General features: G+C 43.3%; 4 protein-coding genes across 10 annotated transcripts in view; 2 read left to right on the forward strand and 2 right to left on the reverse strand.

Annotated features, from left to right (window-relative positions):
* Positions 1–1589: 1589 nt before the first annotated feature.
* OPTN (optineurin) lies at positions 1590–40767 on the forward strand. 4 transcript variants are annotated; one of them, XM_042944907.1, is made up of 14 exons: positions 1590–1800; positions 9373–9549; positions 10178–10380; positions 14912–15094; positions 17309–17382; positions 19769–19903; positions 26661–26763; positions 28285–28400; positions 29995–30144; positions 30519–30612; positions 33929–34087; positions 35707–35837; positions 36708–36790; positions 37517–37551. In XM_042944907.1, the coding sequence occupies exons 2-14, from the start codon at positions 9384–9386 to the stop codon at positions 37534–37536; spliced, it is 1617 nt and encodes a 538-aa protein (XP_042800841.1). In that variant the 5' UTR covers positions 1590–1800; positions 9373–9383; the 3' UTR covers positions 37537–37551. The 4 variants fall into 4 exon arrangements, with proteins under 4 accessions (XP_042800841.1, XP_042800838.1, XP_042800840.1 ...); XM_042944904.1 differs by lacking the exon at positions 37517–37551 and adding an exon at positions 40581–40767 and having other exon boundaries at positions 1591–1800; XM_042944906.1 differs by lacking the exon at positions 37517–37551 and adding an exon at positions 40581–40767 and having other exon boundaries at positions 1591–1800; positions 36711–36790.
* Positions 40768–54392: 13625 nt separating this feature from the next.
* MCM10 (minichromosome maintenance 10 replication initiation factor) lies at positions 54393–98398 on the forward strand. 4 transcript variants are annotated; one of them, XM_042944910.1, is made up of 21 exons: positions 54393–54440; positions 56155–56241; positions 59866–60207; positions 60982–61086; positions 61771–61908; positions 64550–64721; positions 66343–66508; positions 68509–68676; positions 69847–69963; positions 72467–72666; positions 73982–74082; positions 74871–74981; positions 75066–75183; positions 76402–76630; positions 77832–77976; positions 78606–78724; positions 80675–80788; positions 82917–83062; positions 89193–89235; positions 89333–89432; positions 98251–98398. In XM_042944910.1, exons 2-20 carry the CDS (start codon positions 56235–56237, stop codon positions 89414–89416), a joined length of 2625 nt encoding a protein of 874 aa, XP_042800844.1. In that variant the 5' UTR covers positions 54393–54440; positions 56155–56234; the 3' UTR covers positions 89417–89432; positions 98251–98398. The 4 variants fall into 4 exon arrangements, with proteins under 4 accessions (XP_042800844.1, XP_042800843.1, XP_042800842.1 ...); XM_042944909.1 differs by having other exon boundaries at positions 98206–98257; XM_042944908.1 differs by lacking the exon at positions 98251–98398 and having other exon boundaries at positions 89333–90594.
* Positions 98399–99092: 694 nt separating this feature from the next.
* UCMA (upper zone of growth plate and cartilage matrix associated) lies at positions 99093–107591 on the reverse strand. The gene is made up of 5 exons (XM_042948363.1): positions 107493–107591; positions 107100–107165; positions 106915–107010; positions 103229–103327; positions 99093–99304 (listed from the first exon to the last, which is right to left on the reverse strand). Exons 1-5 carry the CDS (start codon positions 107548–107550, stop codon positions 99207–99209), a joined length of 417 nt encoding a protein of 138 aa, XP_042804297.1. The 5' UTR covers positions 107551–107591; the 3' UTR covers positions 99093–99206.
* A 27258-nt stretch (positions 107592–134849) lies between these two features.
* Positions 134850–142741, reverse strand: part of PHYH (phytanoyl-CoA 2-hydroxylase) — a 16507-nt gene continuing 8615 nt past the window's right edge. The window contains exons 6-9 of the mRNA XM_042944912.1: positions 142171–142352; positions 140080–140229; positions 137840–137974; positions 134850–135173 (exon numbers count right to left, since the gene is read on the reverse strand). Coding sequence (XP_042800846.1) covers positions 135120–135173; positions 137840–137974; positions 140080–140229; positions 142171–142352 — 521 coding nt within the window. The 3' untranslated portion in view covers positions 134850–135119. The remainder of the gene's footprint in view (positions 135174–137839; positions 137975–140079; positions 140230–142170; positions 142353–142741) is intronic.

Below are 142741 nucleotides of genomic sequence, written 5' to 3' on the forward strand. Positions count from 1 at the left end.
AGAATGTGGCACAGCAAGATGAAGTAACTTGTCCAAGGTCACACAGCTAAGAAGTAGCAGGGGTGCTCAATGCTTCAAAGGCCCCTTTCTTCATTGCTGAGAAAACCACCTCGACCACTTTCTCTACCAGAAACTCAACTCTAACCTTCCTACTCCCCGGCCGAGTGCAGCCTGTGTACGACTTTCCTCCCGCACCTCCCCGCCCCCAAATTCTCGAATACTCCTTTTATCTCACCGTAATATGGTTTAAAATAGTAGAAAGAAACCCAATGGGAGTGTGACTCACCCCAGGCACCCCTAACAGACGCAGGAGGGACACTCGGGAATTGCGTGTGGGGGCGGGTACTGACACGCTACCCCTCTGCCCAGTTCTGGAGGTTAACTCAAGGGTGATTGATGTCAAAGATCCGGCAGGCGGAGCCTGACGAGCTGGCGGTCTAGAAAGTGAAACAGAATTCTTCCGAGATGCCAGGAGAGGGCGCGTCTGCCTTTTCCCGTTAGGATTAGGATTCCCCGCCCCCATTTCCTTCCAACCAGTAGGCAGTTTGGACTCACAACCACATGCTGCCGTATTCCTGCTGGGCAGCGTCAGCCTTTTCATTGCTACTTGCTCTTCCCCCGTATGCAGTCTTTTTTTTTTTTTTTTTTTTGTCTTGGTTAGGGGGTAGGGTTAGGGTTAGTGCCTGATATTTTGCAGTTCAGAGAATAAAACCTCCGACTTCTTCTGGGGTCAAGAGTTACAGATTAGGGTATATGTCTGGTATTTTAAATCCTTTCTGATCTTTGGCACAAACCTGCTCTCAGACCCTCCCCTTTCCCTTCCTCCCCCTCTCCCATTTGCTGTCTTGCATAGGGGTCCCGTTGCGGGGTCACCGGCTGCACCGCCTTGACCTCGCTATCAGCTGCCTTCGGGGTCTTGCGTCTGCGTCCTTGCTCAACCCTTCTTTCGGTGCTTAGGTTGCAAATTATTGTGGTCCTTCCTCCTTCCTCGTCTTGTTTCCTCCCTTTTAATTCTATCTAATCCGGAGGTATCTTCCCTCCTCCGGTACAGTAAATCAATACTTCTACTTCCCCAGACAGTCCAGGTCATCCAGTAATCCCACCTGCCTTGGCACACCTGATTCATCCAGGCGTCAACAGTTGGCCTCTTCCCTGGGAACAAAGGGCCCAAGAAGCACCCTGCAGGCTTTGTGTCTTTAATTAAAGGTCTATTTTAAGGGCAAAGCCGGATGGAAAGTCAAGCATGCTCATTTAACTATATCTAGATGTAAAGCTTTTAAATAGAGATCGAGGCTTCCATCCAAGGATGCCTGGGATCGTCCTCCTTTTTCGGTCGAGCCCCTGCGACTCCAGCGCAGAAGACTGCCCCCACACACTTCCTTTAATTTGTTTAAATGAGCGCCGCGGGTCACGGCAGTCCACTGACGAGGGTAACCCTCATTTCCCGGGGCGGGGGCCTCGACCTACGCGAGCTGCTGGGCTCGGACTCTGCCCACGGGGGACGCGCACAGGGGAGAGGAGGGGCGTGGCCTGTGGGGGGGGCGCGGCGGCGGGGGGCGGGGATTCGGGGGCGGGGCCCGGGAAATTCCCGGCGGAGGCGCGGAGGCCTGCGCGGCGGTCAGCTGAGCGGCGGTGGGCGGTGTCGCGAGGCAGCAAGTCGGCCTGAGGCTCCCCGAGCGCCCGCCGCCGCCCCCGGCCGGTGCCCCGGTCGGCGTCTGCATCCGGGTCCGGAGCCCTCCCCCTGCGGGCACGATGCCGAGGAAGGAGTGACCCCGAGAGACTCCGGAGCGCCGGCGCTGGGTGAGTGGGGGCAGGGGGCGGGCAGGGGCTCGGCGAGGCGGCGACCCCGTTTCCGCCCTGGAAGCGGTTTCCGCGGCCCCCTTCCTTGCGACCCCGAGCCTGTGGGGGTGTGGGTGGCGAGGGGTGGGGCGTCCCCTCTCCTGGGAGGGTTTCCAGGCCTGGGCGGAGCCTGACCTGGTGGGAAAGGGCTGCGGGGCGGCCATCGCAAAGCGCCCTCCCCCTTTTTTTACCGGCCCGGCTGGCCGCAGGTGACTTCCTCTGTAGGTCACGGAGATGGTTTAAGGATGACATCCTCCCGCAGGTTGGGAATGATCAGCCAGCCAGTTCCTCATTATATGGGAAGCGGTTAAAGGTACACCTTTGAGAAACAAAAACTAATCTAGCTTTATGAGATAGCCCAGGAACACTAAGGAACAAGTGACCTGTCTCTAAGGCAGCGGGACTCCTGAACAGCCGTTGTGTCCAGGAGAGCATGTGTGTATGTTATGCGTTTGTGTGTATAAACACACATAGCTATGAATACTAGTTGAGCCTGAGAACCCCAAAGAATAGTTCTTACTGTCGGAAAAGCATAAGCTGGAGGAAGAGTAAAACACCGCAAAGAGAAAACGAAACCCAGATTCTGGTCTGGCGTCCTTCCCCGGGAAAACTGTTGTATGGAAATGTATGCCACAGAACTTGTTGAAGGATGAAATGGAAAACAGAGCCGTAGACCAGTAAGGTGGTGGTAGGACCTGAAAAGCCTCAGATCTGGTTAAGCAAGGCAGCACTATTAACAGGAGAACTCTTTGGGGAGGGAGAGAAGAGCTAGGGAATCCTGGCTACTTCCCAGGAGATGCCTGGTTTGTACTGAGGAGGAGAGATCTTGTAGCAGAGGCTAAGGCTAGGAACTGCCCTGAAATGAACAAGGTAAGCGAACTTTAAATATGGCCTGGAGAGACAGGACAGTGACTGGAATCTTTCGGGTGAATGTTTTCTGTTTTTCTCCTGGGGCAGTTTTAGTGGTTCTTTGTATATTATGTGCAACATTATAAAAATAGCCCTTTTTCTTTTTCTTTTTTTTTTTTTTTTTGGAACCGATCTCAGGTTGTACATTGTGCTATGGAATCCAATTAATCCTTCCAAAAAAAACAAAAACTTTATTCTTGAAGGGAAGGAAATCAAAAATAATATAAAAACAGTGAGGGGGACAAACCAGAAGAGACTCTTAAATACAGAGAACAAACTGAGGGTTGCTGGAGGGGTTTTGGGTGGGGGGTGGGTTAGATGGGTCTTGGGCATCCAGTAGGGCACTCGTTGGGATGAGCACTGGGTGTTATATGTAGGGGATGAATCACTGGGATTCTACTCCTGAAATCAGTATTGCACTATATGCTGACTCACTTGGATGTAAATTAAATAATAATAGATAAACAAATACTAAAAAAAAGGAAAAAAAAAGGAAACTTACTTTAAGTACCAAAAAAAGCAACAACAAAAAACACCCAACTTTACTCTTGAAAAGAACTGGCTTTTGTATTACTTTCCTACAGAACCCTCTCCCTTAAGTAGGGAAAATGGGTATTTGTTTTCTCCAAGCCCAGCTTTTTCTGAATTTTATGGAGACTTGAACTATTTGAGATGTTGTTTGGCATCTATGGGATTAGTGAATCCAAATGAAAATGAAGAAACTGCAGTCTGTTTTTAAAAAGTGAAATGAATTTCACTCAGAGGAAAATATTATTTTAAAGGTTTTCATTTTGACACACATATGAGGGTTGAATAATAGAATGTATATTCCCGAATGATATCCAGATACCTTTGGGGATGATAGAAGAAACAGTACTAATTTTCAAAACGAGTTTTAAAAGTCAAGTTCAAGAATCTGGAAATGAGTGCCACGGAACTGTAGAGAAAGTCATAGTACTCACATGCTGGGTTTGTCACCTACATAGCAGAAAGTGTTTTGTAAGTGTTAGTCCTTAAAATACTTCGTTACACTGTATTTTCATTTCATTTCAACAAACATTTGCTGAGAGCCTGCTGTGTGCTGCTCCCAAGGAAGAATAACATGGAGACCTTCGCGGAAGTTTGATGGAAGATAGACTGGTGAGGGATGAATATAGGATTTTGCAGGCCAAGGCCAGGGCCAAGTGCTACTGAGTACTTAGAGGAAAGAAAAGTTTGTTTTTCACAGGACGTCTATTTCAACTGGACATCGAACTGTCTGGTGGGTATTTGCCAGGGCAAAAGTGGGACCACACATTTTGTGCAGAGGGGAGAACAGAGATAAGAGCAGAGAAGCAGAAGAAGGCAGGGAACTGTGAGCTGTTCAATGTGCCTTGGGTGCGAGTGGCACGGTGACAGGAGATGATACCGGTGGGTGAGTGAGGGCCAGACTCTGGAAGGCCGAGTTCTTCCCACTTGGGAGCTGGAACTCTGTGTTGTATGGGAAGGGTTTTAAGCAGGACGGTGGCTTCATGCGGGGTAAGAAGCTGGGGAGGTGGCAGACCTGCGGTGGAAAGACAGAAGTCAGACCATGTAGGAGACTCTTCAGCAAGTTTTCTAGGTGCTGGGGACACAGTGGTGGACACAATGGACAAAAATCCCATACTCTGTGGAGCACATCATTGCTGTAATTGAGACAAGCAAGAAGGGCTGGACCTAAGCTAGCAGGGACGGGGAGGAGGTAACAAGTGCCAGGACTTGGTGACCCATTAGACTCAGGATAAGAGGGAATGGAGAAACAAGAATGATTCCCAGGGCCCTGCCTTATGTGATGAGGTTATTTCCATTTTCTGTATGTCAGCAAATTCCAAAATCAGAATACCATTTCTGGCATAAAATGTGAAGCTTCTTTTTCCCCCTTGATAGGATACATACTTTGAATTCTCTTCCCAGGATGATGATGGTTCTGGTTGATGCAGTCGTGGGTTCTTAGTCCTTTGTGATCCCAAACCAGAATTTGCCGATAGCCACCTATTGTCTCTGGTCAAGAAATAGATTTTCACTGTTTTAAAATTAATTTATCCATGTGGGGGTTGAACCTATGAATGCTTATTAAGCAACTTTGGAACATCAGACATACCGGGGTAAGGGTATGTCTTACTTATTCTGGACTTATTCTGTATTATGCTCACTGGCCCAACGTCCAGTGGGTGGACAGTACAAGGCAGATTTGTGCCCGATACAAAATGAGTTTCTGATGATACGAACCATCCTGTAATAGAACAGTCAGTTGCCTGCTAAAGTCATTGCACGTATTGAAGTCTTTCAAGATTGCTCTATATGACCATCTTCCATGGAAATCAAACAAGACATTCTTGCATTGAGTGTCTGGACTGGATCATCTGTACAGCCAACTCGTAAATGAAATTTAAGCTCGTGCCCATCATGCCCACAAAGTCAAGTCATTGCTATAATTACTTGACCTCTGGAATTAAAAATGATAATATATTTAAGAATTCAAATACCAGATCTTGGAATAAAATCTAGGAGATTTTGCCTTTGAACTTCCACCGTCCAGGTAGTTTGCCTTCTTCCTCGTGGGTGGAATCTTGACAGATCCCATGCTAAATTCATTTGCCCTTCTGTCGTTAAATACCACCTTTGCTTAGAAATGACACGTTTCAGAAAATAGTTACAAACTGAGAGGGATGGAGGCAAACCATAGGAGACTCTTAAATACAGAAAACAAACTGAGAGTTGATGGGGGCGCCAGGGAGAGGGAAAAATGGGTGATGGGCACTGAAGAGGGCACTTGTTGGGATGAGCACTGGGTGTCATATGTAAATGATGAATCACGGGAATCTACCCCCAGAGCCAAGAGCACACTGTATCCACTGTATGTTAGCCAACTTGACAATAAGTTATATTAAAAAAAAAAAAAAAAAGAAAAGAAATGACCCCTGGATGATTCAGTCGGTTAAGCATCTGACTCTTGATTTCAGCTCAGGTCATGATCTCAGGATCATGAGATTGAGCCCCATGTTGAGCTCTGCACTAGGCCTGGAGCGAATTAGGATTCTCTCTCTCTCTCTCTCTCTCTCTCTCTCTCTCTCTCTCTCTCTTCCCCTCTCCCCCCCCCCCTCTCTCCCTCAACTCCTCCCATCTCCACCCCCACTCATAGAAAGAAAGAAAGAAAAGAAGGAAGGAAAAAGGCACATGTTTCAGTGGTGTCTGGCTGGCCCAGTTGGTAGAAAATGCAACTCTTGACCTTGGGGTCACAAGTTCAAGGCCCATGTTGGACATAGAACTTACATTCAAAATGAAAAAGAAAAAAAGAAATGACACCTTTTAGATCCAGATTATTTGGATTTTTATGGGAAATTCTGTTAAAAAAAAAAAACAGAAAGAACATCTGTTACTAGATAGAAACTTGGAATAAATGGCTTAGTTCCAATTTCTATAACCTTTGAAGATGTGTGCAAGAAATTATAATGCATCTCTGTGTTTGTTCAATTGAATGCAGCATCAGGTGGTGTTAAAGACTTAGGAAATTCAGTTTCTCTAACAGGTATTCTACCAATAGACATTTCACATAGGCAGTGTACTCATAAACTCATAACAATGCTCCCAAAATACTCTAAAATCATAGGATACTCTTTGAATCCCTGAAAAGCGATTAAATTGCTTTTAGTAAAAATTTGGTAACGAGTATGTACATGCTTATGTTTGGCATATATGCTAACTTATTTACCATGACATTTGAATGACCGAGTCTTTCCTACAATGCTGGATAATGAAGAGCTTGCTGTGATTAGGACAGGCCTATGTATTAGTGAAAGAGGGTGGCATGGCCGTGAGGGTGCTGGGGTACTGGATGGTAGGGTTGGATTCCGATCTTCATAGAAACTTCAAGAATACTTTTCCTGGTGTTTGACGGCTGAAAGCAACTGAAATGATCATCATTTGCTAGATAGGTCAGTAAATCATCATAAGAGGTCACACATCTGTTTCAGGTACCCAGTGTTTTTTTCTACCATCCTCCTTAGCATGAGCCTGCTTTTTCCCTTCATGTCCTTAGAAAATCTGGGCAACCTGAACAAGTTAGAAGAGCCACAACCAGTTTTAACTTTATAAGAGCTGTGTTTAAAGCCTTGGAGGGGTGGAAAGAAAGTCGAGGAGGAAAAATACCTGAATAATTTTCAAGGGAAAATCTTTCTCTTCTCCTCTCCCCTGCCTGCCCTTCCCCTCTTCACTCCTTTTCTCTCCCCTTTCTTCTCTCTTGGAAAAACCATGAAGGAGAAATGTGTATACAGTAAAATGAAACCAAGCACATCTCTAGAGAACTGCCTGGGGGCTTCTTAAAAAACATCCGTGAAATGTTTCCATTTACTTTTTTTTTTCCTTAAGTGTTTATTTATTTTTGAGAGAGACCATGCACACACACGAGGCGGGAGGGGCAGAGAGAGAGAGAGAGGGAGACGGGATCCTAAGTGGGCTCTTTGCTGACAGCAGACAGCCCAATTGTGGGGCTCGAACTCACGAGCCGTGAGATCATGACCTGAGCTGAAGTCAAAAGCTGACTGAGCCGCCCAGGCGCCCCTCATTTACTTTTGCAAAGTATAATCATTGAAGAGCTGAGCAAATTGAACATTGGCAAGTAGATGTACACATTGCGAGGATTGTATCTTTAGGTCTCTTACCTAGAATTTTAGTATTCCTCGGCTGTTTAGGAAAAATCCATGTTTATTAAGTGTTAGCTCTGACCTCATACTGTGCAACAATGAATGTTATGGAAAGCCAGAAACTGACATTCTCCAAATTGTTTTTGTCCAAATTATTAGGGAAAACAAAAGCAGTCTATTCCAGTCACCGAAGGCCAAGGGCACACCTCTCTTGTAAATGTATTAGGCTACATGAACCATAGATACCTTCTAAAGGCTCACGGTTGAGCAGCCTGCTTCGTCAGTGTTTTTCACTTCATAAATCCTTATCCTCATTAAAGCGTTTCATGAAAAGGCCTCTCCTTAAGCTGGCCGCACAGGGGAGGAGTCAGGGCCTGCTGTCCTGCGTTCGGCTTCCTTCAGACCAAAAACAAGTCGCCAGGCTCTCGGGTTCAGGGGACCCCCAGAGAGTCCCAGGCCTTACCTCCTGTTGGGATGGGGAAGAGGCTCCTGTGTCTGGTTGCATTTTAACATGTGGTCACCGTGAGCATACATAGATGTCCTGAGCCAGTGATGTATCAGAGAGAGCACACGTAGCCTTCTGTGCCTTCCACTGACCAGCTTGGTGACTCTGTAGTTGTCGTGAAAAGACTTATCGTCATCTTCACGAAGCCCCAAAAAGAAAACATTTGCCTATAGCACGTAGCCAGTTGTTAGAAGACATTCCTCTGGTTGCCCAGGTGGTAGGACATGTATAAATGGACTTGGGATACACTCGTCTGCCTTATTTATGACCACATTGACCCCTCTACAAAATAAAGTGGCGTGCTTAAAATATTCTCAGAACATGCCATCAGTAAGCAGGATCTCTTCATCTTGTAAGTGTGCTTTGCAGAAGTGTTGAACACTGAAGCCTAAATATTCAGTAGCATCTCTATTGTATTCCAGGGCTGGGTTTTGGAATCATCACTAACGCCCGGTCACACCTCTTCTTAAATGACCTTGGACGAGCTATAAATCCTCTGCAAACTCAGCTCTGTCTCCTGCAAAATAGCCATCTAGCTGAGTTTGAGTGAGGATTAGAAACTGACGTGTCTGGTGCAGTGATTCAGCATGTAGGAAGCATCTAGAATGCATTAGTTCTTCCTTTTCTCTTAGCCAAAAATATAAGAGCTGAAATACAGAGATTAAAAAAAAAAAATTTTTTTTAACGTTTACTTATTATTGAGAGACAGAGAGACCCAGGCGCCCCTAGAGATTTTTTAAACAGCTTTATTGACATATAATTCACTTTCTGTGCAGTTCACCCACAGCAGAGAGATTTGAACTTCAAAGATTTGCTTGGGAAAACCAATTTCATGATACTTTACCCATGTCTACAAATACATGTTTAAAGCCTTCATGAATCCCTCTGTCCTATTTATCACATTGTCATGCTTTTCTCTTCTTCCTCATGTCGCAGCTCCTCGCTGCCCCCACTTCCATGGACGCACATGTACATGCATACATACTGAAGCTAGCACAGACATGTTTTGTTTAAAAGGAAAAATCAGGGGCGCCTGGATGGCTCAGTCAGTCAGTTGAGCGTCCTACTTCGGCTCGGGTCATGATCTCACGGTTCGTGAGTTCAAGCCCCATGTTGGGCTCTGTGCCGATGGCTCAGAGCCTGGAGCCTGCTTCGGATTCTGTGTCTCCCTCTCTCTCTGCCTCTCCCCCACTTGTTTCTCTCTCTCTCTCTCTCTCTCTCTCCCTCCCTCCCTCTCCCTCTCCCTCCCTCTCCCTCTCCCCCCCTCGTCTCTCTCAAAAATAAACATTAAAAAAAATTTTTTTTAAAGGAAGAATCAAAAATGTCCAAAATCTAATTGGAGGGGAAGTAGGCACCTTTTGGAAAACTCACCAGCAATTGCCGGTGGATTTGCGGGGCTCATGGGGACCCCTCGCAGAGGGAAGACAGCTCTGTTTTCAGCCTGTGACTTTTCCGTAGGTCCTTCTGCCATGTCCCACCAACCACTTAGCTGCCTGACTGAAAAGGGGGACAGCCCCAGTGAGACCACAGGAAATGGACCCCCCAACCTGGCCCACCCAAATCTGGACACGTTCACACCAGAGGAACTGCTACAGCAGATGAAGGAGCTCCTGACCGAGAACCATCAGCTCAAAGGTGAGCGGCCGCCGGCCCCCGTGTTCTCCATCCACCCTGGGCCTTCGTGAACCGCATCTCTTTGCGAAGAGCCTTGATGGTGAGCTCCCTTCTCTCCGTTTCACTACCTGGAGAGAGAGCCCAGAGTTTAGCTTTTGGTAAGGCAAACATTGCTGCCAATATTTACCTCGGGATGCAGGTAAGAATAAAAAGCACTTACATACCTCAGGGAAATGGCCCAGTGACATTTAGCCCGTTTAGAAGGAAACAGGGAGAAACGCTACTATTATTCCAGAGTTAGTCCTAAATATGCCCTTGTTCACAGAGAGCATCCCAGTGTCTCAGGCCGTGGCTTCTGGCAGGACCGGTGTTGGAGGCTGTGTCCTTCCACGTGGGCTGTAGCACAGGCACCCAAACCAGTTTTGTTTTCTGGAGTCTTTGGAGGACGAGAAACAACATTAGGCCCCCTCGTCCTATCTGGAAACAAAAACCACTCACTTTGCTGCAGTCTTTTTGCTGCTGAGCCTGGGGCTCAGGCCAAGTACGGCTTCTTTGGATTCTGAGCTACAGGGTGAAGGTAGTCCAGAGGGAGGTGGGATTCATCCAGTCAAGTCTGATGCGCGACACTCTCACTCTGAACCTCCTACAGAAGCCATGAAGCTGAATAATCAGGCTATGAAAGGGCGATTTGAAGAGCTTTCAGCCTGGACAGAGAAACAGAAGGAAGAACGCCTATTTTTTGAGATACAGAGCAAGGAAGCCAAAGAGCGTCTCGTGGCTTTGAGTCATGAAAATGAAAAATTGAAGGAAGAACTCAGAAAACTAAAAGGGAAAACAGAAAGGCCCCTTGAGGTGAGTGAGCAGACTGATCTGTTATGATTTTATTTTCTTTTAGTTACATTTAGAGTGGAATCTTACTCGTCTAGACTTCTAGATCAAACTTTTTACGGTTCAGGCTAGACAAGTCCTGTTTTGTTTTTAATTTTTTAAAAATGTTTATTTTTGACAGAAAGAGACAGACAGACAGAGCATGAGCGGGGGAGGGGCAGAGAGAGAGGGAGACACAGAATCCGAAGCAGGCTCCAGGCTCCAAGCTGTCAGCACAGAGCCTGACGTGGGGCTCGAAATCACAGACAGCGAGATCATGGCCTGAGTCAAAGTCAGACCCTCAACCGACTGAGCCACCCAGGCGTCCCATCTAGACAAGTGTTTTGTATCATCTTGAAAAAATTGGGGCACCTGGATGGCTCAGGCAGTTGGGCATCCAACTCTTGATTCGGCTCAGGTCATGATCCCAGGAGTCATGGGGTTGAGCCCCGCGTCACGTTCCACGCTGACGGTGTGGAGCCTGCTTGGGACTCTCTCTCTCAAAATAAACATTTGAAAAAAATAAATAAAAAGAAAGAAAATACTGTTCTTGCTGAGAAGGTTGGTTGCAACTTCAAGGGTCGTGTATGATTTCTGTTGGGGCAAGGAAGTTTGTACAGCTTTGACCATAGTGATTATAGTCAAAAGAAGGTTGTAGTTATAAATCAGTATTTTGTATTCATTGTAGACGGTGCAGATAACCTCTGCCTAGAACCACCCAAGGGTTAGCTTTTAGTTTCTGTCTTTGATATAAAATCGCATTAAAAAAAATCTATGATTCGGGGAGTACCTGGGTGGCGCAGTTGGTTAAGCGTCCGACTTTGGCTCACGTCATGATCTCACGGTTTGTGAGTTCAAGCCCTGCATCTGTGCTGACAGCTCGGAGCCTGGAGCCGCCTTCAGGTTCTGTGTCTCCCTCTCTCTCTCCCCCTCTCTCCCTCTCTCTCTCTCCCCCTCCCCTGCGCACATTGGTCGTTCTCCCTCTCTCTCTCAAAAATAAATAAGCATTAAAAAAACAAAATCTATGACTGGGAAGTTTTGCTTACCGATCTTGTCCTTCTCCCCAGTCTACCATAGAGATTCCTCAATTTACATTTTACGTTTACTTTTGGAAAATGGTGCGACACATCATGTTGTGGCAGGAGGCTGTAGGGTTGCTACATTTTCATTGACCCAGAGAACCGGAGAAAAGTGCCCACAGCTGGGAGTGGATGTTAAAGATGCGAGTGGAAGAAAACAGGTTGTGCCAGAACACACTTGAAGCGTCTGCCCATATTCTAGGGCTCACTGGACATTGTTCATTAGGATGGACATCTGCTCGTCACTTTCTCCCCAACCTTGACCTTAGCAGCCCTCAGAAGGATGGAGCACTGGTTTGGCTCAGGGAGGAAGGAATCGAGGCATCAGTGATTTCCTTGAGATACCTTGAGCTCCATTGACCTCTGATTTCTTGGGTAAAGAGTGCAAAGAAAGAAAGATAAAGGAAAGAAAGTAATGAGAAGAGGACAAGCTGGAATAATCTAAAGAACGAAGAGCTGTTGAGAGAAATATTGTGGTTTAGGTCAGTGCTTTACTCCTCAATCCCTGCTCATGGGACAGCGTGGACATTCTGCTTTCATAAACTTATGTGTGTATGGGAAACGATTCATTGCTGATAAGACTCTTCACATCTGATGCTTGAACTTGTCTTACAGTTCAAAGAGCATTAAGTCACTACTTTGGGGAAAGTCTCTCAGTGTCGAAATGTTTTCGAGGTAGAATGCTGTGAAGACATGATCACCTGGTGGGATATATGAATGTATTTTCTACTCTCTGGAAGAAAATATCTTACACTGTTTTCCTCCTTGGTCTTTGGGATGTGAGCTGACAGCTGGCATCAGCCTGCTGGGGACTTTTGCACTGGAGCTCAGAAAGAAGCTTCCAGAAGCACTTTGCTTGAAATAGTCTGCCTATGGGTTTTCCTAAAACGTCCCACTATTGGAAGAAGTTGAGAACAGAGCTGGAGCTCTGGACAGCTTCTTGCAATGCAGAAGATCAGATAAAACAAGCTATAAGCAAGACTCAGAAGTGAGTCCTTGGGACACAGGACTTGGGTGCTTGGACAGAGATACTTACAGCTCTTTAAAACCCTTGGTCATCAGCCTTTCCCCCCAAAATACGCCTCCCAGGCCTGCCTATTGCTTCCCTGCCTCCTCTTTGCTGTTTTTTTTCATGGACCAGTTGAGGTGATTTGTAAAATTTAGGCTCTCATTTTCCTGACTTGAAGCCCTCAAAGCCTCTGACTTTTCTCACTCTTGCTGACCCATCCTCGCTGCTGGTTCTCCAGGGAGTCCCCTGTAGCCACCGGAGCCTCTCACGTGTTCTGTGCCACACAAGGAAAGGGGAGTAGGGAATTTCCTTTGGAGATCTGCCTTCTGATTGTCAGGGTGAGGCTGAGGTAGTAATTATTCTGTCCAATTTCATGGAATCATAAATTATAACCATCTGTACAGAGAACTTGTTAACTTTTAATTGCGCAGATTGTGAGGCAGAGGTCATTAGATGGATGTTTCTTCTAGGATTATGAAATGGCATGTTCACCTGGGCAGATTCCCAGGACAGCGTGATGGAGACATGATACAAGCACACAAGAAGTAGAGTCGTTGTGTTGCGTGAAAGTCAACGGCAGGCACTCAACAGAAATAAAAGACGTTAACAAATGATGGAGTTGGGGTTGATCAGAGAGAATAAAATGTGCGCATTCTAGTCCAGGAAGGGAATGGAAAGGGTCTCATTAGTAAAAGGAAGAGATTTAACATGGTATTTTACGAGGTTTTACGGCCAAATAAGTAGATTCCGAATTGCCCAAGGATAGTGAAGAGATCATCACCGTTGCAAAAAAGGAAATTAACCTGACAGTCTGAGATTCCAGAATCGTGGCTTTATATCCCTTGTCCTCAGACACTTGGTTAAAACTCTGTTTCCTACCCTTTATGGCAAGATTGTTTTAAAAATCCATTTAGAAGATGTCCTCAGACGGGTCCAACAGGAAAATGCGAAGATTCCTAATAGGGCGTGGCCTCACCCTCACCTGCTTACCTCCTGGTTCCAGGCCAAGAGTGCCTCTCCTTTGATTGTTTCTGTCCCTGCACATTTATGTTTCTTTGGGACGGGTCATGACCGAGACGGGATGCACAGGCTGGTAACCATTCCTTGCATGCCTGACTCCTCAGGTTCACCATGAGTTCTTTTCTCTCGGGCCTGTGGTGGTTTCATGGCAAAGGAAGGCCCCTGGGGAAGGAACAGCACGATCTCACTGGTGTGAGGGGCACTCTCTTGTTGCATATTAATCCGTTTCCTTCCACTTTCTACTATTTCTTGGACCAGCTGGTTTATCATCCGTACGTATTCTTTCTGGTGCTTTCTTGGTTCCACTCAGAGCCTCTGGGTCGGTTTACAGTTCCTTAGGAAATCTATTAGAGACATGGGGTGTGTGTGTATGTGTGTGTGTGAGAGAGAGAGAACTTTCTGATGTGTTGTAAATCTCTGATGATCTCAGGTATGTATTTCTGGTGGTCCCATGTTTATAGAAGCAATGAAGGTTTCCTGAGGAGGAAACCAGAGAGGTCTACAAGGTCACAGCTGGAAGAGACCAACGAAACCATTTGGTGCCACCATATTCCTTTCTAACCCAAGAAAAAGAAAACCAAAAGAGGCCAAAAGAGGTCAAGCCATTAAGGGAATGCACTCATGGCCGCACACACAGCGATTAGCAGGGTGTGGACTGAAATCTGTTTTCCTTACTCCCAAGTGCAAGCATTGCGTCTAAACAGGGTCTCTCTCTTATGCCACGTGCAATAATTACAACAAGAGGAAAGCAGCACATACTTGATATTAGTGAAAGGTGAATATTTATTACTAATGTGTATATAGGCCAGAAGTTAATTTTTTTTACCTTTGGTAGCAGCCTCTGAATTTTCAGTTTTTTTATTTCTCACCAGGCTTACTTTTAGCAACCTGAAAACACCAATGTAGTATATTATAGCAGCCAGCCTGCATGCCCTGGAGAATTTTGGAACTTTTGTTGTCTTTGGCCACTTATGTGTCAAGTAATGAAACGTCTTGATGCTTTGGCTTCTAACTATACATAACAAGTATGGGGGCGTGAGGAGTTCTGCATTTGTAGGAAGAAAAAAAGATAAGAGGTTGATGCCCTTATTTCCTGAGATTTTTGGACTACAACTTATGAGTTTACCATCGTCGAAGTCTGACTGGTTGTCTTCATATCAGATTATTCCAGTGTGCTGAGGAAGTCTTTCCTTTTTGTCATGAGGTTATTTTAATTTTCTATTTGAATGTAATAAAATCATGTAAATTTTTCTTTTTAAAAATTTACATGAAAATACATCTCCAAGAAAAGGCTAGAATTTTCTACCATAAAGCTTAATTGTCTTGCCGTGGGGTGTGGGGACACTTGAGTTTGACGACCAGGTGTTCGTTTGATTCACTGATTCACTTGGCTTCTCGTCATTTCCAGGACCCCACTGGGGACCCCAAAGTCCCCAAGGCAGTAGCAGACCAGGAAGTGGAACAGCTGAAGACCCAGGTGGCCCGTCTTCAAGCTGAAAAGGCAGATCTGCTGGGCATCGTGTCTGAACTACAGCTCAAGCTGAACTCAGGCGGCCCCTCGGAAGACTCCTTTGTTGAAATCAGGATGGCTGTAAGTGTCCTGGTTTTGATTTTGTTTTAAGCAAATTACAAAAGACCTCACATAGACACCTAGATGGTGGGGGAATTTCAGCATCACCATCGCCAAGATAAATTGGCTCCTGTTTTTAAGCATAACATAATGCTCGTAAAGTTTATCATAGCAGCAGTGGAAGAATGTTGATTACCTTTTATGACAAAAGAGGTAGTTTTTTTTCTTCCCATGTGTCCTGACAAATCAGACATTTTGTGACAGATCTAAAAAAACAAAACAACTTTTTTCAAGCCAGGTCCTTAGGGGTGGTCAGCATTGGCCTTGGGTGAGTAGAATCATGATCCGATGCAGGAAACTGATGTCTTTAAAATAATAGGACCTTCTTTTTCCAACGAGTCTTACAAGGAACTGTGGTTTGTTAAAAACAAGAAGTGGAGAAAAGAGCAGAGCCACTGGAGTTATGGGTGAGGGTCGACCTTGACTTCGCCCCCACTTCTAATAGCAGCTGCCTGGGTGCCTCCAAGAGCGGAGTTTAAAGCCCACATTGTCCGACACATTTCTGTGGAAGCAAAAACGCAGTGAGCTCAGTAACACAGTGAAGTGGCAGGTGCCAGCCTGTTCCTGAGCACATGAGTGGCATCTGTTGTGGCCACATCTGGGTATGCACGTGGTCTGGCCAAAGAGCAGGGCAGGTAGATGAACCACGGAAGGGCCTCCCCTTCATCGCTGCTAAAAAAAGATGGATTAATGAGGGAGAAGAACACCTAAGGACGAGGTCCTCTGTGATACACACTGGCATTTGGGTTTTGCCAAACCGTACATCTGATAGAGGAAAAGAGATCGTGTCTCTGAGAGAGAAAAATGTACCTTGGAAATAAGTAGTGGGGAACTCGTAAAGGGCTAAACTTCTGGGCGTGTCGGAATTACTAGTGCAATGCACGACTCTCTGCTTTCCAACTCATTTCCTGCCCTAAAGAGTAATAGGATGGGGAGAGGACTCTCAATAACCTTGCCAAACATGCTCCCAAATAAATCTTTGGGTGCACTAATGGCAGCTGAAATCAGGAGAATTCAAATACCAAATGGAGGGGTGTCTGGGTGGCTCAAGTTGGTTAAGCGTCCGGCTTCGGCTCAGGTCATGATCTCACAGTTCGTGGGTTCAAGCCCCACGTTGGGCTCTGTGCTGACACCTTGGAGCCTGGAGCCTGCTTCGGACCCTGTGACTCCCTTTCTCTCTCTGCCCCTCCCTGCTCATGCTTTGTGTCTGTCTGTCTGTCTTGTCTGTCTCTCTCTAGGAAATAAACATTAAAAAAACAATAAATAAAATACCAAGTGGAAAGCACGCTCTGCCAGAGTAGAGTGCCCTTTCTGCAGATGACCAAAGATTATGAAACAAATTTGATCAAACAGCTTTCACCTTCTGCAAATAACTGGCAAAATTCAGGAAGTCCCAAGAGCATATCAGAAGTTTCCAAATGAGGCTTCTTCCTTTAGGGCACGTGGTTAGCATAATATGCTCCTTCACTGATCTGATAGTGACAGTTATTTTTAGCGTAAATGTGCTTTTTCTTGCCTTGTTTCTGTGAACCAGAAAACGCTGCCTAAGATTTAGGAAGAATGTACACAATCAGAATTAACTATCTTTGTGCATTTTCGGAAGATTTTTCCTGCAAGTTCATTGGAATATACATGCCTTTCAAATCATTTAACGGACCTTAGACTTCTTCCCTTAAACGGCCCACGGTGTGTATGAATTTCTAATAGGAGCCAACCTTGTGCTTTGTGTGAGCCTTGCCCACAGAAAGCAGCCTCTTTTTCAGTGTGGCTTCAGCAAGTTCTGACATCGTGCATTTTAAAGGCCTGTATAGGGAAGGTGTGTGGAGTTGTCACTAGCTCCGTGTGACCTATATTTGGGAAAGAAGGGAACTGCCAAGGAGAAGGAGGAGATAAGCTTTCATGTGTTTGGGGTCAGGTTGACTGCTCGGGATGAGAGACCAACCTTCACGCCGTGGCCCTAGATATTTATAATCCTGACAGGGTGTGCAGGGTGAGGGAAGGGTAAAGTTCCGTTCCATTTCAGTGACCTAATTTAAACATCTCACATTCAAATGTTGGTAGATTCCTTGGGTGACATGCCATCAAAATTCTTGATCTATTGCCTTTTTCTCTTCTGGTAAAGCATTTTTCTCGCAGACATATCATGTCAAATCCCTTTCATTTCTTCCTTGACAGGAAGGAGAAGCAGATGTGGCACTGAAAGAAATCAAGACAAGTCCTGGGCCCACAAGAACTGATTCCGTTGACACGTAGGTGAAGAAGGGCTAAGGCCATCGGAGACACCCTTGCTGGGAGGTCAAACATGATGGGCTGCAAAAGTCAATTCTTACTAACTTATACCAGGACCTTTGAAGAATGTTCAGTTTGAATGATACTTAATATGTTGCAGCCCAAACTGGCTGATAATCAAAACAACGTTGGGTGCCTTTGTAGGCTAACTCCCCCTCACCTCTCTGTTTAGATGTGTTTCAACTCCCATCAGATGAGAAGTGAAAACATACTCGCTCTTAATCAAGACTTCTGTTTCCCAATTTATCAGTATAGTTTGACCTGGACCAGGCTGTCCAGCTTGATAAAGGGGGTTGTTAGCATTTTCTCTTCCCTGATCAGTCCCAAATATAAGCCAGGGTGACTGATAGGGAGTAACCTTCTCTAGGGATGACTGTTAGTGCCCTGAGTCACTGTCCTACCCACTTTCCAGAGGTCTTACATGTGGAGTCTCAAATTGACCTGTTGTAAGTAGATAACTAGGAAGCAGACATCTTAAATGGTGGCGGCGGGGGTGGTGGCGGAGGGGGTGGAGTGGGGAGCTCGGAGGAAGAGATGGGAGAGGACTTGGGCAATCGGGGGTCTTGCGCCTTGCACTCACGAGGAATGGGCTGTTGGCTCATCCTCTGTGAGCGGATTACTGCCGTATTAGTCTATTTGAAAGAGACAGTTACCTGAAAATTTCTCTAGGAATCTCTTCTCTCATAGGCTTTTAATACCTTTTGTTTCTAGAACTTAATGAATGTATTTATAAAACGTCAAAATGGGTGGTGGTTTTTTTTTTTCGAATTATGTTACCAAGCCCTTGCACAAGGAAGAAAATAAATGTTAGATGATATTCTTATATCCAACAGGGCAGTTGGCATCAATGAAAGCTATCCCTTTTTTACTTAACAATTCCTCAGCTTTCTCCCATGTTGCTTTTTTAGTATTGGAGGACTTTCCTGAACGTGGTGGGAAGGAAAAAAGCCCTGTTTGAAATTTCCAAGCCACTTCCTCCTCGTTTATATCCACCTGCCAAAACCACTTCCCCTTTTAAGCCACAGGTTTTTTTTTTTTTTTAAGATTTTATTTTTAAGTAATCTCTACACCCAATGTAGGGCTCAAACTTAAAACCCTGAGATCAAGAGCCACAGGCTCCTGACTGAGTTAGCCAGGTGCCCCCAGGCCACAGTTCTTGTCAATAACAGCTTCCTTGCCTTGTTTGAAGGTATATTAAGGGAGCATCTGGGGGGCTCAGTCGGTTAAACATCGGACTCTTGATTTCCGCTCAGGTCATGATCTCAGAGTTTGTGAGTTCAAGCCCCACACCGGACTCTGTGCTGTTAGCCCAGAGCCCACTTAGGCATCTTTCTTCTCCTCTCTCTGTGCCCTTCCCCGACTCATTCTTTTTTTTCTCTCTCTCTCTCAAAAATAAATAAATGAACATTTAAAAAAAAGAAAGTGGGTCACCTGGGTAGCTCAGTGGGTTAAGCATCCAACTTCAGCTCAGGTCGTGATTTCATGGTTCATGGATTCAAGCCCTGCATCAGGCTCTGGACTGACAGCTCAGAGCCTGGAGCCTGTTCTGGAGTCTGTGTCTCCCTCTCTCTCTGCCCCTCCCCCCCTCACACTCTCTCCCTTTTTCTCAAAAATAAACATAACATTATTATTATTATTATTATTATTATTATATCAAGGAGTCATAGATTGATTTCTCGGTTTGGAGTTTGAGCTTTGGAGTCAGGAACCGGCATTTAATCCTGACTGTTTATGAGACACGTGAACTTGGTTAGATGCCATGAGCATCGGCACAGTCACCCGGGAGGTGTAGTTACCACACCGGTGGTCCTGGTTTTATTTGTGGATGAACTGCTTCTTGATTTCATCAGAGTTGAAATCAAGAAAAATATTTGACATACCAACAGTGCCTACATTTCTCTGCTCTAATGATTTGAAATCAAAAACAAAAATGATTTTTTTCTCTTGACTTGAGAACGTCAAGCAGGAGAAAGGCCGGTGGTCTGCGTGTCACAGGCAGCAGGCCTGCTTGTGTCCTTTGTATAACTGTGGTCCTCTCTGAGGCTGGTTCTCTAGGAAGGCCAGGCACTGGAAACCAGGGCCACCTCTGGTCCCGTGGGCCCTGTGGTCTGATGTTGTGGGCACACCGGCCATTTGGAGGAAGCGAGCGTGTGCTTCCCAGAAAGCATGGAGGAGTGGGGCCCTGGTGGGCGCAGGGCCACCCGCGTTTGGTCTGTAAATGAGAGTTGTTTGGAAAGTGTTCTGGGAAGCAGTTCCTTTAAGTTGGTTCCAGTTATACTCACAGACACTTTGACATTTTTGTTTTCTGATGAAAACCTTTTAATGTGTATGCTGTTTTTGATCTAGGAGCAAATTTGCAGAAGGTGCCAGGAATTATTTGGAATCTGAAGAATTAACTGTGAGCCAGCTCCTGCTTTGTCTAAGGGAAGGAAACCAGAAGGTGGAGAGCCTTGAAATTGCACTCAAGGAAGCCAAAGAAAGGTATGAAATAGGTAATTTGAACTATTCATGCCCTGGCACAGCTTTATAGAGATGTGATTAAGATACCAGATAATCCATCCACTTAAGGAATACATTTCCGTGTCGTCTAGAATATTCAGTCATGTAACCATTACCACATTATAATTTTAGAACATTTTTTTCCACCAAATAGGAAACCACTTCCCACTGACACTGATTCCTCATTCCCCTTCCCCAGTAATCGGTTTTCTGTCTCCACAGATTCGCTTTTTCTGGACATTTCGTATAAATGGAATCATATAATATGTGCACTTTAGTGATTGACTTATTTTATGTAGCATGTTTTCCAGGTTCATCCATGTTGTGGCGTGTGTCAGTTCTTCAGTTCCTTTTTGTTGCCAGGAAAGAGTCAGTCCACCATGGGGCTGGACAACATTTTGTTTATTTATCAGCTGGTGAACGTTTTGCTTCCCAGTTTATGCCTGTTGTGAATAATATTTGCTTTAAACATTCATGCACAATTTTTTTGTGTGGAGGTATATATACATATATTTTTTTAATTCTCTAGGGTTATGTACCCAGGAGTGGGATTGCTGGGTCATTGGTAACTCTGTGGTTAATAGTTTGAGGAAATACCAAACTGTTATCCACATTGGCTGCTCCATTTTATGTTTCCACCAGCAATATATGAGGGTTCTACTTTTCTCCCACATCCTCACTGTGATTTTGATTTCATTTTCTTAACAACTAATATCTTTTCATGTTGCTCATTTGTATACCTTCCTTGAAGAAACATCCCTTGAAATCCTTTGCCCATTTAAAAAAAATTGGATTGCCTTTTTATTACTGAGTTATAAGAGTTCATTATATATTCAAGATGCAAATCCCTTATGAGGTATATGACTTGCAAATATATTCTCCCATTCTGTAGATTATCTTTTCAGTTCCTGGGTGCTATCATTGGCAGCACAAATTTTTTTTTTATTTTTATGTAGTCAGTTTATCTATTTTTCTTATGTCATTTATGCTTTTGGTGTTGTATCTAAGGAGCATTGACTAATCCAGGGTCATGAGGATTCACTCCTATGTTTTCTCCTAAAAGGTTTATAGTTTTAGCTCCTACATTTAGGTCTCTGATCCATTTTCAGTTCATTTGTGTATATGGTGTGAGGTAGGGGACCAACTTCATTCTTTCATGTGTAGATTTCCATTCATCCTAACACCATTTGTTGACCATTCTTTCCCTCACTGAACTGTCTTGCCCCCCTTTGGAATAAATCAGTTGGCCATACCTGTAAAGATTAATTTCTAGACCCTCAATTTCATTCCTTTGATTTATATGCCTATTCTTTGCTAATACTACACTGTCTTGATTACTATAGTTTTGTAGTAAATTTTGGAATCAGGAGTAATCAGGACGATTATTTTGGCTACTGTGGATTTCATGTTTTTCTGTATAAATCTTAGGATAAGTTTTTCAGTTTCTGTCGGGGGTGGGGTGGGGGGCGGTGGTGTGGAAAGCCAGCTGGGATTTTGTTAAGGATTGCATTGACCCTGGAGTTCAGTTTGGAGAGTTATGCCCTCTTAACATTGTTAAATGTTCTGATCCATGAAAGATAATCCATGGATTTATTTAGGTCAGCTGTGATGTATTTCAGTGATGTTTTGTTGTTTTCAACATATAGGTCATACACTGCTTTTCAAAATTTGTTCCTATGTATTCTGGTCTTTTTAGAACTGTATACATGAAATTGTTTTCTTAATTTCATTTTTGGAGTATTCTTTGGTAGTATGCAGAAATATCACTGGCTTTTTTTTTTTTTTTTTTGTATATTATATATTGATCTTGTAGCTTGCAACCTTGTTAGAACTCACGTATTCGCACTATTAGTTTTTTAGTGGATTCCTTAGGATTTTCTTTATACAAGATCACATCATCTACAAAGAGATAGTGTTACTTCTTCCTTACCAACATGAAATACTTTGTATTTCTTTTTCTTCCATTATTCCACTGGCTAGAATCTCTAGCACAATGTGAAATATAAGTTGAAAAAGCAGACATGCTTGTCTGTTCCTAACCTTAGAGGGAAGGCCTTCAGCCTTTTACCATCAAGTACACTGTTAGCTGTAAGGTTTCATAGATGCTGTGTCAAGTTGAGAAACTGCATTCTAGTTATAGATTGTTACAATTTTTATCATGAAGGGTTTTGGATTTTGTGAAATGCTTTCCATGTCTATGGGGATGATTATATGGGTTTTTAAAGCTTCTGTTAATATGATGTATTATACTGATTGATTTTCACATGTTAAACCTTTCATTCCTGGGTAAATCCCATTGGTCATGATGTATAATCCTTTCTATATGTTGCTAGTTTGGATTGCTAAAATTTTATTTAGGATTTTTGCATCTTTATTCTTAAGGGGTATTAGTCTGTAATTTTCTTTTCTTGTGATGCCTGTGTCTGTTTTTGGTATAAGGGAGATACCAGCCTCATAGAATGTGGTAGACGTGCAAACACACATAAATACTTAGGGGTAAAATTCATCTACGGTATAGAGTTGTGAAGTCAATAAATTTCTATGTGCAAATGTACTTTTTAGAAGTGCAAAATGCTAAACCACATAAGACATGGAAGAGGTTACACAGTAGTTTTAGGACTCCAGTGATTGCAACATTTAATCATAAATATACTACAATATAATTAATTCTCTCAGAAGTTATAGATGCCTTATTGATCTTAAAATTCTAGCACTATAAGAAGCACTTCCTGGGGTCCCTGGGTGGCTCAGTCAGTTAAGCATTCGACTGTTGATCTCAGCTCAGGTCATGATCTTACGGTTTATGAGTTCAAGCCCCACGTCAGGCACTGCTAACTGCTCACTCCCCTGCTCTCTCTATCTCTCTCTCTCAAAATAAACTTAAAAAAAAAAAAGTACTTTCTAACTGAAGCAGTTAAAATTTTTAACTATAGAAAGATCTTAAAATGTGAAACCTATGTTATTTATTCAGATGAGGTTAATCTGGAAAACACATTGGCCTTTGTCCGGTGACTTATCTGATAGCTTTTCAAAGGTGCTAAGGGCATGCTGGCTCTAAATCCTAGGTTTTTACACCATATGCTACTGCTGTCCCTTAGAAAATTTCAAAGGTTGACTTCTAGGAGACTAGCACCATGTATTCTCATGGAGCAAAATATTTGTCCTATCTTTTAGACAAATCCCAAAAGCATAGTTAACAGTGCACAGATAAATGAACAAAGGAATGGATGGATGAATGCCCTCCTTTTACACCTTAGTTATCACAGCTGGTTTTTGAAGGGAAGGAGTTACGTGTTGAAGAAGGCCCTCAGTAGCCTGAGTAATCCGTGTGTTTGTATTTTATAGTCAGGTTTACCCCTCCCATGTTCCATACATCATTCTCAGAAGTCAGGTGTAGCCAGTAATTCATCCTTATTTAGCATGATCAGCTTTCATGGTGGAAGTGGAAACTTAGGAATTTGCTAATTATACATCCTGATCGTTCATATGAGATATATATAATTCCTGCTTCCAAAATGATTACAGCCCTCTGTCTGCAGCCACAGCCCTTCAGCCTGCCCTAGGAAGTCCGGCCTGCCCTTGAGATGGCTGTTTTTAGTCTCTCCCCTTGAACACCTGAGAAGGGTCCCATTCCCAGTCGCATTGAATTTCTACTTTGTGTGCCAGCCTTCTTTCTGTATTTAACAACCGGGAAGTCAGTGATAGTTACCAAGACTGATGTTCTCTAGGTGAGTGTCAGGATGATTTTCTCCTAGCTAAGGCAGGACTGAAACTGAGAAACCTGGTTAGCCTGCTTTGGTTTCATGCTCTATAGGAAATGATGAAAACACATTCCAAGACCTAACATGTGTTTTTCTCAAACAAGTGAGTCTTCAACTCTCTTCATTAATCATGAGAAATAAGGGTATAAACAGTCTAAAATTTATTCTGAAAATTTTTAGGAGATTTGTGGGGAGAGAAGTCAATAGGTTTGTCTTTTTTTTTCCCCATTGTTTTCCAGGATTAGTATTTCATGCAATTTTTTGTTTTCTAAACAAACTTAAACTGACAGCAAGTAAGTGGGGGAAGTGTGTAGAAAGTGTAGCCCAAGAGAATCGAGAGGTAGCACAGAAATTCAGTCCAAGATGAAAATTTTCCTTGGAGAAGAATTTTCCCATGGAGCCCTGTGTCGGATGTGAATAGTGTAATGAAGGGTCATCCGTCAACCCTGCACCAGCTGGCCCTTAACCCATTTATTTGGCTTGGCCTGAAAGAGTGCCCGTGCAGCCCCTTAGGTTTGCAAATGGTTTGGAGCCATTTGCATTGGTTCCGGCCATTTTGATGTTTCCCTCCATGTACCGGGCTCAAATTGCTGCTGAATTTTCCCCCTGTTGTGAACACAATCTATTGACCTCCGACTCTGAAAGATGGAGATTTAACTGTTTTTCACCCCCCTCGTTGTCATCGCACACAGATGCTTCCGGACCTGGCTTGCCCGCTCCACCTCCAAAATCGGCTATGTTGAAATGTAGTGAGATAAGTACTCAGTGTTGATGTTATTAGACATGCACATGGAGCTCTGAGTTGAGCTCTGCTCTGTGCCTTGAACATTCTTCCTTTTTTTATACAACTTATTTTTCTTTTGCCTCTATGCATAATTACATTTTTAAAACTTGCTTAGTTTCCCCATGCTCTTCCCCAACAAGGAAACCTCTCAGATGTGTTAGTAGTCTAACAGTATTCTCGCTGCAATCTGGCCTGCTTGCTTCCCAGGTCCTGCTACATTGAACTCATCTTGGCACCTCCCTTTACTTTTGCCCTGGGGAACTCCTTCATCTCTCCTGTGTTCCATCACCTGTTTCCTGAATCTAATGCCTTTCCTATGCTTTTTTTTTAAATTTCTTTTCAAATCAAGCCCACCATATCTCCACTGACTCACTGAAAAAAGAATTTATGGGCAGTATATTTTCTGACACCTTCATATCTGAAAATCTCTCCTCTTGCCTTTATACTTCATGGATAGTTTGGCTAGATATAGAATTCTGTAATCGGATATAATTTTCCCTCCACTTTTCGAAAACGTGGCTTCCTTGTGCCCTCGGTTTTGGTGTTACTGCTGAGAAACCCAGTGCCATTGTGATTCTTCATGTTTGTGGTGATGAGACTTCTCACATGCGTTGGTGGTGAACCTGTTTTTCATCTGTCTGTTCTGGACACTCTTAGGCTCTTTCATTCTGCAGGCTCATGTCCTTCAGTTCTTTAAAAATGATCTTGAATTCATTTAGTAATTATCTCTAACCCTCAGTTTTCTTTGTTCTCTCTTTCTAGCATCACTTTTCTTTTTGAATTGGATCTCCTGTGGTTTAACCCCTTGTTCCCTTTTTCTAGCTCTCCTTTTTTCTTCTTTCTCCTTTCTGATACATTTGATCAACTTTCATCTTCCTTTTTTGCAGGAGAGAATCTTTTTTATTGTGTTCCATTTTTTTGGTGGTTGTAGTGTTTATGTGTCTAAGGATCCTTCATCAGTGCTGTTTTTTTTACTTTTTTTTTCCCCACTGGCATATTCTGTTTTCAGTAAATTACTCTTTTCAGTTTCATATTAAGATTTCCCTTAAATGTCCAGCAGTCTTGCCTGTTTGCTCAGATTCAGCAGGATAATAGGGTATTAGAAGCTGATTGCAGCTCTGGGTCCACATCTCAGGAGATCTGGCTGGGAGGTTTTCTCGGGGAAGCCCTGTGTCCGAAACTTTAAATCTTTTCCCTTATGCTGGAGTATCCTTATGTACTCCAACGGAGACTCTTCCAGCATCCTGCCTGGAAGGTACTTTTCTAGATGTCAAAGTCCTTGAGTAGGAAGAGGTGGCTGAGGGTCTTAGTGTTCTGTGTGTAAGTTCCCCTTACAGAAGAACCCACTTCTCATCTCTTACTGTCTGACTCCAGAAACCCTTTATTTTGTGATCTTGTAGTCCCTCTTAAACAGGCCCCATCTTTGTCCCCAGATCCCGACGTACCTGGTGCCGATGACTCCTGAGCCTTTTGGTTGCCACAGTGTCGATGACCTTACACTGGCTCTCCCTACTGTTGGCTTCAGACCCAGCTCTATTGGCTCAGTTCCCACTCGTAGCCATGCCCCCCAAATCTTCTTGCTGTTACTTCCTTTCCCTTTCTATTTGTTCTTGTACGCACGTGGCTTTTTAAAAGTCATTTTGGTGGGGTTCAGGGTGGGACAAGAATTACATGCATGTATTCAGTATACCATCTTTAACCAGAAATCTCTTCTTGTTTTATTTGCGCTGGGCTGGCTTTCATGTGGTTATGATTCAGTGGAGGAAGGTTGGTCCATTTCTGTGTTTTTAGGGACTTGCGACCTTTGATGGATCCTAAAAAGGCATCCTCTCTCTGCTGAATCCTTATAAAGGGACACACAGTCTTGTAACACACGGGCATGACCTACGTACACACAAAAACACAGATTTTAAAAATATTTCTGCATATTACTGTTACGTGAAAAGTGGCAGTGTTTTTCAGTGTTTGGGATGATTTATGCCTTTTACCCTGCCTAAACCCATCCTTTCAGTCAATTCTAGCCAATTTGAGGATGAGAGCAAAACCCAAAAAAGTTAACGTAGCAAGTGCAGAGAAATTTTGAAGCCCCAGATCTCTCATCGATTTCAAACGGCGTTCTTTTAGTGCTTCCGCAACTGTTTCTCTTCTTGAAGCCACAGAGAAAGTAACTTTTCCATATTCTGCACTTTTTCAGAGTTTCATATTTTGAAAAGAAAGCCAGTGATCATGCGGAAGTCGAGACCCAGACAGAGACGAGCAAAGAAAAAGAGAAAGAAGAGGAGAAAGGCCCAGAAACCGTGGGTACTCAGGTTCTCAGACTCTGTCACCCCCCCCCGAGGGCCCAAAGCGTGGTATCTGAAGTCGAGTCTTGTGTCGGGTTCTTCGCGTTAGAAATAGAAATAATTTTAATGTTGGATATATTCTATTTCTCTCCTATTCCATGTCCCGATTTGAAATTCATCCATAGTAAATTGTAGGGAGATGTGTTCCCATCCCAGTGATTCTAGGGAATCACGCCTCTGTCTCTTCTTGGCTGATTTCTCTCCTAACTTACTGAGTGAACAGGCCTGCTAATGGAGAAAGGAATGTTGTCCACTTTGTAATAAGATCATTTGAGAATATGACCCAGAAACTCGAGATCTCATTAAAAGCTTTTGGTTCTACCCTCCTACTGGTTTGAATGACATAGTTTGAATGAAAAGCTTGTACCACCAGTGTTCCGTGGCAGCTCAGAGATGTGCCCTTGGAGCCTGCCACATGGTCTTCAGCTTAGGGAAGGCTGGCGAAGCCAGGAAGTTGTGAGGGCTGCAGTTGCCCACGTGACAAGCGTGGACGTAAGATGCTCACCTCAGCGGATTCATTTATTCAGCAAATGTATGCGGAGTGCCTACCGTATGCCATGGCCGGGGCTGAGTCTCCTACTTCAAGAGACTGACGACCACTTAAAACACAGAGACGAAGAGGCAGCCTGGGCGTAATCGTACTTGGTTGACCAAAACCATTTGTTAGTAATAGAGAAGTACCGAGACTTCCAAGGCAACATAAAACTCATTGCCAGCAATTCTGCCAGAACTGCCGGGAAAAAGGCGGTTCAGTGAAAAAAGTGGAGTAAACTGGAGACATAAATCAGCCAGGGAATATGGATGGGCATGGGTTGCTGTCTGGATAAATTAGATTGTGCTCTGACACCACTATGTTCTGTGATCCCCTGGACCGTGATCAGTATTAACGTAGTTATGATAAAGGACGAGCAGAAATTAGCAAAACCTAAAATGCCTGCGGCCTCTATTTAAAAGTCAAAACCTTAACATCTGGGAACGTTTGTGTGAATTTTGGCCCCTACAAGTCTTAAGAAGGGAGGTTCTTGGGTTGCCAAGTATCAAAGAGGAGACGTTTTTCTTCCATTTAAATAAACTCCACCCATTTCTATAAGAAAAAAAACTATGATAAAGTCATTATCACAAGTGCATCCGAATTGATCATTTATGTAAGAAAAAGAGCACTTTGTGTATACATATATGTTATATTTATTTATATTTATCTATTTATATTTATTAGTGATTATACATATAAATTACACATTGTGAAATATAAACTGTTATATATAACTAGTAAATACAGACATATCAGGTGACAGAGTTGTATCTAAAACGTTTCTTTTCATGTACAGTATTTGGGGTGTTCATTGTCCAAAGTTTAATCAATTCACCCATCAGTCTTAGTTGGACACTAATGGTTCACACTGTTTTCTCACAAAGAGGTTCATTTGATCTCTGATGTGAATTGCATGTGCGTGCTTGGGATTTTCTGTGTGACAGGTTGGAAGCGAAGTGGAGACGTTGAACCTTCAGGTGACCACCCTATTTAAGGAGCTTCAAGAGGCTCATACAAAACTCAGCGAAGCTGAGCTAATGAAGAAGAGACTTCAAGAGAAGTAAGAGTGAGGGATGAATTTTTTCTTCTTCTTCAGAAAGTGTACATTTTGACAAAATACCATGTAAAAACATGGTTTCGCTACTGTGTTACCGAAAGAAAAATAGAAACCTAATTAAAATCTGAATTTGGAAAACACGAATGTTGAGGTGAAGGCACAGGTTCACGTGAAATACGTGTACGAAAATGCGGGGGGCGGGGGGCCGGGGAAATCTGGTTCAGCTGTTTGCGGGTGTCAGTGAGATGCACTAGCCTCTGTGAGGACCTGTAAAAAAGCAGTAAGCCAGATGTCCTGTGACCTTCCTGAGTCAACAGCGTTGATACAAGGACACATAAACGAAAGCTGCAAAGAGCAAAAAGAACTGGAATGAGATTTATTGAGGAAAAGAAAATCATTTTCAATCAGTTATGAAGGCTACTGTTTACACTGAGAACTTTGCATGTGCTTGTTTTTCTTGATGTAACGAGTTACCCAGAATTTAGAAGAGCGAAGTTTATGTGGTTCTTTGGGATTGGCTGGCAAGCATATTCCCGGCACAGTGTAGGAGCGTATGTTGCCTGGGAGTTAAATTTACCAAGGCTAAACAGTATTCTGGTAATCTGGCACAGCATGGTAGCGAAAGCTAGGGACTTTGGACAAACTGACCTCGTTGAAATGTGGATCTACAATTCATTTGTGGTATTAGCTTGGGCAAGTTGGTTATTTAACCTCTCTGAGCCCTAGTTTTATCATTTGTAAAATGTGTGTCATTATCCCTACTTCGTAACGTGTTGAGATGTTTGACACGCTTGGCGTTAATGCCTTGCATGTGGCCACCGTAGTTTCATATTTACTATTATTATACTGAAATTCTCTTTCTGATCTTTAAGAGGGCTTAGGATATCTTCTTTTCCCTTATTAAATCTTTGTCATGGGGCCCCTGGGTGGCTCAGTCAATTAAGCATCCAAATTCAGCTCAGGTCCTGACCTCACGGTTCATGAGTTCAAGCCCCATGTCAGGCTCTGTGCTCACAGCTCAGAGCCTGGAGCCTGCTTCTGATTCTGTGTCTGCCCCTCCCCCACTCATGCTCTGTCTCTCTCTGTCTCAAAAATAAACACTAAAAAAAAAAACAAACTTTGTCAGAAGTCATATTCTTTGTGCTTAACAGAACCCATAACTTTTTAAAATATTGACAATATCCATGGATCAGTATGTGAAAAGGACCTTTAGCCAATTACTATTTTGGTCTGTGTCTGAAGAACAAAAATATGTTCTTACATGACTACATAAGGCAGTTTTTACATGACTGCGTAAGGCTTGTGTGGTCTTAGATCTGTACTTTTTTACATTAGGCATACGGATTCTGAAATATGTAAATTTATTTTCCAAGAAAAGATCTGTATTTTTTTAATGTTTAGTCATGAGGGTTTAGAAATACTGCCTGTTTCTAGTAAAGAAGCAAGGAGGATAAAATATTTTAGTTTGCATTGCTAAATACTCCTTGAAAAATGCAATCCTAAATTTCTTTGTATTTGCTACATAGTCTTGGGATTTAAGAGCCACTGAGAAATGAAGGAGCGTCGTTCATCCTCATGAAATATCGATCTTTCTTAGGTGTCAGGCCCTTGAAAGGAAGAATTCTGCAACCCCATCAGAGCTGAATGAAAAGCAGGAGCTTGTTTATAACAACAAAAAGTTGGAACTACAAGTGGAAAGCATGCGATCAGAAATCAAAATGGAGCAAGCTAAAACTGAAGATGAAAAGTGAGTAGCCACGACCAAATGACTACTTGCTGGAAGAAAATAGGAGAGCACTTTTATCAGATTGGAAATAGGATTTGAGAATACATTAAAAGATTTTCTCTTTTATGTATCTGAAGGAGCACAGGAGATTTTTCTGAGGAGATAACATTTGTTTTATTATAACAGAATTATTAACGTGACTTGTAATCAATCTTGATTTTTTTTTTTGTAAAGATTGTTTTCTTTGAGAGTAAGAAAATGCTAGCAGGTGGTGGGATGGCAAAGGTAGGAGAGAAGAATTTGCTAGTTGAGTGTTCAGAAGGGGGTTGGAAAGCAAGACTAAGTTCTTATGATATCTCCCCCAAGATTCCATTTCTTACTGTCTTTTTCAATAGGTCCAAGGTAGCCACTCTCCAGGTGACACATAACAAGCTTCTTCAAGAATACAATAATTCGTTGAAAACGATCGAGGAGCTAAAAAGGAAAGAGGTACTCATAGAAGAAAATTACTTCCGTAGCCTCATAATAAAAAGAAACCGTTAAACATTTTTATACGTAAAGTAGTTGTCAATCCTTAACTAAGTCTGGTTTCAAAGGGTGCCCTTCATTTTATCATTGATTTCTCGTCTCCGAGTGCGTGTGAGTTCCGGTGTTCTTCCTATGTGTAACGTGCTTCGCGTGCAGGGATGGTGCTGAGTCCTACAGTCGGGGAGTAAGTTTTTAGGATTTCTAACAGCAGGTGGGTCTGTAGGACAGCTACCAGCATGGGCTCCCACGTGAGCAGGGCGCGGTGAGACCACTGGCTGCCCCTGGAGGGGTCGTGTCCGTTGAGCTATCATGGGGCTAGCTTGCTACTGTCAGTGACCTTGAGACTCTGGACTCACCAGACTGCAACTTCCATTAGTATAATACCACCATGATATGGCAGTTTAAACATGGGTAGATATGTGAGGTGATGGATGTTAATTAACCTGGTTGGAACCCTGTCATGCTGTATACACCTGTCAAATTGCCACATTCTTCACCTTAAATATCTTACAGGTTTTTTTTGTTTTGTTTTTTTAAATTTTTTTTTTTTAATGTTTACTTTTGAGACAGAGACAGAGCATGAACGGGGGAGGGTCAGAGAGAGGGGGAGACACAGAATCGGAAGCAGGCTCCAGGCTCTGAGCCATCAGCCCAGAGCCCGACGTGGGGCTCGAACTCACAGACTGCGAGATCGTGACCTGAGCTGAAGTCGGACACTTAACCGACTGAGCCACCCAGGCGCCCCAAATATCTTACAGTTTTATTTGTCAGTTTTACTTGAAGAAAGCTGGGATAAATAAGTAAAGATCATGGAAGCTCTGAATTTGAGTTTATATGCTTATAAATGTACTCTTTGTTTTTCGTTTTTCTTAAGAGAATATTGTTCCTAAGACTTAGTAAATTTTTTTTGATTATTTTTTAATGTTTGTTAATTTATTTTTTGAGAGAGAGATAGTGAGCGGTGGGGGGCCAGAGAAAGAAGGAGACAGAATCCCAAGCAGGCTTCATGCTGTCAGTGCAGAGCCCAGTGTAGGGCTCAAACTCACAAACCGTGAGATCATGACCTGAGCCGAAATCGAGAGCGAACACTTAGCTGACTGAGCCACCCAGGTACCCCTATGTATTTATTTTTAATTGCAACTAAAGTATAGTTGCAATATTATGTCAGATCAGTTTTCATAGTGATTTGATATTTATACACATTTTGAAATGCTCATAATTGTAGTTACCATCTGTCACCATACAAAGTCGTTATGATAGTATTGACCGTACAGTTGACCCTTGAACAAAAGGGGTTTGCATAGGTCCACTTAATGTGCAGCTTTTTTATTTCTTTTTTAAATTTTTTAAAAAATGTTTATTTTTGAGAGAGCGCAAGCAGGGGAGGGACAAAGAAAGAGGGACAGAGGATCTAAAGCGGGCTCTGTGCTGACAGCAGCAAGCCCGATGAGGGGCTCAGACTCACAAATCACGAGATCATGACCTGAGCTGAAGTTGGACACTCAACCGAGCCACCCAGGTGCCCCCTAATATGCAGATTTTTTGAAGTATAGTACTATAAATGTATTTTTTTCTTTATGACTTTCCTAATAACATTTTCTTTTCTCTAGCTCACTTTATTGTCAGAATATAGCATATAACTCATATAACACACAAAGTATATGTTAACCAACTAAATTATCAGTAAGGCTTCCAGTCAACCATAGACTATTACTAGTTAAATTTCTGGGGAGTCAAAAGTTATGTGTAAATTTGTGACTATGCGGGAGTAAGTACCTCTAACCCCCGTGTTGTTCTAACCCCAACTGTATCCCCTTCGCTGTACTGTGCTTTCCCTTGGCTTATATTTTATAACTAGAAGTTTGTACCTCTTGACCCCCTTCACCTATCTGGCCCATCCCCCTATCTCTCTCTCCTCTGGCAACCACCAGTTTGTTCTCTGTATTTATGAGTTTGTTTCTGTTTTGTTTGTGCATTTGTTTTGTTTTTTAGATGCCACATGTAAGTGAAATCATATGGTATTTGTTTCTCTGACTTACTTCACTTAGCAGAATACCCTCTTGGTCCATCCATATTGTCACAAATGGCAACATTTCAGTCTTTTTATGGCTGACTAATACTTCATTGTGCATATACATATATACACATCACTTCTTTGATGGACCCTTGGGTTGCTTCCGTATCTTGGCTACTGTAAATAATTCTGTAGTAAACATAGGAGTGGATATATCTTTTTGAATTAGTATTTTCATTTTCTTTGGATATATACACAGAAGTGGAATTGCTGAATCATACGGTAGTTCTATTTTTAATTTTTTGAGGAAACTCCCTACTGTTTTCCAAAGTGGCTGCACTAGTTTACGTTTCCGCCAACAGTGCACAAGGGTTCCCCTTTCTCCACATCCTCACCAACATTTGTTCTCTCTTGTCTTTTTTGATACTGGCCATTCTGACAGGTGTGATGGGATAAATTTTTAACTTAAACACGTTTCTTTTCCACTGACTTCACCAAGTAAGAGTAACATTAGTGGGAAAAATAACAGTAGCAGTGAGTTACAACGTCATTGAGATCAAGGTTTGTTATTATTTCCCTTATTTTAGTGGGGGTTTTTTCATTGTTTTAAATTACGAAATTATAATTTGTGGGGTGCCTCGGTGGCTCAGCTGGTTAAGCATCTGACTCTTGATTTCGGTTCAGGTCATGATCTCACGGTTCATGAGTTCAAGCTCCACATCAAGCTCTGTGCTGACAGTGTGGACCATGCTTGGGATTCTGTCTCTCTCTCTCTGCCCCTCCCCTGCTCACACTGTGTGTATGTGTGTGTGTGTCTCTCTCAAAAAAAAAAAAAAAAAAGAAATTATCATTTGCAAGCTGTGAGTTAAATGAGTACAACTTTCTGAGCACGTTACCATTGCCAATGAACAGAACAGTTCAGAGCCTGTCATTTAAAAACAGACAAAACTTCCGGGGCGCCTGGGTGGCGCAGTCGGTTAAGCGTCCGACTTCAGCCAGGTCACGATCTCACGGTCTGTGAGTTCGAGCCCCGCGTCAGGCTCTGGGCTGATGGCTCGGAGCCTGGAGCCTGTTTCCGATTCTGTGTCTCCCTCTCTCTCTGCCCCTCCCCCGTTCATGCTCTGTCTCTCTCTGTCCCAAAAATAAATAAAAAAAAATGTTGAAAAAAAAAAAAATTAAAAACAGACAAAACTTCCTTTAATATTTTACTACAGCAGGTTGGATTATGTCACAACCATTCTAGAATACACTTGTCTCTTGCAGTCAGAAAAAGTGGATAAGGTGGTACTACAAGAACTAAGTGAGAAACTGGCGCTGGCAGAGAAGGCCCTGGCTTCCAAGCAGCTTCAGATGGACGAGATGAAGCAGACCATCGCGAAGCAGGAGGAGGACCTGGAGACCATGACTGTCCTGAGGGCTCAGGTGAGCCGCGTCGCGACGGAGCTCAGTGGCGCCAACCCCGGTTGTGGTCTCAAATGGGAAGGCGATGGTGTTTCAGATATATTTTTGGATTTTATATTCTTTCCACCGACATATTTTGTTTAAATTTTATTGAAGCACATCACGTGTGGAAAGTGCACCAGACCGTCCAGTGAAACCATAAAATGTGAGGGGAAAAAACCCTGCTTTTATTAGAGCAATGGGCATTTCTCTATTAAGTAGCCCATTTTTACTTTGTAACTTTGTAACAGTGAAGAGATTGCTATCGTGGCATAATGTTTACGTTTCTAGGTAAGAAATTACCCTCCGATTTAGCGGCTAAAACAATGACAGGCATTCGTTACCTCACAGCATTTCTGTGGGTCAGGCCTCCAGGAACAGGTTAGCAGGGTGATTCCGGCTCAGGGCCCCTCGTGAGGCTGCACTCAGGATCGACTAGAAGACCCGTTTCCAAGCCCGCTCGCTCCCATGGCTGTGGGCGAGAGGCCTCAGTTCCTCACCCCCCGGGCCTCTCCACGGGCTGGCTTGTGCGCCCCCGTGACACGGGAGCTGGCTTCCCCCACCGCAGGTAACCCCGGAGAGAATGAGGCGGAAGCCACAGTGTCTTTCATGACCTAGGCTCAGAAGCCACGCACCGTCCTTTCTGCGCTACCCTAGTGCTTACGTGGGTTGGCCCTGTTCGTTGTGGGAGGGCACCACGTAAGGGTGTGAATACCAACAGTTGAGGGTCACTGGAGCCATCGTGGAGGCTGGCCACTACCGTGGGAAGCGGCGTTTGGGCTTCACTCTCGGTTCAAGTGCTGGTATGACACTTACCAAGATTAAGAGCTATTAAACTTGTAAATGTAAAATGAGCATAGCAAGGCTACGTTCCCAGGATTTTTGATAAGGTGCAATAAGATAGGAATGTAGGTACCCAACAGAGGACTTTGTGCATGTTTGGCCTCAATAAATACCATCTATTTACTATTACTGTTTAAAATTTAACTTAAGGAAAGACTTCATAAACACACCTGACAGAGTAAATAAACCATGTACTATATTAAGCTAACCCTGAATATTATTTTTTTCAAAAGATCAGAGAATTTTGGGGCGACTGGGTGGCTCAGTCGGTTAAGCATCTGACTTCAGCTCAGGTCAAGATCTCGTGGTTCATAGGTTTGAGCCCCGTACAGGCTGTGGGCTGACAGCTCAGAGCCTAAAAGCCTGCTTTGGATTCTGTGTCTCCCTCTCTGTCTCTGCTCCTCCCCTACTCACTCTCTCTCTCTCTCTCTCTCTCTCTCTCAAAAGTAAACATTTAAAAAATTTAAAAAAAAATCAGAGAATTTTACTGAATGAATGGTACGTGCAGTGTTTAAACCACCTACCTTGGTGTCATTGCCGAGTTCTAATTGTCTAAAGTGCACACACACAGCTTGTCTTCTGTCAGAAGGTGGTCGGAAGGTTACGGTCACCACCCTGGTTTCTAGCAGGAAGATGCACCTGTGACTTACAAGGTGCATCCCAGGAGGCAGCACCCATTCCGCGCCCTGTCCCCAGGTGACTGTGGAGCATCCAAATCCATCCAGGCAGTAACTTCTGTGTCTTTTACCTTCTTCCAGATGGAAGTTTACTGTTCTGACTTTCATGCTGAAAGAGCGGCAAGAGAGAAAATACACGAAGAAAAGGAGCAGCTGGCTTTGCAGCTGGCAATTCTGCTGAAAGAGAATAACGTTTTTGAAGATGGAGGCAGGTGAGGGGAGGGAGGGCTCAGGCCACACACCCGGAGCCCGGGGCGCAGGTGGAGGGCAGGCGGTGATCAGAGGTGCTTCTTCAGTCGAGCTGCAGGAAGTACTCTGGGCTCACTTCACTTGGTTGCTTCCCCGACACTCAGCCTGACTTACAACAAGGCCTGGTGGCGTCTCGCGGGAACCTGAGGTGTTCTTTGCTTTCAGGCCTTGTGTGTTCCCAGGTTCTAGCCTGCCGCTGTCGGGGGTCAATATTCTGAACACTTTAAACAATTCCGTAATATGTTTGCAGGGCGCCTGGGTGGCCAGTCCGTTAAGCGTCCAGCTCTTGGATTTCTGCTCAGGTCATGATCTCACGGTTATGAGATCGAGCCCCATGTTGGGCTCGCACTGGGCATGGAGCCTACCCGGGATTCTCTCTGTGCCTCTACCCTGCCCTATTGCGCTCGCTCATGCTCTCTCTCTCTCTTTCTAAAAAGAAAAAATATCACTAGGTCTCGTTCTGCAGCTTGTTTTATGGAACACTGTGATTTTGGACTCTGGGTGTGTGTGTGTGTATGTGTGTGCAGATTTATTTCACTCTCTTGAATTGCCCTATAGTGTCTTCTTTTAGAAATACGCCCCTTTTTTCTAATCCATTTCTTTATCCAGTTTGGTTATTTACTGATTTTTTTTATCTTAATTGTTATTTTCTTTTACTACACTGTGCTACTACCAATAATATTTCAAACTCAAGTTAACCCTTAAGTTCTGGTTTTTATGAAACTTGCATTTTTTTTCAGCTCTCTCCCCCCCATATTGCTCTTGAATGTCTGCTTAATGTTGTCATATTTCAGGGCTTTAAAACATCACTATAGTGTCGCTTTTCATCCCAGTAGGCAGTCCTTGATGGAGATGCAGAGCCGTCATGGGGCAAGAACAAGTGACCCTGACCAGCAGGCCTACCTCGCTCAGAGAGGTGAGTCCCGTGTGATTGTTGGTTTTCAGGGCTCCAGGGGATAACTATTCTATGAAGAGAACGCTTGAAGACAATTTCACTACATTCTACAAAATGAATTTCAGATCAGACTGTGAAAAATGTAGCATCCCGCAGTCTTATTTTCACAGTACCCTAATTCTCCATCCATTACAGACTGACTCCAGACACCAGACTCTCTTCGTGCTGGCAGTTAAGGCCTGGCATAGCCTAACTTTTAACCTTCTCCCCCTCGAATTCCCTCAGCTGTTAGCCAACAGAATCGCTCCCTGTTCCTTGAACTCGTCATAGGCTTGCATACCCGCATATACTTCCTTATGTGGCATCCTTCCCTCACACACGTCCCTGTGCCCCTCCTGTCTCTTTCCACTGAACCCCTACCCCATCTGTAAAACCCATTTCAAATACTGTCCCTGTGATTCTAGCAAAATGTAACCTCTCCCTCCTGAATTTCCAAAGTACTCTGTTCCTCTTATAGGACTCATCTGCTATGTTATATTATAATTATCGACACGTTCTAAATATGCATCTAGGCGTTGTATTAAATAAGCTGTCCCAGAACTTGAATCTTCGCCCATTACTTGGTGTTATGCACATAATAATGTTAGCATTTACTGAGTTTACTGTGCATAGACACTGTCCTGATCACTTCATACACGTTATTTCTTGTGATCCTCACAAAATTTCATGAGTTATATATTTTCACAGTTCTCCAGAAGACAAGTTAAACAACCCAGGATCACAAGGTTAGTTAGGGGCTGAACTGGACACGGAAAACCCAAGATTATCTGACTCTTAACCACTACACGCTACCGCATGTAATAAGTTGTCATCTAATTATGTGCCACATCCAGATTTTAGTTGCCTGAGTGAAATCAGTCTTGACACTTACTAACAGTGCTGTGTTTATTACATGGTTTTAATACACTGTAGTAATGTTTTGTAATGTATAATAAATCCCTGTGTTGTAGTACATCACTGAAAGGGAAGTATTATCCCGGAGTCTAGATAACAAAAAAAAAGAATTCAAAGGATTGAAGACTGACAGAGCTGCCACTAAAAAGAATCTGGGTTTAGGATGCCATCCCAAATTTCACATAAAACTGGCTTTTTAACATTTTTTTAATGGTGGACCAGTCTGAGTCCCTTCCATATACCAACCGATTACTGAAACATCACAGTGTCAGCAGCAGCAAGGAAGCAAGCAGGATGTATCGTCACCTGTTCAATCTTGGGGAAATTTCTCTGAGTATCCCTTTCGCCTTCCTTCTTCCCCTGTCCCCCCACCAAAGTTCTTTCATAGGAAAAAAATAAGTTAAAGTAATGTTAGGGGCACCTGGGTGGCTCTGTCGGTTAAGCCTCCGACTTTGGCTCAGGTCACGATCTTGTGGTTTGTGAATTTGAGCCCCGCGTCGGGCTCTGTGCTGACAGCTCCCAGCCTGGAGCCTGCTTCGGATTCTGTGTCTCCCCGTGTCTCGGCCCCTCCCCTGCTCATGCTCTGTCTCTCTCTGTCTCTCAATAATAAATAAATGTTAAAAAAAATTTTTTTAAAGTAATGTTAGAGGTAGTAACTCAGGTTAAAAATCAACCACATTCATGGGGCATACGTAGAGGTAGCACATAGACCGACATGAACACTAGCCTCAGGCATGTTGAGCGTTGTAGGGTAAAGCTGTGTTCTTCTGTCAAACCTGCGTCTACACTTGAGCACCACCAGACATTTTCTCTAACCTGATTTAAATATCCCAGGAACACCCATCTACCTCTGATATCAAAAGTGCGACATTGTCTTGGGTCCAAAAGGACAGTCTCTTGCGTCTGGATTTCTTAGAGGAAGGTTTTCCTTGGTCATAATTAAATAAGGCAAATGCCTGTTTATGTTAAAAAAATAACAAAAACAGACATTCTTTGACTTACAGTCCAAAACTCATCGCAAAGTACATGTTTGTTCATGATTTTCCTACTAAGCTTCTTGTCTTCTACAAAGTAATATTCCACAGACTGTCTTCAGATTTTTATCTTAGTTTTTTAGCTTCGTAACAAAGCTGCCTTAGACAGTAGCCCCTGTTCACTCTCTTTCATCATTGTGGTCATCCGTGGCCAGCAAAGCGTCTGCCCTGGTCTGGGACACTCAGCTGAGCACGAGGGAAGAAATAGGTACAGGCATGGTCAGGTCTGAAGCAGCTGATGGTCTGGTTGGAGAGACAGGATGTGCGCATAAGAAGATGGACGCATAAAACAAGATACGATTTAAGTAATAGAGATGATGCTACTTAAGGTCAGAGGGAAGGATGATCCCTGAGGGCCAGGGCAGCTGAGAAAGGCCTTGAAAAGGCCCGACTTTAAGCTTGACCTTAAAGCTAGGATTTCAGTCAGTACGGTACGAGAATAAAAGGTCAAAGACAAAGGAGTGTGATGGGTTAACAATGAAAAACAAAGTTTATTTTATAGCAAAGAGCAGGAAGGTAGAGGGAACCCGTTAACCACCTCATACGACGGCTCAAGTCTGAGTCTCGAAACCTAGACCAGGACGAAAGGAAAGGCAAAGATGGATGAAATAAAGTTTAAAATGAAGAATCAACAGTCCCCGATAAGTGGCCTATTGCCCTCCAGAGCAGGGTTTAGCAAACTGCAGCCCACACAAAAAGTTTACTGACTCCTGATCTAGGACCGTGAGATCACTAGAAAGATCCATGCTTCTAGAAATCACAGCTTGTGATCAGTATTTCTGTGCAATGGTGTTTCTGAAGTTCACTGAACACAGACTGTCTACCATAGTCTCCATTATTCAATTCAAATAATTGAATTGAATTGAATTGAAGGTTAAAGGTTACCTCCATGACCAGCCTCCAAAGCAAACACTGGGCGCCGACTGCAAGTTCTGACACCAGAATGGTTTGCACTGGTCCAGAAAGGTCAGATCAAGGAGATGCCCTGGTAGCCAAAAGTCATTTCCAACATCGATTAGTTTGCATGTGGGACCTTCTTAGAGTCAAGGCTTATTTCAAGCATTCTTTAATTTAGACTTGAACCTTGGGCCAGCTCTAAAATTGGACAGAATGACACAACGCATACTTCCCTTCTTTCTCCCCACTCACTTTGCCTGGGCAGCCCTTACATATCCGTAAAACTCCTCCCAGGTGCTGTGGGTCTCATGAGGCGGCCTTTCTGCACAGAGCAGTCTGAGCCTGGTGCCTTTCCCATCCTCCCGCTAACCTGCCTCACGTGGCACAGGGTGGCCCTTCCCTCACACACACCCACTGTCGCTTTTCTCTCTTCAAGTCCCCTTCATCTCTGTACCCCTCTCTTCCACCTCCCAGGTCCTCAGATGCATGGGCGGAATGAACATGGTTATTATCTCTGCTTCTGAGGGGGTTCATAGTGTTCTAGGAAACCTCTCTGTGTGCCACTCGTTATTTTCTCCACCTTCTCTCTTCTTGAGCTCATATCCTTATGTATCTTGTTTCTTCTCTCAAATATTCCTGTTTGTATTAGAACTTGTCTTGTTCTGTACCTAGAACTGAAACCACGTATTATCACATACTAAAAACCTGGACTAGAGCCCAAAACCTACAGCAGTAGGATAGCAGGTACTATGTGGGCACATTTTCTGTGTGTGTGTAGATTTCTTAAGTTAAAGACCCCCCCAAAAAACCTGTATGCCAAGTTTAATGGATGTTAAAATTTATTGTCTGTTATTAAAATCAAACAAACAAAGCCACTTGCAACATGGAAGAAATGGAATAGCGTTTCATTCAATGCTTGTTCTCAGGAGATGAGGATACCAACTGGAGGCAGCAGCAACAGCGGAATATTCCAATTCATTCGTGCCCCAAATGTGGAGAAGTTCTGCCTGACATAGACACGCTACAGATCCATGTTATGGACTGCATCATTTAAGTGTTCATACCCCACTTCCCCCAGACTGTTGGTAAATATCAGATTTTTTCCTCCAAGAATTGTGCTTCTGTGTTATTTGTTTTCACTCAGACATTTTGCCTCATTATGCTTATTTTAGGAGGAAGAAAATCAATATGCCCTAAGTAGGACATTTTTTTGTGGATTTCCTTAGAATCCTTAACGTGCCACTCTTGTGATAGATTCTTTATTTCTGAGGGGGTTCCATGTATGTGAACCGAACTGTTCATGCAGTTAATAAGTGTGTGACATCATGGGACAGGGTAAATATAACCAATGGAAGAGGCCTCACAGATGAACATTGAGAACCTTTTAAGGAGGCAGGAAAAATGAAGTGGCTACAGATTTAATCAAGAAAAGTCATCTTTGGAGGTTTTTAAAAATAAATTGTTATTTTTCTTGATTTAAGACACATTTATATGGGGTTGTGTGTATGTTGTAGTTTTATTGCAGCCACAGTAATTGTACCAAAGGTGATATGGCTCTTTTCATATGAGCACTGTGGGCTCTTACTGGATCATCCAGACAAGTGACAATATATCGGTATATGTGAGGTACATACATCAGGTTCACTGGTTTCATTGTGCTGCAGGTATATGGATTTGTGCAGTAGTTTATTAATTTCTAAAATAGAACAGCTGTCTTTTGATTTTCCCGGATCAAGCTGTATTCTCATTATCACAGAAATAGGTATTGTAAACTACAATTTTGCTTTTGAATCTTTCACATTGTTCATATATGATTGGCCAATTTCATAGGCTGTATTTTCCATATTCAGCTTCATAGAGGCTTAATACTTATTCATATCTGTTTTGCTAAGTCTATGAATATATACAAATCCCTTTACTAGAGGCTAGTATTTGTTGTTTGAATTAAAAATTATTCTTGCTAAGGAGGTGAAAAAATAGAGATTTGCCATATTTTGTAAATCTACGGTTTACTGAGATTAGTTAATACTGGGCCAGTCATAAAAGTAAACAGTGTCCTTGTGTGTCTATATCCTGGAACGTTTAGAAGAAAATTAGGCAAACTTGATTTAATACACACACACACACACACACACACACACACACACGTACGTGTGTGTGTGTGTGTGTACATCTGTGTTTTTTAAACCAGGAATCAAAACTGCTAATTCTGTCTTCATGCCAAGAGACCACACTGCACAGATTCACTAATAACTGAGATTCCCCCATGTCATTCCACAGAGAATGCTTCTTAAAGACGTTTCTAAAACAACCATGAAATTCTCATTTTAATTTCTTATTTATCGTTTCTAGTTTAAACTTTTTTCCTTACTATTTTATATTAAAGGAAATAGATTTCAACAGTATCTTAAATAGAAAAGCAACCCAAATGGTTTCACATTTCAGTTAAGAGACTATCCTTTTACGTTGTTCAAGTAAACATATTAAGCTGATCCCAACCCTGAAGTAACAGTGTGAGTGGGCTTATTAAACCTGTGATCAAATTGTCTGCTGGATAATTAAAAGGATTACAAAAGGCTAGTTCAAAAAGTCACCTTAAATTAAAGCTCCTCTACTGAGGGAATCAAACAGTTTGGTAAACAGTTTGTAAACTCTGTTCATGCCTTCTCTAAATAATTAGTCTCTTCAGAGGCCTGGTTCCATGTCACCAGGTAATGACACCTCATCAGAATGTTGGCCCCTCTTCTGGGGCCAGCTCTACCGTGTTCTTGAAGTGTGGCTGACTGGGAGCAATAGAAAAATGGGAACTGGAAAGAGATAGGAACAAGCCAATGAAAATTTTATACCTAACTAATTTCATACTATTGATCCTTCAAATATTGTATTTTAAAGACATTTTGATCTAGTCTGGCCTATAAGGAGCTTAAAAGTCATCACTTCCATCCTTGTAACAAGAAAAAGACTGGACAAACTCAAAATCATCAACTCTCTTTAAATCCCTCAGAGAACTGAAGTCACAGGGCAAACCACTGCCCAGAAATTAGAGAGACAGTCAGGTACAAAGAGTCTCAGATTTTACCAGATCAGGGTCTCAGGAGCAGAAAGCACAATAAGAGTCAGCATCTGAGTAGGAGAACTTAAACTGTAATTGAAGAATTGCCAAAGGCTTGGTGTGGACAAACTTGAGAATTAAAAATGCTAGCAGGAGTCCATTCTTAAGAGGCCCCCACACTCGTGCAAGTTTTAGCTCCAGGAGCCCTAGGAGCTCCTCATAGTGAATATTTCTGAAAATTCTCCCCTGCTTTTTAGCAGGAGGCGGGGGAAAGTAGCCTTTTTGAAATACACCGCGCTCTCTGTTCTTCTTAGGAAGGCCTTCCCTCAGGGGAAACTGTTTTACCAGAGTCTAACCTTGCTGGGATATTATCAGAGCCTCACTGACCTGGGGGAAAGGAAATACCCAACTCCAGCCCCCTCTACTTTTACTCCTCTCACCTAAAGAGGAGAAAAAAGTCCGAGAAGCACTTGTAAAGGTCACCCCCTAGAGGCAGAGCTCAGTAAAAGACCGAAACCTTATCACAGGACTGCGGAACTCTTCTCCCCCACACATACCTTACCACATCAACAAGGTGCCTGCATAATAATGAGATTACAACTGGAAGAACTCATATTTGGCTTTACTTAAGAAAAAGTATATAGGGAAATCCGAAGACAACAAAGGAGACAAAACAAGGACAGCAGAGGAAATTTCAGCCTGTGACATCTACAGCTGCAGCAGGCAGTAAACACAGTCCAGCTCTTAGCCAGGTAAACATAAAACCTCACACTATAGACTCACTTACCTCAGTTCCTTTTACTTGCTACATCACTTCCATTTTTCAACAAGAAATTATACTGCATACTAAAAAACAAAACACAGTTTGAAAAGATGGAACAAGCATCAGAACCAGACTCATAGGATGATTATAAGATTGGAAATTGAAAACAACTATGATTACTACCCTAAAGGCTCTAATGAAAAGAGTGACAACATGTAGGAACAGAGGGGTACTATAAGCAGAGAGATGGAAACCCTAAGAAAAAATCAAGTGGAAATACTAGAAATCAAAGAAACTGTAACAGAAATGAAGAATTCCTTTGATGGGCTCATCAATAGACTGAACATGGCTGAGGAAAAAAAAAAACCTGTGTACTTGAAGCAATGTCAACAGAAACTTTCAAAACTGAAATGCAAAGAGAAAAAAGAATGCAAAACAACAGAATATCTGAGAATTGTGGGGAAAAAATTTTAAATGTAATATATGTGCAATGAGAATATCAGAATGAAAAGAAAGAAGCTGGGTGAAGTAATTATGGCTAAGAATTTTGAAGAATTAATGACAGACACAAAATTACAGATCATGAAGATCGGAGATCATCAAGCAGGTTAAATGCCAGAAAAAAAATCTTCACCTAGGTATACCATATTCAAATTATAGAAAATCAAAGGCAAAGAGAAAATCTTGAAAGAAGCCAGAAAGAAAGAAAATCTTATCTGTAGAGGAACTAGGATAAGAAATATATCAGACCTTTAGAAGCCATGCAAGCAGGAAGAAAGGAGTGAAATATTTCGAATGTTGAGAGAGAACACCCACCAACATATAGTTCTGTGTCCATGGAAATTTTCTTCAAAAGTGAAGGAGAAATAGACTTTCGTAATAGACAAAAGTTTATGGAATTTGTTGCCAATTTCTGCTTCATAAGAAATGTTAAAAGTTCTGCAGAAAAAATGAAAGTCACATGGGTCAGAAACTGAGGTCTATGTAAAGAAAGGACAATCATTAGAGAAACAATAAATGAAGATAAAATCTTTTGTTTCCTGTATTCGTAATTGATCTAACAGATTAACAGTTTGTTCAAAATAAAAGTAGCCACGTGTATTCAGTGATTATAGCTAATGGATCAATGAAATGAATAACAGCAATGTTATAAGGGATGGGAGCAGGGGAAGTGGGATACTCTGTTACAAAGTATTTCCACTCCCCATGAAGTGGTACAGTGTTCCATGAAAGTGCACTTGGATTAGTAGTTAATGTACATTGCAAACTCCAGTGCAACCACTGAAAAAAAAATATTAAAGAAGTATAATTGATACACTAAGAAAGGAGAGAAATGGAATAACATAAAATGTTAAGTTAAAAGCAGAAAATCCAGAAATAGAGTGAAAGACAATAGAAGAAACAAAAAACAATGGTAAGAATAGAAAACAGTAACAAATATGGTAGATATTAATCCAGTTATAGCAATACTCACTTTAGACATCCTCTAATATATACTCTAAAAATACCAATGAAAAGACAGAAATTGTCAGAGTGGATTAAAAAAAACAAAAACAAAAACAAGATTCACCTATATGCTGTCTATAAGAAACCCACTTTAAATATAAAGACACATATAGATTAAAAACAAAGAGAGGGAGAAAGAAATAGTATGCTAACACTAATTAAAAGAAAGTGGGATAACTGTTAATTTAAAGAAGACTTCAAAGCAAGGAGAGTTGTCAGGGTTAAAAAGGGACATTACAAAATGATAATGAGGTCAATTCTCTAAGAAACATAACAATCCTTAACATATATGCACCTAACAACAGAGCACCATAATACATAAGGCAAAAAGTGATAGAAGTGCAAGGAAAAAAATAGATGAATAGTTAAAGAATTCAAAATCTGTCCATCAGCAATTAATAGACCCACTGCAGAATATGCATTTTTCTCAAGTTCATGGAGAACATTCACCATGATAGACCACATTCTGAGCCATAAAACACAGCTTAACAAATTGAAAACAACAAGTATACACAGTATGCTGTCATACTACAATGAAATTAAACTGGAAATCAAAGAAAGATAACTAGAAACCCTCAAAGAATATTTGGAGATTAAACACACTTGTAAATACTACGTGGGCCAAGGAATACTCAAGAGAGCTTTAAATACACTTTAAATGAAATGAAAATATAACACAAAGTTTGTGGAATGAAGTGAAAGCCATGCTTAGCAGGAAGTGTACAGCATTGAATGAAAGATCTAAAATCAGTAATCAAAGCTTCCACAGTAAAAAACTAGAAAAGGAATGGCAAATTAAACACAAAAGAAGCAGAAGAAAATAAACAATAAAAATAAGAACATAAATCAGTGAAATTCAAACCAGGAAATCAACAGAGAAAATTAATGAAACTGAAAGGTGGTTCTTTGAAATGATCAACAAAATCAACAAAAAGCCTCTAGCTAGTTAAGAAAACAGAAGACACAAATTACCAATATCAGTATAACAGCAATGAGCAGTTGGAACTTTAAAAACATAAATAACACTTATGTTAGTACAAAAAAATTAAATACTTAGGTATAAATCTAACAAAATATGTATAAGATCTGATGAAAGAAATCAAAGAACTAAATAAATGGAGAGATCATGTTCATGTATTGTCAAGATGTCATTTTCTCCCAACTTAATCTACAGATTCAATACAATCCCAATTAAAATCCCAAAAAGTTATTTTGTGGTTATTGAAAAAGTGATTCTAAAAGTCTATATAGAGACACAAGAGGCCCAGAATAGCCAACATAATACTGAAGAAGAACAAAGTTGGAGAACAGTTATTACCCACTTTAAGACTTACTCTCAAGCTACAGGAATCAAGATTGTGGTATTGGTGAAAGAATAAACAGTTATATCAATGGAGCAGAATAGACAGCCCAGAAATAGACCCAGATAGTCAACTGGTCTTTGATAAAGAAAAAAAGGCAATTCAATGGAGAAAGGATAGTATTTTTAACAAGTGATGCTGGAACAAAAAGTGGACATCCACATGCAACAAAATGAATCTAGACACAGACCTTAGACCTTTCACAAAAATTAACTCAAGCCACAGACTGGAAGTAAATCTTTACAAAACATATCTGAAAAATGACTGATACCAAAATATACAAAGAATTTTTAAAACTTAACAATAAGAAAGCAACTAAATTTAAAAATGGGCAAAAGATAACAGATACCTCCTCAAAGAAGATGTACAGTTGGTAAATAAACACATTAAAAGATGCTCAACATGTCATTAGGGAATTGCAAATTTAAACAGTAAGACACTACCACACACTTATTAAAATGGCTAAAATCCAAAACACTGACAATACCAAATGCTGGAGAAGATGTGGAATAACAGGAACTCTCATTCATTGGTGGTGGAAATGCAGAATGGTACTTTGGGAAGGCAGCTGGGCGGTTTCTTGCAAAACAAAGTGTACAATCCTTGGTATCTACCCAAATGAATTGAAAACTTATGTCCACACAAAACCTGTGCATGAATGTTTATGATAGCTTTATTTGTAATTGCCCAAACTTGGAAGCAACCAAGATTTTCATCGATAGATAAATGCATAAATATGTATGGTACATCCATACAATGGACTATGATTCAGCACTAAAAAGAACTAAGTTATCAAACTGCAAAAAGACACGGAGGAACTTGGAATGCATATTGCTAAATGAAAGAAGCCAGTCTGGAAAGCCTACATGCTATATGATTTGAACTGTATGATACTCTAGAAAAGTTACAACTATGGAGACAAAATTACTGGTTACCAGGGATTAGGTGGAGGAAGGGATGAATAGGTGAGAGCACACAGGATTTTTAGGGCAGTGAAACTATTCTGCATGATACTGTGATGGTGGATAAATTTGTCAAAATCCATTGTATGACATAAAAGTTAACCCTAATGTAAACTGTGGACTTCAGTTTAAAATAATGTATTGGGGCACCTGGGTGGCTCAGTCGGTTGAGTGTCCGACTTCGGCTCAGGTCATGATCTCACGGTTCATGGGTTCAAGCCCTACATCAGGCTCTGAGCTGACAGCTGAGAGCCTGGAGCCTGCTTCGGATTCTGTGTCTCCCTCTCTCTCTCTGTCCCTCCCCCACTTGCGCTCTGTCTCTGTCTCTCTCAAAAATAAACATAAAAAATTTAAAAAAACAATGTACCAATATTGGCTTATCAGTTGTAACAACTGTCCCATACTAGTGCAAGATGTTAATAATAGGAGAAATTGTGTGTGGAAGGGGCTTTATGGGAACTTTTTTCTTTGCACTCAATTTTTCTGTAATCGTAAACCTGTTCTAAAAAAATAAAGTCCATTATTTTCTAAAAAATGAAAAAATTAACTTTGAGAAGATTATTTAATATGAACCTAAAATGTATTGTGTGTGTCATAAAATCAAGATTCTTGTGAAGATGGGCTAACACTTCCATTTGACCCATAATGAAAGGGGTGACTTGGAATTGCTTTCAATGAAATAAATGTATTTTGCCATCATTAATTCAATGGAGGAAAGCTGATACAACAGCCAGTTGCAGCTTTTAAGTGTAACAGGACTCAAGTATATGAACCAATGTTCAAATGTCTTAGTAGAACAATGGAAGATACCAAAACTGCTTTGCTATGAAAAGCAAATAAAACATAGAAATAATTTTACAGTCTGTTGAATCCTTTGATTTACATCATTCGTCATTTTAAAAATTACTGAGATAACATTACATACTCTCGTTATAAGTATGTGAGTCATCGGTGAGTAATTTAAGTGGTATTTTGTTCTGGCCAAGTAATTGCAAAGATGCAAAATATAATACAAAAAGTTTTTATTCAGGGGCGCTTGGGTGGCTCATTCAGTTAAGTGACTGACTCTTGATTTCAGCTTAGGTCATCATCTCACGGTTTATGAGTTCAAGCCCCACACTGGGCTCTGCCCTGGCAGCATGGAGCCTGTTTGAGGTTCTTTCTCTCTCTCTCTGCCCCTCCCCTGCTCTCTCGCTCTCTCTCAAAATAAATATTTTTTAAAAAATTTTTAAACAAAAAACAAAAAGTATTCAGAAACTCTCTCAGTAGGCTGATGGATTTATGTAGCAATGTTGGCTTTTAAATATAAGGAGTCATAATTACAGGTAAAATTTATTTTACAAATATATGTATTATATTTTGTTGTTGTTTGCTGGGCTATAAACCCAGCAAAATCAAGGAAAAAATGTGTTCAACAATCTTATGAATTAATTAAAACCAGCAAGGCTGGTTTGAGTAGTGTTTAAAGTAACCTCTAGTTTGATTGAAAAGCAATAGACATTTATTTGCATAACAGAGACAGTAACCTGTTAACAAAATCAAGGAGGTGGGGTTCCCTCTCTCTCTAAGTAGAGGGTTCCCTCTGAGCAAGGATCACATTTTTCTTAGTACAGAATCTTTGTCCAGACAAATTCCAGTTTGGGATAAGACTTAGAGAGTTCTGCGTGTATAGCAAGGAAGATACGAAGGCAGATGTAAACAGACGTCGGCAGGAGGGAAATGGTGCTGGAGGGGCTTTAGAAACGGACTGTTACTCCCAGTTAGAAGGTCTGATTTTCTGATTTTGAAGAGCACTGCCTGCCAGGCCTCAGGATGGAGGAGGTGATTTAATGGTCTGGTGCATAACCAGGTAGACATACTCGAGGATATTGTGCTTTTACCATCTCTGTTTTGGAGAACTCATGTGTACTCACTAAACCACACCCCAGACCTACATGAAGCCCTGCATGTCCCACTGGCTTCGGTCACAGGGCCAAAGGCACCTGCTGAAATCTACACCATTGCCTCAGACTGAGCTCGCCATCTCCCCACTGTCCACGGCAACCTCCTCCTGGGCACTCCAGTCCCTTCCCATAATTCTGCCAGGTGCCCAAGTGATGCCAACCTGGCCATCGTCCTCTCCTTTTCCTGCAAAAAGTAACTTTCTTTGGCCAGTTACCAAAGCAGAGAGGGTTTCCTTCATAATGTCTTTCCCACTGGCCTCTTCCCTTGAACTCCCACAGTCTGGGACTGTCACGATCTTTGGCCAGGCTTCTCTACCTCCACTTTCTGGTATATTCAGTTCCTGAGCACCTGTCTTTTAGCTTACTGTCCCTAAGCAGCATTTAGAAAAGTAGCAAGAATAGAAGTTAATACACTTTTATTTAATTTTTTAAAGTTTATTTATTTATTTTGAGAGAGAGAGAGAGAGAGAGCAGGGGGAGGGGCAGAGAGAGAGAAAGAGAGAGAATCCCAAGCAACGGAGGGCTCGAACTCATACCTGCACTGAAACCAAGAGTCAGGTGCTTAACTGATTGAGCCACCCAGGCACCCTGAGGTTAATACACATTTATGTTTACATATGCTGGGCACACTATGTGTTTTCAAGCTTTTGTCATTAATCTTCACAATGCCCTATGAAATAACTGTCAGTATCCCTGTTTGGCACATGAGTAAGTGGGGGCACTGTGAGGTTAAGTAATTTACCCGAGGTTGCACAGTTAGCATGGGGCAGGAGGTTAAAAACCATGCAGTCTTAATTCACTCGAGTCTAAGCACTAGGCCACTCCTTTCCTCGTTACATCTACCTGCTTCCCGCACCTGCTCACAAACTCACTGCCCATAGAATATCGCTCTTGACCTGTTCATCTTCCACATGACTTGTTTGATCTGCTTCTTTTAATGTTTTGACCCCATCTGTCTGTTCCCTCCTGTCCAGCAAGATTGGTGCTCGTTGGTCGTCACCTTATGTCATTTATATTTTATACATATGTCACATCTCCCAACTTGGAGTGTAAATTCCTAGAATATGGGCCACATCTCTGTCCAACATCACGTACACTTGAGGCAGTGATTATGGCTGATAACCGGTGTGTGAAAATGTACTGGAAATCCTCATTTGATCCTTCCTAAAATAGCCTCTATTCCACATTCTGCCAATATCAGCCCTTTCCAGAGGAAGACACTCGCCCTCAAATGCTAAATGATTGGTTAAGGAGCAAATACTCCACTCGATTTTTTTTTTCTTTCTGTAACATTTATTGTGTGCCGGCCACCAGCAGCAGGAGGGAAGACAGAGAAGAGATAGAAAGATGAACAAGACACAGTTCCCTTGTCTCCAGATGCTGACATCATGGTGAGTAAGAAGCATAAGAGGTCCACGATTAGGATGCAGTGTGGAAAGTTCTATGTACCCTCCTATTCCTGAGTTCTAGGAAGCACTGAGTAGCAATGCTTAGTCCAAAGGGCTAAGATTCCCAAAGGAGGTGATGCCTGCATTGAGGTTGGTTGGATAAGTAGGAGCTGATTCAGTGTTTGAGGCTTTGGAAGCAGAGAGGTCTGCATGTACAAAGGCTCTGAGGCATGCCAGAGCCCGGAATATTTAGGAAGAGGAAGTTGCAGGTCAGCGTGGCTGGAAGAAAGACTGATTCCTTGGAGAAAGAAAAGAGCTGAGGTTAGTGGAAAAGTAGGCAGGACTCAGGTCTGTAAGTCAAGTCCTTGAATGGCAAGAAGTTTGGAATTACAGGAACTGAGGAGCTGTTGATGAATTTTGTTCAGGGAACATCCAGGCCAAGATGACGTTGTAATTGGGAGCAATAAGGGAAATGGATTGGAGGTGAGTGAGATCAGATAGGGACTAGTTAGAAGTAAAAAACAGAGAGGTGACCAGGGGTCAGGGAGGGTCACAGAAGTGAAGATGGAGAAGAGGGGGTGGGCTCAGGAGATGTGAGAGACGATCTGGAAGACGGGGTGAGTGGACACAGAGAATGCGCACCTCCGGCAGGGGTGATGAGGGAGGTACTGAGCCATAGGGCCCAATGGCATTCTGGGGGAGGAGGCTGGAGCCTGCTAACTTCTCCCTCTGCTTTTCCCTTTCTTGTTTTGTGATATGTTTTAGAGGCTCACGCATGATTCTGGTGCCCTCTAAAGTTTTAGAACCACTGCTATAGAAAGATGCAGTGGCCACATGAGACCGGACACAGAACGGTGGGTCCCACCCTCAGGGTTTCTGATTCAGTAGGTCTGGCGTGGAGGGTGAACATGTGATTTCTCACAGGTTCCCCGGTGCTGCTGAAGCTGCTGCTCCGGGGACCAGATGTTGAGAACCCCTGCTGTATCACATTGATGTTTGCCATTTCCCTTCTTAAAACTGCTCCCTTGGCATCCTGTGCCATCTTTTTCTTACAGGCCCACCCCTTACACTGGGGCGAGAATACAGAGATTCTGTGTGTGAAGTTTTAAAGTTTAGAGATCAAGCTACCAGTCTCCTGAGTTTCCCGCAGAAACATGGCATCCTGAGAAGTGGGCCCAGCCCTGTAAACCCTGCTTCTCCTCCCATGTAGACTCCGTTCTGTGCGGCACTTGGGCGCCACCTCTCTCCAAGTGTGCGGACACCCCTGCCCGCTTTTCAAGCCCCTCTACCTGCCCAGCCACCACCAAAGAGCTACCCCGTAGACAGAGGGATCCGCCCTCAAAGGACAACCTGGGGAAGAGGCCACGCGGGACCTCAAAGCCGCCTCAGTGCAATCCCAGGGTCCCAGGACCTAGAGCTTTGGCTACCAGGAGTTGCCCAGGATTTGGGTGAGCCTCACCCTGTGGGGAGGGACACAGCGAGAGGACGACCGGCACAGGGACACGAGGAGGTCAGGCCCAGACTTAGGGCCAAGAGTGACACTGCTTTCCTGACCACACTCCAGCTGCACCTGCCCACCTTCTCTCATTGGCCCAGAAGTCTGTGCCCCCAGGGCGCTGGCCTTCTACACTGGAGGTTCTTTATCTGAAGGGGTGTCATTGGGAAGACATGTGAATCCCCTCAGAAGGTATACAAAATCTCGAATGTACGAGTGTCCATTTTTCTTGGGGGAAAAAAGAAACCATTTTCATTCTGTTCTCAAAGGGGTCGGTGATCACGCTTTGCCAAAAGGGTAAGAGCCTGCGGTACAGGCCTCTCCTTTGAATCCCAGATCTGCAGATCAAGCTTTTCTAAATCAGCGTCTTTCATACCTCGTTCTGAAAGCGAAAACCAAGTCTGTCTTCTCCCCTAAACCTCTTCAGTGCTGCCAGTGTTCTCTACTTCAGTGCATTGCCTCAGAAAAACACCCTGAACTCCTTTCTGTGTTTTCTGCCTCCCTCCCTTCCACCAGTGGGTCCAGAATCTACCCTAATCCTTTCTCTTTTTAAAATTTTTTTTTTTAACGTTTATTTATTTTTGAGACAGAGCATGAACAGGGGAGGGGCAGAGAGAGAGGGAGACACAGAATCTGTAACGGGCTCCAGGCTCTGAGCTGTCAGCACAGAGCCCGATGCGGGGCTCGAACTCACAGACCGTGAGATCATGACCTGAGCCGAAGTCGGACGCTTAACCGACTGAGCCACCCAGGCACCCCTCTTATTCTTTCTCAAACTCACCGCTGTGCTAATTCCAGTAATAGTCTCTTGATCCCTCATTGGACGAAAACTTGAGGGCTTAGACCAGTATTGTTTTCTACTTCTTGGCACGGCTTTGGGTGCACAGTGGACCTGGAAAGTCAAGTTGAAGAAAAGAACTTTGGAAAACAAATCAGAATTGGTCCAGGAATGTCCGAGTCATGGCTAGTAAGTCTGTGATGAACCTTTGCAATTAGATGTAGTGATGCATTTAAAAGTTCCTTTTGTCAGTTTGATTACAATGGTGCTAACATTACTGTTAATTTTTCAACACTAGCAGCTCTCAAAAGTGGTATTATTTCCATTCCTGGGTCAATATAATAAGCTCAGATAATAAGGAGCATTAATACTTCATTAGGACACACCCAAAAAAATCAATGTAGATGGTATCTGGGCTGTTTATTTTCATCATCCTAAAGCTGATTTTAGTTTTTATGAAAACGAAGGCAAACACAACGGATAGAGAGATACCATCTTATAAGAAATAATTGGCGCGGGGTGGGAGGGCAGGAATACAGGGCCTGAATAGTGCCTGTTAAAAGGGGGAAAAGACTTAAAATGGTCATTTGCTCCATCAAAAACTCTTCTGCTTTGAATTCTTTTAAATTATGTATAAGCTAAATAGAATTGTGCATTTAGAAAGGGCAGTTCTCAGAATTATGTACAAACACCATTTTTAGAATGTAAATCCCCCCCCCCCGCCAAATCTGAATTTTACTAAAAAATGTTCTGTGAAAAATACGACCTCCTAACAAGTTAGTCCGACACAAGCTACAATTCTCCAATTCTCTGGATCACGAATACCTTTGGAAAACTCGTTTCCACTGCCTCAAAGAATGTCCCCTAGACCTTAGGTCTCATTTCACAGATGGTGAAGCAGAAGCCCAAAGGGAGAAGTTAGTTCCCCAAGGTCAGGCAGAGTTCAAAGCTAACCAGAGTTTTGATTTTGAGTCCAGCCATCTCAGTGGAACACAAGAGGTTGTTAAATAATCATCCAGCACGTTCGGTCAGACTTCTCTAGGATCAGTCCTACCACAGGACATTTGTGAGGGCAGGAGAAACGTTTGCAATGTGCTTCCGGTTTAAGCGTCTCTGTGCAGGCCTCTCGGCCTCAAGCGTTACCTTCCGCCTGGCTTCGTAGAAAGGAGTGGATGACAGTCCGGGAGAGTGTCTGGAATTCAGTTCCGACCTCCTGTAAAAATACCCTCCAGGAACACTTAAACTTCCAAGCGCTGGGAGGCACCACAACACCACTTTATCTAAAGGAGCGCAGGACGTCACCGACCGGAAGTCTTCTTGCCCCCAACAAAGAGGGCGCCCGGTCACGTGAGCCAATCAGATCGCTCTATGCAAGATGGGCCTTTTACCATCTCTGCCGGATAGTCGTCGCCAAGAAAGCTGACGTAGCCAATCAGCGCGGCCCTAAGTCGGCGTGCGTCTGGCGTCAGGCGGGGGGGTGGAGCCAAGTTGGAATTTTGGCGGGTCTGGCTGTAGTTCTGGAAGGGGTGCCGAGTAGGGTAAGCAGCTGGGGTCTGGGTGTGTGGGTGGTCACCCGGGGGTGAGGTAGGGGGCCCGCCACGCGGGTCTGCGGGAGAGTTTGGAGAGCTCCGAGGCCGAGAAGCGCGGAGCCCGAGGCGGTCAGGTGGGGGAGAACTGGAGTCGGGCGAGCGCGGTGTCCGCGCGGCCGGGTGGGCTCTGGGTGCCGAGCGACCGAAAGGTAGGGGCGCCTTAAAGGCACCAAGGAGGTACCAGGCGTCGGGCCATCCTCTCTGCTTAAGGGACCAGGTTTGGGTTCTTTCTCAAGTAACCTTTTAAAATGCATGCCGTGGAGACTTTTATTTTTTTCATTTCTTGTTTTCAATTCGTGATTTGCTTGAAGTTATTGAGTGTGTGCCATGTGCAGTCCTCCAAACACACATTACTTATACCCGCGTGAAGCTTAGAATCTAAAGAGAATAACAGATAACACGCACACCACAGTGGAAAGTGCAGTGAAGTCACGAAAAGGATGAGGTGTGGGCGGGCGCCGCGGAGCCGGTCAGATAGGGTGGTCTGGAAGGCTCGGAACATTCCATGCTTAAGAGGAAACTGAAGAGTGAGAAGGAGCTAGGGGAGCACTTTCCAAAGAGCGTGAGGCCTGAGAGCACTCTCTGTGTTCCAGAAGTTGTAGGCAGGCTGGTCTGAGTAGAAGTAGGCAAGAGAGAGAGTATCCACTTAATTCATAGACTTTTGAATTTTGTTTTAATGGTAATGAAAAATCGTTAAAGAATTTTAGTTAAGAGAATACTACCATCTGGTTTATATTCCTCAGAGATTACTAAGGAAAGAAAAGACTACTGTGGCTGCTGTATGGAAATGAGATTACAGAGAGACAGATCGGTACAGGAAGCTCATGGTTCAGACAAAAGATTGAGCACTGTTTTGGAGATAGAACTGATAGTTGTTGGGAGGTCCTGGATGTGAGGGTGAGGTAGAGTATGAAGGGGGGGGAGTGGGGAGGGCGGTTGGTTATAGAGGTGAGTGAGACCGTTTGCTACCCTTCAGCAAGCTTACAATCCAGCAGATTTCCCAGGAGACAACACAGTGGGGAGCACACAATAGGTCCATGGAAATATTTGTCGAATAAGTAAAAAGAAAGCATCATAATTAATACTTGACCTTGCACTTCCCAAAGCCAGCTATAGAAGCTCATATTCATTGAATAAGAGCCTAGACAAAATCTGTTGAGCTTTTTTCTTGCAGTCACTAAAATCATTTAAATGAAAAAAAGGAAAGTGCACACAATAACATGAATCTACCCTAATTAGCTCTGCCACCTCTGCGTTTTGCTAAGTAGTATTGAATTGAAATCCTGATGTGACGAAGGTTGCAACTAAGTAGAGCCACACACACTAGATTGCTGTGGATAAGGGAGCCACCGAATGTGTCACAGTAAATAACATGGGATAATAGCCCTAATATTTAGGCCATTCTCAATAATACTTGTTCACAGTCAGTCTCATCCATGTGCTCTAGTACCCAGCAAACTGCTCCATAGCTCAACTGAGTTTCTACACCATAGTTTGAAGACAAGATAAAAGGGGTGGTGGGGGTGGGGGGGAGAAATAGTCAGATTTTGGACGAATCCTCAGCTTCAAGCCCGTAGGATTTGTGAGATCCCTGATTCTTTATGTATGGGATGTGAGAAAGCGAGAACAATCAAGGGTGACTTTTCTAATGTTGATTTCATAGCCGAGATTCGACATTCCTGCCATCTCCTGGGCACTGGATTCTCCTTTGAAGTTCTCTATCACAACTGTTCTCTTGACAGCATGGATGGTAAGTTCTGGCAGCTGTCTCAAGTTATGTGTGTTTCATGGAAAACCACGCTTTTGTCCATGGACTTGTTATTTATCCTACTTGCGGAATGGTGAAAATGGCTACCTCACCCTCAAGTATTGTCTGAGTGGTTCAGAAAAGATCTCACTTCAATCAGAGAATGTTATTTGTTTTTTAATGTTTATTTTTGAGAGAGAGAACAGAGGACAGATTGTGAGCAGGAGAAGAGCAAGGAGAGAGGGAGACACAGAATCCAAAGCAAGCTCCAGGCTCTGAGCTGTCAGCACAGAGGCCGATGTGGGGCTTGAACTCGTGAACAATGATATCATGACCTGAGCCGAAGTCGGACACTCAACCACTGAGCCACCCAGGTGCCCTATGAGCAGCCATATTTTTTACACCAGGAGACAGGTGTTTAGTAATTTGTCCCAGGTGAAACTGCCACAGTAGGGATTTGAACCCAGGAAGCCTGACTTCAGAGTTCACAGTTAATGTTGAAGTCGCTTCAGTGTAGCTGTGAGTTAAATTCTTGTAGTCCTTTCTCATTTTGTTTATTTTGCAGAGGTGTACGCACAATATTTACCTAATAAAAAGAGGCTACTCTGATTAACAGAGCTTAGCCTGGGAGTAGCTTAGCAGTGATTGTGCTGGCTGTAAAGAGATGCTGACAAATAAAATGCATTATTTTTCTGGTTACATAATGAGCTCATTATCTGAAACTAGATTTTGTTTTTAAATCCAAGTTTATTACCCTCTTCCTTTTTCAAAAAAGTAGAACCAAATATTATTGAAATTCTTCACACTGGGATAACACGTGACATTGATTATACCTTTGGTATAATAATAGCATCCTGTTTCCTGAAACCATCAAATTACCTTCAGGGCGGTTAATATAATATAAAGTATAATTATTTGCTATGAGGTAGTTATGAAAATAAGTGGTGAGGGGCGCCTGGGTGGCTCAGTCAGTTAGGCGGCCGACTTCAGCTCAGGTCATGATCTTGCGGTCCGTGAGTTCTAGCCCCGTGTTGGGCTCTGTGCTGACAGCTCAGAGCCTGGAGCCTGCTTCATATTCTGTGTCTCCCGCTCTCTGACCCTCCCCTGTTCATGCTCTGTCTCTCCCTGTCTCAAAAATCGTTAAAAAAAAATTAAAAAAAAAAAAAGAAAGAAAATAAGTGGTGAATGGGTATGTGTCCTCTAAGAAACCATTGTATCTAATAAACATTCATTTGGTTGTCACAGTGCTAACAGTTTGGTCCAGTGTGGACTAAATCTGGTCTAGAGAAACACTGGTGCTAGAGAAACACGGTTGCACAACATTCCTGCTTCCATTCTAGTACAGAGAGCAAGATAAGAACAAATAAGTAGGAAGATAATCAGGTAGTTGGTTGGTATGATGGAAGACACTAGAAAGAATTCATATGCCGAGGGGAATGCTCCAGAAGACAGGGAATCATGGGTGATGTGGGGAGGAGAGCTGATGATTATAGGCTGACATCCTTGGGGGGTTGAGAGGAAGAGGGTCCAGTGTATAAATGAAGCAGGGAGGTTGGGTCAGCATAACATGAAGACAGGATTATTGGTGGTGACTGAGTTGAACCGGGCTGGGAGGCATCACAGATTAGCTCTGGGCAACATTTATCATCAACTATGAGTGGTGTGAACCAAAGCCTCGTCCTGAAGTGTGCTCTCTTCAGCAGCTAAGAACAGGAGAGAGGAAGGCCTCTTGGCTCCCTTGACGGAATGTGGCAGTCTCACCCAGAGCACAGGGAGCCAGGTCGCCTCTTCTTGCTGTGCCCTCCAGTTTTGCAGTGATTATTGAGCAAGAAATTCCAGCAGATCATTATCTAACTTTAAGCCTTAGACCCTTTCATCAGATTCTAGGCCATGAGTTTGTGCATTGGCTCTTTTCCATCTGGTAAGAGAGTGTAGAGCGGTGTAAAGAATATTGGGTTGCTGGCCTAGAGATCTCCATCCTAAGCCAGGCTCCTGTGCTGACCTGTGTTGCCATATGGTCCTGAACAGACCCTTGATGTCTCTGGACTTTAACTCTTGTCTTTCAGGTGAAGGGGGGCACGGTGCATGAAATATCATTAATGTCTTAAAATGGCTCAGATTTTATAAAGGATTAATACCCAAACAGGGGGAAAAAAAATGGGCACCAAAAGAAAAAGAAAGAAGAAAGAAAGAAAGAAAGAAAGAAGAAATCCTAAGGGCCAATAAATGTAAACAATTCTTTACCTCATGAGATTTCTCTGGAAATGCAAATCAGAACACTGAGATGCCTTTTAAAATCCTCCATCAGACTAGCAAAAAAACTTAAAGTGACATCAGATATTGGTGAGGTGTTAGGGAGAAGTGGCACTGCCATAGTGCTAGTGAGTAATCACTTTGGGAGCGAGTTTGGCCGTATCTGGGCAAGTCGGAAAATGTGCACCCAGCAGCCCAACAATTCCACTCGTGCTAGGTATTCCTGGGAAACTGTCACACGTATGCAAGACATCGTCATGGTTGCTGCAGAGTTTGTGGTGGGAAAGAATTGGAAAAGAATTACCATATAGCCATTGAAAGAAACTAGAACTGTATGTTTTGATTCAGGTCGGTCTTAACATGCAATGTTGAATTAAACCAGGATACAGAGGAATACATACAGTGTGCAACAATTTATGAAAATACTTTATTTTTTACTGTTTGTTTATTTTTGAGAGAGAGAGAGAGAGAGACAGAGCATGAGTGAAGGAGGGACAGAGAGAGGGAAACACAGAACTCGAAGCAAGCTCCAGGCTCTGAGCTGTCAGCACAGAGCCTGATACCAGGTTCGAACTCACAGACCGTGAGATCATGACCTGAGCTGAAGTAAGACACTTAACCAACTGAGTCAGCCAGGTGTCCCGAAAATATTATAAATCAACCAAATACTCTGTATGGATTATGAATACTTATGTATTTATGTTAAAATTTTGAAAAATGGACTAGACTGATATACCAAAATTAGGATACTTCTTGCAGTAGGGTGTGGAGGCAGTGGTTAGGAATTGTGATAAGATTTGGCATGATAAAAAAAATTCACATATGCACATAAAAAAAACCATATACACATTGAAAAAAAGATTTGGCATGATAAACTATAAACTTTTTTTTTTTTTTAAGTTATCTAACGTAAAGGCAAGAAGCAAACATAAATGACTCATTCTGGTTGATGAAATATAAGTACTTTTTATATGGTTGTTTGTACCTTTTCTACATTTGAAATTTTTTTACCCCTCAAACAATTAAAGCCTAAATGCATGTTTAGTGTATTTTTGAGTTATTCCCTTATGGGTTGGATTTCATGGAAGTTGGTATGCAGGAAGTTATCTCACTAGCTGAAGTAGCACAGGGAGAAAGATCAGCCCAGTGAACGGCCCGGTGTGGTCACTATGCAGGTGTTGGCCCCTTTCTCCTTCACCCAGTGCCCTATAAGCACTTGGGAAGAGGAAAGGTGGACAGAAGATCAACAATTTACCAGGCAAAATGGTGAGCCATTTTAACTGCCTTATTAATGTTGAGTGTTTTAATTAACTGCTTGTCATTAGCAGTTTTTCTCAGGTAGGTTTACTTTCTGTCCTTCGTCTTTTTCCCCAGGGGAGGAAGATGATTTGTCTCTGCTGACTGCATTGCTGGAGGAGAATGAGTCAGCCCTGGACTGTAATTCAGAAGAGAGTCACCGCTTGACCCAGGAAGATCGTGAACCTGATGCATTTGATGAGCTCTTTGATGCAGATGATGATGGTGAATCTTACTCAGAGGAGCCTGCTGATGGAGAAGTGGGAGAGATTGAGGACCGAAAGGAAAATCTGGCCACTCTCTTTGGAGATATGGGGGACTTAACAGATGAAGAAGAAGTTCCCACACCACAGTCAACTAAAAACAGTGTCCCCACTGCTCCTGCTCCCAGTCAAGGGAAAAGTAATCAAGAGTTGCAAGGTGCCCTAACTACTTGCTTTTCTAATTTCTTCATGGTAGACTAGATGGAACCTGACAGTTTTCATCAAAATAGCTGCTGAGTCAAGAGTGGAGATACATGACTTGGCAAAAAAAAAAAAAGAAAGAAATCGTGGGAGTTAGTAGAGGAGATATTCACAGCCAGCATTTCAGCATGCAGAGGCCAGCTGTAATTTAGTCCCTCCCAGAATGGCTCTAACGTCTTTCGTGCCTGTTACAGAAAAATCTTACCCAGAGACTCCTCTGCATGGGGAGCCAGGGACAAGATGGCAGGCTTCTCCACATTAGTTTTGGGCAGGAGACCATTTCTGAACAGAAGCTTTGTGGAGTGCCCTTTTCTTATTCGTGGCATTGTCTCTTATATATTCTGAAATTATAATAAAATTCAGTGGTTTGCTGTTTCTTCTAATGCAAGAACCAGCATTTATTATATTGTATTCAGTTTATGAAATACTAATCACTTTTCTTGATTCCTAAAAACTTGTTAACTGGGGATATGTATCTGTGATATTTGTCAGTAGAACAAATTCATGACTAGCTTAGGTATTAGAGACTTGATTACTGAAAATACAAAGTTTATTTCTCTAAGGGACCTCTTAGTGCAAAAGTTAATGGTGAGTTCTCAGTATGTGATTATATTGTGGCTCTTGGCATTTCAGGGTGAGGGAGTAGACACCAAAAGTAATTCCAGCATTTTTGCCATGTATGATATTTCTTCTGCTCTGGGTCTTAAGTCAATATACTTTTCTTTCCTAGATGAATTAAAGAAGTTGCAAGAGCAGATGAAATCCTTACAAGAACAGCTAAAAATAGCAACAATTACACAGCCTGCAAGTCCAGCCCTTCTGCATAAATCTCCTGGTAATCAGACTGTAATTCTAGGAATAACGTGCATCTCTGTTAGTGAGAAATTATAGGGGCACCTGGGTGGCTCAGTGGGTAAAGCATGCACCTCTTGATTTCAGCTCAGGTCATGATCTTATGGGCTGTGAGTTTAAGCCCTGCATCAAGTTCTGCACTGACAGCGCTGAGCCTGCTTGGGATTCATATTTTGTCTCTCTCTCTCTCTCCCCCCCCCCCCCTCCCCCCCTCCCCCCCTCCCCCCCTCCCCCTCCCCCCCTCCCCCTCCCCCCCCTCCCCCTCCCCCCCTCCCCCTCCCCCCCCTCCCTCTCTCCCTCTCTGCCTCTCTCCCTCTCTCCCTCTTTCTCCCTCTCTCCCCCTCTCTCCCCCTCTCTCCCTCTTTCTCCCTCTCTCCCTCTTTCTCCCTCTCTCCCTCTTTCTCCCTCTCTCCCTCTTTCTCCCTCTCTCCCTCTTTCTCCCTCTCTCCCTCTTTCTCCCTCTCTCCCTTTTTCTCCCTCCCCTCCTTGCCCCTCCCCTGCTCGTGCTCGCACACATGCATACTTTCTCTCTTTTTCTCAAAAATAAATATTTAAAAGAGAGAAAGAAAAATTATAGCATTACTTCTGCATTCAGCTGCTGGTAAAATAGCCTTTGAGTTCCTTTCTAAATTTTCTTTGTTAATTTCTTTTCCTTTTAATAACATAGCTAAGTCCCCACGTCCCCCTCTGAAGGAGAAGAAAGTTCAAAGAATTCAGGAGTCAACGTGCTTCGCTGCAGAGCTTGATGTCCCTGCTCTACCAAAAACCAAGCGGGTGGCTCGGACTCCGAAGGTTTCACCTGCAGGTACAGTACTCAAGACCTGCCTGGTTTTTCGCTACTCTGGCTCTGTTTAACGTTTATTTATTTTTGAGACAGAGAGAGACAAAGCATGAACGGGGGAGGGTCAGGAAGAGGGAGACACAGAATCCGAAACAGGCCCCAGGCTCTGAGCTGTCAGCACAGAGCCCGACACGGGGCTCGAACTCACGGACCGCGAGATCATGACCTGAGCCAAAGTCGGCTGCTTAACCGACGGAGCCACCCAGGAGCCCCAGTCTGGCTCTGTTTAAAATTCAGTTCATCACTGTCATACCTGCAGGGGACAGCTGGGGGTCTGCCTTAACTGCCCATTGAGAAAAGTAAGTTTGTTTGGGATTGAGAGCCATATGCTCTGTTTTGTAATCTTCCTCTGCATCTTAAAGTGCCCAGAAAACCCTCAGGTGCAGAGTAGGTATTTACTAAAACAACGAATTAAATGTTTTTGAAGCTCTACAGTCCTGTAGTTGAATTATAGCAAGTATAACCACTGGATTGAGTTCTTGTGCAATCCAGAGATTGAGTCTTCAGGCTTGTGAGTTCAAGGCACAGATTCCTTTTAATGGCCAGGTTTTATTTGAAGTGAAGTTGTATTAAAGCAGAGGGTCCATTCTTTAGAAAAGACTTCTTCTCCAGGAGTAGAGATGTATATTCAAACACCGTTGTAGTTCAGCCCACATATAAGCACGTAGAATTAAACTGGAAAATATTCATAAGTGCTATGTATTGATTTTATTGCACTGCCTCAGTTTGCACATGGTAATAATTCTTTGGAAGATCTCGGGGCTCCTGGGTGGCTCAGGCAGTTAAGCGTCCAGCTTCAGCTCAGGTCATGATCTCACGGTTTGTGAGTTCGAGCCTCACATCAGGCTCTCTGCTGTCAGCGCAGAGCCCACTTTAGATCCTCTGTCTCCCTCTCTCTGCCCCTCCCCTGCTCACATGTGCGCTCTCTGTCTCTCTTAAAAATAAACATTAGGGGTGCCTGGGTGGCTTAGTCTGTTGGGCATCCAACTTCAGCTCAGGTCATAATCTCACGGCTTGTGAGTTCAAGCCCTGCGTTGGGCTCTGTGCTGACAGCCCAGAGCCTGGAACCTGCTTCAGATTCTGTGCCTCCCTGTCTCTGTGTCCCTCCCCTGCTTGCACTCTGTCTCTCTCTCAGAAATAAAGATTAAAGAAAAAAAGTTAAAAAAAAATAAACATTAAAAAATATTTAATTAGAGAAAGACAAATATCACATGACTTTACTCATGAGGAATTTAAGATACAAAACAGATGAACATAAGGGAAGGACAATAAAAATAATATAAAAACAGGGAGGGGGACAAAACATAAGAGACTCTTAAGTATAGAGAACAAACAGAGGGTTACTAGAGGGGTTTTAGGAGGGGGGATGGGCTAAATGGGTAAGGGACACTAAGGAATCTACTCCTGAAATCATTGTTGCACTATATGTGAACTAACATGGATGTAAATTAAAAAATAAAATAAAATTCAAAGAAGTATATTTAAATATTAAAAAAAATAATTCTTTGGAAGATCTAAGACAGAATGGTCTGGATAACATAGCTCAGAGTAAGCAGCATGCTATTCACCACGTATGTTCAAAAAGGCCCTTTAGAACAGCAGTGGCATGTGACTCTGTAGTAGGGAATAGCAGCCCTGCATGTTCATATTTATTTAACAAAAATTATGTATTCCTTGTATCCGCTTATGAATGGCATCCATCCCTTTAGGATCTTTAACATTACTATGTCATTAGGCAGTGTCCAAAGTTCAGTTTTGAGGGCGTGGGGCATGGGCATGCTTTCTAGAGATTCTCAAGTTCTTGGGTTGCCCTGCTTCCTAGCTTGGGAGCGGTGATCCAAAGTCTTCTGAGGGTAAACAACACAGTCTTATTTAAGAGAGAGTGAAATTGTATTAAGGAAAAATATCCAGGTTTTCTGACCTTCAGGAACATTATCAAATGCTTCTAAAATAAGAATAGTAACCACATCAGGGATGTTTAATGCAAGCAAGTCAGTAGAATACCCTGGTCCCCCTAGATCCGCCTGCCCCACCCTGTAAATAAAATGAAATGGAACCAAATGGAATGAGATGAAACCAGAAACAAAAGGGAGTTAACTTCGCATTTTCTTCAGGTAGAAAATTGATCTGTACACAAATCACTAATCATTGGTCCCTGAAGGAGGGCTCTTACTCCCTTATGCAATCTACCACAGTGCTCTGTGTATAGGGAATGCTCAATGTCATTGCACAAAGGAACTCTGTTTCAGAGCTGCACTGTAATATAGCCACCACTAGCCACGTGTGACTATTTACATTTATATTAGTTTAAGTAAAATTAGACATTCATTTCTTTAGAAGCACTAATCAATTTTAAGTACTTATGGCCACATGTGGCTTGTGGCCACCATACCAGACAGCATGAGTATAAAACATTTCCATGGTCTCAGGAAGTTCTTTCAGACTGCACTGCAGAGATTTGGAGGGTAGTACAGAAATGGTCTTGTGGGCTTCCTTTGTTCTCTCAAAATTTGGTTATTGCATATTGATTTAAAAAGAATTCTATAAAAACAAATTTTGTAGGGGTTTTTTTTCCTTTCACTTAATTTTTATGTTAATTTTTTAGAGCCCAAAAGTTCGTCTTCAGGGACGACAAGTACACTTTCCCAACCACTCCGAACTACTCCTGGAAACAAACCTAGTGGGTTGACCAGAGATCACAGCGCAGGGACCCCCAGGAGTTCTGGAGAACCGCAGACCGTGATCTGTGTGGAAGCCTTCTCGGGCCTGAGACTCAGGTCAGTACCTGTAAAGGCCTCTCACTCTGTTCTCATGCCCCACTAGATGCCTTGTCCTCCTTCCCGAGGACTGAGCCTTCTACAAACCATGTATTTGTACAGCAGATCCACTTAACACCAACAGCTCTTGAACTTGGCAAAACTTGGCAGTAAAACTAACCATAACGTACAGTACAGTTGGCATGTGAAATGTTTAAAGAAGACTTTTTCATGTTTACATGGTGAGTAAAAGATAATGCATCTGTAAAAAGGAAATGGGCAAATAAATAATAGTGTACGTAATCAGAAACAGTGATAGAGACTGTTTTTAAATACATAAAGGTGTTCACAGTTTAACCAGGATCGTAGTATCTTGTAATTAGTGTTAAGAAAAATACCTGTGCTCTTTTTCTTTCTAATAACTTTCAAGGCACGTTTATGTCCTTTGCTTCGGTTGTGTGGGGAGATTAAGATTCTCTGTTAAAATAGGAATAAATCCCAGGATCAGTTCAGTTCAGAGCCTGGACTTTTAAGTCTTCTGTGCCCCCCATCACTAGTCCATTGCAGCTCCACAAACACTTCTGTCGAAGCCCAGGGCAGGGCAATAATCCTTACGCTGAGACCAGATTGCTTTTAGTACAGTCCATCTGAGTAGCTAGGTGCTATCCTAGAACACCTAACCCTTGTCAATCTCAACTAAAACTGCTAAGATCTTAAATTACACGTTACTGAGCGGTGGCTGGGAGGCAGGTAGGTGCCACCACACCGTAGATGTGTATTTAAAGACTCCATACTCTCCAAAATCTGAAGAAAGTACTCAAGTGTTTTAATGACATCTGGGACATGTGGGATGGAATACAGTAAAAGCTGTGGTTCTCACTGAGGGCGCTGCAAGGTTTTTTCCAAGGTATACGTCCCCCTACCGAGATGATCCTGTCCACTGCAACAGGTTCTTGGTTGAAATCCCCCACAGATGAAGATGTTGTGAGTGTGAGTGCGCTGTGCCCGTAAATTGAAGTGGGTAGACAAAGTCAGAACCACTCAGCCAGAGCTCCTGAGTGGGCTGCAGATTTAGGGGATCACACAGTTGTTGGAGTCTCATTAGGAATAAGAATATATTAATCGAAGCCTTGGTTTATTGTTCTCTGAAAATGTTGATGAAATTTAAATATCTTATTTTGTAATCTCAACTTATGATTTTGTATTAAACTCAGAGATCACTTTTAAAAGAATATTGTAACATACATTATAATGTATACGAAAAAGAGTGTATGATCTTTCTTGTTTTCTATATAAGCTCCACTTCTCTATCGAAGGAAGCACAAACCTAGCTTTAAGAATTATCTTATTTTTATTGATCTGCCATAAAAATCTTTGCCTTGGGGGCGCCTGGCTGGCTCAGTTGGAAGAGCAAGCGACTCTCGATTTTGGGGTCGTGAGTTGGAGCCCTGTGTCACACATGGTGCCTACTTAAAAAAACAAACCATCTTTGCTTTGCCCATACTACATAACTAAACCTCCCTGAGAGCCGAGACTTCAGAGAAGATCTCCGTCCATAACATCTCTTCTTACCAAACTGCTACAGTGCCAGGGAATCTCTTATTAGAATAATAATCTAATAATTGCTGGTGTCTTGACCCAGGCGGCCTCGAGTGTCCTCCACAGAGATGAACAAGAAAATGATTGGCCGAAAACTGATCAGACTTTCTCAGCTCAAGGAAAAGATGGCAAGTGAGAAGCTGGAAGAAATAGACTGGGTGACTTTTGGGGTTATATTGAAGAAAATCACTCCACAGAGTTGTAATAGTGTAAGCATCTTACTGATTTCTTAGCTGCTCAATCACAAACTAACAGTGGGGACTCATGTTCTTGATTTTTCTAGCCCAAGCCCATCAGTATTTCATTTTGAAATAGCTGCTCATAAGTTCCCAGATTGCCTCACCTTTGTTGGGATTGCTGTCTGAGAGGGGTGTATGTGGAGAATGCCCTACTTATAGAAGATCTGGTTGTAGAGGGTCCTTGGCCTTTTCATTGTATTGTTTTTGCTGCATCTCACTTGTCATTGTTTTTGTGGTACATGTGGGTTGCCCCAGTGACGGTGTCCTCCTGGTTATGGAGCAGAGGCTGAGCACAGACTCTCTGGACAGCCTGACTGGAAGTAAGAGGGCAACTGCAGAAATTCTGAAATTGCCGTCCTTGTGAGCACAGTGAATATTACAAGAAATCTAACAAGTTCTAAAATCGCAGTTGACTGAGGCATAACAAGAAGATTATCTTGTGGCATGGCGAGTCACAAGATCTGGGTTCTAAGCCTCATTCTCCCTTTAACTATGTGGACTTAGGTTTACCTTTAATCTTTGAGGACTTCCATGTGCTTATTTTTTAGAGGAAGGAACTGGCTTTTGATTCTATCAGAATTCTCTTCCACCTCTCAAAATACTATGATCATGGTCATTACTGATTTCTTTCCTTAATTGAGATCTTGGACAACCTTGGATTTTTCTACAAGGCCTGGCCTCCTCGACAACGAGTTGACTTTCAGATTAGTGAGTCCTTCTCTAGCCCTATTACTGTCGAGTTGAACGTGAACACGTCTGGTTCATTTGATTAGGTTCTGAATTGTGTCATAGTGGCTATGATGACATTGAAAGGCATTGTACAAATCCATGGGAAAATAGAACACTCAAATCCAGTCAGTGGCTCACCATAACCTATAACCACACCCACTCTGGGTTGCCTCTGTGAAATAGCTTGATTGTGTATTGAAATTATTTTGTTTTAAAAAAAAAAATCTGAAAGTGGAAGTTGTTACAGTCAGCATTTTGAGTTACATTTCTTCAGATACATGATAATGCTTTTGAAATTTGACCATTCAACATAGCCAGTTGTCATTAAATGAGGCTTTTGTTTTTCTTCTAAACTAGGCAAAGATTTTAATAGCATAGAGCTGATACTTCCTTATTAATGTTAATAGTATCATCAGTGATAAAAGATCCTCTAAATTTATATCAGTAAGTTATTAAATGGTAGTGCCACTACTTCCAGTGGTCCTTTTCACACTGTGTGTGTAGTTAGAAAGGCGGTACTATCCCATTGAGTACTTAGACCTGAGAACTAGAGGCTTCACTAACACATGGGCCATTGGCTTGCCTGACTTCACCTTCATTTCTAAAATGAGAACAGCAGGGGCACCTGGGTGGCTCAGTCAGTTAAGCATCTGACATCAACTCAGGTCATGATCTCACAGTTCATGAGTTCAAGCCCTGTGTCAGGCTCTGTGCTGATAGCTCAGATTCTGGAGCCTTCTTCAGATTCTGTGTCTCCCTCTTCCTCTGTACCTCCCCTGCTCATGCTCTATCTCTCTCTCTCGAAAATAAACATTTAAAAAAATGAAAGAGAGGTAATAAATACTAAAGCCTAGAGAGAGGATTAATTTATAATTAGCAGACATTCTCAAGATTATATATTCAGGATGGATATATTTATATATTTTTCCACAATAGAGCACTTATACATGGAGACAGTATAGCCCATTGTGCAAAACTTAGTAAAAATAAGGGGCGCCTGGATGGTTCAGTCAGTTGAGCTTCCGACTTCGGCTCAGGTCATGATCTCGTGCCCCAGGGGTTTGAGCCCAGCATCGGGCTCTGTGCTGACAGCTCGGAGCCTGATGCCTACTTGGCGGATTCTGCGTCTCCCTCTCTCTCTGCCCCTCCCCCCACTCGTGTTCTGTCTCTCAAAAATAAATAGAACGTTAAAATTTTTCAAAAAATTTTTTGGTAAAAATAAGAATAAATATTTGTTCCAGGGGAAAACATTTAGTATCTGGCGACTGAATGATCTCCGTGACCTGACGCGGTACGTGTCGTTGTTCTTGTTTGGAGAAGTTCACAAACAACTCTGGAAGACTGAACAGGGTACTGTCATAGGGTTGCTCAACGCGAACCCCATGAAGCCCAGGGATGGTTCTGAGGAGGTAAAAATCTGTTTCCATGGTTTTCTTTCTTTGTTGTTTTGTTTTTGGTTTTTTTTGGTCTTTGCAGCTTAGCCAAGTTTTATGAGAAACATTTTGTGACTGGTCCACTCCTGCATATTGAGTCATACTTTTATGTTCCACTCATCTGGTTTTTTGTTCTTTACCCACCAATAGTCTGAATTTCTACCTACTCTTAAGTGTTTCATAATTTAAATCTTATCTTTCCAAATTAGTTTCAAGATTCCTGGAGTGTTTTTGAATTATTATGTTCAGATCTCCTTAGATCTCTCCCATAGATTTCAGTGGCTGCATCAAGAGGGTAGGATTTTATAGGGGAGGGGACTTGGCTCCATTCATTAGTACAGCTGTAGCTGCAGCTCAGAATCAGTGAGGTCATCTTCTCAAGCAGCAGGAGAGCAAACCGAGATCTCCTGTGAACAGGAGCAGACCTTCTCTCCACCTGACCGGCAAGAAGCATCATTTTGTTGTTACTACATATTATCTTTAATATAATACCAGAGAGTGAGAGGCAAAGTTACTTCTTTCCTTTCACCAGAGAATGGCAACAAATCTTCATCTGTTGGTTCAGAAGTATTTGGCTACAAGTAACAAAAACTTCCCTACCATTTCTTTTAATGGTAAACAGTGGGGTTTGTTTTTCTCACATAATAAATAAGCCCGACATAGGCAATGTAGTGATGTCAGTCAGTGTCTGTGAGCCTCTCAGCCTTCTCCTCTTGGTCCCTGGATGGCTTTGAAGTTCTCGCCCTCACATCACCTTTGAAGGCAGGAAGCGAACCAGCCCCACTCCGTCTGCTTTTGTCCGGAACTCCTGCCTCAGTCTCTTGCACGGAACGTAGTCACATGACCATCACTAGTGCAGGGCATACTGGGAAAATAAGCAGGATCCATCATCTAAGGCTGAGCGTTGGCTAGCCACAAGAAATCCGGATTCTGCAGCAAAGATGGAGATAATGGCTACTGCATAGAGAACTGAACGTGTCTTCTCTACCTCCCATGCCTACAGCTGTTTTTTCGGGTCCTGGCTTCCAATTCCTATAGACTGCTAGCACCTTACTAACTGCCACCAACCAGCCTCTTACTCATTCTTGCTGATGAAAGGCCATGCCTTTGTCCACTTTTAAGTCCCGGCCTGTGTCTTCTCTGCAGGTGTGTTTGTCTGTTGATCATCCTCAGAAGATCTTAATCATGGGTGAAGCTCTTGACCTGGGAACCTGTAAAGCAAAGAAGAAGAATGGACAGCCGTGTACACAGACTGTTAATTTGGTTGGTTTCAGTTCTGTTGGGGTGGTTTCTGCTAAAGACAGGAGCTAATAGGAGTAGATTGTAGATAGCGTAGCAGTAACGACCAACTTGGAACTGAGTTTCCTACGTAACAGGAAGCACCAAAGTAAGACAATTCAGTGTGTGGCTAATAACTGCCAGTTTAAAAAACTAAGGATGCGGGAAGGATTGAACTGTTAGGAAGGAAAGTGCTCTTTTATTGCCAACTGACTAGGAGGTATGAGGAAGGCGGAATTGTAATTGCCCTCAATTCTGAGTAGTGCCAGAGATCAAACACTATGATAAAATACACTAAAAACCTTATTTTAGTCTGTTAACTCCAACATTTATTTTCTTAGAGCATTTTTTCCCCAGTGTTTGTTTATTTAAAATTTTTTTTAATGTTTATTTATTTTTGAGAGAGAGAAAGAGAGACACAATCTGAAGCAGGCTCCACGCTCCGAGCTGTCAGCACAGAGCCCGATGTGGGGCCTGAACCCATGAATTGCGAGATGACATGAGCCGAAGTCAGATGCTTGACCGACTGAGCCACCCAGGCGCCCATGTTTGTTTATTTTGAGAAAGAACGTGTGTGCAAGCAGGGGAGAGGGGCAAGAGAGAGAGTCCCAAGCACGGAGCCCAACACGGGGCTTGATCTCACGACCTGAGCTGAAATCAAGAGTTGGATGCCTAACCAACTGAGCCTTCCAGGCACCCTGTATTTTTTTAGAGCTTTTAAAAAAATAGTAACTATGATAATTTGAGATATAATTCACATACCATGCAATTCACCCTTTCAAAGTGGACAGTTGAGTAGTTGTAATACTGAGTTGTGCAACCATCAGCACTATGTGATTTCAGAACATTTTCGGTACTGTTCCCCCTCCCAGAAAAAAAAAAAACAAAACCATACTAATTAGCAGTCAGTCCCCATTACCCTCTTCCCTCAGTCCCTGGTAAGCACTACTCTACTTTGTCTCTCTGGATTTGCCTCTTCTGGACATTTTACTAATAGAATTATACAATATGCCTTTTGTGTCTAGCTTCTTTTACTTAGCATCATGTTTCCAGGATTCATTCATGTTGTAGCAGGTGTCACTGCCTCATTCTCTTTTTGTGGTTGGATAATACTGCATCGTGTGGATATATCAGTTTTGTTTATTCATCATTCAGTGGGGCGTGTTAGGAATACTGCAGCTATAAGCGTTCATGTAGCAGTTACTGTGCAGGTGTATGTTTTCAGTTTCCTTGGGTATATACCTGGAATTTCTGCGTCGAATGGTAACCCCTGTGTTTCGGCTTTTGAGGAACTGCCAGACTGGTTTCCAAGGTGGCTTTTACATTCTCACCAGCAGAGAGGAGGGCTGCATTTTCTCCACGTCCCAATCAGCACCTGTCTTTCTTGGTCTCTGATGACAGCCATCCTCGTGGGGGTGAATTGGGGCTACTTAGAGCTCTCTGAAAGGACTAAATGCCAAGTTTCATCTCCGTTAGTTGCCTCATTCCTGCCTAACAGATCACCTGCTGAGCAGGGAATAGCAGGAGGTAAGGAGTTGGAAAAAGAGGTCTCAGAGTGAAGTGTCTTACAGATCTCCACATAGGAACACAATCATTAAAACCCCACTGTCCCCACACCTAAGGACTCACCCTGTAGAACGTTAGCACATTGCTTTCCTTTTTTTTCCTTCGTTGAAGGAGTAGCATTAGTCCAAGAGGCAGCCAGAGGCATAGAAAAATTTCACTCGATGCTGATGTTGGTGTATTCTTGTATCAGTGCATATTGAGGTAGAATTCACGCAATCTGCAGTTAACCATTTTACAATGTACACTTTGGTGATACCCATCATGTTTACTCTTGTGCAACCAGCCGCTCTCTAGTTTCAGAACCTTTTCATTCCCCACAGAAACACCCCATACTCATTAAGGAACCTCTTCCCTACCCCCTCACCTCCATCTACTGGTAATATGGCTTCTTGTGTCTGACTTCTTTCACTTAGCATAATGTTCTTGAGGTTCATTCTAGAAGCTAATGTTCCTTCCATTTTAGAAAGAGGGCATATGGGGTGAACAGTATCACTTTTTCTTTCATGTGACTAGAGCTTTTAAGTGTAATTCCAGTAAGTCTGTGTATACCTCCCCTTTAGGAATGGGCTTGGAGGTCAAAGGGGGGATTCTGCACCTAGAATAGTGCCCCACAAAGGTGCCTGTGGGGGGCACTCAGTCGGTTAAGTGTCTGACTCTTGGTTTCGGCTCAGGTCATGATTTCCTGGTTTCATGAGTTCAAGCCCCGCATTGGGCTCTGCGCTGGCAGCACAGAGCCTGTTTGGGGTTCTCTCTCTGCCCCTCCTCCACTTGTGTTCTTTCTCTCTCTCAAAATACATAAACAGACTTCAAAAAAAAAAGAGTAGTGCCCCTCGAAGCTGAGCAAAAGGACCAGTGTTTATTGATGCTGTCCCCCCCATGTGTGTCCCTAATCCTGATGCTGCTGCTGCTCTGCCCTTTGCAGAACGACTGTGAGTACTGTCAGTACCACATCCAGACCCAGTACAAGAAGCTCAGCGCCAGGCGAGCTGACCTGCAGTCAACCTTCTCCGGAGGACGAATTCCAAAGAAGTTTGCCCGCAAAGGCACCGGCCTGAGAGAACGGCTGTGTCAGGATGGTTTTTACTACGGAGGAGTTTCTTCTGCATCATACGCAGCCTCCATGTAAGACATTCTGCAGGGCGTCTTTTGCGACAGGGATCTTGCTTGTCTCCTTAGAAGAATCCCAGTGGTTGTCCTGTTCTGTAATAGTCCTGGGAGACTTGGACAGCCTTTATCTTTCATAGCTCACTGCCTGGAACAGGGTAGACGAGGACCTCCTTTATGCCCAGGTAGAGAGGAGAACACGGGGCGAGAAATTAGTCGTGTCATGATGGTCTTTACCTCGGAGCCCACGCTTCTCCTTTGGCTTCTGATGTCATAGTGCAACTTTGTCAGGGGCGATTGTATGGCTGCTGGAACTATGTTAATCATAGTGTTGGCCTCCTTTAAGTCATTTCCCTCATGACTTTTACCGTGAGCTCGTAAACCTCTTGGAATCCACATTTAACTCCATGAATCAGTAGCAGTCAAGCCTTAGGAGTGGAGTGCTGCCAAGGCAAACATCCACAGCCTCTCTTCTGGGGAGCACAGGCCCTCCATAGAGTCCCTAAACTAGGTGATCAATGGCACTGTCACAGTATTGTAGGAAGCACGTATGAGGACAGGTGGGGACCTGGCACAAGGGAGCTACCGTTGGTCCAAGAACAAAACAGATTTTCTTCCCAGTCTAATGGAAATTGGGCAAGAGGACTCTCACGTCCTGCCTAGCTTATCACATCAAGCACGTTTTTAAGATTTAAAATAATTTCTGTATTTTTCCAAACTGCAAAAAGCAATACCGCTGTGTTATAAAAAATGTGTGCATACAGCACAGCCCAAAGGAGCCCCATATGTATAAATTTCTAGTAATTTCTAGTAATATAAAATGAGATCAAAATGGACCTATACTTAGTAACTTTTTTCCCTACATAAAACAATTAACCCTTTCCTTATCAAATATACACTTACAGCATTATTTTTAGTGGCTACTTAGTATACTTTTAGGTGACTCTGACAACACGGTTCCCTGTGGATAAACATTAATGGAGTTTCCAACTTTTAACATTACAAACAATATTTTATCCCGCTAAGATCCTGAGTTTTTGCATAGTCCTCAATCATTTTAAGATTAATTCCCAGACTACTTGATGAAAGTATTGGCGTATTGTTTATTTCTTTTGCCATGTTGCTTGTCCAGAAAGACCTCACCCAGAGTTGCAGATTGCCTGATGTAATGCATTCACCTGCTGCACTGTAGGACCACAGTATTAGGAAAGTTGCCTTAGTTCTGTGACAAACTTCCGGCAGCTTGTAATAAATGAACACAGCTGTGCCCTTACCTCATCAAAACATTGAAGTGTCATGACTTACCTTTTGGGGGTGACCCTTGTCATTTCAGTGCAGCTGCTGTTGCTCCTAAAAAGAAGATTCAAACCACTCTGACTAATATGGTCGTCAAGGGGACAGACTTGATCATTCAGGAAGCCCAACAAAAGCTTGGTAACTTGCTTTCTCGATGCTGTATTTCTTTCTGCAGTTTAAATATCTCGTCTTTAGGATTGAAAATGGTCTTGGCCCATACCCTAAGTTAAAAATATTCCCTCATCACTGTACTGAGTGATGTGGCCTAAGCCAAAGGAATCAGGCTTGGCTGGTAGCATCTTAAAAAAAAAGCAGCATATTATCGTGGCTGAGTCTTTGCTTGGTATGCTTTGTAAATTTTCTTGATGTGTCTGGTCTAACTCCTAATGTCCAGCATTAGAATCTGTAGTATCCGGTTCCTGCTCAAACCCATCAGTTACCTTTTCATTAAAACAAGTCTAAGTCAAAGAATGGCACCTCTGCCCTTCTCACTTGGGGCTTTGTTCCTAACAGTGGTGAGGGCCCAGCACAGACCATACCCATTGTGCACGTGCCAGATGTTATGTATGAAATGAGCCCACAGACACCGGTGTTCTAATCATCACTAGAAATAAGATTTATCTGTTCTGTCCTCAAAGTCCTACTAGTCTCATATTAGAGACTAAGGATTCTTTTTTCTTTTGGCCTTCCACCTACTTCATTTACAAACAACTGAGTTGTGAATCTGGAGCTTAAAAAGCGATATCACGAGGGGCACCCGGCTGGCTCATTCAGTAGAGCACAGCACTCTTGACCTCAGGGTTGTGAGTTCAAGCCCCATGTTGAGCGTGGAGCCTACTGTAAAAATAAGGACAAAGAAAGTGACATCACTTGACCTCAAACTGTCTGAACTAGAGTCCTCTAAAGCTGATGTTTGTATATTCCAGGAATACATCAGAAAAGCTTGTCTTGCTCTGAGGAATTCAGGGAACTGATGGACTTGCCTACATTTGGAGCCAGAAACTTGAAACAACATTTAGCCAAAGCCAGGTCATCAGGTAGAGTCAGCCTTCCCCTCTCTGGTGCCCACACTGCATCCCCACGGCCCCTCGGAGCGCCTCAGCCTATGGCTTGTGTTTTAGGGCTGACGGGGAGCCTGAAACCCGCTTTCCAGTCTGTCTCGGCATCAGCCCTCTTGAAGCAGCAGAAACAGCACATGCTGGAGATGAGGAAAAAGAGATCAGAAGAAATACAGAAACGGTAAGAAGGATAGGTTTAATACTCTGTTTAGATAACTCATCTCAGGGATTCTCAGAGTGTCTTAATAGATTTCCAACGTGTGCCTTCAGGTTTTGGATGGTTAGCTACCTTTTTTTAAGTTTGAAAGTTTAAAAACAATTTTAACCTAACCTAAGAAGAAAACATTTTAAGTTCTAGATTTCTGACTCATGCAGAGAATCTGAGACCAGGTGGCACAGGTTATAGTAATTACCATCCCAAGAAGAAGAGAAAGAAACACTTGCAGAGGGTTTTGTGCAGGGCGACGTGTTCCCTCTCATTCTTTAGTTTTGCCACAATTAGTGTCGTAAGTACAGGCAAAGCCAGTGAGTAAATTTTGCAGTTGTTCAGGTAAATGATGAAAATGAGGCAGGGGAAGTGGCGTCCTTTTAGAGGCAAAAGCAAGTAGAAATGGGTACAGAAGGTGAACACGTCAAAGGATCTTGAACTCAGGTTCTCAGAACAGTGATAAGAGCGAGGTTCACAGATGCTCAGTGGGTATGGAGCGCCATGCTGTGTCCTGCATAAATACAGTGCCTCACGCGGCCCTTACCATGATCTGTGAGGTGCTCTTATGCTCATTTTGTGGGTGATACAACTGAGCGCCAGAGAGCAGGTGGTTGATGGAGCCAGGTTTGGACTCACACCTGTTCTGCTCTGGTTTGAACCATTACACTGTCCCAAATCTGGGCCACTGAAAGGCAGTGGTTTAATGAACAGGAAAGTCCAGAGGAAATTCTTTGGAAAAATCTGAGCAATCATTTGGCCTCAGGCAGGTGAGTTTGAGCTGCTGATGGAATATCTTTAGATGCGTGCGTCATGTAGCTACATACACACGAGCTAAATAGATACATGGGAGTCGTGGCCTTGTGTGAAATAGGGAGTGCTTTCCTTTTAAAGGTATTACCGTTGGGGCGCCTGGGTGGCCCACATCTCACCTGCAAGGCTGCGTTCTGTAGAGGCACTTGCTAGAAAGCTCGTTGGCAAAAATAGTAATCAGTTCTAAATTGGTAAAACAGTGATCGTATTCTATGAAAAATCAATTAAACCAGAGTTAGTAAAGCCAACGTTTTTCTTCCTGTGTGCTAATCTGAATTACTGACCAAGGAGGGGAGTTATTTTACAACAGCTACTTACCAGCTGCTCCCCTGCCTGCGGTCTGCCAGTCTGCACATTGTGTGACTGCATATTTCTTTAAAGATTTCTCCAAAGCTCAAGTGGGTTCGAAAGCCTGGCTGTGCCACCCTCTTCTCAACGGGCCCCTTCTTGGTCTCCACAAATGGGGGCTGAGTTCCCCAGCCTGGAAGGAACACCAGCCACACCGATGCCCAAGCTTGGGCGAGGCATCTCAGAAGGAGATGATGTTCTATTTTTTGATGAGTCCCCGCCACCAAGACCAAAACTGAGTGCTTTAGCAGAAGCCAAAAAGGTAAGTGACATCTTTTTTCACCATTTGAATTTGCATTCTGTAGGACATGACTGGAGTTGCAGACTTTATACATCTATGACCAGGAAAGACAGTAATAGCTTTTTATTGATCATGATAATCAGAGTCAAAGGAATTTTAAGTGATGATGGTATCAACATAATGCCATTAATTTAATGTTAACCTGTTCTCAGCGCTGTTCCTTACACGGCTAAAAGACATTGCGTAAACACTGGCCTGAGAGAGACAAACTAGGAATTACTGAGGCAAGACTGTAAAATGGTGGTTTGAAGAATCCTTCTTTAAAAGAACTCTTACGCAAGAGCTAAGTCACTCTGATCGACGTAGGAGTCGAGAGTGCTCAGAACCTCACCTCTCCACTTCCTGAGTCACTCTGAGCCCCAACTTGAGCCTGTCTTCTCTTTGTTCTAGTTAGTAGCTATACCACATGAAGGGCAAAAGCTAGTTATAAGCCAAAGCTGTATCTGCAGTAAGAATAATGATAATAATTGCGCATGTACCTGTGATCGACACACACATGCCATGTTCTGTGTATAGGTTCATGCTTTGCATGCATTCTCTCATTCTATCCACACAGCCTAGGAAAACATCTCCATGTTATAAAGGCTGAGACGTTAATTTGCATAAGGTTACAAACTAGTAAGTGGCAGAGCTAAAATTCTATCCTAATTCTGATTCTTTTTTTGTTATTTATTTTGAGAGAAAGCGTGAACAGGGGAGGGGCAGGGAGAGAGCGGGAGAGAGAATCCCAAGCAGGCTCCGCACTATCAGTGCAGAGCCCGACATGGGACCTGATCCCATGAACCTTTAGATCGTAACCTGAACCGAAATCAAGACTTGGATGCTTAACCGACTGAGCCACACAGGCGCCCCTCGTTCCGTCTGATTCTAAAACAAACTTCCAAAATGTTTATGTGATTCCTCTATGGGTTTTGAAGCCCACAGTGTAGCTGATATGAAACTATTGATATTTAAATAAACTGAAACTTTATTTATTAGCTCATAGACCTGTCTCCATGCTTTAAAATTTTAATAATCGGGTTAATAACGCTAAGCAAAGAGAAGATCTATTTTGCCAATTTGTATGTGAGAACAGAATTCACTGGCTAATAACTAGAAAAAGGATTTAGGATCACAGATACCCGTCTCATCTTTAAGATTTTTATCTCCTCTTTTCTTCTAGTTAGCTGCTATAACCAAATTAAGGGCAAAAGGTCAGCTTCTTACAAAAACAGATCCAAACGGCATTAAAAAGAAGCAGAAGGACCCCCAGGATGTCCTGGAAGTGAAGGAACGTGTAGAAAAGAACAACACATTTTCTCCTCAAGGTACGGTGGATTTCAGAGTTAACAGTGGGAATGAAGCCATCTGTAAGGAGATGTTCTAAACTATAACCATCATCCCTGATATCAAAAGTCATTGTTTTACTTAAATTTACCTCTCTACAACACCTAGATAGAATTTTGACAACTGGAACTGACCGTTTTCTATAATCGCATTAAATTGAAATGAAATTAGGCACAATCTAAGAGCTTGGAAAAAGGTTTCTCACTGGATCTTTGCACAGATATATTAGTATAAAGATTTGCTTTGAAAGGAGCATAATTTCTTAGCAAATTGCCCTGTTTTTATTTTTAAAACTCTGAAGTTGGCAGTGACATTTTACCATCAATTTGTAAAAAGGATTTTTGTTGATGTTTCCTGTCATCAGAGCTCCTATTTTAAGGTGGAAAAGAGATTCTAATTCAGTGGTCAAATCTGCCATACCTCATATTCTAGGCTCTCCTTTTCAGCCTCACTCCTTAAGAGTTTCCCTCTGTTGGTACCTAGTGGGGTAAATTAGGTTTGAAGGGCCTGTTAGGCAGAGAGGGAGAGGACAGGGGTAGCTGAGTCCATGAGGTTCACTGGCTTCCTGAAATTCCTCTGTAATGACCATCGTTTTTCCTTTCTGCTCTAGCTGAAGATGAGTTGGAGCCTGCCAGGAAAAAAAGAAGAGAACAACTTGCCTACCTGGAATCTGATGAATTTCAGAAAATTCTAAAAGCGAAGTCGAAGCACACAGGGGTTCTAAGAGAGGTAAGAGCCCAAAAGGTCAAAGATGACACAGACGACCTTCAGACTTGAGGCTTTTTATTGTGGGACTCACCCGAGACGTAGTTATATGTCTGAGTTGACTTCGAAGAGCAGGAATATTTCTGATAGAATTTAGCTTTGCCTTTGTCCTTGAATTGAAGAATATCATGTAACATTGTTTTAATGGGCCTCAGTATTATAAAAATGTTGTCTTGTAGTTAATGGCTTTGAAGGAACATTTAGGCGGTTCACCGCTATTATTTCCTGCCTTGCCTTATGGGAAGGGATTTTTTTCCATTCAAATATTTTTCCATTGGCTTTTCAAATACTGTAAATCAGTAGATAACAACCCATTGGGCATAGTTGCTTCCAATGCCTCACATTTTGGATTGCTCCTTTATTATCCTGAAATAAAATTCTTGGATAATATAAATTACCTAACTAGAAACTTCAAGGATATCAGTATAATATCCTACGTATAATGTGAAAAGGGGGGAGGGGGTTATATTAAAAATATATGTATTTTGTTATATAAATGTGTAGGCACAACTATCCCAGGAAAAATAATGAAGTAGAAGTTGTCGGAGGGGTGGATGATAAATGTAAATGAAACAAGTAGAAATGAAGACTCTCGGTGTGGTCTTTTGGTCACTTAAATACCATGGGTCTCTTTCTTTGATTGTGTGTGTGTGTGTGTGTGTGTGTGTGTGTGTGTGTGTGTGTGTGTGTGTTGTGTGTGTTTAAGCCATGAATAACCCAGGAACCTTTAGAAGATAACAAACTACAGTTGTTCTTCTATATACAGAAGAGTTGTCCAGTTGTATTCTTGGAATATTCAATGGATATCTGAACCATGCACAAATACTGTAGTGTTCTTCAATTTTTTTTAATTATTTTTTTAATGTTTATTTTTGAGAGAGAGTCAGAGTGTGAGTGGGGAGAGAGAGAGGGGGAGACAGAACCCAAAGCAGGCTCCAGGCTCTGAGCTGTCAGCACAGTGCCCAACATGGGGCTCAAACTCATGACCCATGAGATCATGACCTGAGCCAAAGTCAGATGCTTAACCAACTGAGCCACCCAGGTGCCCCTATTGTAGAGTTGTTTATAAAGCAATTAGGTTTGAGAGTTCTAACTGGGTTTTTCATCCACATGGGTGCCGTCTAGAATAGTCAGAAGAATCCCTTGATGTAGAGGGACTGTTGTACACCACAGGTATAGCATCCCTAGTCCCTGCAAGTAGCAGAAGTAGGTATCACTGGGGTAACAAAAAAAAGTACTCCCACCAGTTTTCACAGTGTCCTCACGGGGACAGTTTCTGTCCTTATTTAGTGTCAATACTCTGAATACTCCGCTCTTTTGATAAACTACTGACTCACGAGACAGTTAAATATCCCACCATTCTACTAGACCTGAAACTTGGTCCGGAGAGATGCTCGAGCCAGCCCAGGAAGGCTGCAGAGCTGAGGTCTTTGCCTCTGTGGCCACCAAAGGCCTTGGGCCCTGTGTAGCTGCTCCAACTGCAGAGCTGTGACCACATTCTGCTGTAAATATCTCTCTGCCCTCCTGCCTACTCCCTGTTAGTCCAAACAACCAGGGATTACTCCGGCCAAGTGCTTGGTCCGGAAAATAGTATCGAATAGACTGGGCTGCCAAGTGGGGAGGCACTGAATACCTTACATAGCTTGAGTCTATATTGGAACACTAGAAATGATTCTCTTTTGGTTTACATTTGACATGTTCTGTTTCTTAGTCATGGATGCTTTCCCACTGTTTTCTGGAAAATTAAGAGCTTGTGTCTACTTTTGATTGTCTTTTGGTTTGCAGTTCATTGAGGTCTTATCAGATGTCCTCATAATGGTTAGCTTGGCTTTTCAGTTTTTATTATTACTGAACTGGTGCCTTGAGTATGTGTTGGATTTGGTACAAGGTCTTCTGTGTGCCTTGTCATTCCAGGCAGAGGCTGAGCTGCAGGAACGCTATTTTGAGCCACTGGTGAAAAAAGAACAAATGGAAGAAAAGATGAGAAGCATCAGAGAAGTGAAATGTCGAGTAGTAACATGCAAGACGGTGAGTGGGGGAGATGGTTCTAACCTTGGGCTCTGTTTTGAGCTGCTGTGACTCAGCAGAACATAGAGAGATTGTGGGATATGGGGCCATGTCTTGTGACCAGAGTCCTGCCTGGGTCATTTCATTAGATTGGAAACCAAACTGCTCACAACAGCCAAGGGCCTGGCTGCCTGCCGACTTGGCCTCCTGGCTCTGGTGGCAGAGCATTGGTGGTGACAGTCTTCTCTCATCTGACCTCAGTTCCTGGTTTTACAGACTTCTCTTCCCCTTTGTCCATCGGACCCCATATATTCTTCTGTGTCCTTCTCAAGTTTCTAGCACACCCTCAGTCCACAGTTCAGTCCTGGGACCTTGCCTGAACGATTTCCTTTGGCATTACATGTTATGATCAACTATTATTGCCTCTTTCTACTCAGGGCTTAACCTACTAAATTGAATTTGAAGGCAAAGTGTAAATTGCGTTATATTCTTTGTAGAATTTTTACCCTTAGTCTCTTAGAAAACGGTGAATCTCCTGTCCTTCAACATTAGTAAAATAGGACCAAAAAAAGTTCTTGCAGAACAGTATCCTGCCATCAGCACTCACTTTATACCGCTTCGCTAATCCCCCTCGTAAGCACTTACAAGAGGAGAAAGAGACTTAGTTCATCCAGTACGATTTTCTCTATCCCTTTTCAAACCGTAGACTCTGCTTTACATTTAGGGGACAGCCCGGAGCCAGCTGTCACCAAAAGGCAGGGCTTCCTTGAGAAAGTTCAGAATAATTTTAGCTCAGGTAACAACTTTTACTCTGACAAAACAGCAAACCTAGGGATATAGCTGGTGTGTTAGTTTTCTGTTGCTTCCCTGACAAATAACCACTAACTTGATAGTTTAAACAACACAGCTTTATTATCTTGCATTTCTGTCAGCCAGAAGTCTCTGTGGGTCTCACGGAGCTAAAATCCAGGTGTGGCAGGACTGCATTCCTTCTGGAGGTTCGAGGGGAGGATCTGTTACCTGGCCTTTCCCAGCTTCTAGATCCCACCCGTGTTCTTGGGCTTGCAATCCCTTCCTCCATCTTCAGAGCCCCCCAGTCACATCCTCTGACCTCCTCCCTGTGGATTCCCACCTTCACTTTTAAAAGCCCTTGTGATTCCATTGGGCCCACCTGAAAATCCAGGATCGATTCCCAATCTTATGGTCAACGACCCTGATCCACCTTTGCCGTGTAACCTGACGTGCCCACGGGTTCCCCAGGGATAGGGGGTGTATGTCTCAGGGGGGCGGTGCTATTCTGCATACCACTCTGCTCTGCGCTTTCTGAGGCTCAGAACCAAAAGTCACTTATCTAGATTCTGATTACCAGAAATCACGTTGCTGTGTCCCAGCACCTGTTGTGATGTTCACCCACCATTTCCTTCTTTTTTTTTTTTTTTTTTTTTTTTAATGTATCCTACAGTTCCATTTATACAGAGTACAAAACCAGGCAGACCAATGTTTGCTGTTCGAAAGCAGGGTAGTGATTACCCCTGGGGTGCGAGTGGAGCAGTGCCTAGACAGGGCACGGGGAGGGCTTCCCATGTGCTGGGGACATTCTGTTCCTTAGTCTCGATGCTGCTTGTTGTTCCCTATTCTCTTCAACACTTTTGAGGGTCAAAATTACAAGTGAGTGACTTCATATCTCTGTCTTGGTTTTGCTGCTTATGAAAGACAAATAGGAATAATCTTAAGTACTTCTCTGAGGCCTTTTAAGAAGAAACAAAAGGGCTACTGAAGAGGCCCCAGTGTCATCCTATAACCGAGCAACTGCAGTGAATTTAGGACAGACCCGATGAAGCTATTGAGAGGTTTCCACTGCTTTTGTTCTTCCCTTACTGTTGTCTTGATGTTCCAGAAAGTTATTATGTACTTGATGCCTGACCAGCACTTGTGGCCAACAGGAGGGGAAGTGGCATCATTACGCAGGACTCCAGAAACCACAGGGGTCCTCACAACTAGTAGTTAAGGTGGTTTCTCTGCTCCCAGCTGTCTGGCTGGTGGTGAGAAACGGGAAATCCTCATGGAACAGATTGCCCTCCTAGCAGCTAGCCAGTTTCTCCTCCCAAGCTCCTGACCAGATGTGTGCCCTCCTGTTGGTTTCATGCAGTGTGCCTACACCCACTTCAAGCCTTTGGAGACCTGCGTCAGTGAGCAGCACGACTATCACTGGCATGACGGCCTAAAGAGGTTTTTCAAGTGTCCCTGTGGAAACAGAAGTATCTCCCTTGACCGGCTCCCCAAAAAGCACTGCAGGTAGGAGAATTGATTCTTGAACCTTTCTCCAGTTCCTTTGTGATGCCGTTCTACTGGAACATTGAACGATCCTTTTTGAGCTTCAGGCCTTATTTCTGTGCCTCATTGAGCTCCCAGCTATCCCTAAAATCTCTTGGTGGGAAGGGACCCCACCTTCTTCGCTGCTGTATCCCTGCTACTTAGTACAATGCTCAGCCCACAGTGGGTACTCACAAATGTTTGTTCAGTGAAAAACAGAAGTCATTTCTCTGAAGGTACTACAGTTCCTGGGACAAGAACGAGGGAACCAGAACTGGGGTAGAACCCGAGAGCAATGAGCTAATTTTTGTGGCCACTTTTGCCTGGGAGCATTGGCAGACTCTAGGCGGGCAGATGGGAAGCTGAGGGTCTGGGTCTTGCCTCGGTGGAAGACCACTAGCAGAACTGTTGATGGAGATTGGGGCTCTCCAAGAGTGGTTGGTATCTGTATCGGGATATCTGTGTTTGATTCCCTTTTACTAGTTGTTTTCAGAGCACTGATCTAAAGGACCATCCCACTCAGAAGTAGAATCCCTGATTAGGATCACGTTAAATGAATCAAATAGTTTTGTGGGGACTTATGGCTTTTACATATGAAGTCATCCATTTTTTAAGATCATGGAGTATCTTTCCATTTATTCATCTCCTCCTCTATGGCTTTTATTGATTTTTAAAATGGTCTCCACTGAGATGTTGAGTATTCTTAATTAATTCTTAGATGTGTCATAGTTTTCACTGATACTCTGAATGGCAACTTATTTCCCAGCATAGTTTCTAGTTGCTTGTTGTTGGTGTAGAGAACTGTTACTACTTTTTTTATAAGTTGATCTTGCCCCTGGCAAGCTTATCGAACTCTTATTCCAGTAATTTGTTGATTTCTCTACGTAGTTGATCATCCACAAATAAAGATGATTTTACCTATTTTGTTCCCACTCTTACACCCTCTATCTCTTTCTTGATCGGGTTAGCCAGACCTCCAATACCATGTTAAATAGCAGTGATGATAGTGGGCTTCCATTTCTTGACTGACTTTGCATATTTTGGAAATTAACCTCTTGGCTGATAAATGGCTTGTAAACATTTTCTCCAGTGCTGTAGGCTGTCTTTTCATTTTGCTTCTTGTTAATTTCACCGTGTAGAGGAAGCTTTCAAGTTTGATGTGGTCCTATTTATTGACTTCTGCTTTTGTTGCTTGAGGTTTTGGCATCATGTTTAAAAAAAATCATTGCCAAGACCAGTATCAATGAGCTTTTTCTACATTTTCTTCTAGGAGTTTTATGTCTTAACGTTTAAGTATTTCATTCATTTCAAGTTAGTTTTTGTGAGGGAGGTGTGATAATGGTCCAATTTCATTGTTCTGTGTGTGTTTTTACAGCATCCCCAGCACTGTTTGTTGAAGAGACTATCCTTTCCCCATTGGGTATCCTTGGCCCCTTGTTCAATATTAGTTGAAACATTAATTAACTATATATATGGAAAGATCTGTGCTTTCTATTTTGTTTTATTGGTCGCTGTATCTATTTTTTGTGCCAGTACCGTATTATTTTTATTACTGTGGCTTTCTAGTATAGTTTGAAATCTGTAAGCATGATACCTCCATCTTTGTTCTTTTTTTCTCAGCACTGCTTTGGCTATTCAGGGTCTTCTGGGTCTCCACAAATACTAGGGTTGTTTCTTCTTTTTTTGAAAAATGCCTTTGGTATTTTGATGGGGATTGCATTAAATCTCTTGTACATGGCTTTGGGTAGTATGGCCATTATAACAATATTAACTTTTTCAGATCCATGAACTTAGGGTATCTCCATTCATTTGTGTCTTCAGTTTCTTTCAGGAAAGTCTTGTAGATTTCCATTCACTTCCTTGGTTAAATTTATTACCAAGCCTTTAATTTTTTTTTTTTTTTTTTTTTTTTGATGCTATTGTGAATGGGATTTTTTTTTTTTTTTTAAATTTCTTTTTCAGGTGTAAAGGAATGCAGTTGATTTCTGCTATGTTGATTGTATATCCTGCTGCCCTACTGAAATCATTGATTAATAACTCCAACAGTTTTTTGATCTCTGGGATTTTCTATATATATATAAGATTGTATCATCAGCAAAAAGCAACAATTTTACTTCTTTTCCAATTTGGATGCTGTTTATTTCTTTGTCTTGCCTAATTTCTCTAGCTAAGACTTCCAGTGCTCTACTGAATAGGAGTGGTGAGAGTGGGCATCCTTGTCTTGTTCCTGATCTTAGAGGAAATGCTTTCATTTTATCACCGTTGAGTATAATGTTAGCTGTGAGTTTGAGACCTTATTAATGTGTTCCTTCTACACCCAGTCTGTGAAGGATTTTTATCATGAAAGGGTGTTGTATTTTGTGAAAAGCTTCCTGTGTATCGAGATGATTATGTGATTTTTATTTTCATTTTATTAATGTGATATATTACATTTATTGATTTGCATATGTTGAACCCTCCTTGCATCACAGGGATAAATCCCACTTGGTTGTTGTATATAAATCCTTTTAATGTGTTCTTGAATATGATTTGCTAATGTGTTGTTGAGAATTTTTGCATCTGTATTCATCAGAGATATTGTCTACCTTTTGATTTTCTTGTGGTATCCTTATCTGGTTTTGGCATCAAAGTGATGCTAGTTTCATAGTGTTTGGAACTATTCCCTCCTCCTCAATATTTTGAAAGTTTCAGGAGGATTAGTGTTAATTCTTTAAATGTTTGGTAGAATTATCCATTGAAGCCATCTGGTCCTGGAGTTTTCAGTGTTGGGAGGTTTTTTTTGATGACTGATTCAATGTCTTTATTCATTATTGGTCTGTTCAGATTTTCAGTTTCTTTTTCATTCAGTCTTAGGTTTCTAGAAATACATCTATTTCTTCTAGGTTATGTAATTTGTTGGCATATAATCTTTCATAGATCTTTCATGATTCTGTTTTTTTGTTCTTGTAATGTTTTTATTTATTTTTGAGAGAGAGAGGGAGAGAGAAAGAAAACACAAGCTGGGGAGGGGCAGAGAGAGAGGGGGGACAGAGGATTTGAAGCAGGCTCTGAGCTGATAGCAGCAAGCCTGATGTGGGACTCAAACTCATGGACCGTGATATCATGACCTGAGCTGAAGTCGGACGCTCAACCAACTGAACCACCCAGGTGCCCCAATCCTGTGCATTTCTGTAGTATGTTTTAATTTTTTTTTTTTTTAGGTTTATTCATTTTTGAAAGACAGAGAGAGAGCACCCAGGGGCGGGGTGGAGAGAGAGGGGGACACAGAATCTGAAGCAGGCTCCAGGCTCAGAGCTGTTAGCACAGAGCCCGACGCGGGGCTCAAACTCACGAACTGCAAGATCATGACCTGAGCCAAAGTGAGATGTTCAACCGACTGAGCCACCCAGGGGCCCCTGTAGTATGTTTTAATGTCTCCTCTTTGATTTCTAATTTTATTTGAGTCTTCTTTTTTTTCTTAGTCTAGCTAAAGGTTTGTCAATTTTGTTTATCTTTTCAAAGAATCAGCTCTTAATCTCTCTCTTTTCTATTGCTTTCTGGTCTCTATTTTCTTCTGATCTTTGTTACTTTCTTCCTTCTGCTAACTTTGGGCCTAGTTCTTTTTTTTTTCTAGCTCCTCAAGGTGTAAAATTCGGTTGTTTGAGATCTAATTTATTTATTTTTAATGTTTATTTATTTTGAAAGAGAGCGCATGCACCCGCACGAGTAGAGGGAGGGGCAGAGAGAGAGGACAGATAGAATCCCAAGCAGGCTCTATGCTGTCAGCACGGAGCCCAATGTGGACCTTGTTCCCACAAACCGTGAGATCATGACTGGAGCCAAAATCAAGAGTCGGACGCTTAACCAACTGAGCCACCCAAGTGCCCCTGAGTGTATTATTTCTTTAATGCCTTTGATGACTTCCTGTTTGACCTAAGCGTCAGTAATGTTTAATTTTCAAATATATGGGATTGATTTTTAGCCATCTTTTTCTTTTTTTAAATTTCTGACTTTATTGGATTATCCTTAAAGGACAGAATTTGTATGAGTGTTTAAGTATTTATCTGTGTATTGATACTTGACTTCTGCCACATATTTTAATAGCAAGAGCTTATGTAAAACATTTGAGTACCAGAAAAATTCTGTTAATAAGCAGTAGGTACAACTCACAAATGGAAGAACAGGATGCTTTTTCATCCTGGGGTGCCTGGATGGCTCAATAGGTTAAACGTCCGACTCTTGATTTTGGCTCAGGTTGTGTGATCTATCTCGCAAGTTCATGAGTTCAAACCTTCAATCGGGCTCCACACTGATAGTGCAGAGCCTGCTTGTGATTTTCTCGCTCTCTCTCTCTCTCTCTCTCTCTGTCTCTGTCTCTCTCTCTTTCTGCCCCTCTCTAGCTAGGGCACATTCTCTCTCTCGCTCTCGCTCTCGCTTTCTCTCAAAATAAACTTTTTTTTAAGATGCTTTTTCATCCTCCAGGTGGTTGCTGTTATTTTTGTAACAACTGTTTTTCTGGACTTTGTCTTGTCAATTCTTTTTTTTTTTTTTTTTTTTTTTTTTAACGTTTATTTATTTTTGAGACAGGGAGAGACAGAGCATGAACGGGGGAGGGGCAGAGAGAGAGGGAGACACAGAACTGGAAGCAGGCTCCAGGCTCTGAGCCATCAGCCCAGAGCCCGACGCGAGGCTCGAACTCACGGTCCATGAGATCGTGACCTGAGCTGAAGTCGGACGCTCAACTGACTGAGCCACCCAGGCGCCCCTGTCTTGTCAATTCTTGATCTAGAGTAGAAGAGGGCAACCTTTTTCTGTCAAAGGCCAGATACTAAATGTTACATTTCATGAACCAGATGGTCTGTTTCATAACTACTCTACTAGGTGTTATAGCTCAAAAGCAACCACAGGTAATATAGAAGCAAAAGGACATGGCTGTGTTCAAATAAAATTTAATTTATAAAAACAGGTGGCAGGCTGGATTTGGTCCATGGGTTGTAATTTACCGACCCCTGACTAGAATTTTTTATATACAATTTTGTCATTGATCTACAAGTAGTCTAGAAAATTTCTCTCAACAGATATTGAGGCAATCTTTAGACAGGGAAGGTGGTGGAGAGGGTTAGAGCCAAGGCCACTGGCATGCTGACTCTCAGGGCAGGAACAGAGTCTAGATTTTCAGGAGGAAGAATGGGGCAGGTATAGGGCAATCCCTATGCCCTAGAGCATCTCAAATCCAAGGGTACCGGAAGCCATATTTCCATGAGTTGATTGTATTTGTTTTGCCTATTTCAGCAGAGTGAACTTTGTATAAAAATAAGTTTTCTTGGGGCACCTGGGTGGCTCAGTCAGTTAAGTGTCTGACTTCAGCTCACCACCTGTAGGTTCAAGCCCCGCGTTGGGGGCTGTGCTGACAGCTCAGAACTTGGAGCCTGCTTCAGATTCTGTGTGTGTGTGTGTGTGTGTGTGTGTGTGTGTGTGTGTCTCCCCCTTCCCCCACTTGCTGGCTCGCTCTCTCTCTCTCTCTCTCTCTCTCTCAAAAATAAATAAATATTTAAAAATATTTGTTTTAAATAAGTTTTCTCTGTAGTAGCCTCATCTCTTCTCAGGGTTGGGCTCCCTCACCATGTTAAAAAAATGAGAACAAGGGTCTCTAGGCCCTTTGAACAATAAGAGAGTACACATCTTTAGGTTTGAAAAAGGGGGAAAGATTGTCCAGACCAGAAGGACAATAAGAAGTTTCTTATCACAAACTTTTAGTTCCAGAAAAGGGGACGGGGAAAGCTCTAGACTGTATGGTGTCAGAAGGCTAGCTTCCTTTTCTTAGTCTCTTCCTGATGCCCGTCAGGAGAAACCAAGCTTGTGCTCATCACCTGCAGTGAACATACGCTGTTCTGCTTTCATTTGATGTTCCATGTCTGAAAGCTCTAGCTTTTTATAGATTTGAAGGCTGTTTCTCATATCTTCGGAGTGTGTATTTTCAGTAGCTTTAGAACTTAGCCCATAATTATGAGTGTTACCTTGATCAGCTTGTTTGAATGGCAGATACTCTTCCTGTGAGTGCAGCGAACCCCATTGTCTCTATGTATCTGCCTGTGCCTCACCACTGAGTAAATCCGATCTTTTCTTGTTTCAGTAATTGTGGCCTCTTCAAATGGGAACGAGATGGAATGCTAAAGGTAGGTCATTTGCAAGGTGACCGATTTTAGTGACCCATGCAAATAATGTTGACCCATTTTTTTTTTTTTTTTTACTAAACTGTTTTCATTTTTCTAGGAAAAAACAGGCCCAAAGATAGGAGGCGAAACCCTGTTACCAAGAGGAGAAGAACATGCCAAATTTCTGAATAGCCTTAAATAGCCCTAACTTCAAACAGGTACCCACGACCTATGTTACTTCTTGTGGGTCTGGAGGGGCAAGGGTGTTGGCTCTGTATCACCCAGGTTCTGATTGGCACAGTCCAAACATGTGTTACGCCTACACGTTCTGCCTTCCTATTTTGTTTCGGGTTGGCTTAACGCCAAATTTAACGCTGGCTTTTCATTGGTAAATCAAAAAACCATCGTCTTCCCTGTTCTCACTACTGATGGCTCCATTCATGCAAATTCTTTGCCCAGAAACTATGTGTCTTGGGTTATAGAGTGTCCAGTGTTGCTTCTTTACCGGAATAAGGTTCTAATATTTGCATGGACGCACAGAGGCAAAAGAATTAATTTAGCTTCCAGGCTTCAGTTTTCCCATCTGGAAAATGAGGGGGCTTGGAGTAAATGATTTTGAAGTGTATCTTTTAGGACTCAAATTCTACAAATAATGTTTCCTAGAAAAAATAAATTATCTTTACCATATAGATAATTATAGTCACCATTGACATAGTCTTGATATATTGATATTAAGGCCAGGTTCCTTCTTTCATTTCTGTTGTTACCTCTTTCTTGTTTTTTCAAATTGATTAATTCACTGAATCATGTGGCATTTAATTCATATCTAGATGGTTCTCTATGCTTTTACAATATTGTAGTACTCAAAACTATGGTTTTTAATGGCTCATTTAGAGTAGATTTTGTTTGTCCCATAAGCTTGAAACAGAGTTATGTATTTGAAGAAGGTCACAACTGAGTGGCTGCTGAGGACTTGAACTCCAGGCTGCTCCTTGAGCAATCCCCTTCCTATGAAAGACACACGGTCCTGTTTGAACCAAGGGTGCCATTAGAGTCCCCGTTCCCTTGTGTATGGTATATTGTACAGAAGTACTGTAATATTCTTGTAAAGGTTGATGGTGAGCTGAATGCCTTCCTTTTTTATAATTTGATTTTAATTTTTAAATAATTTAAAAATATCACTTAAATACTTCTCAGTTACTCTAGATCTTGGGGGAGCTTTCATTTGAGGTCTTTTGTGTGTATGCTTTCTTCAAGTATTCAGGGATAAGAGGGGGTGGGTGGGCCAGAAGGGGGACTTAGTTGCTTGCATTATAGATACAATTCATCATTGAGATCAGTCTTTTAATACTATCCTTTTTATCAATGTATTAAATGCTTTTATATAAATCCAAAACATGTGTTTAATTTTTCCTTACTCAGCTGTTGGCAATATAGGGTTTATTATATATTCATAGGCCATCCAAACAGAGTTAGAATGCAGTGATCTAGATTAGCAAACAAAAATTGTACCTCACAGAAAAGTAGTTGATCTGAATGTCCTGTCACAGCAGATTGAGTTTCAACATTTTAAAATATTAGCCTTTAAAAACATTACAAGTTGGGGGAGCCTGGGTGGCTTAGTCGGTTAAGCATCCAACTTTTGATTTCAGCTCAGGACTAACTGTGTTAGTCCTCCAGATTTGTTCTTTTTTAAATTTGTTTTGGCAGTTCTAGGTCCTTTGCATTTCCGTATAAATTTTAGAAGCAGCTTATTGATTTCTACTCTAAAAACCCTTCCTGGAATTGGTATTATGACTGTTTAATCTGTGGATCGATTTGGGGGAATTGCCATCTTAAGGCATTCTGTGAACATAATACATCTCTCCATTTATTTAGGTCTTTAATTTTTCTCAGCAATGTTTGGTAGTAATAGTGCCTGCCCCAGCCTGTGAATAACCAGTGTTAGGGTTGGACCGGCTGTTGTGAATCCTATTACGATTGCAAGATGTCCTTCAGCAAGAACTATGAGCAACCTTTGAGAAAATAAAGATTTGCTAATTATAAGACCTGGAAATTACATAGCACCCCTGGGGCCAAACAGCCAGGTCTTGGGTACAAGGAGTGCATGTGGGCAAGGGCCTCCGAGGTCAAGGGTGGGGATCTAGGATTTCGTGGGCTCACACTTTACTGGTCAATTTAAAACATATGAGCAGGATTTTAAAGTACTCAGAGAGAAAAATGAAGTGGTCAGTTAGAGACATAAACCAAAATCTCGAAAACAAAGGACTGTCTGTGAGAGGAAGTAGCCTGGCTCTTGAATCTACTGGTGAAGCTGGCACTCTTTGTCTGAGATGGTTGTCTTTGCAATGGGTGTCTCATCAAAGTTTAAGTTAGGCACTTGGATTACAGAAAAGAAAGCAACTGTCAAAGTTAACATTATACGTAGTTTTAGTGTACAGATCATATATGTATTTTGTCACGTTTATTTTTTTTTTAATTTTTAAAAATGTTTTTTATTTATTTTTGAGACAGAGAGAGACAAATCATGAGCAGGGGAGGGGCAGAGAGAGAGGGAGACACAGAATCTGAAGCAAGCTCCAGGCTCTGAGCTGTCAGCACAGAGCCCGACGTGGGGCTTGAACTCACAGACTGTGAGATCATGACCTGAGCTGAAGTCGGATGCTTAACCGACCCAGGCGCCCCTTGTCATGTTTATTTCTAAATGTGTTACAGTTTTGATGATATTGTAAGGGCTACTTTCTGCATTGTAATTCCCACTTATTACTTACTAGTATATAGAAATGGAATACATTTTTGTCAGTTGACCTTGTATCCTGGGACCATGTTTAACTTACATATGAGTTTAACAGCATTTTTATAGATTCCTTAGGATTTTCTGTGTTGGATCATGTTGCCTGAGAAGTTTTAACACTTCAGTTCCTGTCTATGACTGTTTTTTGTTCCCAATCTAAAGAGGAAAGCATTTTCTTTCACCATTAAGTATCAAGGATGTATTCTGAGTAGGGTTGGACAAGAAGATCTGTAAATAATAGTGTGTTTGTCTTCTCATACATTTCCTTAGTGATGTTATTAGTTGAGTACCAATGGGCCGGGCCTTGAGAAGGGGCAGGCCATATCAAGTCCTGGGTTGAGTACATTTTTCAGGTTGTGATGAACTTTATCTTAGCATAATTAACTATTACACCAAAACAAACTACAGTGGTGTCTGATTGTGTCATTCAAGCACCTTGAGTTTAAGGGACAGGAAGAGTGTCTTCAGTGATTTACTAAAGGAATGAGCTTTTTTTTTTTTTTCTTCTTTTTTGAATAGTGATTTCAGGATACCAATTTAAGGGTATATTTGGGTTATCTTACAAAACAGAAAACATCTTGCTCTTTGGTACCATAATTCTGTGCTGGCTGCATGACAGACAACCAAACACGAGCTAATAAAATCCTAACCCATGCACCCTGACCTCACTGCCTCATATTAATGAGGTTGCAGGTTTTATTTAGGAAAGTTTTAAGTTTGGGGGCCTCCTCCCTAAATGATTCAGACTCACTAGTGTGTTATTTGAGACTCATTACTACTGGTCTAAATTAATGAGAAGTTATGTGAAAAAACACTTTTTTCCTTTGTTTTACATATTACGTGAATGTTCTTTTCAGGCATATCCCTCAAACATTGTCATTCCCTTACAAAGCTCTCTCCTTGCAAAGCTTTGTGAAAACTTCTTCAAAAAAGCTTTGTGAAAACTTTTAAGTTTATTTACTTTGAAAGAGAGAGCGCAAGTGGGGGGGGGCAGAGAGAGAAGGAGAGAGAGAATTACCAAGGTGACAGTGCGGAGCCCAATGTGGGGCTCAAACCCACAAACTGCAAGATCATGATCTGAGCCAAAGTCGGATGCTTAACCGACTGAGCCACCCAAGCGCCCCAACTTTGTGAAAACTTATTAATCTAACTATACAGATTTTTTTAATCATAGAAAATAGGCTTAACAAAGTAGGCATCACTGGTCAAAACTTAATTTTATTGGGGCGGCTGGGTGGCTCAGTCAGTTAAGTGTCTGACTTCAGCTCAGGTCATGATCTCATGGTTCGTGGGTTCAAGTCTCGCATCAGGCTCTGTGCTGACAGCTCGGAGCCTAGAGTCTGCTTTGGATTCTGCGTCTCCCTCTCTCTGCCCCTCCCCTGTTTGCAGTTTCTTTCTCAAAAATAAACATTAAGAAAAAAATTAAAAATAAAACAATGTCCAAAATGTCACACGTTTGGCAAGTCCAATCTCTAAAAATACAGATTGCTCCATTACTAATTTCCTAGTAAATGTGGCCGCCCACATTCCCATTCATGTTACCTTTGGCATGTTACTCCCTGCCCGGGAAGAATGAGTGAGATTGGCTTTTAGTGAAAGAATTCTGGGTGGAATTTGAAATCGCCAAGGCATAACTGGGCCCTTGTTAAGGATAGAGGTAAAACGAGGTAATAGATTTCTGATTTCCGCCAGAGTGCTTTATCTAGAGCCAACATGCCCAGCATAACCTTTGACAAGGACAAGCTGTTTTGTTCTTTCAAACTGGACCCTCACCCAGACCATTGTTGATTTTTCACCTTTGTATGAACTAAGTGTTCTTTTCTGCAGGCATGGGTGGCTGCGGGTCTGGCCGCGAGGCAGAGTCCATCAGCTGCCAGCCACCTGGTTGCTAGCTCTCACCAGAGGGCACATGTGTTATTACCAAGACGAGCCAAAATGTGGCTCCATTTTCCTGGCTAAGGTGGACCGCAGTGCTTTGCTTTTTCTCTGTTGCACAACTGGATGTGCAAGCACACACATCTTCCTCATTAACCCAGGGTTACCAACATAAAAGTTCAGAGACTGGATCTGACCAACAGACGGCAGTTTCATGTGGGTAAAGTGCAAGCTCTCCGGCACCCCTGGCCCCACAGCCGGCGGGCCTGCCTCGGGATCAGAGCTGGCGGTCAGCCAAGCTTGCGCTGCTTGTGCCCAGCTGTCAAGCCCAGCCAGCTGGTTGACCATCTCTTGCTTCACCTGGTGGCCCAGCTAAAGACAGGCAGGAACTGCTCCTCCATGAGAATGTATCCAGGTGTGGGATCAGGTACTAACGCGGAGCCCCTCCTGCTAGAGCAAGACTGGGGCAGGGGTGTCTCCGGCCAGCTCCGCCAAGGCTCCCGGAGTGCACACGGGCCCCACTGTGCCTCTCCTGCCCGGTAATCCAGAGCGGAACAGCTCTGACCTTTGTCCCACTAAGGCCGGCTGTTTCTCCAGTTTAGACCAGAGACGGGCGGGGGCGCCTGGCCGGCTCAGTCGGAAGAGCATGCGACTCTTGACCTTGGGGTCGTGAGTTTGAGCCCCACATTGGGTGTAGAGATTACTAGATCAGGGATGTGAGACGGCAGGCAGACAGCAAAACTCCATTCCTTTCTGTTGAGATTTATGTTTGGAAACTTTGAAATATCCCTTCTCAAATAATCTGTCTCCTTTGGTGATAAGTAAAAATAGTGATGAAATACTGAGGCGTCTGCAAAGTTTTTACTTTATACCAGTTTTTTCCAGTGCGATCACGTTCTCATTAAAGCTGCTGGTACTTTGGGGCGCCTGGGTGGCTCAGTCGGTTAAGCTTCCGACTTCAGCTCAGGTCACGATCTCGCGGTCCGTGAGTTCGAGCCCCGCGTCGGGCTCTGGGCTGATGCCTCAGAGCCTGGAGCCTGCTTCCGATTCTGTGTCTCCCTCTCTCTCTGCTCCTCCCCCGTTCATGCTCTGTCTCTCTCTCTGTCTCAAAAATAAATAAGCGTTAAAAAAAAAAATTTAAAAAAAAAAAAAAAAAAAAAAAAGCTGCTGGTACTTTCAGCGAAGGCTGCAGAGAAGAGCAGGCGTCTGAAGGAGAAAACGGGCTGAGGGCAGAGGGGCGGCTGGTGGAAATGTGTGTCTCCTGTAGACGGAGTGTGCACTAATAACCTGGGGAAGTGTGATGTGGACACTAGAGTGGAAGGTGACATTTGCAGTCTGAGGGGGCACATGGCTAGTGGATCATGAAAGAGTTCCCCCTTCCCGACCTTTCCGCCAGTATCCTCAGTTTGCTTGGTTTAAGAAACGTTGGCAAAAGTGTCCATCCAGTGATGGAAAGTACATAACCTCTTTGAAGAGAAATCTTATTTATCCAGTTTAACGTGTGTAAGTCACGACTTAGCATTTCGTTTCCAGAAATCTGCCTTAATAATAGAGGAATGGGTGAATAAAGTCTAGCATGTTCACTATGTGGAGAGGGAGCAAAGACACACACAAACAGCCCCCCCCACCCCCGCCGTGGGGTCATGTGATAGAAATATAAAATAGGGCTTATTGAAGGAAAACTGAGGCACACAGACAATCCCCTGAGTAGCCGTTACCTCACAGAAGTGAGCTGGGACCGGATGGAGCCTCACCAGCTCCACCACGAAGAGGCTTCCGGTAAAAGAATCCTGTTCCGTGATGCTTCTCCTTGCTTCTGGAAAGAAGCAAGGAACATGCCCGTGACGACATAATAATGAGCCGCTGGGTCAAGGCAAATACTCGGGTTAGAAAGAGGGAGCTTTCAGGGCTCAACTTCCGGTCTCAGCCAGTTCTGTGTGGCCAAGATCTGCTAAGTGTCTCATTTCTGCACTGGATGTGGGGTGAGCTGGGTTTGCGCAATCACGTGTTCTGTTGCCTTTTAAAGAATGAAGTACGTGTGTGAGAAGAGACAGAAAAAGTGGAAGGAGGGGTGCCTGGGTGGCTCAGTCAGTTAAGCGTCTTGATTTCGGCTCAGGTCATGATCTCACAGCTCCGGAGGTAGAGCCCCACTTCGGGCTTGAGCCTTCCTGGGATTCTCTCTCTGTCCCCTGTTCCTCCCGACTCATGCACACCTGTCCCTGTCTCTCTCTCTCTCTCTGTCTCAAATAAATTTTTTAAAAAATGGAAGGATGCACCCCAAACGACTGACAGGGCTTACCTTGAATTAGAGAGGCAAGAAGGCAAAACTCCTCCTGTGTACTGGATTTCTTTCTTTCTTAATATTTTATCTTTAAGTAATCTCTACACCCACTGAGGGGCTTGAACCCACAAGCCTGAGGTCAAGGGTCCCACGCTCTACCGACTGAGCCAGCCAGGTTCCCCATGTGTCATGGATATCTGTGCTGCTTGAATTTGCTACATTGAGCACCTATTGTAAATGAAATAATTTCCTAGTAGAAATGTCTTGTTTAAAAAAAAAAGAGAAAAGAAAAGATCCGGGGCGCTGAGGGCAGGGGGTAGGGGGAGATTGGGTAAGAAGCAGCAAAAGTGTAAAGAACATTTTAAGTGGTGAAATGGCAGTTTTCAGTTGAACATTTTGTGCATGTTTTTCCAGTTCTGAGGAGTTTTCATTACCCTCCTGATTTCCTTTTGGAAGCATTCTAATTTGATCCCACAGACAGCAAAGGGGTGTGTTGGTAGCACAGCACACAAGCACACGCCTCGGCGATTTCCTAAAGAGCGTAATCCGATTATTCCGAAGGCTCAGCTGCCAGTCCCTCAAGGCATGTTCATTCATCAGAAGCTCGTCACGCCGCTGAAAAATTGGGCACTGCTTGGGCTTTGGTTGTGCTGGGACTTGTGTCCCAAACCTGAGTCTCCAAAGGGTGAATCCCCACACTCCTGAGAAGAGAACAACTTCTCCATCCCACCTGCCCATGTAACAGCATTTAATGACAGGGTTTGCCCGGTGCCCTTCTTGGCTTCTGAAGGCCAGTTTCGCTCCTGCTTGGAGTTTTTGTAAGAAAACACAGGGCTGACGACTTTTTGTAAGAAAACACAGGGCTGACGAGGTGATTTGGAAAATGCCCAATTTCTTAATCACTAGATTTTATCAGTCTTTTAAAAGATTACTTAAAGGGGCGCGTGGCTGGCTAGGCCAGTTAAGCGTCCGACTTCGGCTCAGGTCATGATCTCACGGTTCGTGAGTTCGAGCCCCGCATCGGGCTCTGTGCTGACAGCTCAGAGCCTGGAGCCTGCTTCAGATTCTGTGTCTCCCTCTCTCTCTGCCCCTCTCCTGCTCACACTGTCTCTCTCTGTCTCAAAAATAAATAAATATTAAAAGATTACTTAAAAATACATGCATTCATTACAAAACTGTCCTGATCTCACCCCACCTCTGATGGAGTATTGTACCACCGTTGAGCAGCTTTTCCTTAAACAAAGTCCCCCTGTGCTGCCCTGGGATCCTCAGAAGCAGGCTCGACTAGCTGGCCAGGGACCCACGTCTCTGGGGGAGCAGAGGGCTCAGGGGTGGGGACAGGTGTCCTTTGTATTTTCTAATCTACTGTGACTCCACTGCCTGCTGCTCTTGTTCTTGGTGGTCTTGTGTTCTTAGTGTGGGATTCCTGAAGGTGGTTGGAAGCAAGGATGAAGTGGGGTAGATGCTGAGTCCGGGGCAGGAAGCAGAGTGGTTGAGAGGAGAAGAAAGGGGCACTGGTAGGAGCTGAATTGTGTGCCTGGTGTCCTAATAAGAAGATAAAGCATGTGACTCCTGATCTTAAGATTTAAAAAAAAAAAACTAGGGGCGCCTGGGTGGCGCAGTCGGTTAAGTGTCCGACTTCAGCCAGGTCACGATCTCGCGGTCCGTGAGTTCGAGCCCCGCGTCGGGCTCTGGGCTGATGGCTCGGAGCCTGGAGCCTGTTTCCGATTCTGTGTCTCCCTCTCTCTCTGCCCCTCCCCCGTTCATGCTCTGTCTCTCTCTGTCCCAAAAATAAATAAAAAACGTTGAAAAAAAAAAAAAATAAATAAAAAAAAAAAAACTTAAGGGGCCCCTGGGTGACTCAGTCAGTTAAGCATCCAACTCTTGATGTTGGTTCAGGTCATGATCTCGCGGTTCGGGGGTTCAAGCCCCACATCGGGCTCACTCTGACAGTGCGGAGCCTGCTTGGGATTCTCTCCTCCCCCTCCCCTGCCCTCGTGCTCGCTTGCTCTCAAAATAAATGGACTTCTTTTAAAAAAAGTTATATCGAGAAGAGAAGAGAGACACAGAGACCCCATGACAACAGGTGCAGATATTGGAGTGACACAGCCACAAGCCAAGGAGGCCCTGGAGCCGCCAGAAGCTGCAGCAGGCAAGGCAGGATCCTCCCGTAAAGAGAGGGAGGGAACACGGCTCTGCAGACACCTTGAATTGGGACCTCTAGCCTCCAGACCTGTAAGAGAATAAATTGTTACTTTTTAAAGCCACCCAGTCTGTTGCGCGTTGTTATGGCAGCCCTGAAGTAACCTGGGCACAAGGCAGAAGAGTGAGGTGACCCCCGATGCTAAATTTCAGCTCCTTTATAGTTTTGGCCACAGCCGGTCTTGCTGTAACCCTGGCTTCTGATGGATGCAATTAGGAAACCACAGTTGAACCTTGTGTCTCTTCGGAGATACGAGGAAGCCCCTGGGCTCAGTAACCATCCCAGAGAAGGGTCTAACCTAACCAGTTGTGTTGGCATCTCTCTTGCATTTGCGTGACTGCCGAGACAAGAAACTAGCGAGCAGCACTCCTGGAGATCAGGCTTTCAAAAGCCCAAGTCAATGAGGGGGGACGTGTGTCACTCGGCTCCGTGTGAGGTTTTACAAGATGATACAGTGTTGACTCAGCGATTTTATTTCTAAGCCGTAAGCGAACACGTCATCTGTCGTCTTTATTGCGACCCTTCTCATTGTTCTACAGGACAGGAGTCTTAACTGTGGGAACAGTGGCTAAATAAGGGGACGTCACTGAAGGTTCGGTGCCAGGAGGCCTCGCAGGTGTTTGCTCACCTCAGAAAATCATCTGCAAAGAAGCAAAAGCCAGGGCATCTTAAAACATCAGAACAAAAGGCCTGTGTGTTTACCACGGCAGCCCCCCCCGCCCAGGAGCCCCCCCAGTTGAGACCCTGTGAAGGGGCCTGCTGGTGTGGAGGCGTTGGTCAGACACCTGGGGTAGGTTTGTGAGTTTCAAGCTCCATCTTCCTGCTCTGTCAAAATGAGGTCAGATGTGGTGGCGGTTATAGAGATATGATGGATGCAGGCCGTCGTAATGCCACTGGCGCCATTGCTCAATAGCTTCCCGGCTTCTCTCTTCCTGTTCTGGGGAACAGAGGTGAGGTCGTCATGTTAGTACAGAGAGCACTCTGACCTCAGGAGAGCCACCAAGCTCTTGTCAGCCATCAATCCAAACTGCCTACCCTGTGGTGACCTGAACAAACTGTGCCTGGGTGCACTGGTGACAGAAGATCTGAAGTGAAAGACGTGAGGGAACAGTGAGTCCAAAAGCCTCACTGGTGGAGATGAGAGCCAAGCCCAGGCAGGTGAAAGAGCTGGAGGCCAGGAGAGCCAGTCAAAGGTCTATGTGTTGGTTCAGTGCCCCTTCCCGTACGTAATCACCAAGGGGGGGGACAGCCTTCACCAGAAATTGGCTCAAAGAAATAACAAGTAAGAAACAAAGTACAAAGATAACCCGGGAATAATGAAAAGAGATGATGGGCTTTATGGTCGAAAAAAATCATGGAAGGCAATGATTGTCAACTTCAAGCAATGACATTATAAGGAATTTTTTTCATCAGGCTTTAAAACTTCATGTGTTGTGTTTTTGTTTTTTTTTAATTTTGCTTTTTTAAGTTTATTTATCTTGAGAGAGAGATAGCAAACAGGAGTGCGGTAGAGTGGGAGACAGAATCCTAAGCAGGCTCCACACTGTCAGCACAGAGCCCGATGTGGGGCTCGAACTCACAAAACCGAAAGATCATGACCTGAGCCGAGATCAAGAGTCTGACACTTAACTGACCGAGGCACCCAGGTGCCCCCAACATTATGTTTTAAAAACCAACCAGAAAAGGGCATGGATGAAGCAAAGTGTGGGGAAATTTGATCATTGCTAATTCTGGGTGATGGTTACGTGGGGGTAACCAAGAAATATATATACTTTTCCATATGAATGAAATTTTTCAAAGTAAAAGGCTCTTGAGGGCGTGATTTTGACATAGAAGTTGTTTTTTTCTCCAGGTCGTGCCAAACTCTTCTCACCCCATTACACTTCGACAGAGGGAAGGCCTCCCTGGTAAAGACCCAAAGACCCAAACAATGTGACTTTTGTGCAGGGAACCACATGTGGCTGAACATCTTCAGCCAAGTCAGCTGTCACACAGCCAACTCCAGATGGCCTGACCCAGGCTTCTGGCTTTGAAGGTGGAAGCAGATCTGTGCTGCCATGCAGACCTTAGAAGTAGGGGCTCAGCACACTGTTTACTCTGGCACTTTCAGAGGCAGAACTCAGAGGCATCTTTGCCTTGTAAAGATGGTGGTTTTGAGTAGAGGTGCAGCCAGGCACCACAACAGAATAGGTCCGGTGTCTTAGATGTGCTGATGGGCCTTGGAGATGGGGTTCTCAGCCTCTCAGGAAGGTCACTCTGGTCCAGAAATCACTCTCAGACCACCCGCCTAAACTTCCTCCTTTGAAAATCCAAGTCCTTTCCTTTACCCATAGTAGTTCCTCAGCATTTGCTTTTTTTTTTTTTTTTAACGTTTATTTATTTTTGAGACAGAGAGAGACAGAGCATGAACGGGGGAGGGGCAGAGAGAGAGGGAGACACAGAATCCGAAGCAGGCTCCAGGCTCCAGGCTGTCAGCACAGAGCCCAACGCAGGGCTTGAACCCACGAACTGCGAGATCATGACCTGAGCCGAAGTCGGACGCCCAACCGACTGAACTACCCAGGCGCCCCCCTCAGCATTTGCTTTTAAGGGGTGGGAGGTAAACCTCAACTGGCAGTTATTCTGAGACAGGTGATGCTGTCACATCAAGATAGCCAACTGAAAAACTAAGGTCCTGACTGAGGAGAGTGTAGGGCTTGGAACGCGCCCCCCGCTCAGGGTAGAGGTCTTACCAGCCCGGCCCCCACGCAGGACTCGGTGCTCTGGGGCAGAAGCAAGGGAAGAGGAGGAAAACAGAAATGAGTTTCACTTCCTGCGACGCTCACCTGCTCACTCTCAGGCAGGCTGGACCCGCTTCACCTCCTTGCCTCCTTCCTTTATCAAGCTCTGAGAAGACCTCTCCTGGGTTTGGGGGGTGGAGGTGCTCTCTTTTCTCTCCTCACTCCATCTGTCCACACGGGCCAATTCCTAGATCAAAGTGAGTCCTTGAGACCTCTCCACACGTGATCCTCCTTCATTTATAAGAACGTTGCTTTGCTGGCAAAACACCTTCGTTCAAATCCCTGACTAGCTATGGCACCTTGGATATTTAGGGATCCTTTCTAAGCCTGAGTGTTTAAAAAACAAATTATTAAGGCCTGAGAGGCTGGTTGTCAGGGTTGGAGGGTTCAGAACAGTGCCCGACAGAGCAAGTGCTCCGCCAGTAATCACAGCTCCGTCACTACAGTCCCCACAGGCCTGAGGCCCCTGATCACTGTCTCCTCTGCCTTTAGTAGAGGACTTGTCATCCCGGAGTGCCTGGCCCCTCACCCTAACTCATCGTGAAAGGGAAAACAGTGAGTGTTCTCCACCCAGATGCGAGGGATTTGGACCTGAAACATTAAAAATGTACAAAATAAAGTGCTAAAAAAACAAAACAAAAAACTGAAGGAATTTTGCAGGCCATATGCTCATTTTTTAAATGCCTCTCCCAACTGTTCACCAAGGTAAACACATATCCAACAGAAATATTTCCCTCTGAGTCGAGACAGCCTGAACTTGGTCTTGACGTTACCAGGAAAGCTTGATTTGGCAGGATCCAAGCCCAATACCTCAGGGGCCACCTGCGAGGCAGTGGGCATGGCCTGCAGCCCTCAGGTACCTGTTGATTGTATCCTTTTCCTAAGAGATGCCATAAAAGGGCAAATCCACTAGAGCATACAAGCCAGGAGGACCACAACTTCAGAACTGAAATCACTGACTTTCTCTAGCAAAGGTCATCTAACCTGGGGCCTTGTGTCCAGGCTCAAGTGCATCAGGAGCATTTCCATCTTAATGATTGAGGAAAGACTCAAACCGACACACTCTGGCCAGCCAGTCAGGCCTATTAAACGTTCCTACACATTTTTGCTCTGGGTACCACTTGGGTATGCTTAATAGATGCAAAGTCAAATCCCACCCCATGGGAGACTGATTCAAAGACAGAACCTCCTTCTGCCCATGCCCATACCCATACCCAGCTGCCTCCATGGAGGACTTGATGAAATCAACATTTCCTGAGGGAGGTAGGAGTCCCATCTGCCCGAGGGCTAATGGAGGGAATAAAGTATGCCGATTGCCTGATAAGAGACTGAGGCAAAGGCCAAAGCCTAGAAAAGATATGAACAGCAACTGCATAGGACACAAGCAGAACACAAAATGTATGGTGTGTCCAACACGATGGGTGAGTTGCTTTCTGAGGTCAGGTTTCCTGGTTTGCTTACAGCCATCAAATAAAATGCTGATCAGAGTGAATAGGTAAATGAAGGGCTTGGTTTTCCAGAATGAGTGGTTCCTAGAGCTGTTGTATTGATGTGAATCCAAGGTACTTGAAAGGTATAACCCACGTGTACCCGAGCTAAGCCGCTAGGTGTAGCCGCTAAGAGAACACAGTGATTCCCACGTAAGAGTAGAAAATAGAATCAGCTGAACGTTCCCTGAGCCAGCGGAAACCTACGTGTTGTATCCTCTCCTCGCCTTCTCAAGGTCTACAGCCATGTGTGTGCCTTTCTTCCTTCAAGACTCCCAAAGATGTGAACTGAAAGAGCCTCTCTTCCCTCCCTCCTCTAATTAAAATTTAGGGATGGGGCGCCTGCGTGGCTCAGTCAGTTAAGCATCCGACTCTTGCATTCGGCTCACAGTTCGTGAGATTAAGCCCTGGGTCGAGCTCTGTGCTGAAGGCACAGAGCCTGCTTGGGATTCTCCCTCTCTGCCCCTCCCCTGCCTGTGCACTCTCTCTCAAAATAAAATAAATTAACATTTAAATTGAGGGAGACATGGAGGCAACTTTTGATTTTCCCACAAAGGCCCACTTCCCCAATGACCCTGGCTGAAGAGCTCTTACCATGATTTTGCTCCTCCACGAAGTTCTCAAACTCGTTCCTTTGTTCCTCGTAGTACTCTCTCCGCAGCTCATTGGCCCGCAGCTTCTGCCTGTTCTCCGCTGGGAAAGGGCAAGAGGCGAGAGTTGCCTCCAAGAATGGGGGCAGCCGCACGCATTTAGGGGAACACTAATTGTTTTGCCTGAGAAACTTAACCTGGTTGGGAGGGGTTGTTTGAGGGGGAGAAGGATGGCGGTTTCGCTAAGACGGTTGACTCCTGGTGCAAACTTTAAAACTTGAGGGGCCCAGGAACTCACCCTCTCCAACCATGCCATTCTGCAAGTGAGAAAAGCAATCACTCATAAAATTAATGTTGCATCCAAGTGTCCTGGGCCAGTTAGAAACTAGGAATCCTGTGATCAAAAATCAGGAGGGAGTCGTCAACTTAAAGTCAATTTCGCATTCATACCTTCAAATCCACTCAACATCTTTGAGCACCTGTCACAGCCAAAATGTGTGTTAGGCACTGAGATTAAAAAGGCAAGTAAGAAAGGTTGTGTCCCTCGACTTTAGGGGCCAGTAGTTCAGATAAGGAGAAAGAAATAACAATAAGTGATGCCCAAGGTCACCTGGGTAGCTCAGTCCATTCAGTGTTCGACTACAGCTCAGGTCATCATCTCACGGTTCGTGAGTTTGAGCCCCACATCAGGTTCTGCACTGACAGGTGGAGCCTGCTTGGGATTCTGTGTCCCTCTCTCTGTCCCTTCCCTGCTCACGCTCTGTGTCTGTCTCAAAAAATGAATAAAACATTTTAAAAAAAATCTTTTTTTAAGTCATGCCTAGTGGTTGCTGTGATAGAAGCGTACACAGGGCACAATCATGGCATGAGTTAGGGAAATCTTAGATGATCCTTGCTATCCATTTCCTTAGGCAATTCCCTCCCTTTGTGTGGGTTGGCCTTAATGACTCTTCTACCGAACTGGAGGTGGCATACCATGATGGAATGTGGCTTCCTTTTTGGGCTTCTCTTGCTCTGCTGGAAGCCAGAGAACTCTTAGTTCTACATGATAAAATTGGAGGTCCACTTCTATGCGGCTGCTACACCAGTAGCCCCTTGAGCCCCAGTGGGAATCCCCACCTGAACTAGCACATCACACCTCGCCACACTTCACACTTGAAAGTAGCCTGAAAAAACCATTCAAGATTATAGATTTTTAGGTGTAAAATAGTTTCCAGGTTCATCCACTTCTACCCTTAAATCTTGACCGCTTTGGTGTGACGACTCTGGTTGTCTGGAGGAAGTTATCGAGAGCTCTCTTAGTATCAAGATACTTCTTTTAACTGGGCTTCAACTTGGGGCGCCTGGGGGCTCAGTCAGTTAAGCGTCTGACTTCGGCTCAGGTCATGATTTCGCGGTCCGGGAGTCCGAGCCCCACGTTGGGCTCTGTGCTGACAGCTCAGAACCTGGAGCCTGCTTCGGATTCTGTGTCTCCCTCTGTCTCTGTCCCTCCCCTGCTCACACTCTGTGCTTCTCTCTCAAAAATAAACATTAAAAAAAAATTTAACTGGGCTTCATCTGGACAAATCCACAACATCAGGAAGGCCGTGTCTGGTGCAGGAAGTACTGGACCCTGAAGGACACCTCACACCCCTCTGGCACGATCACATCAAAGAGGGGGGACTAACATGCTGCAGTTATTTATAATATATTACATTATATTATATTATATTATTATTGTTGAACTCAGATTAAAAATCCCGTTAACTATGACTTGGTCTCCATGCAGATTTCCTTGGGTAAATCCCATGTTTTCCCCACACTTGTGCCTTTATCCACATAATTGTGGGACTCTTGAGCCTGGTGGAAGGAATTTCCTTTCCCAAGCCTCCCCCGACCCTTGCCCAACATTCATACAATTCTTAGGAGGGAATTGAGGCTCACAGAGGTACAGTGACCTAATCGAAGTCATACAGTTGGGGTACAGCTTGGGACAAGCCAGAGCCCCAGGTACCCACACTCCACCCCTTGGCCCAGAACATTCCTGTCATGGCACCGTCTTCCTTTTGACCCACCTTGAGCCCCAGTGTGCTCCAGGTACCAGAAAGCCACTGAGGATGGGAAGGAAGGGGTTTGGAGTCTAGGAAGCAAGGCCTTAAGGAGACATCACCAATCCTAAAGAAGCATTTGCCATTCCTATGTACTTCAAAAAAGAAATCGTCTTCCCACATTGCCTTTTTGGAGCCGCCACAGATGAGACCTCTGACTCAGCAATGTCCAATAACATTTGGGACAAAGTGCCACGTCGACACCGCATCCGGTGCACTGTGGGTGTCCCTTCTTAGGAAGGGATTAGTTCCTCCTCATGCTAAAAGAACCCTGCGTCTTTCCCCAGAAGCTTCGCGATGTCAGATGCCTTTTTCCTGGTTCCGAATTCCAGTCTATCAGTGTCACATGCCTTTTACCCACCCTGAGACATGTTCGGGCTCTCCCGTGCACGGAGTCGGCCAAGTGACAGCAAGTGAGCTCAGGTGCACTTTGCGTGTTCAGCCTGTCCTAGATGCCCCACGACCGATGCACAGAGCTTCTGTTTGGGGTGAGGGGCCTCTGACTTCCCATGCCCTTTGTGGTTCTGAACCAGCTGATGAGGATGGAAACTATTCTCCTGTCCTGAATTCACTCCTGCTCCCTGCTAAAAATTTGCCAGGACGTTGCTTCTCTGATTTCCATCAAGAACTGCCCGGGCTCCATCCATCACAGCCCTTTCAGTGTTTCTTGACATTTGTTAACTTCTAAATCTCAAGTTGTAGGATGCAACATTAATCCCAGTGTGGCTAATATTTACTCAGTTGTCGGGGGGGGGGGGGGGGGGGATTTCATCTCCAAGCATTTTCATTATTTGAAAACAGTCCTGTTATTTATACCGAGCAAGTTACCTTGCTGAGTGTGCCGAGGGAAACAAAGAGTTTATTCAGACACACAAGTAATGATCAAGCCATAGACTTGGAGACAGAGCTCAGAGTCCTTGGAAGAATCTAGTTCAAGGGCAGGAAACTCAAATGCCTTCAAGGGTCAGCAGGTCATGGAAATGAGGGTCTCTGCCAGGCAGGGACACCAGGACCTACTTCAGACTGAGGAGACACATTCCAAGCTCAAAAGCCTTCCAAATGTATTAGATACAAAATTTTAAAAAAACAAAACACTGCCAGCTGAGTACCACAATTTCAGGGGCTTATAAATAAGGAAACATAGGCCCAGAGGGGAGGAAGTGGCCAAGTCCACTTAGCACAGCTGTCACCAGACCCAGAGTCCCAGCCCCTATTCCCAGGTGCCCTCTCCTTGCAATGCTGTTGCTCTCGCATGCGAGGCACTGTTCTATAGGCCAAAAAGCACACACTGAGATGCCATGTTTCCTCTTGACTAGAACTTATTTCTCCTTAACGTTTTAAACTTCTCCAAAATTGGGATGCATCTCAGCTCTATTAAGTGCATTTGATGTGCCACTGTCCTTTCTGTTCCCTACCCTGACGGTGTAGTTGAAGACGTGACCTGCCATCGAGGACGTGTAATTTCTAATTCAGAGCTGCTGTCACTTTGATACCCAATGGCCCAGTTTGAGCCCTCCTGGGTCCCTTGCTGCCCCACAGCCCAGCCCACTGGGACAGAAAGAACTGGAGGGGGGAGCATAAGGCAGGCCTCCAGCATCCTTACCGTTGACCTCATCTTGGGATTTTGGGGACCGCTTGCCGCGCCTCTTGAGGAAATTTGAAGCATCTGATTCCTGCATGAAGATCTTCTGTTCTACATCTGAAACTCGAGAGAGGCCGGTCACGAGCGGCATGGGCTCACCGGGGCACCTCAGTAGCCCTGCACCCCGGGGTGGCCCTTGCACTCACCTTCCCAAACGTCTTGTCCTGCCTCCTGCTGGGTGCCCACCGCTGCACCAGCGCCCTCCTGCAGCGCTGTGGGAGAGCACAGCATGAGGGCTGCAGCACCCCAAGGGGAACCTTCACCCTGAGCTGGGCTGGGACAGTTCTTCCTAGGCACTGTGTCTTGCCCAGCCCCAGGGTGGGGTCCCAGGTCCCTCACATACCAGCCATAGAGCAGTCTCCCCAGGAAACCAGCAGGCAAGCTGTTTTCTCTGTGTTCTATTGTTATGCACACACACACACACACACACACACACACACCAGACACAGTCATCTGCACAGTAAGCACCCCCTTTCCACCTGGGCCACCCGAGCAGCCTCATCTAACACCAGCGCAACCTGGAGCCTCCCCATACTCACTAGTGAGGAGCACAGCAGCTGAGAGACAGCAGGCGAGAAGCAGCTGTCTCCAGGCCATCTTTGGATGGGCTGAGGCTCCGTTTGGGAACCACAAGGCAGACGGAGAGGGTTCTGCAGACCCTGAAGCCAGCCGCCAGGTCCTCACTTCTGTGCCAGGCATGCCAGGGGGGAGGGAGGCAGGAGACCCGGATGCCCATGGTGGGGAGTGGGAGGGGTCTCAGCCGCAGCTTCCATTGGCTGCCCCTTCTGGAGCACTGGAGATGTTTTTGGCGTCCTGCAAACCTCCACTGAAGCAGAGCCTGTCGTCAGGGCCCTGGCCGAGACAGTTTTGAAGAGGCCTTTCCAAGATCCACACCCAAGGAGTTGCTGTTGGAATACCCAGTCCCAGACTCAGGATTTCAAAGAGCTCCTGGCATCTGCTCCAGTGTAGGTGGGGACTCTAGTCCTGGAGGCTAAGGCCTGCAGACGGGGTGGGAAGAGGGCCTCAGTGAGAGACTTTGAGGTATTAGGCCAGGAGGGACCAGAAAGCCTGGAAGAGCCCCTCGGGCAACCCTCATGTGGATACATGGGCTGTTAGAACCGTAACCAGAGTACCCCTCACCTCGACGAGTCACCCAGCTGATGATGTTCCCTGTCAAGCAAAACACAGACCCCTGCTCCGGGGGTCCCAGCACCCTTCCAAGACTTAGAGGAAGAGAGGCAGTGAGCCTTTCACTGCAGAGGGAGAGCAGTGCACAGTGTGTGAAAAGCCCACAGCTGAGCATGGGTGTCTAGAAGGAGACAAAGGCACACCCCATGTGGGGGAGGAAGTGAGTTCCTAGAAGTGGAAATGCTACCCAATCAGAGCTCTGTGGGGCCATCGGAACGCAGTCTCTCTGGAGATGTGTTCTTCATGCTCTCGTCGATTATGAGCCAGCCTCGACTCTTACTAGCTGGAGAGTTGCGCTTTGGTCATTGTTGAGAGTTCTTAATGACAACCATCGCTAGGCCTAGAGCACAGCCCACATGTACCCGAAGGTGTGGGGAGAGTGAGGGCACCTGTGGGAGGCCTGTCCCCCAGTTGTCTCACCAGTGAACTTCTTGGCCATGCCTGAGATGGCAAGGCTAAGTGAGGCCCTTTTGAGGAAATGCAGACAATTCAGTAATACCAGAGCCCAGGAGCATGTGGAGGGGCTGGAGGTAGGAAGGGCCAAGGTCACAGGAAGGAGTCTCCATCTTTGTGAGACACCCTAGTGTGTGGGCTGTAAGCACAGACCTGACCAGGCTCCCTGGATTCAACCCCAGCTTCCCACTTGGCCATCTGCATGGCCTTGGGCAAGTCATTTGACCTCTCCGTGTCTAATCCCCTCCTCTGCCACGTAGACTAACCTGAGGATTGGAGTTAGTGCATCCAAAGTCCTTAGAATGGTGCCTGGCATGCATGGATCACCGGATATGTGTTTGCTGTCAGGACAGTCCTGAACCATTGAATGATACTGAGCAAAGTGACAGGAGGGATTTTTTTTTTTTTTTTTTTTTTTTTTTTTTTTTAGGAACACTACCCTCCCAGTGATGTGGACGGTGGGAGGGATTAGGTTAAAGAGCTGGGACTTAGAGAAGGCTTCTGCAGTAGTCCAGGTGGGAGATGGTGTCAGCAAAAGGTGGGGGGTGGGCAGGAATGGAGAAGACAGAGCACTTCAAAGACTGAAGAAAGAATCAGTAGTGGGGCACCTGGGTGGCTCAGTCAGTTGAGCATCTGACTCTTTATTTTGGCTCAGGTCATGATCCCAGGGTCTGTGCTGGGTGTGGAACCTACTTGAGACCCTCCCTCTGTGCCTCCCCAACTCACATACATGTGCTCTCTCTCTCTCTTTCTCCTTCTCTCCCTCTAAATAAATAAACTTTAAAAAAAAATCAGTAGGACTCAGCTAATTAGCTAAGGGTAATGAGAGGCTGGGAGGTGTGGATTTAGATGGCTCCCACGTTTCCAGTTTGAGTAGCTGGGGGGATGGTTGGCGAGACCATTTAATGAGGTGGAGAACATGGAGAAAGGGCGTATCATTGGACAAATCAAGTATCCAACACTTATGGGATTCAAACCAGGTCTAATGTCAAATCCAGTGCTCTTCTCATTTTCCCACAACAATAATTTTGTGAATATACTAAGCCACAATCAATTTTAGGACACTTTCATCACCATACCCATTAGCAGTCACTCCCCATTTTCTCCAACCCCCAAAGCCCTAAGCAACCACTAATCTGCTTTCTGCCTCTATGGATTTCCCTGTTCTGGGCATTCCATCTAAATGGAATCATACAATGTATGGCCCATTATGACTGGTTTCTTTCACTTTAGATACTGTGTTCAAGGTTCATTTATGGTCTAGCACACATCAGTACTCCCATTTCTCCCTCATGCGGAATAATATTCTGTTGTACAGATGTGCCATATTTTATTTATCCATTCATCACTAAATGGGAATTTGGGTTGTTTCTTCCTTTTGAGTATCATAACTAAGGCTGATGTGGGGTGCCTGGGTGCCTCAGTCGATTAAGTGTGCAACTCTTGATTTTGGCTCAGGTCATGATCTCACAGTTTCATGGGTTCAAGCCCCACGTGGACTCTGCCCTGCAGGGCCTGCTTGAGATTCTCCCTCTCTCTGCCTCTCCCCCACTCACACTCTATCTCTCTCAAAAAAGTAAACTTAAAAATTTTTTTTTTAATTATTATTAAGTAATGCTATTACTAACACCCTTGTGCTGCATGGCTTTGTGTGGACATCCGTTTTTATTTCCATTGGGTAGATACCTTAGAGCAGAATTAGTTCAAATGGTACCTTCATATTTAACCTTTGAGGAAATCTCACATTATATTTTACATGTTCATTTACTCATCTTTCTCCTCTAGTGCTATGAGGTCTCTTTGATGAAGAGAAGTTTCTATCTTGTTCTGCTAAAATGATGCCCAGCACAGATGTACTTCATCGGTGTTTACTGAATTAATTAATGAAAATACTCCCGGGTGAGGGCAGTAAAAGGAAACATTTATAAGTTTATTTCAGTGGACGATTTATAAGAAGGTACACACACGGACCCAAAATTTACAGGTTAATGTATCCTTGGGTTCAGGATTGTTCTCAAGGTTAGCAGGAACAAATTTTGTGGTGCATTCATGGATTGATTAAAGTGCAAACAAGATGGCTTTAACATTTGCCTCAGTTTGACTGAAGTTTAGACAGGTTTCTTCTTGATGATAGGCTCCCTTTTCTAGAGCATTTACTTTAGAAAACTTGAAACTCTAAATTCTTTCTCTGCCCCTTTGATGTAATGCAGATCTTCTCCCAGTCTCTTGCTGGTCTTATAATCCAGGAATGTCTTTCTCAGGGACCTGGGAGACATCTTTTTGGAATGAAGACACCAGGGCACCTGGGTGGCTCAGTCAGGCATCTGACTCTTGGTTTCAGCTCAGGTCATGATCTTCTTCTTTAAATATTTGATAAAATCCACTAGTGAAGCCATCGGAGCTTAGAGTTTTCTCTGAGCCTGGAGTTTTGTGGGAATTTTTAAATTACCGCTTCAGGGGTGCCTGGGTGGCTCAGTCAGTTAAGCATCTGACTTCAGCACAGGTCATGATCTCAGAGTTCATGGGTTCAAGCCCCATGTCGGGCTCTGTGCTGACAGCTCAGAGCCTGGAGCCTGCTTTGGATTCTGTGCTTCAGATTCTGTGTCTCCCACTCTCTCTGGCCCTCCCCTGCTTGTACTCTGTCTCTGTCTCTGTCTCTCTCTCTCTCTCAAAAATAAATATTAAAAAAAATAAATTACAGTTTCAGTTTCTTATATATATGTGTGTGTGTGTATGTACACACACATACATATACACATGCACACATACATACACGCACACATACATACACACACACACACACACACACACACACACACACACACTCATATATATGCAGCTATTCACATCTTCTGTTTAACCCAAGCTGTCAAATTGATTGGTAGAAAGCTGTACACAATTTCCTGTTCTTTAACCTGTTTGCTTTCTGTGCTGTGTGTTGAGGTCCCCTCTTTCATTCCTAAAATTGGAGACTCCCATTTCCTCTCTTTCTCGTTATCACTTTGCTAGGTGTTTCTTGATTTTATTCATCTTTTGGAAGAACCAGCTTTTGTTTTCATTGATTTTTCCCCCCTATTGCTTCTCCATATTCTACTTAATTGACTTAAACTCTTCATTATTTCTTTTCTCTTTTTTTGTCTGTCTTATTTTTTGTAGTTTCTTAAGAGGGGAGCTTAAATCACTGGTCTAAGGAGCTTTCTTCTTTTCTCAGGTAAACATTGAAAGTCTTAGATTTCCCTGTCAGCACTGCTTTAGTTGCGTTATCACAAATTTTGATGTGTTGTGCTTTTGTCATTAGTTTCTAAACAGTTCCTAATCTCCCCTGTGACCTCGTTTAACCCCAGATAATTGGGTATTTTCCAGAGGACTCTTCCTGATAAATTTTATGATCAGAGAATCTATTAAGTATGATTTCAGTCCTTTGATATTTATGGAGATTTGTTTATGACCAGTATTTGGTGTGTGTTGATAAAAATTTGGGTTCACTTTGATTTCTGCAGTTATTGGGTGTCATGTTTTATCAACATCAATGTCTAAAAAAAATGCTTTGAGGAGCACCTGGCCGGCCCAGTCAGTAGAGCATGCAACCCTTGGTCTCAGGGTCATGAGTTCAAGCCCAGGTTGGGCACAGAGGCCACTTAAAAAAATTTTTTTTTGGAAAAACTATGCATCTCTTCACGCATTTTAAGGTGGTAGCTGCAGTTTGCTTAGAAGTTTAAATAATTGCAAGGGACTGTAGGCATATTATATGCATTCACATTTTTAAGTGACGTTCCTGTATTGCCCTTTTGAATTTATCCAAGGGAATCCAAATACAGTAGTGATTTTATAGCCACCATCATCCATTTCTTTAAAAAATGAATGAACAGGGACTTCGTTAACGTTGAAAATGTGACATATTTTCCTCTTTCTCCTTGAAGTCTTATTTTCAGTGCATTGGGATGATATGGCAGGTGCCAAGATCCTAGAGCCCTTCCATCCCACTTGTTCACAAACTGTTCTCCTGATGCAATGGATCCTTAAGCTGTAAGGCACTCATTTATCACCGTGTCATACTTCTCTACAAGTGTTGTGTGGTGTTCTTTTTTTTCTGAAGCCATAATTCCTTGTGTTAGAATTTTTTCTTCTGGATTGAGTTGTTGTCACAGTTGCTATTAGTGCATAACTGATCAGACAACATAATTACTATTTATTAATTTAGAAACAACAAATGATTATTTGTAGATGTTAGTCATTTCCTTGTGAAATGAGTGTATTGTTTGCAGATCAGGTTATTTCTGTGTGGCTGTTATTGCTACATTGGTTCAAGATCAGCAACAGTATTCTTCCTGGGGTTGGTTGGTTTGTTTTTTCATTTTTATTGCTAGAAGAGCTGACAAAACTTTGTCTTCTAAATAAATAGATGAGGCAACAAGTTTTAGTATAGTAACTGTCACCCAATTCTTTTAAAGCTTTCTTAGTTATGAGTCAAAAATCACACAGTGATCTATCATCAAATACTACCTGTAGAGGCGCCTGGGTGGCTCAGGTGGTTGAGTGTCCGACTCTTGATTTCAACTCAGGTCATGAGCTCACGGTTTGTGAGACCAAGCCCCGTGTTGGGCTCCGTGCTGAGTGTGGAGCCTGCTTGGGATTCTCTCTCTCCCTCTTCCCCTCTCCCCATCACACACTCTTCCTTTCTCTAAAATAAAATAAAATAAAAATATTATTTGTAAAGACCCGTCAGCTGACAGGTCCATGAGACCTCTTTCAATTTTGATGAAAGCCAAAAATTGGAAACCACCAGAGTTGGAAAAGGATTTGTTACCCATCATTAAAGTCATTTGCTCTCTCCACTTCTGGAAAATAGACTAAGAAGGATTTATTTTATCAAGCCTCGTTATTAAACATTTGCTAATAAAATATTTTAACAAAAATGTCATCACAAGCATGCCTTCTGTTAATTTGGTCAACCACTGGATCAACAGACTTTACTCATTGCTTTGGGGCGTCTCCCAGGGTTTGGAAAGCCCTTCCTTTGGGGTGTCCCAGAGTGGCTTTGCTGAGGTCTCTCAGGTGAATTTGGCACAGGAAAGTGAGTGCCCCAGGGCCAGGAGTCCGATGGGGGGCTTGAACTCATGAAGCATGAGATCATGACCTGAGCCAAAGTCAGACACTTAACGGACTGAATCACCCAGGTGCCCCCCCATCTCTTCCGTGTCTCAACAGCATCCATTTTTGTCCCTTTTTCCCTGAGTGCTTTTGTCCTGATAGAGACTGTCATTTCATGCCTCCAAGGCTGGTTTTTCTGCCTCTAGTCTCATTTCTCTCTCTCACCCTGCAGACTATTGTCGGAGTAACTGTTCTGCATTGCAGATGTGATTGCATTGCACCACCTCCCCCCAGGGATGCAGGGCACTGTGATGGTGACTGCCACCCCCTTTGCCAGCAGAGTCAAGATTTCATCCCGTCCTCTGTCAGCCGGGGGCCTCCAGGACCCCTCGACTCCCATTTCCAGCCCCAGGGGACAGGTCTTGATTGGTCAGGCCAATCAAGTAAATATTCTTGCTAATCCTTGATTTGGGAAATGGCGTATGAACTTGAGGGGTGAAAGGAAACTGGCTGGAATGGGGGAGATTCTGGAATAGGATTCTCAGTTTTGAAAAGGGGACAAAAAAGAGAGAGGTCATTCTTTTCTGCCTCTGGATGCTGTGTGAGGATGCGGTGCCGGCAGCCGCCGCAACCGTTTTGTGTTCATGAGCAACACACATGATGGAGATGGAGTAGGAAACAGGTGAGAAGATCCTGGGTCTTGGGATGACGCTGAGCGTATTGTACCCTTAATCTGGGCTCCCAGTTGGAGGAGTTACTCCATTTTGTTATCGGTTCAACCTCCAGAATCAACTTTTTCTGTTACTTGCCCCAAAAAGCATCCTGAGTGCCTCGCCACTGAATAGCGAATGAATTCTAAGTGACTTCATACAGCGAAAAAGTGTTTTCATCGTGTATCCTGTTTTACCCCCCACAACACTGTCCCCCACCCCTCGTCTTCCCCTCCGTGCTCTGGCGTATCATACCCTGTCCATCCCTACGGATTATCCCTTTCTTCACAGTCTCTCCGGTGAGCAATGTCCCCTCCTTCCCCACCTGGCAAAGTCTTTCTCATTTTTCAAGGTGATTCTCCAGCACCCCCTTGTCTTCAATGCCAGTCTTTCACCCCTTCTCCAGGTAAGAGAGACCTTCTCTTCCTGTGGCCCCACTTCTCCCTCTCTCTTCCTTTGCCCTCTCCCCCTTGTCCCTACCTCTCTGTTTTAGGACCAGCCTCAGCCCAGGCATTTAGATTTTTGCACGCCCCCCCCCCCCCCCGCTTCCCATCCGCCTTCTCCAGTAGACTGAGTTCCTTCAGAGCAAAGACCACCTCTGCCTCAGTTCTGCTGCTCCCGGGGGGGGGGGGGGGGGGTGGGTCATGGCAGTGCCCAGAGTGGCACAGTCACGCGATGAATATTTGTCGCAGGGGATTTATGTGGAAAACTTGGAGGACAGCCCAAGAAGCAGCAACCATGTCCAGACGGCCGTGAGGGAAGGAGGTCTGGAACGCCGGGGCGAGGCACGAGTGTGCAGGCACTCGCACATGTTGGCCGCCATCCGGGTTTCTCTGTTGAGGGAACTCATGAAAGGGTGTCTGTGTGGACAGTACCAGTGTCAACAGGCAGGTGAATGTGGGCCTGTGTGAGTGCAGTCTTCTGTGTCAGGATGTGTGAAAGGGAGTGTTTGTTCATGCGACTGGGGCCGTCTGTGAGGCTGTTTGGAGTGCAGCTTGGAGGGCTGAGTCACAAGTGTGGCAGGAACATATGCAAAATTTGCACATCACTCAAGAGTGTGGTCAGCCTAAGATCTTCTAAAGCTGTCTCTGCCATCTTATAAGTCCTAGTTCCCAGTTGTCTGATTAGCTCATTCCCATGCACCTTGCCCAAATTTTCCACATCCTTTCCAAATTATCTGAATTTAATGAGGCGAAATGTCCTTATTACCTATCATATATATAACCCTGCTGTTTAAAAATATGTAATAAGGGGCGCCTGGGTGGCTCAGTAGGTTAAACGTCCAGCTCTCGACTTCGGCTCAGGTCATGATCTCACAGTTCATGGGTTGGAGCCCCACGTCGGGCTCTGTGCTGGGAGTGCAGAGACTGCTTGGGTTCTCTCCCTCTCCCTCTCTCTCCATCCCTCCCCTGCTCGTGTGCTGTCTTTCTCTCTCAAAAATAAATCAATAAACAAACAAACTTTAAAAAATAAATAAAAATATGTAATGAGCAAATGGGAATAATCTGAGGGTCTCCCAAGGGTCTCCCTTTCTAGTACTTTAGGAAATTTGTATCTTCTGGGTGACAGAAGATACGTGAGTGTTTTTGCTTTTGTTGTTTTTGTTTGGAGCAAGGTTTCTGGTCCCATCAGAGAAAAGAGGAACCAACACAAGATTAGGGGTCCAGGGGTCACCCTAACTGAAGCTGATCTGAGGCACCCCTTTTCCCTAGCAATATCCTTGTTATAGTTGTTATTGATTTTGGGGTGATTTTCTTTGTTTTTAGTGGCAACGTAGGCCTCATCTTTAAGATCTTTGGTAAGTGAAGTCTGAATAGGTTTCTCAACAAACAATACAAACAGGAAAAAATATACCCAACACTCTTATTTCATCTTCAAGACCACCCCATGGAGCCCCATCTCATAAATGAAGAAACGGAGGTCTAGAGATGTTGACTGACCCTCATGGTGTGTAAATAATGGAGCTAGGATTTCACCTCTGGCCTGAGGGGGTCCTTAAGGGAATCCCCGAGGAAAACCGAGGGCTGTTCTGTTTTTGTTTTGGTTCTTTGGTCCTGTTGTTGGTCTGGGAAATGCTCACAGACCAGGAAATGCGTGTTTAAGACCAAGAGGAGATTGTTTCTTTAGAGGGTGAGCTGTGCCTCCAGTGACCAGAGCCCCAGGACTGAATCACAAAGCTCCCAGAGTCAGTGCTGAGCTGTGTGCAGGACGGACTGGAGCAGCGGTGGAGTTAATGCAGGGGCCCAGCCAAGGGTGGGTGGGACTTCATCCAGGTGGCCCTTTCTAGGTCTTTCCAAGTGCAGAGAAGCGATTTCTGTCAGATTACTATGGTTGGGTGTATACTCCTTTCTAGTACTTCAGGAAATTTGGGTGTGTTTTCTTTTTTCATGTGAAAATTTGTTTGTTTTTATTTTTTAAGATATTGGTAAGATACACATAATGGAGAAGTTACCTTCACCATTACGTAAACGTTACCATGAAAGTCTTAACCATTAGGCTTAACCAAATCTACACCCATCACCACCATCCATGCGCAGACCTCTCTTCGCCTTCCCAAACTGAAACTGTGTCGCCATTAAACACTAACTCCCCATCCTCCCTCCCTCCAGGCCCTGGCCACCGCCATTCTGCTTTCTGTCTCTGTGTCCCTCATATGGGTGCAATCATACAATATATGTCCTTTTGTGACCGGTGGATCTTCCCTGGCATAGTGTCCTCATGGTGCATCTATGCTCTAGCATGAGTCAGGATTTCCTTCCTTTTTAAGGCTGAATAATATTCCATTGTATGTGTAAACGTTCTGTTTATCCGTTCATTTCTTGATGAACACAGTTGCTTCTGCCTTTGGCTACTGTAAGTAATGCTGCCGTGAACATAGGTGTGTAGGTATCTCTTGGAGACTTTGTTTTCAATTCTTTCAGGTATCTACCCAGATGTGGAACTGCTGGGTTGGATTAGCGCATTTTTAAAAATTTATTTATTTAAATTCAACTTAATTAACATACAGTGCAGTCTTGGTTTCAGGAGTAGAACCCAGTGATTCATCACTTACATACAACACCCAGTGCTCATCCCAGCAAGTGCCTTCCTTAATGCCCATCACCCATTTAGTTCATCCCCCACCTCCCTCCAGCAACTCTCAGTTCATTCTCTGTATTTAAGAGTCTCTCTCTCTCTTTTTTTTAAAGTTTATTTACTTATTAAGAAAGAAAGAGAGAAAGAGGGGGAGGGGCAGAGAGAGAGAGAGAATCCTAAGCAGGCTTTGCACCATCAGCCCAGAGCCCAATGCAGGGCTCGAACTCATGAACTGTGAGATCGTGACCTGAGCCAAAACCAAGAGTTGGATGCTTAACTGATTGAGCCACCCAGGCGCCCCTGTATTTAAGAGTCTCTTATGGTTTGCCTCCCTCTCTGTTTTATCTTTTTTTTTTCCTTTCCCTTCTGCTGTGTTCATCTGTTGTGTTTCTTAAATTCCACCTATCAGTGAAATCGCATAATTTGGCTCATTTCGTTTAGCATAATACACTGTAGTTCCATCCACTTTGTTGCAAATGGCAAAATTTCATTCTTTTTGATCACCGAGTAGTATTCCTAAGACAGTGTGGTACTGGCACAAAAACAGACACATAGATCAGTGGAACAGAATGGAGAACCTAGAAATGGACCCGCGGTCCATTTTTTAAATTTTTTTATTGTTTTTTTTAAACTTTTTTTTTTTTTTTTTTTTTTTTTTGAGACAGGGAGAGACAGAGCATGCACAGGGGAGGGTCAGAGAGAGGGAGACACAGAATCTGAAACAGGCTCCAGGCTCTGAGCTGTCAGCACAGAGCCCGACGCGGGGCTCGAACTCACGGACCGCGAGATCGTGACCTGAGCCGAAGTCGGCCGCTTAACCGACTGAGCCACCCAGGCACCCCTATTGTTTTTTTTAATTTACATCCAAGTTAGTCAGCATATAATGCAATGATGATTTCAGGAGTAGAATCCACTGATTCATCCCCTACACATAACACCCAGTGCTCATCCCAAGAAGTGTCTTCCTTAATGCCCCTTGCCCGTTTGGGCCATTCCCCCACCCACAAACCCTGCAGCAACCCTCATTTTGTTCCCTATATTTAAGAGTTGCTTATGTTTTGTCTCCCTCCCTGCTTTTATACTATTTTTGCTTCCCTTGTGTTCATCTGTTTTGTATCCTAAATTGCACATATGAGTGAAGTCATATGATACTTGCCTTTCTCTGACTGATGTCACTTAGTATAATATCCTCTAGTTCCATCCATGTTGTCGCAAATGGCAAGATTTCATTCTTTTTGATTGCCGAGTAATACTCCGTTGTGTATGTGTATATATATATATACACACCACATCTTCTTTATCTATTCATCCATTGATGGACATTTGGGCTCTTTCCATACTTGGGCTGTTGTTGATAGTGCTGCTATAAACATGGGTGTGTGTGTGCCCCTTCGAAACAGCATCCCTGTATCCATTGGATAAATACCTAGTAGTGCAGTTGCTGGGTCATAGGGTAGTTCTATTTTTAATTTTTTGAGGAACCTCCATACTGTTCTCCAGAGTGGTTGCACCAGCTTGCATTCCCACCAACAATGCAAAAGAGATTCTCTTTCTCTGCATCCTCACCAATGTCTGTTGTTGCCTGAGTTGCTAATGTTAGCCATTCTGACAGGTGTGAGGTGATACCTCATTGTAGTTTTGATTTGTATTTCCCTGATGATTAGTGCACAGTGCATTTTTTAAATGCAAGTTTATTTTTTTTAAGTTTCTTTATTTTAGTAACCTCTATACCCAACGTGGGGCTCAAACTCAAAACCCTAAAATCAAGAGTTGCATGCTCTTCCAAATGGGCCAGCCAGGTGCCCTTGGGTCAGCATTTTTAATAGAGATGTGTTTCCAAGTAGACAAACTGTCCTAGCTACAGCTACTTTGGTCAGCTCTTCCCTGCCCTTGTCTCACATAATCCATACCTTATGTCCCCCAACCTTCATCCCCCACGCCCTGACACACTTGATTGGGACTGCTTCTACGGCTAACATTATTTAAGGGAGAAGCTGATAATGCTGAAAAATGATCAGATCAGGGCAGTTCTCTGTCGTTGAGAGTCTGTTTCTTGGTTTATCGCTCTCTCTTTTTTTCCTTTGCTCATTTGTTTTGTTTCTTAAAATCCACATACAAGTGAAATCGTATGGTATTTGTCTTTCTCCGACCTAATTCGCTTAGCTAGCATTATACTCTCTAGCTCCAACCATGTTGTTGCAAATGGCAATATTTTATTCTTTTCTATGGTTGAATAACATTCCATTGTGTGTGTGTATGTGTCTCTGTGTGTGTATATACACACATACATATAAATATATATACATATATGTGTGTGTATATGTATATATAGGTATATGTATACCTTCTTTATCCACTCATCAATCGATGAACGCTTGGGGTGCTTCCATAATTTGGCCACTGTAAATAATGCTACAATAAACATAGAGGTGCATGTATCCCTTTGAATTAGTGTTTTTGTACTTTTTAGGTAAATACCTTGTACTGCAGTTACTGGATCATAGGACAGTTCCATTTAAAAAAAATTTTTTTTAACGTTTATTTATTTTTGAGAGACAGAGACGGAGCATGAGTGGAGGAAGGGCAGAGACAGAGGGAGACAGAATCTGAAGCAGGCTCCAGGCTCCGAGGTGCCAGGACAGAGCCCGATGCAGGCCTCGAACTCACAGTGAGATCATGACCTGAGCTGAAGTCAGTTGCTCAACCGACTGAGCCATCCAGGTGCCCCAGGACAATTCCATTTTTAACTTTTTGAGGAACCTCCATACTGTCTTCCATAGCGGCTACACCAGTTTGCATTCCTACCAACGGCCCAAGGGGGTTCCTTTTTCCCCACATCCTCGCCAACACTTGCTGTTTCTTGTATTTTTTTATTTTCACCATTCGGAGGTGCTATCTCATTGTAGTTTAATTTGCATTTTCTTGATGAGTGATGTTGAGCATCTTATCATGTGTCTGTTGGACAGCTGGATGTCTTCTTTGGAGAAATGTCTGTTCATTTCTTCTGCCTGTTTTTAAATTGGATTATTCTTTGGGTGTTGAGTTATAGAAGTTCTTCGTGTATATGTGTGTGTGTGTGTGTGTGTGTGTGTACACACACACACACACATATATATATATATATACACATATATATATTATTTTTTTGCTTAATTTTTATTTTTGAGAGAGAGAGAGCACAAGCAGGGGAGGGGCAAAGAGAGAGGGAGACACAGAATCTAAAGCAGGCTCCAGGCTCTGGCTGTCAGCACAGAGCCCAATGCGGGGCTTGAACCCACAAAGTGTGAGATCATGACCTGAGCTGAAATTGGACACTCAACCAACTGAGCCACCCAGGCGCCTCTCTTCATATATTTTGGATACTAGCCCTTTGTCAGAGATGTCATTTGCAAATATTGTCTCTGTAGGTTGCCTTTTAGTTTTGTTGATTATTTCTTTCACTGTGCAGAAGCTTTTTATTTTGATGGAGTCCCTATAGTTTATTTTTGCTTTTATTTCCCTTGCCTCAAGATACATATCTAGAAAAATGTTGTTATGGCAAAGGTCAGAGACATTACTGCCCGAGCTGCCTTCTGGGATTTTAATGGTTTCTTGTTTCACATTTAGGTCTTTCATTCATTTTGAGTTTATTTTTGTGTATGGTGTAAGAAAGTGGTCCCATTTCATTTTTTTCCCATGTTTCTGTCCAGTTTTCCCAACACCATTCATTGAAGAGAATGTCTTTTTCTCATTCATATACTTTCCTGCTTTATCAAAGATTAATTGACCATATAATTGTGGGTTTATTCCTGGGTTTTCTGTTCTGTGCCATTGATCTATGTGTCTGTTTTTGTGTCAGTACCACACTGTTTTGATTACTACAGCTTTGTAATATAACTTGAAGTCTGAAATTGTGATGCCTCCAGTTTCGCTTTTCTTTTCCCAAATTGCTTTGGCTACCTGGGGTCTTCTGTGGTTCCATGTAAGTTTTATGATTGTGTGTTCTAGTTTTGTGAGAAACGCTGCTGCTATTTGCATGGGGGTTGCAAGGAATCTGGGACTTAAGCTGAGATTTTCACCATCTGACTGCTCTGTTTGGGGGGAGACCTAAACTCAGAACTGGTGGTGAAAGCCCATTTCCAGCATCACTGGGACTCAGGAGAAGCTGGTCTGTGGGGAGAGATGATGAAGCAGCTTCCGGAGGAGACCTAGGTTCCCTGAAGCACTAGGCCCCTGGCCGACTCTGTAGAGGTCACGGACTGGCCCGAGACCCTTATCGTAAAGGTCCCACTGTGCTCCCACTGGTTCCTGCAACCAGTTCACTCAACCAAGTGTGCATGCCCAACTCAAGCAGATTTGGGGTATAATGATTTGTTTCTGTAATAGTATCTGCTCTTTTCAGTAGGACCAAAACACCTGCAGACCTCTTTGCTTATTAGCCCGATGAAATACATTGTGGTCTTACTACCAAGAGTAATTTGCAAGCGTTTCTAAAAACTAATTTTCAATTACAGTAATACATGAATATATTCTCTTTATAGAAATTAAACTATTATAGAAATTTCAAGGTCATAAGTATTGTTAGGGGTTTTTAATTCTCATTTCTTGGTTAGCAATTTTTAAATTGCAGACACATGTATCAGCCCAGAGGCCCATTTGAGCTCAGGACTTAATAGCCCAGAGGGACTCGAGTTCCTTGAAGTCAGAAAGCATGTCCTCATCATCTTTATCTTTACACACAGCATATACCTGACTCACAAAAAGTGCACAGATTAGAGGGGCCAGGATGGTTCAGTCAGTTAAGCGTCTGGCTCTTGCTTTGGCTCAGGTCATGGGTTTGAGCCCCACGTCAGGCTCTGTACTGACAGCACGGAGCCTGCTTGGGATTCTCTCTCTGTCTCTCTGTCTCTCTCTCTCTCTCTCTCTCTCTCTCCCCCTCTCTCCCTCTCTCTCTCCCTCTCTGTCCCTCCCCTGCTCGTGTTCTCTCTTTCTCACTCTCTCCCAATCTCTCTCTCTCTCAAAATAAATAAACTTTAAAAAAATGTGCACAGAGTATTGATAACTGAATGAATGAGTGAAATCAGGCAATTGGACTACATGATCCATAAGACCCTCTCTTTTATGTTCTGTGTATTCTGATTCTATAAACTGCTCACTTGCCCAAAATTGCTCATCAGCAGATTGCTGGACAGTTTCTGTGTGTGTGGTAGAATCCCTTTACAACAGCAACTTCCATAACATGATCAACATCCACATAAAAGATTACTCACCATCTACCTCTGTTACATTTCAAGAAATACAAGTTGAATTGTAGTGTGGCTGAAATTTTAGGAAAATGTAGTGAAAACATTCACTAAAAATGTATAAATGATCTTTTAATGCATTATTCCAATGATGAGGCAAAGACTCGGCAGGCCAACTACTGGGGTTCAAATCCTGGCTCACCACTTGCTAGCTGTGTGATCTTAGGCAAGTCACTTAACCTCTCTGCGCCTGAGTTATCTCATGGGTAAAACTGGGATGATGACGATGGTGTTTTGCCTGTAGAGTCGTTGCGAGAATTAAAAGCATCCATGCAAGTTGAGTGCACACAGCAGTGCTGGTCATATAGTAAGGCATGATGCAAGTGTTTGCTACTACTGTTCCTAGTTAAAGGAGAAATGGAAATTATTCAAACATAATCGACTGCCCAGGCACCCCCATACCTGGTGCACACTGCAGTCTCAGAGGCTGGCTTCTCCAGCAAATGCCTGAAGGGCCAGAAACTCAACCCAGAAGGGCAGGGTGTCCCTACCTTGGGAGAAGGGAAAGACTCAGCAGTTAAATTAATTGCTCACCTTTCCTCCCATGGCAGTGACTCCAGGGAGCCTTTGTGTAAATGCCCTGTGACAACCAACAGGCTCTTTTGTTGTGACAGTGTCACACCGGCCACCTGGCATTCACTCCCTCCCCTTTCCTGCCTCACGCCCCTTCCCTCACTCTTGTCTCCTGGGATTTCACTCTCCTGCAAAGAGTTGGGCCATACGCTTCTGCCTCCAGCCCTGAAGTTTAAGGAATTAGGGCCCAGAGAGACATTTCCCTGTGGCAGATCTTCAAGTTTCACTGAGGAAACGAAACCACAATCCCTGATTTTCTTTGCAACTGTGAGGAAAGGGCATCAGCTAGTATGCTGAGTGTGGTGTGATAGAAAATGCCTGGGCTGGGAATCAGAACTACTCCACTGGCCTGGCTTACCTCTTGCACAAATCAACTAAGTTACTTTTCAGAGAACGTATTACCAGAAAAAGGAGCAACATACATTTGACCTCCCTGGCTTACGTTTATGAGGGCCAATACGCATTAATCACAACTAGCACTTACTGGGCACTTGGTATTGCATCGACAAGCCGGATTGCTTTATTTTGAAAGATGGGTCTCGCATCTGGGGGGCACCTGGGGAGCTCAGTTGGTTAAGTGTCTGACTCTTGATGACTCTTGACTTCAGGTCAGGTCATGATCTTGCAGTTCGTGAGTTCAAGCCCCACATCGGGCCCTGTGCTGACAGCATGGAGCCTGCTTGGGAATCTGTCTCCCTCTCTCTGCCCCCCCTCACCCCCCCTCTTGCTCTCTTTCTCTCTCAAATAAAACTTTAAAAAATTAAAAAAAAAAAAAGATGGGTCTTATCACTTCCAGTTTTCAAATGAACACTGTAAGACCCAGAGAGGTTAAGTAATTGACCCAAAGTCACACAGCTCATTAGTATCAGAGCCAGGAATTAAATGCAGGTTTATCTGACCTCCAAGCTCATCAACTTTCCATGGTACTCTTCTGCTTGTCCGAGGAACAAAATGCATGGGAAAAGATGTCAAACTCCATAATAAGAATGTACGAATAAATGAATAGTGAAAGGTACTCTGGGAGTTGAAGACCCTGCCAACCACATTTATTCTCAGAAAGGCCATGTTCTTTGAGGCATTTTGCTCAGGAAATAAGACACAAAAATCAGGGACTTTGGAAGACAAAAGTTATTTCTATCCTCTTGGCCCCAACTCCTCCTTTCTCCTAGAAGTATCTCCAAACCATCCTTGCCATAATGTTTTCAAATTGTCTCAGGCCACTAACAAAGATTGGCTCTCTAAGCTGAAAGAGGCATAAATGATATCAAGAAATACCAATTCTGCCAAGAAATAAAAGAATCTGGATGCTGGAAAAATAAAGACATGTATTAAAACTATAACCATGTTTGGAAGTAGGCTACCAAAGAGAACAGAAACAAGGCTGAAGCTTCATTGTCTCCCTGAAAGTTTCAAGGTGTATATTACGGGCTGATGTGTTTCCCCAAATTCCTAACCCCCGGTAGCTCCGAATGTGACTGTATTTGGAGATAGGGTCACTAACGAGGCAATTAGGGTTAAATAAAATCGTTGGGGTGGGCCATAATCCAGTGTGACTGGTGTCCTTGTAAGAAGACATCAGGACACAGACACACAGAAGGAAGGAGCTCGTGAAGACACATGAAGACACAGGGAGAAGACGGCCAGCTACAAGCCAAGGAGAGAGGCCTCAGAAGAAACAGCCCTCCCTGCACCTTGATCTCAGCCTTCTAGGCTCCGGAACTAGGAGGCTGTGTAATTAGGCTGCTCCTTTGGGGTACTTGTGAGGGCGGCCAGAGCATAACAACACAGTGTGTGTCATCAACAAGGCTACCGGGCTCCATACTCGGTGACCACAGTCAAGAGCAAGAAATCCATTTTGCATCATGACCCAAGTTACACACACACATGTGGGTTTTTTTAATGTTTGTCTTTTAGAGAGGGATAGAAGGAGAGCGTGAGCACATGAGTGGGGGAAGGGGAGAGAGAGAGGGACAGAGAACCCGAAGCAGGCTTAGTGCTGCAGCAGAGAGCCCGATGCAGGACTTGAACTCATGAACAGTGAGATCATGACCTGAGCCGAAGTCGACGCTTCACCGACTGAGCCACCCAGGCACCCCCTACACATGCACGTTTAAAACTGAAACACTGCTTTCTCTTACCTTATGCTGTGGTCTCTGATTTTGTCTTCTCTGTTTTTTCATTCTGTTCTTTTTTATTCTTTTATTTAGAAATTGAGGGTGTGACCTACAGAAGTACTGACAGTGACCCTGGAATGGGTCACCACTGCAGCCCAAGGAGCGCCGCACCAGGCCAGAGCTGCTGAGGGCCACAGCGTGCTTCCTGGGTGACGGGTGATGAGCCTGTGTCACATGAGGGCTGAGACAGGCCCGAGAGAGTCAGTCAGGACACAGCCCTTCCCTTCATGGAGTTCAGAATGGGTTTTACCTTTCCCATGCAGGCAAGCTATGAAATCCAGATGTGTGGGGGCAAGCTGGACGGGTGTTGTAGCAGACGATGACATTTGGTCTGTCTGCTTCCTTTTTTTTTATGTTTACTTATTTTTGAGAGAAAGAGAGAGACAGAGTGCAAGCGGGGAGGGTAGAGAGAGAGGGAGACAGAGAATCCAAAGCAGGCTCCAGGCTCCGAGCTGTCAGCACAGAGCCTGACGTGGGGCTTGAACCCACAGACTGTGAGATCATGACCTGAACCGAAGTCGGATGCCCAACCAGCCGAGCCACCCAGGCGCCCCGGTCTGTCTGCTTTCTTTTTGCAACCTGATCTTGCTTTGAGGCTGTCCCACCCCCCTTTGATGTGTGTGTGGTCTTAGTGTAAGTGGTAATATCCCAAAGCACAGAACCAGATAGACCCATGTTCTGTCTGTTTCCACCTCTGTCCCCAGGGCTTTGATTGCAGAGCAGGGGCCCCAGAGACGGGGGCGCAGGGGGCCCATCCATCACCATAACCACTGGCGCAGCCTGTCCCTTTGTACTGTGCTCTTTTCCGCTGCACACCCGGCCCCCCAGCCACACGGCATTTCCGTAAGCCCTGGAGAGCCTGCTCACGCAATTTCCCATGGTTGGGGCTCAGTTCCTGCTGTTGGCAACCAAGATTTCGGATGGATATATAACATGGATATTTAAGCGGAGTCCTTGAGTACCGTAGATCAGTATCTCCCACGCATGTCACAGCAACTGCTGTCTGGGCTAAAAGTTACACACCAAAGTCTTCACACGGTGTTGCAGAGTTAATCTAGATTAGCAACTGGCCACACCAAGGAAAAAAAACTGCCTTATACTGGGCAGGGCTGGGCTCCTAGCACCTTCTTGTTTGTCTTGAAGAAACAGCGAGGTGTGCTGAAGTATCACCTCACTGTGTCAGGTGCTTTCTGCCAAGGTACAAGGTACAAAGCACTTCTTTGCTTTAGTAAATGTACATCTTCATCCAACGCAGGGCAGGCAGACAAGAGCTCCATGGTCAAATCTGGCAGACTGCCTATTTTCGTAAATAGAGTTTCATTAGATCATAGCCCCCCTGTCCATTTATGTGTTTTCTCTGGCTGCCTTCCTGATGTAACAGCAGGGCTGAGTAGTTGCAACAGAGACAGTATAGCCTGAGAAGCAGAAAATATTCACTATCTGGCTCTTGGAAGAAAAGGATCACTGGCCCCCAACCTAGGGCAGAAATCCCCAAACCAACCAAGAGAAAGTTTGTATTCTTGAGTGTCCAGTTTCCAGTTCGCTCACAATTTCTTTCTGTTCATTTGCGTATACACACACACACACACACACACACACACACAGTACATAAATGTATGTATGTAAGTTCCAGGTATACAGCTCTATAATTCGACATCTGTATACACTACAGTGTGATCACCGTTACAGATCAAGTTACCATCCATCACCATACAGTTGGCCTCCTTCACACCATTTTGTCTACTCGCCACCCCCCTTCTCCTCTGGTACCCACTAGTCTGTTCTCTGTATCTTTGAATGTTTTTTTTTTTTTTTTTTTTTTTTTTAGATTCCACATGACTGAAATATGGTATTTGTCTTTCTCTGACTTATTTTACTTAACATCATACTCTCAAGTTCCATCTATGTTGTCACAAGTGGTAAGATTTCGTTCCTTTCCAGGAGTGAGTAATATTCCATTATATAAATATATCATGTCTTCTTTATCTGTTCATCTATTGATGAACACTTAGGTTGTTTCCATATCTTGGCTATTGTAAATAATGTTGTTGTGAACATAAAGGTAGATACCTTTATAAATTAATGTTTTTATATTCTTTGGATGAATATCCAGAAGTGGAATAGGTGGGTCATGTGGTAGTTTTGTTTTTAAGTTTTTTGAGGAGCCACCATAGTGTTTTCCATGGTGGCTGCACACTTTACAATCCCATCAGCAGTGCGCAAGGTTCCCTTTTCTTCACATCCTCACCAACACTTGTTATTTCTCGTCTTTTTTATAATAGCCATTCTAAATAATGTTTTTATTTATTTTTGAGAGACAGAGCATGAGTGGGGGAGGGGCAGAGAGAGAGGGAGACACAGAATCTGAGGCAGGCTCCAGGCTCTGAGCTGTCAGCACAGAGCCTGACGTGGGGCTCGAACTCACGAACCGTGAGATCATGACCTGAGCCGAAGTCAGACACTTAACTGACTGAGCCACCCAGGCGCCCCTATAATAGCCATTCTAACAGGTGTTAGATGATACCTCAATTGTGGTTCTGATTTGCATTTCCCTAATAATTACTGATGTTGTGCATCTTTTCTTTTTTTTTTTTTTTTTTAATTTTTTTAACGTTTATTTATTTTTGAGACAGAGAGAGACAGAGCACGAATGGGGGAGGGTCAGAGAGAGAGGGAGACACAGAATCGGAAGCAGGCTCCAGGCTCTGAGCTGTCAGCACAGAGCCCGACGCGGGGCTCGAACTCACGGACCGTGAGATCATGACCTGAGCCGAAGTCGGACGCTTAACCGACCAAGCCACCCAGGCGCCCTGTTGTGCATCTTTTCAAGTGCCTTTTGGCCATCTCTCTTCTTTGGAGAAATGGCTATTCAGATCCTCTATGCATTTTTCAATCAGTGTCTTTTTGTTGTTGAGATGTCTGAATTCCTTATATATTTTGTATATTAACCCCTTATCAGATACATGGTTTGTAAATATCTTTTCCCATTTGGCAAGTTGCCTTTTCATTTTGATGATGGTTTCCTTTGCTAAGCAGAAGATTTTTATGTTTTTATTTTATTTTTTTAAATGTTTATTTTTGAGAGAGAGAGAGGGAGACAGAGCATGAGTGGGGGAGGGGCAGAGAGAGTGGGAGACACGGAATCCAAAGCAGGCTCCAGGCTGTCAGCACAGAGCCCGAAACAAGGCTCAAACTCACAAACTGCAAGATCATGACCCGAGCCAAAGTCGGATGCTTAACCGACTGAGCCACCCAGGCGCCCCAAGCAGAAGATTTTTAGTTTGATATAGTCCTACTTGTTTATTTTTGCTCTGTTTCCCTTGCCTTTGGAGTCAGACCCACAAAGAACTCACTAAGGCTCATGTCAAGGAGTTTACCACCTTTGTTTTGTGCTTGGAATTTTATGGTTTCAGGTCTTACGTTTAAGTCTTTAATCCACTTTGAGTTAACTTTTGTGTATGATATAAGACAGTGGCCCAGTTTCATTCTTTTGCAGGTAACTGTCCAGTTTTCCCAGCATCATTTGTTGAAGAGACTGCCTTTTCTCCATTGTATGTTCTTAGCTTCTTTGCATAGATTAATTATCCATATGTGGTTTTTTTTCTGGGATCCCAATATTTTCTTTTCATCTGTGTGTTATGTTTGTACCAATACCATACTGTTTTGATTCCTATAGTTTTGTAATATAGTTTAAATTAGGGAGCATGATACCTCCAGCTTTGTTCTTCATCCTTAAGATTGCTTTGGCTATTTGGCATCTTTTGTGATTCCATACAAATTTTATAATTATTTCTTCTAGTCTTTGAAATATGCCATTGGAATTTTGATAAGTAGTGCACTGATTCTGGTAGATTGCTTTGAGTAGTGTGGACATTTTAATAATATTAATTCTTCCAAAACTTGAGCATAAACTATCTTTCCATTTATTTGTTCAATTTCTTTCATCAGTCTTTTATAGATTATAGTGTTCACTTTTCACCTCTTTGGTTCAAAGAGATACTTTATTCTTTTTATTCTTTTTGATGCGATTATAAATGGGATTGTTTTCTTTCTCTTTTTTTAAGTTTATTTTTATTTATTTTGAGAGATAGAGAACAAGCAGGGGAGGCGTGGAGAGAGACGGAAACAGAAACCCAAGCAGGTTTCACACTGTCAGTACAAAGTCTGATGTGGGGCTTGAACTCAAGAACCATGAGATCATGGCTTGAACCAAAATCAAGAGTCGGGCACTTAACCAACTGAGCCACCCAGGCGCCAAATGGGATTGTTAATTTCTCTTTTGGATGTTTCATTATTTGTGTATGGAAATACCACAGATTTATGTATATTGATTTTATATCCTGCAACTTTACTGAATTTATTTACTAGTTCTAACAGTTTTTTGGTGGATTCTTTAGGGTTTTCTATATCTGGGTATCATGTCAGTTGCAAATATTGGCAGTTTACTTCTTTGTTTCCAACTTAACTGCCTTTTATTTCTTTTTCGTGCCTAATTGCTATGGCTCAGACTTCTAGTACTGTGTTGGATAAAAGTGTCAAGAGTGAACATCCTTGTCTTGTTCCTGTTCTTAAAAGAAAAGCTTTCAGCTTTTTCATCATTGAGTATGAAGTCATATATGGCCTTTATTGTGTTGACATATGTTCCCTTTACACACACTTTGTTGAGAGTTATCATAAATGGATGTTGAATTTTGTCAGATGATTTTTCTGCATCTATTGAGATGAGCATATGATTTTTATCTTTCATTTTGTTAATGTTATGTATCACATGTATTGATTTGCAGATGTTAAACCATTCTTGCATCCCTGGAATAAATCCCACTTGATTGTGATATATGAGCCTTTTAATGTATTGTTGAATATCTGCTAATATTTTGTTGAGGATTTTTGCCTCTGTGTTCATCAAGGATATTGGCCTGTATTTTCCTTTTTTTTTTTTTTTTTTTTTTTTTTTTTTTTTTTTTGTGGTGTCTTTGTCTGGTTTTGGATCAGAGTAATGCTGTAAAATGTGTTTGGAAGATTTCCCTCCTCTTCAACTTTTTTCTTTTTTGAGAGAGAGAGAGAGAGAGCACACGCAAGTAGGCAAAATGACCAGAGGGAGAAAGAATCTTAAGCACGCTTCATGTTCAACATGGAGCCCAACATGGGGCTCGATCCCACAACCCTGGGATCATGACCTGAGCCGAAATCAAGATTCAGACTCTAAACTGACTGAGCAACTCAGGCACCCCTCCTCTTCAAATTTTTGGAAGGTTTTGAGAAGGATAGGTATTACATCTTCTTTGAATGTTTAGTAGAATTTGCCAGTGAAGCCATCTGGTTCTGGACTTTTGTTTGTGGAGAGATTTTTGTTTACTGCTTCAAACTCCTTACTAGTAATAGCTCTATTCAGCTTTTCAATTTCTTCATTATTCAATCTAGAAAGAGTGTATTTTTACTAGGAACCTATCCATTTCTTCCAGGTTGTCCAGCTTATTGGTGTATAATTGCTTGTAGTGGTCTTTTATGATCCTTTGTATTTCTGTGGTATTGGTTGTAACTTTTCCTTTTTCATTTCTGATTTAGTTTATTTAAGCTTTCTTTTTTTCTTGGTTAGTCTAGCTAGACTTTCTCTTTTCAAAGGATCCGCTCTTGGGGCGCCTGGGTGGCTCAGTCGGTTGAGCATCCAACTGAGATCAGGTCATGATTTCATAGCTCATGGGTTCGAGCCCGCGTCAGGCTCTGTGCTGACAGCTCAGAGCCTGGAGCCTGCTTCAGATTCTGTGTCTCCCTCTCTCTCTGCCCCTCCCCTACTCATGCTCTGTCTGTCTCTCTCTCTCTCTCTCTCTCTCTCTCTGTCAAAAATAAATTTAAAAACATTAAAAAAAATTTATTAAAAAAAAGGATCTGCTCTTAATTTCACTGATATTTTCTATTGTCATTTTAATCTGTATTTCCTTTATTTCTGCTCTGATCTTTATTGTTTCTTTACTTCTAATTTTGGGCTTTTTCTTTTTATAGTTCCTTTAAATGTAAAGTTATATTGTTTATTTGAGATATTTCTTGCTTTTTTGAGGTAGGCCTATATTGTTATGACCTTCCCTCTTACAGGCTCTAGAGGCTTGCTGCCTCTTACAAATTTTGATATGTTGTATTTCTGTTTTCATTTGCCTTTAGGTGTTTTTTAATTTTTCCTTTAATTTCTTTGATGACCCATTGGTTGTTCACTAGCATGTTGTTTAATTTCCACATTTTTGTGGGTTTCCCTGTTTCTTTGTAATTAACTTTTAGTTTCATACCAATGTGTTTGGAAAAGATACTTGCTATGATTTAAATTTTCTTGAATTTACTGAGACTTGTTTTGTGTCCTAACATGTGCTCTATCTTAGAGGATGTTCTATGTGCACGTGAGAAAAATGTATACTCTGCTGCTTTGGGGTAGAGTGTTTTGTATGTGTCTATCAAGTTCATCTGGTCTGATGTGTCAGTTATGGCCATTGTTTCCTTATTGATGTTTTTGTCTGGATGGTGTATCCAGTACCCACCTACCTTGTGTAAAGGTGCCTGGGCATTACTCTGAGTTAGGTACCAGGGATGGAGAGGAGGGAGGTATGTTGCCCTGGAAATAGTAGACATGGACTGAGCCAGCCTGAATGACCCAGGCCCCAACCTGCCACAGGGACCAGCCTTCCCTGAGAGACTTCTAGAGTCTGGCCACTTTCCTAGGGTGCTTCCAGTGAGCCTGATGAGGTGCCCACTGCTCAGGAACTTCACAAACTGTCAAGAGGTGCCACATTCCTGTCTGCACGATGCCTAATTAATGGTGCCCTTGTTGCATATTTCAAACATCACCCCTGCACAAACCTTTGTCCCCACCCTCTTTTTCCCCTACCTTCTAGGACACATATCAGCACCCCTCAATGGGTTTAGGACTTGATATCACATTCTGTTTCTGTTAAAATCCCTGAGGCTGAGAATTACAACATGAGGGTCAGGCATGCAAGGAATGAGAAGGAAAAGTAAGCTTCATCTCTCAAGACATTCAAGCCATGTATGGCTATTTGAAATCTTTTCTATAACCTTTATAGAAGAAGGTATGTGTAGGACTAAGAAGAGACCAGCATTTAGATTAGTCACAGAAAGCCTCTAAAAAGATAGAACAATCCTTGGGGCACCTGCGTGGCTTAGGTGGTTAAGCGTCTGACTCCCACTCAGGTAATGATCTCACTGCATGTGAGTTCGAGCCCCACGTTGGGCTCTGTGCTGACAGCTCAGAGCCTGGAGCCTGCTTCGGATTCTGTGTCTCCCCCTCTCTCTGCCCCTCTCCTGCTCTGTCTCTCAATAGTAAATAAATGTTAAAAAAAATTTTTTTTTTTTTTTGAATGAGGAGCTCCAAGCAGATACCAAAGGCAAAGGTCCGTTCTTCCTAGGCTGTTAGTCCCACATCATAGAAGGGGATTTTTTGTTTGTTTTGGTCTGCAGCTTTTTTTTTTTTTTTTTTTTTTTGATTTTTTAAGTTTATTTATTTTGAGAGAGACAGAACACACATAGTTGGGGAGGGGCAGAGAGAGGAGAGACAGAATCCCAAGTAGGCTCATCCACACAGAGCCCAACACAGGGCTTGAACTCACCAACTGTGAGACCATGACCTGAGCCAGGATCAAGAGTCAGATGCTTAACCAACTGAGCCACCCAGGTGCCCCGTGTTTTGATCTACACTTTGAACACCTTCTGCCCTTTGAGCTTAGTCTCTGGTGAAATGAACATTAGTCCAGGGTACATCCCCTTACACCCTCTGTGAAACCAGGCTATTCCTCATTCTGCCAAGATCTGGTGATATTCCTATCCCAGCTCTTCATTTCCCAGCTGACTTGTGCTCCCACTTTTCCCAGGTGGGAGCACACACTAAATGAACTGTCCTAACTCACCCTGGTGTGGTCTTTCTTCCACATCTGTTACACAGAATGGATGCCTGGATATTTGTTAAATGAATCAGTGGACAAAAGGGACACAAAATAGGAAATGACTGACTACTTGGCATTCACTTGAAAATGCACAAGGGAAGGGGCACCCAGGTGGCTCAGTCAGTTCAGCATCTGACTCGGCTCAGGTCATGATCTCATGGTTCATGAGTTCAAGCCCCAAGTTGGGCTGTGTGCTGACAGCACAGAGCCTGCTTGGGATTCTCTCTCTCTGCCCCTCCCCCAATCATGTTCTTTCTCTGTCTCTCAAAATAAATAAACTTTAAAAAACTGCATAAGAGAAATAACAAATTGTGCTGTCTAGTTGTTCTACTGAAGTTTATTTTAAATGTGAAGGGAGTTTGAAAAGTTTTTTGTGGAACAGTGCTCCATACATGCTGCTTACACAGGCATTTATTATGTACATTTTATGTCCAATTATTCCATAATCCAGTTTTGTTAAGCCCTGTCAGCGATGGTCTTGCCTTCTCCAGTTTCCAGCTGGAACTGAACTTAAACTCTGTGTCTTCACAAAGAAACTGACAAAAACAGTGAAACTAGGTTTAGGAAAATTTGTGTTTGGCAGGATGACAAGAAAAGGACTCTTTTTCTTATCAAAATCCTAACTGGTATTTTAAAAAATAAGGACTATATCTCCTTGCTGCCCTCAGCTGCTGTACAGATACAGCACTCTATTAAAATAAATCCCCCCAGTTCATGCCCATCGAAATCCTTTAAACCAAAAGTATCTAAAAATCCCTGGACCTTGAAAGAGTGTAGGTTTCATTCATAAATGCTGAAGGTTTTCAGCTGTCTTACTCAAAAAAACAGCAGATGAAGTTACCTCTGTCTTCATTCTTTAGGAATAGAGAAAAGGACTTAGAAAGATCCAGCCTCATTTTTTCTTTTTTATTTATTTTGAGAGAGAGAGCGTGCTGAAAGGGCAGAGAGGGAGGGAGGGAGGGAGAGAGACTCACAAGCAGGCTCCGTACCATCAGCAAGGAGCCTGGTGTGGGGTTCAAACTCATGAACCATGAGATCATGACCTGGGCCAACATTGAGAGTCCAATGCTCAACTGACTTGAGCCCCCCAGGTGCCCCCAGCCTAGTTTTGTTTTGTTTTGTTTTTGTTTTTGTTTTTAAGGAAGTTTGTTGGGTTGGAGAAGTCATAGAAGGAATCCTGTGTCCAAGCACAAACATCCATCCTTATTTTTACTCCAAGATGCTCTTCATTAAATGTGCCTGTGTTAGACATTGTTGTCAATTCACTAAGTCTCTCATGACATGAAATTGGTGGGTGGTGGGTTTTCCAGAAGTGGGGTGTACAAAAGCCAGCATACCCTGAGTTTCAAAGCATTCCTTTCTGCCTGGTCAAAGAGCTAACTGAATGAAAGAAACTGATTTAACACATTTAAATTAGACATCAATCACCTTTATTAGTTGCAGCCCTCAGTTAATTTTCCTTAAAACAGTAGTACGTCACCATTACTGTTCATTCCTCCGTCAAAGCAACACCACTGCGTGCAGAATTAACCATATGCCTCTAAGTACCCGATGCGTGCTTTGCAATTTCATTAACAAGTGATGGAAAAGACTACAATAGCTCATTAATAAAACATTTTCCTTAGGCACCTTGATTCATTTTGCTTTTCTCTCAAAGAGCTCCAGCAAACGGCTACTTCAAAGGTTGATCCTCTCTCCTTTCACCAGCTGTACGTTTAATCTGTATATATCCTGGGAATAAAGCCACATACAATGAGTTGATGGAACCTTGAGAATCTGTTCAGCACAAGACAAAGTAGATTTCTAGCGTTTACAAATGGCCACATAGAAAAAACCGTAACAGCAGTCCTATCAGTTAATAAATAAACAAACCATATTCTAAGACTCCAAATAATTTACTTGCCAACATCTCACACAGTGTTGAAGAAACTGAGCAGAGTCTCCAAACGGCTAGCCTGTGTTATTTCGTGCTCCTGTTGGCTATAGGGATCATGAGCTGGGTAAGCACGGTGTTTGGTCACAATGCCCAATGCGCCCCACTGTGCTGCCCCGTTTAGGGTGATCTGCTCCCAAGTGAAAATAATGTCATGAGTTACAGGTTTTATTTTTTTTTTCTCTGTTCTTAATAAAACAATTCCGTCTTTCTTATTGCTTATTTTTGAGCAAACAGCAAGGTATGATGGGAAGAATGATTTTGGAATTTCAGCTGAGTCCAAAATCCAGCTCTGTTTCAGGTCAGTTAGGCCAAACTCTTGGACTTTTAACTTTCTCATTAACAGCATGGAGCCAGGGGCACCTGGGTGGTTCAGTTGGTTGAGCAACCGACTTGGATTCAGGTGATGATCTTGTGGTTCATGAGTTCGAGCCCTGGAACCTGCTTCAGATCTGTGTCTCCCAATCTCTCTGCTCCTCCCCTGCTTGCGTTCTGTCTCTCTCTCCCAAAGATAAACATTTATTAAAATTTTTTTAAAAACAGCATGGAATCAGGGGCGCCTGGATGGCTCACTTGGTTGAGCATCTGACTTCGGCTTAGGTCATGATTTAGCACTTTGTGGGTTCAAGCCCCACATCAGATTCATTGCTGTCAGCCCAGAGCCTGCTAGGGATGCTCTGTCCCCCTCCCTCTGCCCCTCCCTGCTTGCTTTCTCTTTCTTTTCCTCTCAAAAATAAATGAACATTAAAACAAACAAACAAAAAGAGCATGGAGCCATAATGACTGCTCCACTGGTTTTGGGTGAAGAAAATAAGAAAAGGGATATGAAACTGGTCTTATTCCTCATAAAGAACTATATGGCAGAAGTTAATATCATTATTCTAAGTAAAGCTGATAAACTATATCTGAGAGAAGAACTAAAATAAATACAGGAGGCAATTCATTGATTACAACCCTGACAAACCTCAAACATAACACAGGCTTTTGTTTCTACTTTAAAATTCAGAGTGTTGCAGGGGTGCCTGGGTGGCTCAGTCGGTTAAGCCTCCAACTCTTGCTTTCAGCTCAGGTCATGATCTCACAGTTCATGAGTTCAGGCCCTGCCTTGTGCTCTGTGCTGACAGTGAGGAGCCTGCTTGGGATTCTCTCATATTCTCTCTCTCTCTCTCTCTCTCTCTTTCTCAAAAATAAATAAATAAATAAATGGGGCTCGGTCAGTTAAGCCTCCGGCTCTTGATTTCAGCTCTGGCCATGATCTCACAGTGAGTTCCAGCCCCACATGGGCACTGACAGTGTGGAGCCTGCTTCAGAGTCTCCCTCTCTCTCTGCCCCTCCCTAACTCGTAGTCTCTCTCTGTCTCTCTCTCTCAAAATAAATAAATAAATAATCTTTTTTAAAAAGTCACTAAAAATTATTTAAAATTTTTAAAAAATAAACATTTTTTTTCTGTTACTTGCTAACTTTAAAAAAATAAAATAAAACTCAAAGTGTTGCATGGAAGCCCCGCCTCAAAATATGATGCCTTTTTGTAAAGCATTTTAAGGACTGGACAAAGCGGAGAAGGACAAGACTTCTTACAATGTCCAAATGTGAAGTTACTGCCTTTTCAAGGGCCGAGGGAGAAGTGAGATTCTTACACGGAGGAGTTTCAGATTCTGGACTCCCAGAGACACAGTTGGTAGCTTAGCATTGGTGTCTTTGCAGGACTGGAAGGCCTGGGGTTATCATTACACTCAGTCTGTTTGGGGGCCGTGTCACCCCCATAGGAAATGCACGCATTTACGATTACTGCACATTTAAAAGTAGGATCAGCCTCTTGGTTCAGAGGCTAAAATGTACTTTGTCTAGAAAGCAAACATGTTTACTTAAATCTGTCCGGTGATCATCATCAGCACTGAATGTCTACTAGTTAAAAATGAATAATTTGCAAGTGATGTATACTCATCTGGAAAGCACATGAAATACGGTCTCATGCCCCCTGTCGATAAGCATCAGCGATTTTTGATGTCTGTTCACCCAAGCTGTCTCCTCATGACACTCCAGATGCCAACTGACCCAAACAAAAAGCTGCTTGGGAATTGCTTTCTGGGAGTCTTACTGGATTTACATTAAGTGTAGATACTCCCTCCAGACCGTTCACTTTTCCCTATGTGCATTCAGCAGGTAGCCTTGGTCCGTCATTTCCTCTCTTCCAGATCTGTTTCATGTTGCCTTTCCTACCTGTCAGTCCTGGAACAGGACAGCCTGCACACCAAAGACATAAAGAAGCACATGGGCTCAGGTCCCCCCACTGGGGAAGCAAGAACAAACTGAAATTCCACTATCACTGTTAGCAGATCTCAGCAAAGCCCTCTAAACAAAGCACTTTCTATTTCCAAAGGAAATCAGGTATGAGAATTAGTAAGCATCTGAAGAAGAGGCGGGCAAAAAAAGGGTCTTTACCTGTCATCTCAAACAAACGTACCTTTAGGCTGGCATCTTCTGGAAATCCATATACTTTATGCAGTGTCTCTAGGATATCCTTCTCAAAGCTTTCTTGACTGGTGCCTTTCACATCAATGTAGTGGCAATCGGCACTGGCGAAATGGCAGGAAATTGCCTATGCCAAGCGAAATGATTAATATTGGGGAAAAAAAACATTCCACGAACACCAGCAACCAAACAAGGAGACTTCTGAAGGAAAGTCATTTATTTCACTCGGCAGCTGATTTCTAGATTGAAAGCTATTCCATGGTGTCCTGTATTAGACTCCTCAGGGTTCAGTATCTTCTTCCCCAGGTACAGTTAAAGGCTGAGAAATTACAAGAGGTTTTTATGTTTTATCTTTGTTTTTTATTTTTTTAAACTTTTTAAAAGTTTATTTGTTTATTTTGAGAGGCAAAGAGAGAAAATGAGCTGGGGAGAGGCAGAGAGAGGAGGGACAAAGGATCTGAAGGGGGCTCTGTGCTGACAGCAGAGAGCCCGATGCAGGGCTCAAACTCACAAACCGTGAGACTGCCCTGAGCTGAACTTGGCTTAACCAACTAAACCACCCAAGTGCCCCTACAAGAGGTTTTTAGCTACCTGTGACTCTTGTTCTCAAAATGGGCAGGGAACACAATTGATGTGGAAAGGGGACTTTAATGTATTAGCATGTGATTTTTCTAAAGAATGGGTGTCCTCAAGTCCTAAAAAAGGAATGTGTTCCAGGGTTACTTGGTCACAGAAGTTGCTCAGCTGAGTCTGTGATGGCTGTAGATCATGAAAGAAAAACCACAAAAATACCGTGTAAAGGAAAATAATACACACACAACCCCCCCCCTTGCAAATCAAAAGGACATGTGAAATCCAAGAGCATTCACATACGATACCCATCTTGTTTCCTTCTGAAGGTAAAATGAAGGTTACTTGGTTCTCCCCATTCTTGAAACAGTTATGAAGATATAAACTTGGAACTCAAGGGGCACCTGGGTGGCTCATTCGGTTAAGTGTGCAACTCTTGATCTCGGCTCAGGTCATGATCTCAGGGTTCATGGGATCAAGCCCCATGTCAGGCTGTGCGCCCACAGCAAGAAGCCTGCTTCAGAATCTGTGTCTCCCTCTCTCTCTGCCCCTCCCCCGCTACCACTCTGTCTCTCTCTCTCTCAAAAATAAACATTTAAAATTTTTTAAGAAAACAAAAATAATAAATAAAATACAATAAAGATTTTATTTTTTTAAGTAATCTCTATTCTCTACACCCAACATGAGGCTCAAACTCACAACCCTGAGAACAAGAGTTACATGCTCCACCGAGGGAGTCAGCCAGGTGCCCCTGATCTAGTGCTTATTTAAAATTTTGGCATCGTCTTCATCATGGACATTTTTGCATTAGTTTTGATTTTTTAAATGCTGCATTAAATATCATTTAACTGGATTGTGGAGGGGTTTCTTTAGCCCCTTCCGCTCATCCTTAAATTTTGCCCCAGAGGAGACTCTCTTCTTGCCTCACCCTCATCCTGGCCCTGGTAGAAACAGGAATGAATAGAAGATGACCCATGACTTCAGGGAGACAATAGGGGTTGGTGTGACAAACCAGAAAACGACCTGAGCCCCAAAGAAGCCCCAACATGTAGTATCGAGACCCGTGTTATCCTGGGAGAAATGTGAATCCACAGTACTGTCAGATCTGCTGAATTTTCAAGAAGCAAGAAATCTGGGAACATGAGAAATGTTGTCAGATTTTAATGTAAGCAATGAAATCATTAGGTTTAAAACATTCTGGGGCTAAGGGGTGAAAAATATGGCTGTTAAATCTGATTTCTGGGAAGCCAATTCAGAACCTTTGTTTAGGATCAATAATGTTTTTCCCAATAACAATGCTATTGTGAACTTTCCTCTTGCGTGGTTACTATGAACTATTTATATTCCAAATTTTATTTCAGTATGTCAGCCATTGTTTTTGCCTCCAAAAGCACAGGCTGTGGGCTCCTAAGTAAGCTCTTCTTCTGAAGCGATTCTATGAATGTTCATAATTCAGTATCAGTAGGATTGGGACCTGAAGTCACTTGGCTTCTTACTGATATGAGCAAAAAAGCATGAGGTAGCAAACAGATTTCCTGGTAAATAAACCAGACTAAAGTCCAGTTTAGTTAAAGGCCACAAGCCTCATAAATTTTAACACATCTTGACATTTTTGTTTCTAACCAATTCGTCTTTGGAAAGTACAGGGATGTTATCGCATACCTTCCGGTAGCCTTGACTTTTGTTCCAACCAGATCCATGGATGAGCAAAGGATGAAAGAAAACAGTGTCTCCCTTCTCCATCTCAAGGTGAACTCGGGGGCTATTTTCATCATAGCCCTGAATCCCATAGTACATTATGTTAACTCCCCCCTAGAATGCAGAAGAGAACCCAAGTCTGTATTTGTGGAACCCAATAATTAAAAACTCTATCAATGACTCATCAGGAAAAGCAAAGGTTTCCTAACTTCTTCCAAGAGAAAGAGGTAAATAGGTTATTAAAAAATTATAAATATACAAAAGCTTCTCAGATGTCTGGTTTTCAAAGTCACATTTTGATATTAATATCATGGATTTGGGGGACCAAATAAAGAATGTGAAATTTCCACTTACCTTCATTACTAAATTGTACATGAAGATCTACATCAACTTTGCATTTTGTAGAGTTAACACAGGAGATCACCTTTCCAGCCTGAATCTGTAATCATTCTTTCCCAACATGACAGTTTCCTAACCTGGAACTTTGCATAAATCATTCTTCTAAAACTCAGGAGTAACTCTGAGAAACTAACTGTTCTCCCAAACCAGCAGGGAGAAAATGTTCAATTTGTCTCAGCTCACAAAGCACTCAGGACACATCCAGAGAAAAGAAAGAATAATGTATATTAACACATTGTGGGGGTTTTTTTATAACGATTTCCAAAGCTGGTTATTGCTTTGAGTACTGGTTATGGGGAGAGGACAGCATCCTATCCCCCTTCCTAAGATTATTCCACATTCTTTGGAGGAAGGACAGCTTTCCTGCTGGACTGTGTTGGGACCTCTTTCCTGGCCAGGGTAGGTATGTGAGCTAAGCTAAGTAGCTAAGCACTGTAGTCATTTTGACTCTGAGCAGAGAATTGAAGGGACCAGAGATAGTCAAGGTTCAACTGCCCACACCAGGTGCCCCGCCCTCACTGTTCCCAATGAGCAATGATGCCCACTTTCCCTCCTGCTCACCAGAGCCAGCCAGCCTTTCCACGGACTCAGCATGTGCCTGCAACCCTCCAAAACACCCCCTCTGGCTTAAGTCAGCCACAGCCCACTTCTATTGTCTGCATCAAACTTTCCCTAAACCTCAACTCAATTGATAAATCTCACAATTTCAGATTTTGTATCAGGATCCAGACTCAAATGTTTTCACTTGGCACTAACGCTCAGTGCAAGAATTCTGTTTGAGACAGAAGCCTTAAAGCCACATTCTTGACTTCCTACAGAACTACATTCACTCTTCCTGCCTTGACAACATATGCTCTTCTCATTCTGACCATCATTATGGGTGTTCGAGACCTTATTGCCTGATACCTAAAACACCAATAGTCTCTTCGGTTTCTCTGCCTTTGGACTCCTCACCTCCAGTGTATCTTGCTCTAGACCTCAAAATTATGATTTTTTTTAAAAGCAGGTTTCATGTCCAGCACGGATCCCAACACGGGACTTTAACTCATGACCCCAAGATCAAGCTGAGATCAAGAGTCAGATGTTTAACTGACTAAGCCACCCGGGTGCCCCAGGATTATGATTCTTGAATTTGATTTCACCATTTGACTTGATTTCACTATTCATGGGCTCAAAAACTTTAGTAGTCCTCTATCATCAATAGCTGAGTCAATGAACCATGGAATGGCCATGCAATGGAATACTAGTCAGCCTTTCCCAGAGTCTTCATTGGTCTCTCCAACGGGAAAGAGATGATCCCTCCCTTCTTTATCGTAAGAGCCATCAATCAGCGTGTAAGACTTACTTGGTGCTAGACATGTGCACCTGGTGTTGCAAGTGTTTAAGTGTTCCCTCTCAATTAGGCTTTATAATCTCAGATCCTATACAGCGCCTACCAAAGTTCTCCACGCTGATCAACTTTCCAACCCTTGTTGAAAGAAAAATTACTATTCCGTCTGACACCTTTGAATTTTCCCTGATCCTAATTCCAAACCTTAAAACAAAGTTTTGCCAAGAAAGGACATGCCATCTCATTGTTAAAGCTCTTTATGTATACCGACGTGAAATCAAAACAATAAATTTTCCAATTAAGATACATCCTCTAAGCAGACATACCTCCCACTGGGGATAACTGTGTGGCTTCAGGCAGCCTTTGTGCGTGCCTGGGAGCACAGACAGGCAGCCATTGTTCCGGTTGACCTGTTCCATGGCCGTCCAAGCAGCAACAATCCTATTACTAGGTCTGAAGGGGAAATAGTGTAGATCTTGGTGGAAAGGATGGCGGGTTGTCTTTTTGCCTGAAACAGAACCTACTGTTAAAAGATACTTGAATCTCAGAATTCTTCTTCTTTGCCTGAACAATGACCTATCCCTGCAAAAACCAAACAAGTGAAAGGACACTATAGAAAATCAGCCTGGAGAGATAAGCCCCAAAGTGAACTATCAAATCAACAGGGTGACTCCACATCCTGTACTATTTTCTGGTAGCTGAGTGCTTACTTACACCATTTTTCCTTTTTTTTTTTTAAGTCTGAAATGCTGTTTATTTTATTTTTTTAATGTTTACTTTTGTGTGAGCATGAGCAGGGGAGGGACAGAGAGAAAGGAAAATGCAGAATCTGAAGCAGGTTCCAGGCTCTGAGCTGTCCGCACAGAGACTGACACGGGGCTCAAACCCAGGAACAGT

The sequence above is a fragment of the Panthera leo genome, chromosome B4, assembly GCF_018350215.1.
Source record: "Panthera leo isolate Ple1 chromosome B4, P.leo_Ple1_pat1.1, whole genome shotgun sequence".
NCBI classification, from domain to species: Eukaryota; Metazoa; Chordata; class Mammalia; order Carnivora; family Felidae; genus Panthera; species Panthera leo.

Bases quoted from the DNA above. Each gene is read 5' to 3' on its own strand.
- MCM10 (XM_042944910.1), top strand. The intron at 68,677-69,846 runs GTAAAAATCTGT...TCTTCTCTGCAG, and splicing joins CCAGGGATGGTTCTGAGGAG to GTGTGTTTGTCTGTTGATCA. The intron at 76,631-77,831 runs GTAAGTGACATC...CTTTTCTTCTAG, and splicing joins CTTTAGCAGAAGCCAAAAAG to TTAGCTGCTATAACCAAATT.
- OPTN (XM_042944904.1), top strand. From the start codon at position 9,384: ATGTCCCACCAACCACTTAGCTGCCTGACTGAAAAGGGGGACAGCCCC. The intron at 9,550-10,177 runs GTGAGCGGCCGC...AACCTCCTACAG, and splicing joins CGAGAACCATCAGCTCAAAG to AAGCCATGAAGCTGAATAAT. The intron at 26,764-28,284 runs GTGGGTACTCAG...TCTGTGTGACAG, and splicing joins AGGAGAAAGGCCCAGAAACC to GTTGGAAGCGAAGTGGAGAC.
- UCMA (XM_042948363.1), bottom strand. From the start codon at position 107,550: ATGGCCTGGAGACAGCTGCTTCTCGCCTGCTGTCTCTCAGCTGCTGTG. The intron at 107,166-107,492 runs GTGAGTATGGGG...GCTCTCCCACAG, and splicing joins AGCTGCTGTGCTCCTCACTA to CGCTGCAGGAGGGCGCTGGT. The intron at 107,011-107,099 runs GTGAGTGCAAGG...CTCGAGTTTCAG, and splicing joins AGGACAAGACGTTTGGGAAG to ATGTAGAACAGAAGATCTTC.